This window comes from Populus alba, chromosome 16 (genome assembly GCF_005239225.2).
Source record: "Populus alba chromosome 16, ASM523922v2, whole genome shotgun sequence".
Taxonomy (NCBI): domain Eukaryota; kingdom Viridiplantae; phylum Streptophyta; class Magnoliopsida; order Malpighiales; family Salicaceae; genus Populus; species Populus alba.
This window is the reverse complement of record NC_133299.1, coordinates 13,384,067-13,525,136: the sequence shown is the minus strand read 5'-3', so window position 1 is coordinate 13,525,136 and position 141,070 is coordinate 13,384,067. Positions and strand designations below refer to the sequence as shown.

The window sequence follows — 141,070 nt, the reverse complement described above, 5'->3', positions numbered from 1 at the left end:
TATTATTATTATTATTATTATCATATGTAGTCATCATGTAAAAGAAAGAAGACCCGTAGGGGAGTCCACTTTCTAATCCTGAAACCGAGGATAGTCTCTTGCGAATCCGATATGATGCCAACAGATTTCCGAAGGTCTATCTGTGATAAAGCACCTTTAAATATCTCCTCTATTATTAGGGCACTTTATATACGCATATCCTAAGTTCATGACCCCATGCCTTTTAGCTTATGCCCTACAGTAGTTGAGTAATAATCTCTTGACACTTTGTTCCATCACAACTTAATTCAGAACTTTTCTGCCATGCTTTTTCTTAAAATCATACTTATTAAGGTCCATTTATTTATTGAAAAATAATTTTTTTTTTTGAAAAGTGAATTTTGAAGAAAATAAATTCTGGAAAAATATTTTTCAATGTTTGACAGTGTAATAAAAAATAAGTTGAAAAACATTTTCCAGTGTTTAGTTATGTCATGGAAAATGAGCTAGAAAATAACTTATTAATATTTTATTTTTCTCAAATTTATTAAAATAACGAGGAACAAATCTTACAAATTAAAAAGTTGAATGTGAATAAAATTGAAAAAAATTATAATTTCATAAATTATCTTAAATAAAATAAATAATAATCAAAATAATAGAGATCAAATTTAAAAAATAAAAAAATAAAAGATGAAGAAATTAAAATAATAATAATTAACATTTCATAAATTATTTCAAATAAAATAAGTAACAATCAAAAGAATGTTAATATAAAAATTTGATAGATAAAAAACTTTAATTAAAAAATGTTAAGGGAAAATCAAATATTAATTATAAAAATGAGGACCAAAGTTAATATAAAAATTAAATTCTAAGGGATAAAATTGAAAAATAAATATTCAAAACAAAAATATATATATATATAGCAATCAAAAGTTTGAGGACCAAATTTGATATAATAAGCAAATAATATGATATTTTTAAATTTTTTACAACTTCCAGAAAGTGTTTTCCGCCCAAAATAAAAGGAAAATACTTTCCTGGAAACCAAGCCAAGTTTTTTTTTTTACTGGAAAGTATTTTTCGTTGACCAAAATTTTTTTTTCTGTTGACCAACTTTTCTAATTAAAAAAAAAAGGAAAATTTAGAAAGTGGTTTCCCTAGAAATCACTTTTCAGGAAACAAACACAACCTAAATCTACCTCAGCATAACCTATCGAGTTAACCTGAAATTTAACTTAATTTATTTTTATATTTTATTTTAAATTAGTTTGATCTAGTCAAACTCAAATAAAACCTGATATAGTTAACTCTAATGATTCTTTATTTAATTTCTGCCCATAACGGTATCGCTTCAGTTTTTTTTATTTTTTTTATTTAAAATGATGTTATTTAAAAAAAATATATTATTTTGAAGTTGATCTGACAAACAAACGACTTAAACTTTGAATTGAGTTTGATAATTATTATTAGAATATGATATAAATTATATATTAAATTTTTATTTAATAATTTAAGTTTTTGAATTGAAATAATTATTTGATATGATATTAAAATATTGATAGCCAAACAATTAAGATTTAGAATCTCATCACCTCTATTCTAATTAATAAAATTAAATGCAAGGTAAGGTAAATATATATGAATTTCAAATTCAAAAGGTTTATATTTAAAAAAAATATATTAAAAAATAATATAAATAACATCTTATAGATTTATCTAACAAGTGGTTAATATGCCTTCCAAACATGATTTTTATTAACTGTTTTTTTTTTTTACATTTCAAATATATAGTTATCAAAACGAGACTTCCTATGTTTATTTGAAGTTAATATAACTGTAACGTATTCAAATTTACGAAATAATGATACAATATTGACGATGCCATGAGTGCAAGTGCTAATTAGTTTGTAATCAATTAAAAATATTTGTTTTATGACTTAAAGAATACTTTTCTTCTGTAAGGTAATAAATAACTTTTTTATTTAAATTGTACTTAATTATTTGTAACTATTATAATTATATATAAATTAGAAAAATCAGATTATTTTTTATAATACATTAAATGAATCTACTCAACAGTTCATAATCATCTATTATTATATAGTGAATGTTATTTATATTATTTTTAAGAGTAATAATATCTTTTTTAAGTTGTAATTATAATATAATATTAGTAACTATCAAAATTACGAGATGATTAGTCAAGTTTCTGAAAGATAAGATAAATTATTACAACATAATAAACATAAGTTTTTTATAGCTCGTAACATTAAGGCATTATAATTATAATGTATTTAATTAACCATAAAATTTGCCTTATTAAAATCCTCTTACAAAGAATTTTCTATATAAAAAAACCTATTAAAATAATTTTTTTTGTATATCTAAAAAAACCCAAAACAAAATTTTCATATAAAAGAAAGCCGAAAATTCTAACTCTCGCGTGTTATTTTTAATCTATTTGAGTTTTTTTTTCATATATTTTCTTTTTTGAGCTACACAAATTCAAACATATCTTCTTTAATTCTAATAATTCAATACTTTTTGTTATAGATTTTTATATGTAGAAAAAATCTTAAAAACAAAATAGATTTAACAAACATATTAAATCTAAAGAACTTAAACTTGACAGTTTGCAAGCTCAAGGTAATGTGGGTCTGAAAAACTTGTCAGACCTAAAAAACTTGGATTCAACAATCAGCTAAGCCCAAAATAATGTAGATGTTGCAAGCATGTCAGACCTAAAGAAGTTGAGTTTGACAATCAGTCAAGCCTAAGGTAATGAGAATTTAGCAAGCATGCTATACCCATAGCATTTGGATTCAACCATTTTCTAAGGCTATATGCTTGAATTTAGATGATCTTTTAAATTAAAAGTACTGTAGGCATGGTAAACTACCATGTCTCTCCATCTAGAATAATTATGTGAGTTATTCATATCCGATATAATAATTTTTCTATACTTATAGGTATACAAAAGATTTCTTAAGGGTTTATCATATTTATTATCTTATTAATGATATGTAATGAATATTCATCATTCATTAGTGTCACCAAAAACAGAGGACTTTTTAGTCCTTTTCTTATCTAAAAATGACAAGGTTCATCAATAAAAATAGATCTCATCAATTTTTGGTTTTTTAACAAAAAAAAAATGATATTAATCCCTAAAATAAAAGATTTTTATTGGTTTAGGATTTTAACAAAAAAATTTGATGTTAATTCTTAAAGATATGATATTTGGTTGATCTTTCCCTTTCAATGAAAAAAATAACGTTAATAAAAAAAAAGATTTTATAGATTTAGGATTTGAAAAAAAAAAATTGATGTTAATCCCTAGAATAAGAGATTTCATCAATTTGGAATTTTAAACAAAAATCTTTTACATTGATCTTTAAAATAGGGATTTTGTTTGGTTAGGATTTTGAACGAGAAGTTTTGACGTGATTCCCTAAAATAGAAGATTTCATCGATTAAGAATTTTGAGATAAGTGTTGGATCCATATGGATAGTAAAAATTTAGCTTTAGCCAAACTCTTTTGATTATATCCAAAATAGGCTCTAAAATTGCCACTCATGCTTGAACGAAAAAATTTGACATTGATCCTTGAAATAAAAGATTTCATCGATTTGAGATTTTAAACAAAAACATTTTATATTAATCCTTAAAACATGAGAATTTGTTGGTTTAGTATTTTGAACTAAAAGTTTTGACGTTATTTCCTAAAATAATAGATTTCATCGATCTAAAATTTTGAGATGGGTGTCGGATCATATGAGTAGTGAAAAATTAGGTTTGGCCTCACTCTTTTAAATATGTCTAAAATAGGTTCTAATGGTGCCACCCATGCTTATTAAACCTATGTGAGGTCACGTTGATATAGCTCGAGTCCACTCACAATAACAAAGATAATATGTCATAACATATAAAATTATTAAAAATATATTTACAAATAAAAATGACAAAAAAAAAATGATTTTTATTTTATTTTTAAATCACATGTTATCGTTTTAAAAGTGATCACGCCAAGTAGAATAATAGTTTATTATATGATAAAAAGTGAAACATGGGGGTATTGCCAAAGACACTCTTCAATTCACTGATTCATGTTTATATTTAACGAAACAATTTTTTGAAGAAACAAAGCTACATTCATCAAAATAACATGTATTTTTTTTTATCTTTCTTGTTTTATATGAAAACACACCTACTGTATTTGTTTTAAACAAAACACACATGTGTGATGTACATTCATCTGCAAAACACATCATGTCAAGAAAATAAACACACAAGAAATTCAAACATTTAAACACAAATCATATTCACTAGCAAAATTATAGCACACTCACACAAATTCATAACAAACATCAATATTTTTTCATAAAAATCTAACAATATGTTAAAAAATAATTAGGGTTCAAAATTGACCTTTTAAGTGGCTTGGGTGGACTAAAAAAGACCTAGACAATGGTTGAACAAGAGAAAATAGTGGCAGTGCGTGCAAGTCATATATTGGAGAAGGCTATCATTGTGGGTGCATCGTTTCACATGCTTCTCGAGCCTAGGAGGCGTGTGAAGTAGCCGCTAGATGCACCTCTTCTTCCCTTTTTGCTCTTGTGCTAGGTGTATTGTTTACCGCCGCTTAAAGTTTTGGTCTTTTTTGGTTTTTTTTCTTCTCTCTCTCCATTGATGTTACTGTTGCATCCGTAGGTTGTTGTTGTTGCTGCTGCAATCGTGTTATTAAATAAGTAGTAGTTATGTGTCTGTTGCTGTTGTGATGGTGTTACTAAGGCGCATCTTCCTCCTCTCACTCCCCTTCATCTCTCTTCTATTTATACTATCCTATCTAAGAATATTTTTATTTTGAGCTCCTTTTTCTAAAAATCTTCCATGTCATTTAAGAATATCTTTACTGTAATTTTTTTATTCTTCAGTTCTTACTTAATTATCATCGTACTCGCTAAATCTTTTTTTCTTCTTTGTCTTTAGTTTTCTTTTTTTATGATTCTTTTTAGTTTTGAGTTTTGAAAAATCATTAACACGAAACACAGCAAGCAAAATAGTAAAAAACCATGAAACGATAAAAATCATTAAATGACTAAAAACTAGTTGGATTACATAAAAAATATATAGTTTTTTGAAAATTTTTATTTTCTTTAAGAAATTATGTTTAAAAATAGGATGTCAAAACAAGTTATAACTACAACTATTATCATGAATACTATTATCATAATCATAACTAGTGCTCCCATGATAACTACTACCAACATCTCCACTTGCCCTTCTAGAAACATCATAACTTTTATATCTCATTGTTATGGTTTAAAAGCCAACAAATTAAAATTAATTTTATCTAATAAAAAATATATTTTTAATACATTCAAATAATAAAAAATAGCTTATTTTTTAAGAAATTTTTTTCATAGAAAAGTATTTTCCTCGAGTAAATATATTAAAAAAAAAAAAAAACAAATGGACCCGACACTGGAGATTTATGTTCCTTCATGAAAACTTCGTAAGTTTTACACCTTCTTCCATTTGTATCAAAGGTAATTTTGAATCTTCTATACTTGTATTCACTGAAGACAACAAAGATCCACGTGATTTTGTTTCACGAACAAGTTTCATTAAATAAATGCAAAACCAGTTACGAGAAGTTAAGTATTTTACATACAGCAAGCAAAGTTAATTAAGTTAATATTGAAATGAAAATCCATTTAGATACATGTTCAAATAAATTATAAATATTTTTATATTTATTTTATTTAAAGTATATTTGGTATTATGATGTATGTTTAAAATATTTTTTTATATTAGAACAATTAAAAAATACTAAAAAAAATAAAATTTATATATATTTTTAAAAATTTCTAAAAACACAAAATAGTCTCCCTCTTAAATAAAATTAAAACAAAATTTAAGGTTAATCGGATCAGGTTTTAAGTTTTTTTCTAAAAAATAATAGTTCGGGTCTTCCCAAACCTCAAGACCATTGGAGACCTTACATAATTATTTACTTCAAGATCTATAAAATTAGTTAAAATATACGTAAACTGACTGGGACATACATATTAATCTAAAATATAAAAAGAAAGTTAAAACAAAACTAAATCAAGTATTTATAATTACCCTTGAAAATTGATCCAAGCTACTGTGCAAGTCAATAATCTATTGACATTTACTAAAGTAAAAGTGTAAAAGTTGGAGCAATAATTACATAAAAATAATTTGTTTAAAGAAGCACTCAAATCTTAATTAAAGAAGAGGAAAATTGTTAAAATTATGTATGATTCTGGTTGTGTTTTTAAATAATTTTTTTTATGTTAAAATGTATGTTAATAAATTTTTTTTATTTTTTTAAAATTATTTTTAATATCAGCATATCAAAATAATTTTAAAATACTAAAAACATATTAATTTTAAAAAAATAAAAAATAAAATTTTTTTAAAATGCAGAAATAAAAAGGCTTGGCATATTTTAATCTTGAACAGCTGCTTTAAAACGTTACAGGACAAGAAGCACCTCCTTTAAAATGTGTTGCATCTCCTTGGCATATATGATTTGGAACCCCATTTATGGATAACGAAAATGACTCACAATCCACGCCTTTAATTACACGAAACCCTTCCTTGGCCCCCTCCACCATAACCCGACAACGGGTTCCACCCCCATTACCCTAATCCTATTAATTAATTAAATTAAAAACCCCTCGATAAACAATCATTAATTGCACAAAAGCCGCGATTTCAACAAATTTTTTTAGCCATCATTGAAAAGTAAAGCTAAAAAGTGCTCTTCCAGGGGAAAAGAAGTAATTGAAACCAGCCCTCCAATTATACATAATTTCAGTTATATTTTTAAAGTTCGAAATTACACAATATCACCTCTAAAGAATGACATTTTGATCAATTTTACCCTCCATCAGACCCTCAGCATTACTTTCTTGCTTAAAAACCCTACCCTATCACCATTATATGCATTGAGAGGTTGTTCTTCTTCCAAATTTAGAAAGTTCTTTGAGTTTTCTTGAACTACATGTTGATCACAAGCATTTAATTGGGAGAGAAATTAGCTGTGGAGTCCATACAACCCTGCAAAGTTTATTCTTTTAAAACTTATATCTTGGGAATTATTTTATTAAAATATATAATTAAGCATAGACATGTCAATAAAACCATATTTCATTACATAAATTTTTATAAATGTATCTTTTTAATAAAATATTTTCTTAAATGTTTTCAAGTGTGGATCCTTAAAAAAAACTAATTACAGGTGTGAAATATGATAACAACATCAATTAATAATGATTACTATTAATAATATTAACTTAATAGTAACTGAATAATGAAAGTCATGCGTAAATCGCTGATTAAATAAATAGTAATTACTATTTGGAGAGGTAGTCATGAATTTAATTCTAAAAAATTAAAATAAAAAATTGATAAATATCACAAAGAAAAGGAAAGAAACATAATAATGTTTTTAAATTTAGAGCCCGTGGGATTAATCGAGATGCGAGTAAGCTAACCCGGACACCCATATAATAATAATAATAATAATAATGTTATCACCTATTAAACATTACTTTATAAAGAAAAGAAAAGGCTCTTGGATTAGTGGGAAATTACCTAAATCTTTTTCGTATTATTAAATGTCCTATATATATATATTATTTTCTTATTAAATAAAATGGTTATAAACTTTCAAAAACTAAAAATTAAAAGTGACTAACACGCTATCCAGATAAAAGGATAAATAACATTTCATAGTTAGATTTATCATAGATATAAAATTTAATTTTTTATACTTCAAGTATTAAGAAATTTTTTTACTTTTAGATTTGGAAACCTTTTCTTAAATGTTTTTGTTTCTCTCACATGTAGAAACGCTAAACAACGTTTTAGGGATTATTTTTTTTTACATTTTAATTTTTTTTTTTATTCCAAATTAATTTTTTTTTGATATTTTTAAATTGTTGTGATGTGTTAATATAAAAAATAAATTTTAAAATTAAATAAAAATATTATTTTAATATATTTTCAAATAAAAAACACTTTTAAAAAACCTATAACTCAAAAAAAGCTGAGGTAAATAAGCTATCTCTAATAGAATAAGCCTGATTGGGGGTAATATTGATTTATGTTAAAGTTCAGTGAGCAGATTCACATATTTATATACATGGGTGACTGACTTGAACTCTTAAAACAATTTCTGATAGAGAGAGGAATAGAGGGAGAGAGAAAATGAATATGTCCTCTTCTCAGTTTCGCCTATAAATAACCCAAACAAGCCGTGTTTAGCTCGAAACAAAAACACAAACCTCCTCTCTATTCACTTAGCTCTCTCCCTTTCTCTCTGTCCTTTCAGCTCACTGTCAACACAGCTCACTATTCAAAAATCCACCTGAACAGATTTTTTTTAGAGAGAGAAACAGTTTTTTAGAGAGAGAAAAGTAATGGAAGCGTACTCGCTGCATCTAGCGATGGCGGCTCTAGTAGGGGCATCATTTGTGGCAGTATCCGCTTATTATATGCACCGCAAAACCCTAAATCAACTTCTCGAGTTCGCCAAGACGGTAGAGAGAGAACGAGAAAGAGACGACAACTCCGACGGCGGCGGCGGAGGATCGTCGCCGCTGCATTTGAAGAAGCGCCGGAGTCACGGACGGAGGAAGGGAAGTAGCGGTTACTATAACAAGCGTGGCTCGGCTTCGTTACCGGACGTGACGGCGATTTACGGTGGTGGAATTGATGGAGAGGAGAAACGTAATGGTCAGGTGGTTTATGTCGACGGGATTCCGGCTGGATTGCCGAGGCTTCATACTTTGCCTGAAGGTATGAACTTCTCGGACTTCTTGCCGGAGTGAATATTTAAAGCTCGGCTTGAACTAGACCGCTCTGATAGTTTTACTTATAATAATTTTCAACAGTGCAGTCATGATTTTTTAGGACAATTTTAATTTAATTTAATAACTCTGTTATGTGTATAATATAATTATTTAAATGCTTGTATTCTGTTTTGTATTTAACATGATTGTTGCTTGCGGAAATCATTTATATTTGTTGAAATTACGATTTTTATATTTCTCTGTTTTAAGAGGGAAGGAATGATGTTAAAAGAGGGATAAAAAATAGATTATGTTCGGATTTTAAACCAAGCAACACGAGAATGATATTTATTAATATATATTTTGAATAAGAAGTGAAGTGCAAGAAGTTTTTTATCTGTTATGTAGTAACAGGGTTGAAAGCTTATCCTCGGTAAGGCATTTATATGCGTTGAAGATTAATAAGGAAACTTAACTTGGGATTAAAGTAGTTCGTCCTGGTGAACAAATTGGAAATGGTCCAGAGTTGTTAATTGGCTTCATTATCTAGCTAATTACTGGTGTCCTCTTAACAGTTTGCTTTGGGCCGCTCTTCCTTGTGCCTTCCAATAAAATCTTACTCCCACTTCAACCCCTTATGTAGAGAAGGCCACCAGCTGTGGATTCAAATAGTGCCAACTTGGAATGACTTGGAATTCAATTGAAATTTTATTTACTCCATTCTTTTTTGTTTTTTCACCTCTTCATTTGAGGTGGGGAGCTGTTATCCTGTTTGCTGAAAACATCCAGTATTGTGCTGTTCCAGGGAAATCTTCTGGGCATATCAAGAGGCCTGGAAGTTTTATCAGACCAACTTCTCCAAAGTCTCCTGGTGCTAGTGCTAGTGCCTTTGACAGCGTGGAAGGATCAGATGATGAAGATAACATGACTGATAATTCTAAACTAGACACTACATATCTGCATATCAATGGAAATGCTGTGAGTTTGTGATCTTGGAAATGCACATTTCTTATTTTGTTTAGCAGCATCGGTCTTTCATTTACATACCCACATGCATACACATTCTTCATTTTGACAAGATTTCCTTCTATTCTTAATTTTGTGGCTGGCATTTTTAGGATATAAAGGATGTTTTACCACAACACATTAATGCAAATGGAGACCAAGTCCCTATACCTGCTTCAAGCATGATTCGATCCCATAGTGTGTCTGGTGACTTGCATGGTGTTCAGCCTGATCCTATTGCTGCTGATATTCTAAGGAAAGAACCAGAACATGAAACTTTTGCACGACTTAAAATTTCTCCTATGGGTATTGACTTCTTCTCATCCATACTTCTGCTAATTATCCTTGCTTTGGCTTGTGAAATTGGTAAAATATTTAAAGGGTTTCTCTTATCCCACTTCATGAATTTTTAATATCACTAATCTGATCTTTTGCTGATATTCTCTATAAAAGTGCAAGATGAATGGGCACAAAATGCAAGCAGTTGCTTATGTTTTATCATGAAATATGCATATATTTAAATTCTTTAGAGGGAATGATGCAGAATGGATGTGCATTCTTTAATGGATACATGTTTCAATTTTTTTCTGTTTGTGTCTACCCTCTTAAAGTTGTTGTCTGTGTTTTTGCTTGGTTAATTTGAATGCTAGTGTACCTATTTGAATTATTCACTGCTTTTAAGATTGCAAGCATGTAAGTTTCTGTTAGAACTCTGATGTTCCATTTTAAAATGACTTTTTTTTAACAAATTTATTTTGCGTCAGCAGAGGTGCCATCACCAGATGAAGTGGATTCCTATATAGTTCTTCAAGAATGTCTTGAAATGCGAAAAAGATATGTATTCAAGGAAGCAATCGCACCATGGGAGAAAGAAATTATTTCTGACCCCAGTACACCAAAGCCTAATCCTGACCCTTTCTCCTTCACACCAGAGGGAAAATCTGATGTGGGTATATGTTTCATTTAGGCATTTTGTGAAACAGTCAGGATTATGCTTTACTTCCTTTTTTTGATCATATATGCCTTCCATTCTTTGTTTTTTTGCACAGCATTATTTTAAGATGGAAGATGGGGTAATCCATGTCTATCCAAATAAAGACTGTAAGCTTTGAGCTTCAGTTTCTTGCTTGTTATGTCAATCCTTTATTTCATTATGGGGATGTTAATGTATGCTTTGTTTTTCCTCTTTTCTTAGCTGAGGAAGAACTTTTTCCTGTTGCTGATGCGACAACGTTTTTCACTGATTTGCATCACATACTTCGAGTTATTGCAATTGGAAATATCAGAACTCTATGTCATCATCGGTTGAATCTCCTAGAACAAGTAAATACATCTTTCATTGACCATCTCAATTTATTGAGAAGCTAGTTTTCTTGATAATAATTAGACTTCTGGATTTATGCTTATCCCAATGTCTCAGAAATTCAACCTTCATTTGATGCTTAATGCGGATAGAGAGTTTCTTGCTCAGAAAAGTGCTCCACACCGCGACTTTTATAATGTCAGGAAAGTTGACACGCATGTTCATCATTCTGCGTGCATGAACCAGAAACATCTTTTAAGGTTTATAAAGTCAAAACTGAGGAAAGAGCCTGATGAGGTAAAGATTTGGATACCCTGCCTTTTTTTTTTTTTTTTGCAGAAATCAAACAGTATACTCTTCTTTTCTTTCTGCATTGGAATGGGCCATTAATCATTCCATAATCTTGCGCAGTTAACCAGAACTTCAATATTATGTCCACACGAACAATATGATACAATCTGATTATTAGGTGGATATTTAATACATATTTGTTGTTGTCTTAAACTTTTGTTCTTCCTGTTATTCAGGTTGTAATTTTTCGAGATGGAACATACTTGACATTGAAAGAAGTGTTTGAGAGTTTGGATTTGAATGGGTAACTTTTGTTGTTGCTATCATTTTCATATTGTCATATAGAAGGTTGTGATCATATTGATATCTGTGGGAACAGGTATGATCTCAATGTTGACCTTTTAGATGTACATGCGGACAAGAGCACATTTCATCGCTTTGATAAGTTCAACCTGAAGTACAATCCTTGTGGTCAGAGTAGACTTAGAGAGATTTTCCTTAAACAAGACAATCTTATCCAAGGTACATCTTAATTTAATCTTATCCAATGTACGTCTTGATTTTTTCTTGAGAGAAAAAAAATCTTTTTTCATCTGTTTTTTTACTTCTTCTGGGTGGGTGGATAGAAGGTTCATCCTTCATACTCTTAAAGCAAACTTATGAAAAAAGAACAGGGGCAATGAGAAAAATGAAATACTTATTGTATAGGAACAACATAGTGGTTAAAAGCTTGGAACTTCTAGCTTAAAGGGCTCAAGTTGCCAATTGTGTGACGAGTAAGTGACATTGTGTTGAAAGGGGAGGATACCTCATTTTGTGTGTTGCTGAAGGCTAGCAGGCCTCACAATGAACTGCAAAGGAAACCTTAAAACTTTGTACTAGAGGGTCACACATTTTAAGACTCAAGTTTCATTTTACATGCTTGCATCTCATAGTGGTTACATGGTTATCATGTTGTGATGTTTTTTTTTTTCTACTAATTTGTAAGCTGCTTTTCTTTCCTGCTAGTTATATGTTCTGCTTTGCCTTATCTATGCTTATTGCTGTGTGTTGATGAGCAGGCCGTTTCCTTGGTGAACTGACAAAACAAGTCTTTTCTGATCTTTCTGCAAGTAAATATCAGGTACATCTTTGTCCTACTTGTAGTTGATCTTTATGCATGGATATAGATTCTGGTTTCCTTAATCTGTTTCACATTTTCCAATGATATTTAAATTTGTAGTACTGTTCATTCGTTGTTAAATATTTAAAATCTGTGCATTAGTGATAATTTGGTAAAATTGTCTATATTTCATGCCTACAACAATTAAGAAATGCCAAAGACACCACATTCATGATTCACGACAATGTTTTGTTGTGTTTCTTCTTTTGTTGATCCTTCTCTCATTCTCTAGACCTGATTAGATCAGCAAGTTATGGGTAGAAGCTGTATTTTAGTATTTTTGTTACGAAATTCTTGAATCTTATAGTCATGATTTTAGAGTGAGCCCATCCTATCTTAGGATTTGAGGTGTAGGAAAATTTTGAAGCTTTTCTGATTATTGGATCCTGATATTTTGCTTTACTAATTCCTATCATGCTTGAGGCTCATGTGCTGACATTAGATGATGGAAAAAACTGATGACATGTTTCTTAAGAAGCATCTACAGTATGCTTCACTTTTGCTTATGCTTGTTTCCCCCTATTTCTACGACCTTTTTATTGCAGATGGCTGAATACAGAATATCAATATACGGTAGAAAACAGAGTGAATGGGACCAATTGGCTAGTTGGATAGTGAATAATGATTTGTACAGTGAAAATGTTGTTTGGTTAATCCAGGTACTGACAGTATCTAAATCCCTCTTACTGAAGTTCAATTTTTTTTTTTTTTGGTTTCTTAAAGGAAAAGTTGGTTAGCTTAGCTGAGAGTGATGGTGGGTTTGATTGTTGCTGAACATTCTGTTTACAATGAGATGCCCCTATCAGTAGAAAAATTCGAGTCAGTATTTAATTTCATGTTTTGTAATATGTTGTGTATTTTCAGCTTCCTCGACTGTACAATATCTACAAGGAAATGGGGATTGTTACATCATTTCAGAATATTCTTGATAATATCTTCATTCCGCTTTTCGAGGTCACAATTGATCCAGATTCGCATCCTCAGTTGCATGTTTTCTTGAAACAGGTTTGCCATTTTCTAAACAGATTGTTATTTTGCAGATAGCATCACAGTGTATAACAGGTTTTATTTTTTTTTAATTGAAAGTAGATATGTGGTGCTTACCACCCTATTTTATCACCAAACCAGCTTTCCAAGGAACTTTTGTTGAGATGGTTGGAGGATCTAGCAGTTATGCATTAAAACAATTAAATTCTTCAACTGACACGAGTATGATTTAAGTATTTGTTGGCAGATTTAGTCAGCTCGGTTAGTTGGTTGTTTTGTTTCCAGATTACACTTGTGTTTTTATTTGTTTTTGTTGTTTATGTGCCCATTGTTTGTGCTTCCCTTCACTACATCACTAAAAGAAAGGGGGGAAACTACAATGGTCCATGCTTCAATGTCTTATTTTCTCATTTAGGTGTTATATTTTGGAAGGCTGTTGAATGGGGGATCAAAAGAGATCCCTGCCAGAAATTTTTACCAATAGGTATAACTGGCAAAATCTGATAGGGTTGTGTATGAAACATGTGACCTAGGACTTGATGGTGGATCAAGTACAAGAGGCAAGTAATACATTTACCTAGGGTGGTTGTGGGATATTAAAATTTCATCATCTTTTGTTTCCTCCTCTGAAATCATAACCTGACTCTCCTATCCTCACAGAGGGCTTTAAGGGTGCTCAACATCCAACTTTATTCCCCCCTCTTATTGAATAATATACAACTTGCCATTTGTTTTATATTTCAGGTTGTTGGGCTGGACCTGGTTGATGATGAAAGCAAACCTGAAAGACGACCCACAAAGCACATGCCTACACCAACTCAATGGACCAATGTGTTCAATCCTGCATTTTCATATTATGTTTATTACTGTTATGCCAACCTCTACACATTAAACAAGGTCTGTGTTATACTTCAGAAGCAATATTTTACTTAATAACTTGTTACATGAAGATGTTTATTATCTTCTTTCTTTTGGAATATTTTTCTTGGATAGGTGTCTTGCATGTTTTGATGACCATTCTGATTCTTGTCATGACATCATTAGTGATAAGAAAAATATTTCCAGGTTTTTACATTCAAATGTCATGATCTAGATGCAACTTCTGCCGCACAAAAAAGAAAAATGCAACCATCAAATGATTTAATGTTTATTGACATAGCTTGATAGCTTTTCTCCCAGCTTGATCTGGCAGTCCGCCCCAATGTTTTACTTGGTGGCTGTTTTCTTCCTCAATTAATCTATATCAACATTGTTTTTCAGCTTCGTGAGTCAAAGGGCATGACAACTATCAAATTCCGTCCCCATTCTGGAGAGGTATTCCTTCCAGCTTTTCCTTCTACTTTGCACAAATGTTCAGATCTTCTGCCACCTCACGTGACAACTATCATTTTCAGGCTGGTGATACTGACCATCTTGCTGCAACATTTCTTACGTCTCATAATATTGCCCACGGGATCAATTTGAGGAAATCTCCAGTACTTCAATATTTGTATTATCTAGCACAAGTATGGAAGCTATATTCTTTTTAGTATCATTACTGCTATTTAAAATGGATCTCCTGTACTTCTATTTTTTGTGACATTAATCAGAAATGGTGGCATTTTTGCTATACAGATTGGCTTAGCTATGTCTCCACTGAGCAACAATTCCTTATTTTTAGACTACCATAGGAATCCTTTTCCAATGTTTTTCCAAAGGGGTCTCAATGTTTCCCTTTCTACCGATGATCCGCTCCAAATTCACTTAACAAAAGAGCCCTTGGTGGAAGAATATAGCATTGCTGCTTCTGTAAGTGCTCCTTTTCTCACCTGAAGTGATTTTTTTTTTCTTGAGGTGAAATTAATTATTGCAAGCTTTCCTGACAGGTGTGGAAGTTGAGTTCATGTGATCTGTGTGAGATTGCTCGAAATTCAGTCTACCAATCAGGTTTCTCACATGCTTTAAAGGTACATTCGTTTCTATTAGCATGGATTTAAGATTCTGAAATTTATAAAAGAAAGGATCTGGTGCAACAAGTTTAGTTAAGAAAATAAAATAAAAACAAAAAAAAATCAAGACAACATGTTCTTGAGACAGAGAAATGTAAAATCTTTGATTTTTTCTATTTATATAGTCACTAATTTCCTTTGCTTCCTTCATCATAATCACTGATTAGCTTGATTGGTTACTCCTTTTTATTTCATTGACTGACTTTGTACCACGAGTATGTTTTCTCATCATTCTTAATCTTAACAAGTTAAAGAAAACTGAAGATGGGGGTTAGAATATTTGAACTGGTCATGAAAGGATCATTCCTTTCAGGTGTTGCTTTTGAGATATCATTTGTTGCCCGTGCCTATGAAGAACAATGTAGATGTGTTTGCCATGTTGTGTGTTGCCTAATAAATATCTTTCCATGGGGAACCTAGTCTGACTTGGGTTGTCTTCAAAGCGAAGTGATTTGTCTGCATGGCATTGTGACATCGATCACAAATGGACTGAATGTATTGAAATGGGTACATCTTACGACCAGTATGGTTTATTATTGACTCCCTAATACGATGGACATTGGGGGTTTAAAATGGCCAGCGTAGAAGATTGTTTATGCCCAACTCTTTGAATTATATGCTATACTGTGTGCTTTTTCGCTTTCTTTTTGATGGGGAATGCGTGTTTGTTGCTTTCCTGATCAAACTAATGTGATTCTTCTTAGCTGTTGTATATCTTCTATTAGGATTTTATTGATTCAGTGGGCAGCCTCTTTATTGTTGTTCTTGATTTTGAATTAATCCAAGTACCAGATAATTGGCACAGAATTAACGTGTTCCAACTTTACTCTGCTGTGCTACTTTTGATTCTATTGAAAAAATATTTGAGTACTTATATAAATGCTTTTAAATCTAATTTCTGGACATTTGCCCTTGAAATTGCAGTCACACTGGATTGGTAAAGAGTACTACAAGAGAGGACCAGCCGGAAATGATATTCACAGGACAAATGTGCCTCATATCCGGGTGGAATTTCGAGATGCGGTACGGACCTGATTCAGAACTTTTTAATACTGACTTATTCAAACAAGAAGCCATGACCTCTTTTGAATTGTTTAAAGGTTTTCTTTTTCACTGCAAGTAATGAGGATGAATACCCTTTTGGAGCACAAGGATCTCAAATAAGTAGTTCGTAGTAGTCCCTTATTCCTCCAACCCCCCTCCCCACAACTAATCCCTCCTCTCTTCCTTTGTGCCATGCTTTTGGCGTCAATTAATACTGATCTGAATGAGAGCCAAATAGTTAAATGGACAGTAGAGCATTGTGTAATCAGAGTGACACTTGCAGAAGCTCTCGTAGCAAGTAGCATTTATATTCATACAACTCCAACTCCTTATTTTTATTTTCCCTGCCGAAACATTTTGGCTGGACTAGTCAGATTTAATCCATGTGATAATTTTCTTGCAGATATGGAGAGATGAGATGCAACAAGTTTATCTTGGCAAGGCTGTTATCCCTAAAGAAGTGGACAAGTAAATAGCGGGAGTTTCCGCAGCCCATCCTTGCGCGTTTACTTCAATTATAAAGGTGCTATCAGATCCCATACCTTTCTACATTACTATCTTTTTCGGTTGAACTGAGTTTTGATAAACCTGGCTCCAATTGTTGTCGCTGTAGGTCAACAGAATTCAACTTTCTCATCAAACATGAGATGGCTGTACACTTCTGATCATGCACCTGATAATGGCAAGAAAAAATAAAAATTGGGGAATGGCTTCATGCATAGCAACAGCAAAGCTGATAGAAGCTTATGAGTTTTGAGAACGAAGGCCATGCATAAGACGCAATTGTTGACATGGTGATCTGCAGTGTCTTGGGAAAAAAAAAAAGAACAAGAAATGCCGATCTCGTGACAGAACAAATAACTAGAATTAAGTATATTAGGTCGATATTAAGAGTAGCATTACGGGGTATAGTATGAGGTATGCATGGTTCACTCATTGCAATGTCAGATGTTAGTGTGACCAATAATAGCAAGGACAGGACAGGACAATCTCGTACTTTAATTTTGTTTCCAGATGAACATGCCTCATCAAATTTTGGTTCGGTTTTATACTATGCAGATGCATGTAACCAAACCATTTCCCTGGAGTAAATTCCTCTGTTGCTCCCGGTTGATTTTTTTCTAACTCGACATTTTCTAATTTCTCGTGTTTTGTTGAGGGAGCTCACTCACAACCCCGAGTAACTAACCACTCTTGCTATGCAACTAGTGTGCGAGGGTTTGAACTTTGAACATGTTAGACTCATATATATGGCCTGGCCCGTCGGAAGTTTTTGGCAAGGAATTGGTTTAAATTTATGATTCCTAAAGAAATGAATTCATGCCATCGTGCTCGAATTCTGAATGCCTGGTCCTGTCTAAAATGATGAAGTTTCTTTCAATTTTCGAAGGGCTGCACTATATTTCCTATGCCAATCTTCTTATTTTGTTGCGTGTACTTGTAATTATATTCAGAAGAAGAAACAACATGGCTTCCTCTCCTTTACTTCTAGTTCAGAGACTGAACTTCAAAAACAAAAGGTAAAAGGAGCTGCAAAAAACGAAAAGGTGCATGCTGATGGGATGGGTTAGGTTAGGTCTCATCTCTCTACTGCTGTTACAACACCTGCACACTGAACTCTCTTAATTATGTTAGTGGAACTCTATCGCTTTATCACCTTTATGTGTGGGGCGACCCCGATATGTCTACAAATAGTTTATTCAGATGTCATGATTCGAATTTTATTTTTTTAACACCTGAACTTTTTCAAACACAAGTTAAAAAATATTTAAAAGATACTATATTTTCAATTAAAACATAATTTTTAATTTTTAATAATGCCAAAAACGTATTTGAAAACATGATTTTGAGCCTATTATTGATTATTTTTTAAAATATTTTTTTTTTTTTGGAAACAATATTTTTTCATAATATAAATATCTCTAATTTCTTGTCTATGATATTGGCTTTTATCGGGTAAAATAAACAACCCAGACCATAACCAGGTTGCAAGTGAATTGCAAACCGAGCAGAATCCAATAGACACCATAAAACTCCAAAATAAAAGCTAATTTATCTGAATAACAGGACATTTTTATGGTATTTCTTTGGTGGCTTCTTGATTAGTTTCTTTCTTTTCCATCTTCTGTCCATTTTTCAACAGTGTTGATTCCTTCTTCCAGCTGTTCTTTTTTTAAAAAAAAGAAAAAAAAAACCACGCCAACAATTTTACCCACCAAAACAAAGTAGGCGTTACTGTAAGGTTGAGAATTGCAAATAAAAACATATGAACCAATTGATAGCAGTTGCAAGCACCAACGCAACAATCAAGTAAAAACATATTTATACATGTCCCAACTCCCAATTCCACGCAGTCTCCCTCTGTGTGTGTGTGTGTGTCTGTGAGTTTCCGAGACGACGAAATCAATTACATGAAACCATTTCCCCCTTTGTTTATGACTTGGATAATGAAAGCTTAGAAGTTGCATGCCTAAGATCTACAGCAAGATAACAAACATACAACAAAACTCCACATCTTGGTATTCTAATATTATTATTCTGTGTTACAACATTCTCCATAAGAGGGTGATTTCGAGAGCTCAATAATCTATTTTTTGAATTGACCGGCGAGCTCACCTTTCTCATGCATGGAGGTCAAGATATCACACCCTCCTACCAGCTCACCATTCATGAATATTTGTGGGAATGTGGGCCAATTACTATACTTCTTCAGTGTTTCCCTCAATCCGTAATTGTATTCTTCATCAAGCACGTCAACACTCTCATAATCCACACCTTCAGATTCAAGAATGCCAACTACTCTCTGAGAGAATCCACACATTGGAGCACTTCGAGATCCCTTGATGAAAGCCACCACTTTGTTCTCCTTCACCAACCGGTCAATGAGTTCTTCTAGTGGAACTGTTAGCTGGACATGTCGACCAGGTGTAAGCCGGAGATCAGCCTTCTTCTTTGGTGGTTGTCGAATCCAAGTAGCATTCCCCGTTTCATTGCCTGGTGGAACCTTTCCTGTGGTTTTTACATATTCTTCCATCCAGGATTTCCAAGCTTCGGTCAGAGACGCTTTATCAGGCTCGACTACTACTCCAACCTACATAACAGTTTTCATGGCAAAAATCAGTGGTCTGCATAAAAACATTTATCACACTGATTTAATTGAAAAGAAGTTAGAAGATGCAGATAAGCCAATTGTGCACCTTCAATCTGTTTTCAACAATTAAATCTCCCAACATAAGATCACACAGCATGCTGCCATATTGCTTATCAACTGATAGCATTTCTTATGGTATTTATAGTGAAATCTAACATACTCCCATGATGTCAGTTTCTCTCGAGGCATTGTTACTTCCTTCTTCTATTTTTGAGGAAACGAAAATTTTGTCCCATAAACACTGTTTTGAAAGATAATGACTTCCAAAGATTCTAGCATTTGTTCCACCCGCAACACTAAATAATAGCGAAATTGCAAAATTCAAAAACAGCTTGTTTCTTTCTTTCTCCCAAAAACCATTGAAATTAGATCCTCCACCATGTTAAGACAGACCCCAACTTCACCATTAATGATAAAAATGAAAAAAAAAAAAAAAAAAAAAAAAACTTGCTCTATATCTCCCATCCCATGGGGCAACACATTTGCATAGCACATGACACATTAAGAGACAAAGCTTAGAAAGGTCTTCTAATTTTGAAGAAATCACTAATGCTATCCTCCTAAGCACCACTCTCCAACTAGATGCCTTAATTTTGCAAGGCCTTGGTCTTCTAAACGAAGTTGGTTGAGGGGAACAACAACAACAATAAAGGGGAAGCGGAACAACAAGACTTTTTTTACAATGTGAGTGCAGTCGCGGTATCTTTCAATGCAAATGGTAAAAATCAAACAATGAAATACTGAAGTTAGATTTAGAAGACCAAATCCCAAGTTCAGATTTTCAATGGCTGCTCAATCACACTAGCATCAATAACACATTTCCCAAGTTCAGATTCCGCTTGATAACTCAAGCTCCGCACTCAAAGTTCAACCAAATCCCATCTTTTTTAAACTGGTCCGTATAGGATTTCCGTTACAAACCATCAAATCTTTTCCTTTTCGGATTGCTCTTGAATTCAACATCCACTCATTAGAACTCTAAATTAATCAAGTGTCACAACATCTAGCCAACCAAGATTTTGACTCAAGAACAACTTTCAAGACAATATTTATATAATTTTTCAAGATGTAACAAAAATTCAAAAAATTATAAATTCAATCATCCATTATATAATATAATAGTAATTAAACATCCAAGATTAACAGAGTGTCAGTTGTAATTATCACAAAAAGGTCAGGCAATTAAGGGAAAAAACAGAAGAAAGGAAAAGAAATTACCTTAACGGAGTGACATAGCTCCGGCACGGATTTCAGGTGAGAGAAAACGCTGGCCCCAATATTCCGAGTGACACCAATAAATTGAAGGTCATTACTTTTATCATAAACAGCGTAAACGCCACAATCTGACGGCATCTTTGAGTTAAACTCATCTGCCGTTAATGGGACAGTAATTAACTCCGTCTCTGAGAGGGTTTTGAAAGCTGCAGTGATAATTAAAGAGCGAGGTTTAAATTTAAGTGTTGTATTGAAGGGTTTTAAGGAGATGGAAGGGAAGGGTTTTGACTGTGAATAGAATGAGAGAGTGGGGGTATTTTGGGGAGAATTCAAAGAAATAGAGTGGAGAGAAGGAAAGGTTTGTAGTGAAGAGATGGTGATGGTAGCCATTGGAAAGCAAAATGAGAAGCTGCGAATCAGAGAGCAGAGGAGCAACCTTCAGGTTATCAGAAAATGGCTTGTAAGAGGACGTTGGGCTTTTGTTTCCATAAATGGGCATTTTTTCTTTGAGAGCTCAACCCATATTTCCAAAAAAATAATGGGCTAGAATGATTGTTTGAGGCCCATCGTCTCTGGTAGACATTAAATTTTGAATGAAGAGTTTAAATGTTTTTTCGAGTATTTTTTATTTATAAATATATTAAAATGATATTTTTAATATTAATATAAAAAATATAAAAAAATTTATTAAAAAAAACATATTTATTATTTAGAAAATATAATTTCAATCGTATTCTCAAAAGAGACATAAATATCTTTATCAAACCAAACCTTAATTTTTTTTTTTTCTTTTTAGCTTTTGACTCAAAGAAAAGTAAATATATATTTAATTTAAAAAAATAAATTTTACTTTATTAATTTATAAAATTAAGTTAAAATTTTGATTTCAATTAGAAATAGAAGAAGGAAAGATTTTCATTTCCCATTTTCATTACTATTTTCAATTATAAATTTTATGTAATTAAGGTGAATCTATAGAACTTTGCATATTTATAAATTATAATACTACTTGAAAATTTTTTATACTAAGAGCTTGTTTAATATTTTGGTAAAAATTATTTTTTAAATTATTTTTCACTTGAAAATATATCTAAATAATATTTTTTTAAAAAAATTATTTTAACATCAATATATTAAAATAACTAAAAAAATAAAAAAAAACATTTGAAACAAAGAAAAAAAAATAAAACACAAAAAATAAATTGATTCTAAAAAAAAAATATTTTCTGAATACTTAGTTTAAGAAAGAAGATCTATTTAAGGGAAAAAAAAACCCGCATAGTATAAATCTATGATAGAAAATTGAGTAAGGATATATTTATTGAAGTAATAATACTGGGGATATAATTAATAGTGGTGTTACATCAGCATTGGATCTCAATCATGAGTTTCTATTTTGTTAATTTTCTTTTTTTGGACAGGGAATGTCAGACGCAAAATTCTATGTTTAAAGTTTTAACTTTTTCTTGAGCATGAGTCAATGGCCTTTTGGTTCATTTTGCTTTGAAAGGAGAGAAATTTGCTTCATTGTGGCTAGAAGCAGTCAATGCAATCCCTAGAAAAAAAGAGAATTAAAAAAAAAACAATTAGAATAGTTAATGAAAACTATTAGTGAAATAACACATTTGAATTTATTTTTTTTGATAAAATAGCATAATTTCTACATAATTTTGATAGCTTATTGTTATTCAGAATAGTGATATCTTTTAAAAAAAATATTAATTGATCAAAAAACAAAGAGAAAAGAAAAGAAATTAATCTTAGAGACACACTGAAGTTCTAATTATAACATTACTGGTATAAAAAAAAATCTTGATGAGACGAATTCAACAATATTAAAAAAAATTACCAACGATGGCCCGAGTGAACCACATTTAACACTAAAAAATGGATCATATTATATGATATGATAGTGAATGATCTTATCAGTACACAAACGTATGACTCCATATGAATTTCAATTGCGCTTATATTTATCACTGTAGGAATTGGGTTCAAGCTTTTTCCAGCCCTTTCTCATCAATGGACTCCTGACATATACGAAGGAGTGCGGTTTGTTTCGAAAAATTCCTACCTCTCTACCTATCTCTGAGATGCTTTTGATTTTTTTAAAACTCCATGGACATGCAGAAGAGAAATGATATCCTACTCAGATCAAGACATAACTTTTACTTTTTCAAATAACAATTAAGGTAGAACTTTATATTAGAATAGAAGTATAATCTTTCTATTTTATTTCAACTTCTTGAATGATACTGTTGCGCTAACCGTATTTCCACTTCTGTTCTGTTAATTTAATTAAAGATTTCATTAAAGTAAATTTACTTGAAATTTTAACCCAATTTCATGTTTGGCTGAGGTTAAATCCACTTTTATTCTTTGTTTTTTGTAACTTATTCGAATTAGAAAAAAAGAGGTGGTAGTCAAAGATATTTAATTGTGTTTCTAAGTTTCTTCGCCCCCATCTTAATAACTAGAATGAAAAAAAAAAAAAAAAGAATGTCAAGCATCCAGGAAAAATGATTTATCTTTTATGATAGTTAATTCTTATAATGATATAAAATAAAAAAAAATGAAGGACAATATTTTAAGAGGGGTTGGTTTCAATCAAATAGTATTCCTATGTAATGCAATTTGTTAGAAGAATTTAATAGCAATTATTTTTAAAAAAATATATAATTAATATGAAAGGATAACATTCTTCAAATTTGTAAATTATTTATGTATTGAAATTTAAAAGAAAGTCAACGAGTTCTAGATTGAAACGGATAATAAATGAAATATTAAACTGTAATAAATGCATATATAAAAGTAGTAAATACTATAATAGTTAAAAAAACAAAAGAAAAGGCATTATGTAGCTAATATTAACAAAACATAATTCTTCTTGAAAACGTATTTTAGCTCTAGATTTATTGGTATGGTTCATTGGAATAATATGATGGTAACAACCCCCCCCCCCAAACTAAACCTTTGCTCACTTCTAAAGATATTAAAAGTCTTTTTAACATTATTTATTTATCATTTTTAAATTAACCAGGATAATGTTTTTTTTGTCTTGATTGATAGTGAGAAAACTAAAATACCTTTTAAAGCAAACAATTTAAACCTAGCATCAAGGGGTATTTTGTATTTTCAATTTTTTTTATTATTACAATTTAAGCTGAAAAACAATTTGATATTTGACTAAATATAATAAATAATAAATAATTAAAATGCATAATAAAATGATGGAAATACCCTTAAAATAAAAATTTTAAGCCTAGAGTTTTTACAATTTTTTTTTTTAATTAGAAAGTTAGCTTAGGAAACTTTTGTATTTAGCCAAGTAAAAAAAAAAAAAAGAAGCATGCATGTGTAGCTTTTTGAGCCTCATTCTTTCTAACTTTTTCTAGGATCTTTTGTAAGAAATTATTATTCTTTTTAATTTCATCTTTAAGTTACAATTTTATTTTTATTTTTTATATCAATTTTGAGCCTAATTCTTTTTAATTTTTTGTCCTTTTACTAAATCATTTTTTTTTGTTTCATCATTTAATTAAATATAAAATTTATTTTGTATCTTAATTTTGTTCCTTATTTTTTTTTAAAAAAAATTTGTATAATTGATTTTTTTTTAATTTTATCTTTTTATGATTAATTGAAAATTAAACTACATGATTTTTTCGGGTTTAAAAAATTAAAACTAAGGGCTTTATAATTCTTTATTTTTTTTATCATATTACTCTAATCACATGACCAGTGAAAACAAGTTTGGCAAGATATTCTAGATTGGCTCAATCCTAATTAGAATGGATATAGATTGTTATGACCGGTTTTTCATATATTTTTTTTTTATCTCATTTTAAAGTCAAACATTACTTTTTACACATAAAAGTAATTCGGCTTTACAGTGAAGCAGAACACCAAAGCTAGTAATAAAGGAAACCTATAAGAACATAAAAGTTTGGATAATAAGATAATATGACCAAAAAAAAGCGCCGTGGTGCAGGTCCTTCAGCTAGTTACCAATGATAATGATATCTTATTTTATTAAATAACAAAAGCCAGCTCTAGGGCAATTAACATTTATTTTTTAAGACCATGTAATTTTTTTAATATAGCTCAAATTTAAGATTTATTATACTTAATGACACATACATTTATTTCAAAGTAGTAGATTTTTTTCTTTTTGGTCCAACTTTATCGATATGATTTCAAAGCATCCCAAATCAATAAAATGTCGTTTATTCCTTTGTTGTTTTTGAAAATTCAAGTTTCATGCACATCACTTGAAGTATTCACTAAAATTAAAATTGTTCAAAAATAGAATTTAATATCTATTAATAAAAAAAAGTAAGTCCAGAATATCTTCAACTTAAATACTTGACAATGAGGGAGAACTACTAGGGATGAGTAAAAAAACTGAAAAATTGATTAAATTGAAGGAAACTGAAAAAAATTATTTAAAAAACAGAACCATGAAAAAAAACCGATTAAAATTTTGAAATAACCGACTGGTTCGGTTTGGTTTTATAAACTGGAAATCAAAAAAACCGAACCAAACCGGAAAAACCAGAAAAAACCGAGTCAAACTGGTTTGAATTGATTTTTGTCCAAACAAAACTGAATCGAACAGAAATCAGTCGGTTTAAACTGATTTTAATATATATTTTTTTTAAATTTAGTTTAAACTATTTCTTTTTTAATAAAAACTAAATCAAATAAAAAATCATCACCTATAAAAATTATAGGGTCAATGTGGGGTTTGTTAGGCACCAACAGATATTACATTTTCTGAATGATAGGGATTGGCAAAGGTACGAAATAGGAAAGGTGGGCGCATTAAATTCTTTTCCAAAAAAAAAAAAAAAAAAAGAATGATGAGATTTACCATGATAAAGCGTCTCAATGGAATGTTTTGTTTTGTATTTTAGCGGGATGGGATTGAAAACTATATTTTATCTTAATGTTGTAATATTAAAAATAATTTAAAAAAATAAAAAAATTATTTTAATATATTAAAAATATATTTTAATAAGATAAGAAACTCGAAGTGATTTTTTTTAATCTATGAAAGCAACTTCATACTTTTTGTCATAAAATGGTGAAATGTTATTAGGCTAAATCCACTTTTCAAGCCATCGACACCATTCTCACCTACATATTACTCAATCCAGGAAGATGATGTTGACCTAAGATTACAATTCTCACCACTTCATCACACTGATGTGATATCCCTCCTATTAAATCCATCTAATTGTATGGAAAGGATGGATTTATAAAATTACATAGGTTTACATTGATAATATTTCCAATATTTAAAATTAAATGGTCATCATCATTCGATTAATTCACAATATTTAGTCCTGTCTAATCATAGAAATCTTGTCTCCATACATGAAATGAAAGTTGATTAAAAATAAATAAGTTATTAATCTTATTAGCTAATTTGATGTATTGATTCATGAGTTTAGTAGATTTAACCATCAAATCTAATATGTATTTTTTTAGTTTTTGGTCCATTGATTTTTCTTATTGTTTTTTTTTTATTTTACTCTTTTTCAGTATTGAATTGTTTAGAAAATAAAATTTATAGTTTAGTTTCTTCTTCTTTCTATAGAGCTATCACTATCTCAATAAATGTTTTTTTAGAGTTGGTGTTTGATTTTGTAAACATCTAATTTTATCATAAAATTAAATAAAAATAATTTATAAAAACAACAAAGTGTAAACTCATTAAAATCTATAACCCAAGTCACAAAGTTACCGAAACTTATTCAATTTGGTATCATCTCAATAATAATAAAATTATAGTTTTAATTTTTTTTTAAAATTATCATATTTTCACTTAGTCATTCAAATTATCTTTGAACTCATTAAATTAAATTATTCATGCTTGTTAGAGAAAATATTCTACGAATAAATAACTTTTGTCATACAAGTCATGAAAAATGTGATCTTTAATGATACAAGAACAGAAGTCCAAAAGCAGGGGGGGGTAAAGAAAGGGAGAGGTTGCCTATATATTTGCCTTACACTTACTCTACAAGGAACCTTTTGCACCTAATGAGCGTAATAAATAGTATGGCATGATAGCAATAGCACAATAGCTCAGAAATGATATAGCTTCTAACTAATAGAGAAGACAACACGAGCCCAAGATGTTAGCCCTCCAACTTATGCCACCCTAACCTGCGTTTATACTCTAAAAAGATAAATGTAGAAAAAAAGTGAAAACCTAACTGTACATGGCTTTAGCTTTACTCCTACTCAAACTGCCATAAAAATCCCAAAACGAGGCCTCTAAAAGTGTCCTCATCATTCTGTTGCTTCAGTTAAGCTTCTGTCCTCTGCCTCCAACAATGAGCTTAGCGCCCTCTCAGTCCGCTGCAATGAAACCTTCGAAAGGGAAACTGCCCATCTCCGTTGTCACTGTTATAGTTTGCAGCTTTGCATTCATCGCTCTCCTGTATACGGACACTTCCAGGTCTCTTTTCAAGCTCAAATCCTGTCCTAGGAGAAGTCCAGTTGAAAAATCTAGTAAGTATGAGATGGCTTGTCTTACTCATGAACATGTCCTGCTTAAGGTTTTATAAGAAACACCGTTATGATCTTACGTTGTAAATGTCATTTCCAACAGAGGATAGAGCTGCAGAGGATAACCTTAAAAACTTCCAAATGGATGATAGATTCGAGTTCGATCCGGAAGAGTGCACTGTCAATACAGGCAAGTGGATGTTTAACAAGACTTTCAAGCCTCTGTACACGGACAGGAGCTGCCCATATCTAGATAAACAGGTTTCTTGTGTCAAAAATGGACGAAGGGATACTGATTACCGTCGGTGGGAATGGCAGCCGGATGACTGTACCTTGCCAAGGTAAACAAGTTATCTATTTTGCAAGAATTTCTGATGCTGTAAACATATTGAAAGATGATATACAGTTTAGTTATCTAACATGTTATATGTGATGATTGCATTTGCAGATTTAATCCAGAGCTTGCTCTTAAGAAACTTAGAGGGAAGAGGTTGCTGTTTGTAGGTGATTCGCTTCAAAGGGGTCAGTGGCAATCATTTGTTTGTCTGGTGGAATGGATCATACCTGAAGACAAGAAATCCATGAAACAGGGCCACTCTCACTCAGTCTTCAGAGCCAAGGTACTAGAAATTAGCAGGACATTTTTAGATTTCTTTGCAAGAACAACTGAATTCAAGCACCGTGTTAGTTCTTCAAATTCAGCTAATGATTCTAATCAATGCTTCAGGAATATGATGCTACCATTGAATTCTACTGGGCTCCATTTCTCATCGAATCCAATACCGATGACCATATCATAGTAGATACAAAGAAGAGGATACTGAAAGTGGATTCAATTGACAAGCACGCCAAACACTGGGGAGGTGTGGACTTTCTTGTGTTCAACACCTATGTATGGTGGATGAGTGGTCTTAGGCTCAAAACATTGTAAGCTCCTGCAATAAATTTCTATCAAAACATTATGCAAGTTCCAGAATCATGTTCTGACAAGTAAGCATTGCCACTGTTGAACTAACAATGTCTAAATGAATATTGCAGATGGGGTTCATTTGCAAACGGGGAAGAAGGGTATGAAGAGCTGGACACACCAGTTGCTTACAAGATAGGTTTGAAGACATGGGCTAACTGGATTGACTCAAATATTAACCCCAATAAGACTCGTGTCTTCTTTACTACTATGTCCCCTACACACACGAGGTCTCTCTAACAGGATTTTCTTAAATTCAATCCATTTTTATACCTTTTCTTGGTCTTTGTTCATTTTTTAAACTGCACATTTTTATACTATTTTGAAAATCATATTGTTTTCTTTTTTCAACAGAAGTGAAGACTGGAACAACACAGAAGGGCTCAAGTGCTTCAATGAAACGAAACCGGTATTGAAGAAGAAATATTGGGGAAGTGGTTCTGACAAAAGAATGATGAGTGTGGTGGCCAGCATAGGAAAGAAAATGAAAGTTCCTGTTACTTTCATCAACATAACACAGCTATCAGAGTACCGAATCGATGCTCACGCATCGGTCTACACCGAGACCGGAGGCAAATTGCTGACAGAAGAACAGAGGGCAGACCCACTACACCACGCGGATTGCATACACTGGTGTTTACCAGGAGTTCCTGATACATGGAATCGGATATTCCTTGCTTATTTGTAGCTGAAAACAGAGTGAAATCTCGAAGAAATTCTTGTGTTTCTGTGATCAATTGTACACTTAGACTTTTTTTGTTTTTCACTGTCAAAAAGCTCTTTCAATTTTAATTGACAATGTATCTTTCAGGCAGATTACAGGCCAAATATTCATCTTATCCTTGGATTTTCTCTTGCAATCAGTAGCTTGGGAATTAAGAGTATGTTTGGTATTGCGGTAGCTGTTGTGGTTGTGGTTTGAAAAAAGTTGTTTTTATAAAAAGTATTTTTAGTTGAGGTTTATTTGAAAAAATGAATGTTTGGTTAAAATTGTGGTTGAAATTAAGGTTGAAGAAAAAGTAGTTTAATGTGTTTGGTTTAAAAAATGCTTTTTAAATTGAGGTTATAAAATAATTTTAAAAATATATATTAATATTGATGATTTTAAATTTAAATATTGTAAAATTAATTACTCCTATTACATCATGAAAAAAATAATACTTTATATAAAATATTTTTTATTAGCCGCAGAGAACAAAAAGCATGTTTTCGTTGCTTTTCTGTTTCAGCGTTTTAAACGCAAAATTCATGTGGGTTCCATGCATAATAAATCACTTTTTTTTATTACCAAACGGTTGTAGACTGCATTTTAAATAAAACGCAGCCGCAACCGCGTAGATAAACGGACTCTAAGAAAGAAAAATAGTGCCCATCAGCTCTAGATCTTCATCTAATATAATTATATGAAAAACATAAATCTGTTAGAAAATAACCACCTAAATGACAAAAATCTCAGCATCACTAGTATATCATGCAGGTCACAAGTTGAGAAGTAGCAGGTCATTGTAGCAGAGAACATTATCAACAGCAGTACCAAGCAAGTCAGGAACTCCAATAATTGCAAACATCTGACGATCAGAAATAACTTCAATCACAGAGAGCAGAGGAAGTCCATTACAAAAAAAAAAAAAACTAAAAGGGTTGAGCTTTTTCCTTGTAACGTGAGGAGAAACACTGTATTAACTTTATTGTCTTTCAATGCATTTAATAATTGTCTAAAATTATCTTTTTCAGTGGGTCAAAATATTTATCTTGATTTTATTTTTAAAGTCAAATTATTATTTTTTACCGATCATCTAATTTTATTTAGATTCATCAAGTTATATAAATTATGTCAAAACAATCATCGCACATTTTAATTTTTCAAAGTTAAAACCTAAACATATCTTGGATTCAATTTGTTTTTTTAATTCAAGCGGCAATTAAGCGCGGCCATGTAAACCAGTGAACTCTATAAACACCATGCACCAGACCACTGACCAAGATAGATTACAAGGGCAAATTTAAAATTGACCCCCAAAGTGTAATTCAAATCTCAATTGAGTCCTCATAAGGATTTTGTCTCCACAGGATTTCCAATGTAACGGGGCATATATTAAAGAATTCCCAATGGAGTTTACGTTAAAACTCTCAAGAAATTTTTAACAGAAACATCAAACTCTTACGATATAATATTGTTAAAAAATAATATAAATCATATCCTGTAACCTCTTATAACAGTTTAAGCTATTGAGTTGAGATGGTTCCTTGACATAGTATCAGAGTTTTAATGACTAAGCAATTACGAGTTCGAATCTCAACATTCATATTTATTTAATAAAAATTAAATACAAAGTAATGTGAATCTATACAAGTTTCAAGATTAAAAAATTTTTATTTAAGAAGGTTTGTTAGAGAATAATATAAATCAAACATCTAAAATCTTAATGGCATGTATAGCGAGAACAAGTGTTAGTGAGAATAAACTCTCAAGTCTCTTGTACTAATTCAAAGATAATTAAGGTTGGGTTAAGAATGGTATGCGTGCATAACGGGAAGGGACGAGACAATAGAAAAAAGAATATATTAAGAAAATAATTCCTAAACATGCAAGAAAGAGATTCTCTTTCCTTTCCTTTCAATTTTTAACAAACGGTGCAATTTCCTATTCAAGGGGTTAAACACTTTCCAAAATAAGAGTGGAAAGATCTCTTAAATCTATAAATATATATACCACCCAAAATCTCAAAACCCTAAACCCTACTCTCCCTTTCAAGCTTCTTAATCTTCATATACCCACCATGGATGCAACGGATTCGAACCGCCAGCGGCACCAGCAGGAGACACGCAGGACCAGCAAAGGTCGTCAGAAGATTGAGATAAAGAAAGTAGAGAAAGAAAGCAATCGTTATGTCACGTTTTCAAAACGTAAAAACGGGCTGTTCAAGAAAGCCACAGAACTTTCTACCCTGTGCGGGGCTGAAACAGCAGTCATTGTCTTCTCTGAACATCAAAAGCTATTCTCCTGTGGCCAGCCAGACGTTGATAAGGTTCTTGATCGCTATCTTGCTGAAACAGAAAGGGTCATCCCTGACAACTTCCCGCCGGTCACCAGTAAAAATATAGAGAGCCAGTTAGCTAATAAACAAGAATATGCAAGATCTCTGAAGCGATTGGAAGAGGAGCAAACGGTGGCAAAGATGATTGGGAACATGAACGACATGAATGAGGGTGGCTTTTGGTGGGATCTACCCATTGATAGCATGGAGCAGGATGAGCTTGAAGCATACAAAGAATCAATGGAACAATTGAAGAAGAATGTGATAACTCGACTTGGCTTGATTGAAGCTGATAATGCTCCTAGTGAGTCAAGGATTGTCAATCCCTTCATTAATCTGAAGGAAATACCTTCTCTTAGCTTTAATAGTCATCAATTTCAATGATGTCTTTTTTATTTACTTTTGCTTTTAATTTATTGATCTTTTGATTCCTGGCACAACTTTTTTTTTTGTTGCCTGTATTTTGAGGTGATGTATGTGATTTGACAATGGGTTCCCACGTCTGTTTTTGATGAATTTTTCTTGATAGAATTAGTAGCAAGTTTTTCTATTTATCTTAAATAATATAGCATAGCCTTACTTTAAATTTTTTGCGTTGTGTTTTTGTTTTTTTAATTACTTTGGTGTTTATAAAGGCCAAAGAATTTGGACATGATGCTAAATTTGAAATAAAGGGCTATTTTGTACACTGGATCACAGAAACACGAGTTTTTGTCTTCTCTTCTTTCAGCTCTATACTTTGATACCTTTTCAATTAATCTGGACATTGGTCCTTGTAGTTTAAGTTCTTGCAACTTTAACTTGAATCAGCTCTATACTTTGATACCTTTTCAATTAAGCCATTGATTTCATTAATTACACCAATTTCAAGTTCAATTAAGTTTCAAAACTTATCAATTCTTCAATTAAGCTCTTGATTTGGCTACTAAAACTAATCCAAAGTTTAATTAAACCCCAAAATTTCCAATCATGTTGCCCTTAACTCAAATTTTAATTTATTCTTTATTTATTTGTTTTTATTTTTTTTAATTTTTTTTTATCATTTTTCAGTAAATAAAATAATAGTAGTAATAATAATAATAAGTAAAATAAAATGATTAAAAATTGAATTATAACAATTATTATTGAAATGCCATCAATTTCTTCTATGATGTTCCAGTGTACGCTACTATAAAGAAAAGCAATGTACTACTTTCATAATTAAATTATACAGGCATGTTTTATGGTATATAAAAATTATTTTTTAAAATATTTTTTTATTTTAAAATATTTTAAAATAATATATATTTTTAATTTTTTTAATATTAACACATCAAAATAATTTAAAAAAATCAAAATCAAATTAATTTAAAACTAAAATTATTCAAAAAAAAAATTTTAAAACGATTGTAATTAATTTTCCTCTAGCATCTTGGTTTCTACGCCTTTGCCATTCCACGTGAATTTCTACATTGATTACGTAATTTGTTTTTCGTTTTGTTTAATGTGATGATAGTACATGCACGTTGTCTTGCACGATCATAGTATTTCTGTGCGATGTAGAGCTCCTCCATATAATACACTCACACCTTTTAACTCTCTCATGTGAAAAGCAGTTATCTCAGATATTGCCTCCTAAGATTAATAAATAGCATCACGTTCCTAAAACATTGATTAAAAAAAAATCAATATTCACATGTAATTCCCTCGTATGGAATGTGAATATCTTAGATCTTAAGGAATAAAATTTATAAATGGCATCATATATATTCCTGAAACATGTATCAGCTAATATTCAAAATAATTTAATATATTTTTACATACCAATATAAAAATCATATATATTCATATCTGGTAAAGGAAATTACCTAGAAAAAAATCTGTGTCATTAAATTATCCAGTCTATATAAATTATTGATTTTTGTTAAAATGATATAAATTTTTTATAAAAAAAATTAGAATTGATGTGGCTTAATCTAGATTGAGTTTAGTCAAATTAACCACTTCCATCAAATTAATATCCTTTTCCACTTAACTTAAAATCCTGCTTGATAAACTCTGAATCATAAATTTTACAGGTTAAGAAGCATGTTAACAACTATGGTGAGAAGGAACTCTTATAGTCTTATGTGTAAACCAAAGCAATAATTTTTTTAATGGACCCGGTACTATGGGCCTTGTTCCAAGCCCATGGGCCTCTCTTTAGTCTTAAAACCGCCCAACCCTAAAGACTCGCCTACCTATAAAAACCGATGAAGCTGTCTCCACGCTAAAATTTAGGCACATTCCAGAAGCCTAGCTTTCCAATCGCCATTCTCTCGCAGGTAAAATAAATCTTTCAACTATTTTCTTTATCGCAATCAATTCCTTAATTATCTTGTTTAATAATCATTTCAATTATTATTTTTACGTGCTTAATTTTGTTTTATAGAATTTACGGATACCTGAATTTGATGAGCTTAGGATTTATTCACGATTTCCTTTCTATTAATTTCAAAGGGCTCCGTTTTTTTTCTCTTTTGTTTTTTGATTTTGCAATAGAAATAAAAATAAATTCTAATAAGATTTGTTGATTAATCAATTTCATTTCTTAATATCAAACATATTCTGATTTGTGTCTGTTTGATCTTTTTTTTTTTTGCTTTTAAAAAGTTCAATAGAAGCAAACAAGCCATGGCGGGTGGGAATTTCATGCACAGAGTCTTATCCTATGTTGTGAATGAGCTTGTCGTAAATAGTCTTGCTAACAGGTATTGTTGATTCTATTAATTTCCTATGCGCCTTCGATTTTGTTGCTCCGATGATGTGGTATTCTGTCGTTGGTTCATATTTCAATTCTTGAATAACTTTTTTCCAGATAAGCTTCTTTCTCTGACCATTGAGGCTGGATGGGTTCCTCAATGGTTCGTTCAGTTGAAGCAAAAGTGGCTCTTATCTTCGTTTATAATTTTGTTGGCAGTGCAACTTGTTGTGCGCTGTGGCTATTGAAGTTGGAGAAAATTTGATTCCTCTGCTTTTTTTGGTTTGCTCGTTGATATGAGTGCTTTGATTTCTTGCTTTGAATCATTTAGATGTCATTGTTTCCTTTATAGTAAAATATGAGGTGTTTTGGTTGGAACAACTTTGGAAGTTTGTTTCAACCAGGTCAACCTGCTAGGTTTTCCTTTCGAATTAAATTAATTTTGGAAGTAATGAAGTGATTTCATCAGTGGCTGTTAATTTATTGTGCCTGCAGTGAGTGCAGTGCAAATTTTGAGGTTTGAGAAATTTTCGCAGTTGAGTATTCATTTATTTATTTTATTCAATACTCCTTTTCCCCCAAAGAAATAAAAACTCCACTCATTTGTAAGAATGAAGCTATGGGACTATGTTGCTCTATTATTATAACTTTCTGTTTTATTATAATCTCATCGATTTGGTGGAGTTGATGGAACAAAAAATGAGTTTGCCTTGTTGATCTTTCTACAGTTTATGAACATGGCTTCGTGATGAATAACGATGATAGGATTTAGTTTGTTTACCAAGGTGATAACTGCTCAACTACCAGTTCATATCTTTTTTGGCTCCTGTAATGCCTGCTAGCTTGAGAGAGTCAGTTATTGCTTTATGATCCCAGCCTTCTCATTGTCAACCTTTGATTTTGAACAGAGTAGAGGTTTTAACCTTCATGTTATCGACCTTTTTTAATTTTGGTTTTTTGTGCTTGCAGTCCTGCATTCCAGAGGTTTGCAGTGAGGACATCAAGGAGGATTGATGATATTTCAAACACGGGTGTGTTTCTGTTACATTTTGTGATCTGGACCTGCAATTTCAGTCACTGCTGGCTTTTAATCTGATGATGAGTGTTGTTTTGTTATGCAGCGGCAAAGAAAAAGAAAGAACTTGCCGAGCAGGTGAAAGACCTTTCCAAGAATTTCGAGGTGAAATGATATATACTTAATTTAATATCAGAAGAGCTGTGTTATCTTCTACGGAGTGCTGCTGACCGTGCATGTTATGTTCTGTGCAGTCTTTTAAGAACCAGCAGTAGTGCGGAAGTGGGTTTTCAGCTGTATGTTGCTGTTTCAAGACACTTTCTTTCTTCATTTCATTGATGTTAGTTCCTGGCATCTATGACACTGCTGACGACATAGCATAATTAGGGTGACGTTGATACCTGGGTGATCTATGTAATTAAATTTATGGGGGTGTACCTGTTGACTATGGAATAATGCCCGGCTATATAATAACAGTCGTGAGGACTACCGGAACAGAACCGCTGCGTGCTAACCAAGTTTGCCGATACAATTAATCTTTTAATTTAAGTTATCGGGGACGTGTTATTCAAGTTTGCAGATAAACTACAGACGGCATGACATATGAAATCACATAGGAGTAGATACTTGATCCGCGTTGTGCTGTGGGCAGATTAGGTGCTGTTAATATTTTTATAGTAGAATATTTTTTTAAACTCTGTACATATTAATTACTTGAAATGACTTGATCATGATTAAAAAAATATATAGTTTGATTTGTAAAAAAATTAAGGTTTTTTTTTTTAATATTGAAATATCAATATATTTTATTGATTTGGGTTAGTGTGAATAAACTCATATAAATTCTATTAAAATAAAATTTTAATTTTTAATTAATTTGATGTTGATAAAAATTAATTAAAAAATAATATGAGTTAACTTATGACTTGTATTATAATTTTGTGATTAAGATAATTTTATAGCAAGTAATTTTGTGATTTGGATTTGAAACTTGGATAATTTTATAGAAAATAATCTTATAAAAAGTAAAAAGAAAAAATAATTTGAGTTAACTTGGTTAATTTTCCGGACTTGCTACTCTTGTAATAATACTAAGTTAACTTTATAGAAAATAAATTATAAAATTTAATTTCTAATAAAATTATTATTGAATGATAAAATTAGAAAAAATTAATGTAAAAACAAAACATAATGAAACAATCTAAATTTATTTGGATTAACTCGCTAAACACGTGATTATTTATGAAACTAGAATAACCTTATAAAAAGTAAATCAAAACAAATTATGTAACCTAATTTCTATTAAATTTAATATTAAATAATAAAATTAAAAATAATACTAATTAAAAATAAGAGCATGAAAATTTGATTCAACCATATTAATCTATAAAACCAAGCTAACCGGGTTAATTCCTTAAGTTTATAATACGGATTCACGAGGCCAAGTTAATCCTATAAAACTCAATCTTCAATGAATCAAATAATGAAATTAAAAAAAAATAAAGAACAAATAAAAAAATAAAAATTTTTTTTTTAAAAAAATAATATTTTATAAATAAATGCAAAATAAAAACACATATTTTTAGTTTTTTTTTTATTATTATTATTTGTTAATGTTAATGTTCTGATTTACAGTACTTGTCTTGACTATTCTTGCTGGAAGGCTCTAGGTCTCACTATCTGGTATGTTGGACTGGACTAAATTTGTTGTATTTGTTGGGCCAGTCCTATTATCAACGAAAAAGCATAGGTGAAAAAACAGGGCAAATGAACGGTGAGGAAAAAGATGTCTCCTTTATTTTCATTAAAAATGATTTTTAAAATTCGAAATCTGAATGATAAAGAGTAGAAAAAACATCTAATTAGAAAAATAAAAATAAATTGATGAGTATTAAGAAGCTTTAATCAGAAAGAACTTCAAGAAATACCCAATGACAGGTCCGATTCTATACGTTTTTTCTTGTTATTCTTCGTAATGTTTATCATTAGTAACTTGGTAATTACAATCTTTTTTTTTTTTTTAGATTAGCTAGTAATTACAATATCGGTTAAGCTTTTGGGGTTAAAATTCCCTTTCTTTTGACACAATAGTTCTTTTAACCTTGCAATATATTGAAAATTAGTATTTCAGGTGTAAGGTTGTCATCAACATAGAGAAAGGCTGTGTTACAGAAAGACAACGAGCAGCATGCAATTTTAACTTTAATAAAACAGAGTTTTCAATGTAGATAATGGTATAGCCCATACGTAAAAATTACGGTAAATTTTTTAATCATATGATATATTGCAACTGTTAAATAATAAACGTTACTGTAAACACTTAGCCAAACAAGCTCATAATAGATCCAATCAAACATTGAAGTTATTTCTAAAAAAAAAAAAAAATCAAAATCTCAATTATAACCTGAATTTTAATCAACTCCAAATTTGTTTCTCAACCAGGCTGTGAAAGTTCTAAATATTATTAATTATATCCTTTGCATTAAAATTATCGTAAATTTTTATAAACTTGAAGGTGTTTTCAATAAAATGTATTTATGTATCCTTTAACATTCTAATCCTTTCAATAATACCTACAGCTAATGACATCAATATCTAAATGGATTATGAGTCTAGGATTTAAATAACTTAAAAGTTTTTAATATAAGATGTTTCTTTCATGACAAAATCTATCATGAGTTGAAATGGAGGATGCCAATTTAATTTGAACTTGATATATATTAATTTTGACCCAACTTGAATATGTATTTTTTGAATAATTACTCTACTCATTAGGTATTAAATAGGATATGAATATTGTCTAACCTGAATTGAAATCTATCTAAACCCAACCCTAAATATATATTTATATTATATAAAATATATTTATAGAACATTTAGATTTTCTTTTGATAGATAATGAATATCTATATAGATACTTGAAACCCGAATTAATAGTTTATGAATACCTAAATTTATTATCTGATGAGTCATGAATATGATATGGATATTAATAAATCCAAGCCGTGAGTGCTCATTATTATCCCTATCTAAAAGTGAAATAATAGGTCTACAATCGGTCATGTAACGGGTTTGGGTTAATATCATCATTGACTTTGTTCATTTTATGTGTGAATGTGAAGTGCTGATAACTTTTGAGCCGCTAGATACTATAATGATACTAATATTTCACATCAATTATATTTAGGGTCTCGACAACTTATAAGTTTTGGATATCATTTTTTTAAAAATAGGTATTTTTTATAAGAAAATTTATTGTAAGGCCACACAAACCATATCTTTAAGAGGTAAGTTATAGTTGTTAAACAAGGATTAATGGGTTGACTTAAAAAACCCAGAACTTGAAGCCTGATCCAAGTTAGGTTTTTAGTTAAATCAAACAAAATATTACCCTGATAAAATTTGTTTGATCTAGTAAAGTTTTTGATGACTTAATTAACTTGCCCACACCTTATTAGGTCAACAATAAGAAAAAAAAAATTGAAATGTTTTTATTTTAATAAAAAGTTGATCTAGATTGACTCAGGACACCTTAAATCAAATATCTTAACATATATATGTCCCAACTTAATATTTTGTTTGGTTAGTGTTCACAATTGTTTTTTTCATATTTATTGGCATGTATAATCCATTATATTGAGTTCACAATGATTTTTTTTTTTTGCTAAAAATACATTAATGATAACTACTTATTATTTTTTGGTGATGTTAAGAAAAACGTCTGCTCTACCCGCTGCATAAGCTACGAGCAAGGTTATTATAAACACATTTTTAACATGATAGGAAAACTACAATATAAATTTAGATTATAAAAAATAAATTATAAAATTATAAATAAAATACAAAATTTATATCATATTCTCATTCCATATCAAGCCTGTTGTCAAAAGAAACAATTAAGAATTAATTCAAATAAGCTCGTAATCATATCAAACAAGATTGTTAGGCCATACTTTGAATGGTAATATTATATTTCTTATGAAAATGTAAAACCAATATTGTAATCACGAGTTTTAACCCATTAAAACAATTTTAATTTAATTTTATCTATTTTTAAATTTTTAAATGAATTTTGGATATGTATATGATTATATAAATGAATTCGAGATTTTAACAACCGTAGGAACGGGTTGTTAAACAATTCCAGCTCACACTGCGGTTTTAAAAAAACTAGTACGGGACTTACAAATAAACTCCAAGACGCCGCACCAGAAAGAAAGAAAGAAAGAAGCAAAGACGAGCTCAAACAATTTTCAATGGCAACTACTGCTCTATCAAGAAAAGCAAACCACCTGCGCCACACCTACCGATGTCTCACTTCTCGCTACCTCTCTCACTGCACCACCACCACCACCACCACCACATCTTCAAATCCACCTTCACCTCTTCCTCGATCGGTTCGTTCGTTGAGTCTTTTCATGAATTTTCAATTTCAGTTTTACTGACTCAGGAATTTGATCTCTTATCTTTTCTATTTTAGGTTTTAGCTCTCGGTGGAGGAATCCAGTCGCTTCCACAGATTACTCAAAGGTTTCTGTTTAGCACTTCAATTCCTACTACCACTACTGTTGTTGATTCAGAGACTTCGAAAAACACTGAAGAGGCTAAATCTGATGGAAGTGAAAAGTCTGGGGATTCAAATCATCAAGATGATACAAATAATGCTAGAAGAACAGTGCGGCGCGGGGTATTTTTTTTTTTTTTTAATTTCTATATTAAATTAGGGTTTTGTTTCGTCAGCTTTTATAATATAATTTGACTCATTATTGTTATTATTATGGAATTAATTATCTTTTGCAGCCTATTTCATGGTTGAGTTTTCTGTTTCTGGCGGCTACTGGAGCTGGATTAATTTGGTACTATGACAGGATGAAGAAGCAACGTATTGAAGGTAGATGATTTCTATGGTGAGTTTGATGTTTGTTGATTTCTTAAGTAAATAATAACTAATCAGTTTGGAAATTAAATAACTAATCAATTGTAAGAAGTACATGTAGTAGCTTCTCCTCTCTGCTTTGAAAATTGTATTAAGTGAAATATAATGTACAATTATTTGTAAAAAACTATAGTAATTTTCCCCTGAGTTCACATCCCTAGTTTAGCGCTTTAAGTAGGAGATAAATGGATACTGCTGTGTTAAATCCCTGTCCAAGACAAGTTGGTGTGTTTGCGTGATTATTTGAGGGATTAACAGCTTGTTATCTTTCCTTTTTTTCTTTTCTTTTCTATATCTGGTTGAATTTTAAATCATGGGGCCTGTTATAAGCTAGCTATTCTATCACTCTGGTTCACTCTGTGGATTGTAGTACGCACCTTATGTTTGCACTTTGCACAAGACAGAATCTTCATGTTTGATTTGTATAGTATCAGGTTGATATGGAGGAAAGGAAGAATATAAGTTAACCGCTTCTGTCAATATTATTCAAAATTTTCATTCAAGTTTCTCTTGAATAGATTGATAACTTGCTTTAAAGGGTAATTGAACTTGACAATTTTAAGTATTAGATTGTATGGTTTGTATATTTTGTGTTGATAATTTTGTGTGTGCAGCTATAAATAAAACTTCTGCAATTGTGAAAGTGGGACCATCTATGGGAAAACCAGAGATTGGAGGCCCATTTAATCTTATTGATCATGATGGAAAGCCTGTTTCCGAGAAAGACTTTATGGGGAAATGGACAATGATATATTTTGGTTTTACTCATTGCCCTGATATTTGCCCGGATGAGCTGCAAAAGCTAGCTGCTGCAATTGATAAAATAAGTGAGTTGCTGATATTTTCATTTGACAGGAACTTATTGTTTGTAATTAGTTAATTACTAACACAGATACAAGTTTTTATAATAGAGAAACACTGATTTATTTGGATGAAAAATGCTCTAGTCATCTGATTCTAGGATTATCAGAAGCCAGAGTACTGTATTAGAACAAGTTATTGTCATAGCTGAGATGTATTGGAGATTTTGTTTATTCAACTAATTATTTCGAGTATTTACTGAAATCCTTTATTATGTGCTGTCTATTGCTCATAGGTCATAATATTTCAAAAGTTTATGAACTGTTCTCTAATTGCTGGAATTGATACTGCTACGGCATAATGTCAATATGGATATCTTGTACACTCTTGTCTTAATATCATGGAAATTTGGGTAAGGATGAAGGGTGGGAGAATTCTAGCTCATTGCAAAAATAAACCGGTAATATTGATTCTGGACAGATTAACTTGTCTCCTGTGTTTCTTTTCAACCATGTGAGATTTTTGTGTCAGGATTTGGTCAAACATCAATGTACATGGAACAAGTACCAATACCAGCAAGTGCTGGATTTTCAGCCGCATGACTCCTTTTATAAATATATTGCACGCATATTTGTACAGATGCAATTTCTGTCAGCCTTTTTTTCCCTTTCGTTAAGCGTCAGCCTTAGTTATTACATGATGTGGTTTTGAACTATTTGCTCAATGCTTGCAGAGGAGAAGGCAGGGTTTGATATTGTGCCTGTATTCATAACTGTGGATCCTGAGAGAGATAATGTTGAGCAAGTTCGCGAATATGTCAAAGGTGCTTCTATACACATTTGGATTACAATTTTAATTTATTCCCATGTTCCACTTGTAATTTAATTAGAGATTTTTTATCTTTTCCTCCATTACAGAGTTCCATCCAAAACTAATTGGGTTAACAGGCAGCCTAGAAGAGATAAAGAAAACTGCTCGTGCATACAGGATCTATTATATGAAGACATCTGAAGAAGATTCGGATTACCTTGTGGATCACTCCATAATCACGTAAATATTTCTTATGGGCATGCTTAGTGTTAATTGAACTCCCTTTCCGTGAACTTCAAACTTTCAAATTAACTTTCCATCTCTTAAACTCTCTACTTCTTTGGTGGTTCGAGTATGACAAGAATAATGTCTACTCCTAGTGGAGACTTAAGACAGATAATTAATGGAGCTTATGTAACATATAACATTTTCAACATTAGAGGGGGGCTGTGTTTTCAACCTTTGTTTTTAAATTTCTGTTTGTTAACAATATCTCCATAATCTTGTGCAGATACTTGATGGACCCTAACATGGAACTAGTGAAATTCTTTGGGAAGAACAACGATGCTGATGCTCTTGCAGATGGTGTTATTAAGGAGATGAAGCAGTACAAGTCCATAAAAGCAAAAGCTTAGTTATTGTTTCTCTTCAGCTGAACTATTTTCTATGGAATTTTTCAGTGGTTCTTCTTGTGCATTGAGAGCACCTCGGATTTTTTATTTGATAATACCTGGAGTTTTGCAAAATCCAGATAAAACCCATTGGTCTATAAGGCTAGTTGTTTAGTTGCGGGAAAAAAAATAAATAGAAGAGATCTACTGTTACCGACTTGATCATCCTTGGGCCTGTAAGAACTGAAGCAGAAAGATTTTTTGATATTTTTATTCTAATTTAATGAGATTTGGGTTATGCAAAATCCATAGTTTTGTTATAAGAAATACAGCCATGGAAGTCTATTCAAATTCAATAGCTACAACTGTCACAACTGTATCGTAGAAAAAAAAAACCCTCCAACGGCGGCCATTTTGGCCTTCCCCTTGCCCAAGCAAGAGTCATTATAGATTATAAAACGACGTGGCACAGCAGTGTATCCTGGCATCTTGACCAAAGCAATATCCAGATTGTATTTTAATAAATAAAAATCCAAAGTTGTTGGCTTCGTCAAGGGAAAAAGAACATAAAAAATGCTCCTTGTATCCAAATTTCTGCAAACCCAATCTTATTGCCCAAGCCAAAAATCACTATAAAACGACTTGTACCCTGCAATCTAGAGTTCTTCAGCTCACCGCAACAATGGCAGAAGTGAAGCTACATGGTGTCTGGTCCAGCCCTTTTAGCTGCAGAGTTATCTGGGCTCTGAAACTAAAAGGTGTGGAGTATGAATACATAGAAGAAGACCTTCTTAACAAGAGTGAATTGCTATTGAAATACAATCCAATTTATAAAAAGATCCCAGTCCTTGTTCATGATGGCAAGCCAATTGCTGAGTCTCTTGTCATTCTAGAATACATTGAAGAAACATGGCCAGAGAATCCCTTGCTGCCAAGAGATCCTTACGACAGAGCCATGGCTCGATTTTGGATCCAATACAGAGCCACTAAGGTAAACAATTCCCGTTATGCAACATAGATACACACACTGTGCTACAGTGTTCATAAGGCCTAACAATATTTTGGGGGCAGTCCTATCCTTTTCTTCTTCTTTTTTTTAATTTTTTTTTTAATGATCTTAGAAGCTTATTCCCCACATTGACATGGTATATGTAGAAAAATTTAATGATTTCTTTTAATGATTTTAAAGTTTGACAGTAAAAGACATAAAAAATAACATATTTTCTTAACCATTCATATCGTTTTGTAAAATCTTTCTTAAAAATGTTTAAATTAATATATTTTTTTCACTATTTTCTCTTGGAAATGTCCACAGAATTAGAAATTTGCACTCAATCATTTATTTTTGTCTAAGAAATGCCTCCATGACCTTTTTCCCCCCCCCCCCCCCCTTATAATTCAGTGTGTCGATGCTATTGGAGCGTTATACGTAGCAATTGAAGAAGAAAAGGAGAAGGCAGCAAAAAAAATAGTGGAAGTCCTGAAAATCCTAGAAGATCAAGCCCTCGGAGACAAGAAGTTTTTTGGGGGCGACAATATATAGTAGACATCTCATATGGACCATGTGCTTACTGGTTGCCGGCGTTGGAAGAAGCAGTGGGTGTAAAAGTGCTGGAACCAAGCACGTTACCTAAATTACATGCTTGGGCTAAGAACTTCATTGAAGTTCCTGTGATTAAAGAGAACATTCCTGACTACGACAAGTTGCTATTCCTGACTACGACAAGTTGCTATTCCTGACTACGACAAGTTGCTAGGGAGAAGTTAGGCAAGAACTAGCCTTTGTAATACTTTCCATATTTGAAAGCATATTCCATGTATGTATTTGCTTTGGTTATGTAACCTTCTTCTCTTAAGAGCTAATAATGGTGGCGGCAGTCATTCATGTTGTTTGATGAGTCCTAAACATCCAAGTGGTTCATTAATAAAACTTTCGTATTAGATAATTAGTTAATTAATCTATAATTAAGGGAGTTAATAGTTAATAGTTTGTACTTAATGTTTGGTAGGTCAATATGGTTTGTGACTAATACATGTAAAAAATCACTTTTGATGGATATAAGGACTCTCAAATACTTAAATAAATAATTTTTTTAAAAGAGAAATACAATAATATTCTATATAGATATGATTTCAAAGATGCATGCAATAGAGAATAAAAATTATGAATTCTTTTTTTGAAGGATTCTTGGTGTATTATAGCCTATGAGTCTTTTTTTTTTTTTTTTTTGTGGAGAGGAAGGGCTGGAGTATAATTTTTCCTTTGTGATATTTAGAGTTGTATTGTGAGTTATATTTGCATTTTATCCGGCTAAAAAATAAAGACATTTCAAGTCATGAGAGACTTTATTACATCTAATGGTGTTGGTGGAATATAGACTTGTTTAATTCATCTATTTGTTGAGAAATAATTCATCTATGATCTAATATAAAAATCTATAAAATTGATGACATTAGATTCATGTATTATGTTTGAATCCATGGGTGCAACGAATCCGACCATGACCGAGATCGACATCCTCATGAGTCGCACACCAAGCCCATCTAATTGGCCTAGCAATGCCAAGCTAAGCTACTAGACTTGACAACAACGACGAGATCTAGCAATGCCAAAGACCCAATCATCTTTTGGGTCTAGTCGCCAAGCCACCTTGACCTGACACACTACTAGGCTCAATCATTGTAGAGTCTGGCTAGTATCATACCCAGCAAGGTTAAGGCTAGGTGTTGGCCAAACCCAATCCACTTGAACCTGACACATTGTTATACCTAATTGTAATTGGATTTGGCTATATCATATAAAACATAACCTTATTGGTTATATGTTGCTACTAGAATAGCAATGAAACAGAATCGATGATGTTTATAGAAGTAATATTTATTTATAGACACAACACTCAGGGGTTAGATAGTTTATCAAAGGGTTAGATAGATCAATGATTAAAAAACATTGATAAGTTTAGATTATGATAAGTTTTTGTTTAAAAAAATGTTGCTAATAAAACAAGTGTATTTTCATCTAAAAACAATTAATAAGAAAAATATGAGTTTTGCCTCTAGAAATAATTTTCTCACTCCTTGGTTTAAATTATTGATATTTTTTGTGAATATTGATTTTAATTGTCTTGGATTTTTATTTTAAAAAAGATATTGTTAATAAAAAACAATATTTGTCATCAAAACAAAAAAACACATAAATAAAGAATGGAAACTTCAACTTAAGAAACACATTTTCTTCTTTAAAATTTGAATCTTTCAATCTTCTTAAATATTAATTTTTAAAAACTACCATGCGATATTGTGCAGAGATAATCTGACTAATTTCATTTTTGGTGGGCACTACCTTGAATCTTAAAAATAGAGATGCATGGCCCTTCATATTAAATAAATATATACGGCATGAGTTAAATTTTATAAAGCTCTAACATAGATTATTTATAAAATAATAATAGTAAATTGATAAATTTTTTCTTCATCAAATTCATTTAAAAGATTAAGTTCAGAGGTAAAATAAACTTTTTCATGTGATCTATTTATCATTTTTGTTTTTAATAACAGGGTAAAAAGCTCTTTTCATATTTTATAGAGCAGTGAAATATTGCCCTTAAAAATAAAAAATCAAATAGTTAATTGCTAGAAGCTTTTTTGAGGTTTCAATTATTTTTGCACAATCTAATTATTAATCAACCATTGGAATAAAAAATAACTTAGGCTTGCTTTGAGGGTATTTTTGAATTTTTATGTATAGTTAATTGTAATAATTTTGTAATGAGTATAAATATTAAAAATTTTAAAGGTGTAATCTAGATATTAAAAATATTTCTGATAATAAGAATTTTAATTAAAAGGTTATTTTAATTATTTAGACTTATCAACCAATGAATATATCTTTTTATAAAAATTGTATGTAATATAAAATTTAAAAACTTTCTAGTTATCAAGATGGTATTGTAGCGTCTATATACAATATTTAATGGTAACAAGAATAAAAGTAATTCCTATATAATTTGAGATTATTTATTATATATATAAATATTTAATATTCTTAGTAAGAAAAATTATATAATTGTATATAATGATTACAAACAAAAATATTCAACCATATGATAAGATTTTAAAGTATTTTCAAAAAAAAAAATTATTATTGGTTAAATATTTAACTGAAGATAAAGTTTTTTTGGAATCATTTTTACTTGATCAAGTATAAAAAATAATATTAAAATTTAATTATGCCAAAAATCTCTTTATAAATATTTAGATTTTATTAAATATAATTCAATCGCTTTCATATGTGTATTTATTTATATTATCATCTAATTAAATAAAAATTTAATTTTAATAAAAAAATAATTAAACATAACTGGATACATGATCTATATTATTTAGATTTAATTATCCACTTCTATTTCTTGATTCTTCTAGTTCAGTATTTTGTTATCGTTAATGATATTTTTTTTGCTTTTATTAGTACAAACAATTATTCGATTTATTTAATTAAATAACATGTATAAATTTTTTTTTTTTTAAAAAAAAAATCTTAATATATACTTATATCTTAATTTTTTAATTTTTTTATTTATCATTATTATTTTTTAATTAAATTATTCCGATTTAATGAATAAACATAATAGTAGGACATAATAGGAGGACACACAGTAAACATGCTCTAAACATCTAAAGATTTGTTCGGCATAATTTTCAACGATGACCTAAACGGTGTACAAAAAAACACTAGTTTTCATATTGGAGTCAGGGTGTCCACATATAACCCCCCACATATAAAAACACTAGTTTTTATATTGGAGTCAGTGTCCACATATAACCTAGAAAGGCAACACTCCAGAATAGAGGGACGCGACAAACATACCTATCCATAGGCACAGGTTGGAACAAGAAAAACTCGATCCTAAACTACTCCACTTACCATATTTTTAAATCATGAAGTGATCACTCATTTTGTTCTAATGCAACAAAAAACAAAAAAAAAAAAAACAAAAAAGTTACCGCAGAAACTCAAGAACTCGAGAAATCTGAACAAACCAGCAACTTGTGTTGTGTGTCGACCACCCTTCAATCCGCAAGCGCTGTTTCATTCGTGATGCCAAGCTTGCTCAAAGATATGTAGCTCAATCAAGTTGCGCCCGCCACCTAACCCACACATCACAAATTTCATGACCGAACAAGATATGTACAGCATAGGTTTTTCATTCATTGGCGAGAAAAAAAAAGCGAGCAAGAAAGAAAGCAGAGGTAAATTTCTCACCTGAATATTTTTTATCCGCTCCCCAAAATCCAATTTGAAAGCATAAGATAAGAACAAGCATCCATAACACACACTGACAGATTGCATTTCTGATAATTTCACCAGAAGAAAGTACATGATGATAGAAAGACATCAGTTTGTTTCCCCCATTGACCCAACAACAAAACCAACTCAGGAAATAGCGACATTTAACGAACAAATTAGAGAGAAAATCTACCTTGGCTGTTGTTGGGGCCCAAACATATGCAACTAGTTTTGTTGTTTTCATTTTTGGCATCAGCGGATGCGATTGAAGCGAGAAAATGGCTCAGGATTTGCTTTCGGAGCAGCTTTTTTAGCCACTTCTGGAACGCCAAAAACGTTCCAGAATCTCAGTGTTTCATCCCCTGCTGCGGTTGCCACTGTACAGCCATCCGGACTCTAGAGAAAAAAAAAAAAAAAGACAGTTAAAACACAGGAAGTCAAGAGAGATTAACAAAATTAATTTTCAATCCTTAAATTATTACCTGAGCCATATAAAGGACTCTAGAAGTATGGCCAGTGAGCTCAGCCATTTTCAGCATTGATGGATATTTCCAAAGGACGAGTTGATTTTGAGTAAACCCATGAGAGCTAAGCAGTTCCCTCTCATTCTTGTTCCACAGCAGAGCACAAACTTGAGACCCAGTGTCTATGGAATTCAAGCATGCACCTGTGTGTGTATTCCAAAACTTAATACTCCTATCTCCTCCACCGCCTCCAGAGGCTAGCAAATTCCCTTGGAAAGGACACCAAGCAAGAGCTTTCACTGCAGAAGTATGCTCCTCGAGCCTGTGAAACCATTGTGTGGCTGAGTTTGATGATGCCACAGATCTATCCCATATATGAATTATATTATCATTCCCTCCACTTGCTAATTGCTGGCCTGAAGCTGACCATTTAAGCCCACAAACCTCTTGTTGATGCCCTCTGTAAGTCTCAACAATGTGTGATCTAATTCTCACATCATTGTTAATTATTTTACCATCCATTCCTCCAGTTGTCAGGATGTGATTGTTCCATGCCATTGACCCAACTCTCGACCTGTGACAACCTCTCAAGGCTCTTAGCTGACAACATCATGAAACAAATTAGGTAAGCAAGCAATGAAAGGAGAAAACCTTAGAAGTAGACAAGGCAACATCGGAAAAAGAATAGGTACCTGTTTACAGGAAGCAGAATCCCATAACTGTACATTAGAATTATTCAAGCCAATGGCAAGGTGGAGTCCATCAGGAGCCCAATTGACACTAGTGACAGGCCCGTCTTCATCACCAACTGTAACCAATTCTGAGGTAGAACCATTTGAAGCATCCCACAAGTACACTGTGTTTTCGAGAGCTATGGCTAGAACATTCTTGCTGCCCCAATCCAGTAAGTTAAGGTAGAAATCATCCACAAGATCAGGTGCATCCAATGTCCTCTCTGACGTCTGAGGAATGTATCTCCGGGGCTTGGCGGGCTTGGCCTGGTAGTGAAGAGAGGAGGATAAGTGGTCTTGAGGGATAAGTTCAACAGGTGTAGGAGGCTTGTTCTTGAAGGCTAGAATTCGAGTTCGGTTCAGGTTCAAGGCTTCTGCAAGTTGCTTCCTGTATGCCTCTCTTGATGGTGAGTTGACTGTAGCTGTTGGGTTCTCTTTTCCTCCTTTTCTTCCCTGTGTTAGCATGTAATGGGCATAATCTAAGTCCATGGCTGATCGGTTTGGTATAAATCTATCCAACTGTTACAAGCATGAATTTTGTAAGAACCCAATTCAAAATTGATCAAATTATAATTTAGTCTCCGATTTTTTTCATAATTTTTTAATTTAGACCACTTGTAAAAAAATTCATATGTTAGTCTTTAACCTTTAAAAATAAACTTTTATTTCAGTTTGCAGTGGGTGAAATTGGAGAATTTCAATAGCAATGAAGAATATTTTCGGAAAAAAAAAATTCAATTGTTATAAAAAACTAATAAAAGGACTAATTTACAAGAAGATATAAATATAACACAATTCGATTTTTTCTTTCTTGTTTTGGTCAAGAAGAATTGATTCCTGATCAAGAGATTATAACTAGAAAAAAAGAAATTAAAATGGAAAAAAATTGAAGTATCTTACGTTATCTTTAGAATTCTTTCTATGAAGAAACTGTTCTTGGAGGGGGAACCGGGATTGTGATTTCAAGTATGAAGAAGAGTTCAAAGATCCTGCATCCATCACGTCAATATCAAAAATAAAAATAAAACAAGAACGAATAAAAGAAAAATAAGAAAGAAACACTTTGCAAAAACAGAGGTTAAGATTAAAGAAACCCAGCAAAAAATTTAAAAAATAATAACAAAGAAAATAAGAGAGAGAGAGAGATTTGTTGTTGATCTTGTGAGAGCGATTGATCGTGAATTATGAAACGAAACTGGTGCTGCTTAGAATTAATGAATGGCAAATGAGTGTGATCTTTCGAAGATAGATAATATAAATAGAGAGAGATGAGGAGTTTTTTCAAATTACATTTTGGAAAGCTCAACGGCCACTTTTTTTTTTTCTTGGAAGAGCCGTTGTAAATTTTATTGACCAAACTGTCCCTTTCTGCTATTATTGGGCTTGGGCTCACTAGTGAAGAAAGCCCAAATAAAATTCTGTAACCAAGCCCGGGATCTTCTCTTAAATAAAACTTTTTATTATTATTATTATTATTATTATTATTATTATATGATAATTATAATTATAATTATTATATTATATTATATTATAAACTTTAACTATAACTATAGCAATAATTATAAGAAAGACTAATAGATTTGGGCGTTTTATAACAATAAAATTGTTGCTTATACATAATTACATGTGGATGATATTGTAGGGAATGGTGGCTCTCAAATTTTTATTTTGATCCTTGAAGTTTTTTTTTTTTCAATTTGATTGAATGTGTTTAAGTTTTTTTGCATTTGTCCTTAAAACTCAATTTCTTTACTTTTTCAATCCCTTGATTTTAAAAGATGAGACATAAAATAAAAAGGAGAGAGAAAGAATCTAGTCACTCATATTTCAACCACAATGGAGTCCAATCTCAATGTTAATCGGTTTTTCTTAGAGAGGGAGAGTTTAATGATGGTGGTTTTATTCATCAACCATGCCAAACAAGGTAGATTGATACATATGAAGAGTATTAAATAATTTAGGTTGGTTTTTAGGATGCTTTAGGTGTTTTTTTCCGATCAAAATAGTATGAAAATTGAGTTTTGAAGATTAAAAAGCACAACCATGATTTTTTAACAATAAGAGAGTTTATGGTTATATTTTCAATGATAATTTTTTAATAATTATATATGAGCCTAATTTGCAATAAATTATATATAAAAATTATACATAAATATTCAATGAGAATAAATATTTTTTTGTTGCTTTTTATTTGGTTTTCATAAATTAATTATTCTTTTATTTTTTTTATACAACCACATAAAGATTTATGAAGATGTTAGTTTTTTTTTTAATTTTTGTTTGGAACTTGCTTTTTAGATTATGATAAGTTTATGTTTAAAAAAATGCTGCTAATAAAACAAGTGTATTTTCATCTAAAAAAAAATAAGAAAAATATGAGTTTTGGCTCTAGAAATAATTTTCTCACTCCTTGGTTTAAATTATTGATATTTTTTGTGAATATTGATTTTAATTATCTTGGATTTTTATTTAAAAAAGATATTGTTAAGAAAAAAAAAATATTTTTCATCAAAACAAAAAAAAAAAACATAAATAAAGAATGGAAACTTCAACTTAAGAAATACATTTTCTTCTTTAAAATTTGAATCTTTCAATCTTTTTAAATATTAATTTTAAAAAACTACCATGCGATATCGTGTAGAGATAGTCTGACTAATTCATTTTTGGCGGGCACTACCTTGAATCTTAAAAATAGAGATGCATGGCCCTTCAAATTAAATAAATATATACGGCATGAGTTAAATTTTATTCATATATTACTATAAAATAATAATAGTAAATTGATAAATTTTTTCTTTATCAAATTCATTTAAAAGATTAAATTCAGAGGTAAAATAAACTTTTTCATGTGATCTATTTTTTTTTTTTTTTAATAACAGGTAAAAAGCTTTTCATATTTTGTAGAGCAGTGAAATATTGCCCTTAAAAATAAAAATCAAATAATTAATTGCTAGAAGCTTTTTTGAGGTTTCAATTATTTTTGCACAATCTAATTATTAATTCAACCATTGGAATAAAAAATAACTTAGGCTTGCTTTGAGGGTATTTTTGAATTTTTATGTATAGTTAATTGTAATAATTTTGTAATGAGTATAAATATTAAAAATTTAAAGGTGTAATATAGATATTAAAAAATATTTCTGATAATAATAATTTTAATTAAAAGGTTATTTTAATTATTTAGACTTATCAACCAATAAATATATCTTTTTATAAAAATTGTATGTAATATAAATTTTAAAAACTTTCTAGTTATCAAGATGGTATTGTAGTGTCTATACTAATGGTAACAAGAATAAAAGTAATTCCTATATAAATTGAGATTATTTATTATATATAAATATTTAATATTCTTAGTAAGAAAAATTATATAATTGTATATCATGATTACAAACAAAAATATTCAACCATATGATAAGAGTTTAAAGTATTTCTAAAAAGAAAAATTATTATTGGTTAAATATTTAATCTAAGATAAAGTTTTTTTGGAATCATTTTTACTTAGATCAAGTATAAAAAATAATATTAAAATTTAATTATGCCAAAAATCTCTTTATAAATATTTAGATTTAATTAAACATAATTCATTAATAACAAAAATGTATAATATGAAATTTGCTGATATTAAATATAAAATTTTAAAATTATTAAAAATGCTTAAAAGATTTAAAGTTTTGCAGCTTATTAAACAATTTATAAACAGCATATAATTTTTCTTATGTTGCTAATTTTAAGGAAGCATATTATTTTATTTAAATAATGCGAATCACAACATGTGATAAAAAACTAATATATTAAAAAAATTATAAACTTTTTATAAGAATATTTCTATTTAATTAAATATATAAGTAAAGTAATAAATTAAAAAAATGTTGAATAATGCAAATCACGTGTGGAGTATGTGATAAAAAAACTTTTGCTTATTTATTAGAAGAAATTATACTATACTTCGGAAAAATTACTGTGTTAGTATTGTGTGTATAAAATATTTATAATATGAACCCCGCTGCTGATATTTATAATATCATAGAGGTGTTGTTGTTTTTTTTTATTATTATTATTATTTTTATTATTATTATTATTATTTAAAAATTTATTTGTGTGTATTAGGTCAAAGCATAGCCGCCTGGCCGAGGCTATTAAAAAATATTATTTAGAATATTTTTAGGTAATTTAAATACACTTTAATGATAATTTAAATGTTTTTTTTATTAAAAAAAAATTAAAATTTCAGTTTAGAGTACTTAAATGGTACAATAAATATTTTTTTATAACAAAAACATTAATTAGGCACTGACACCAGATCCAAGGTTTTTGGATCTGCTTAACCAGTAGACCTAAAAGTATATAAAAAATAAATAAATAAAATTTTAAAAATTAATTATGATTTCTGTTTAGGTTACTTCAAGGATAATTTAATTTGTTTTAATAAAAAATAAAAATAATTATAAAAAAACTGAATTATACTTTTTGTTTAGGATACTTTAATGGTAGTTTAAATATTTTTTTAATAAAAAATAGAAAAATATTATTTAGGATACTGCAAGGATAATTTTAATGTTTTTTTATATAAAAAAATATTTTAAAAACATAAAATAGGATTTCTGTTTAGAATACCTATAGGATAATTTAAATGGTCTTTTAGAAAAAAAAATAAAAATTTATAAAAAAATCAATTAAGATTTTTGTTTAAGATACTTCAAGGGTAGTTTAAATTTTTTTTTTAAAAAATAAAAAATAGATATAAAAACATTAATTAAAATTTATGTTTAGGATAGTTTAAATGTTTTCTATGAAAAATAAAACAATTAATTAGCATTTCGGTTTGGATACTTTAAAGATAGTTTTAATGGTTTTTTTTTAAAAAATAAAAAATATGTATATATAAAATTAATTGACATTTTTATTTAGGATACTTGAAAGGTAGTTCAAATATTTTTTTTTATAAAAAAAATAAAAAAATGAATTAAAATTTCTATTTATAATACTTCAAAGATAGTTTAAATATTTTTTCTATAAAACATTATAAAAAAATAATTAGCATTTCGGTTTGTGATATTATAAAAAAATATTTTTATTTTTTTTTATAAAAAATAAAAAACATTTATAAAAAAATTAATTATTATTTTTGTTTATGATACTTCAAAGAGTAGTTTAATTTTTTTTATATAAAAATTATTTTTTTTCAAAAAACATTAAGTAGAATTTATGTTTAGGATACTTTAAAGATAATTTAAATATATTTTATAAAAAATAAAAAAAATTAATAAGTATTTTAGTTTATGATATTTCAATGATAGTTTAAACATTTTTTTATAACAAATAAACGTAATATTTTTATTTATGTCATTTATTTTTGTTATATGACACATTCGTTAGCATTAGTGGAACAAAGTAAAAAAATAATGATTATTTTATTTTTTCAATAAACTAAATGATATTGCAAATATCACATATAAATTTATATATGAAAATATTACGTTTTAATACTATACAATATTTGAATAAATTCTTCGAAATAAAAATAATAATTTGTAAACTAACAACCAGTTAAGAGTTTTATCTATATTATATCACTTTAAAATAATAACAATTAACCATTCTTTTGCGTGAAGTTTTAAGTGGAGAGATGTCCTTTAATTTGTTGACAATTATTTATTGTCCTTTTTGTTTCCGTAACGTTTTTGTTCTTGTACAAATTTTTAAAAGATAAAGATAACACACACCTTTGTCTTAACTAAAAAAAAATTATATTGTTGAACTTTTCAATTTATTATTTATTTCTTCTAAATATGTATATTATTGATGTTCCAAAATTGTTTAAAAATAAAGGTTTTGAGTGTTTGGAGAAAAATGACTACATGTTCATATTAATATTTTTTTTTCAAAATTTACTAAGTTAATAATTGATGATAGAAGACCTAACACCTGTAAAATAATTATTTTTTTGTGGGATTTAGGGATATTCTAATAGTAAAATCAATGACTTTTAATAAGATATTTTAATAAATAAGAGAATGAACTTTAAATTTCTGGAGCAAAAATATTTGTTTTTAGTTGTGTATGACAAATGCTCTGAAAATAAGATTATGAATACTTATAAAGACTATGAAAAATATGAATTATTTATTTTGATGGTTCAGATAGTATATGTAGCCTCTAAATTTTGTCATGTTGCTTGAATGTGGAGGGGTTAGAACATCATTTTTTTTTTAGTATTAATAAAGGATAAATATCTCTTATACAATATTAATGTTGGCCTTTAGAAAACTGTTATACACTTAGGGATGTAGAAAGATGATCATTATTGACTTTTAATATTTTATATCAAAAGACATAAGAATAAACAAATAAATTATTGTGATCTAAAAAAATTATCAATTTCATATGTATTTAGACTTGGAATGATTCCAAATTTAAGGGTGTTGGGTTTAACATTTTGTCAAATCTATATGTACTTTGGTTCAGCGCATGACTAAATCTAAAAATATTAGGTTTGGTATCTCACCAAATCCACATGTTCTTGGGCTTAACATATAGTCTAACCTAATGATGTTGGGTATGATATCTTGCTAGATCCACTTGCATCTAGATTTAGCATGTAACTGAACTTAATGATGTTGGGTCTGATATTTTGCTAAACTTATATTTACTTGAGTTAAACATGTAGTTGAACCCAAGAGTATTCCATACCCACATACTATGTGGTAAATCTAAGAGTAATGAGTCCAATATCTCACTAGAATCACATGTATATAGTTGAATAAAAAATTATTGAGTTTGAAAATAAGTTATACTCGTGTCATTTAAGCTTGATATCCTACTAAGTTTAAGTATGTTGATTATTGCTTTATTTTTTTTTGGGACCCTTATAATTATGAGATACACACACACATGGCGTGCATATATATATATATATATATATATATATATATATATATATATATATATATATATATATATATATATATATCTTACCACTTAATGCTTCCATATGTGCGAAGAGCCAATTGTGCATCCCTGGCTCTTGATCCGTAGCAGCTTGCACATTCAGCACGCGCCAGCATTCCATGGTAAAAGGGCACTGAGCAAACAGATGATCAGTAGACTCGACTGCATGCCCACACAGCACACACGAAGTATCCGCTACTTCCACTCCATGCATAGCTAGCTAGCCTCATTTTTCGCAGGGAGATAGCCATGCCCGATTCTCCAAAGAAAATGTATTATTTTGAGAGGGAATTTTAACTTCCATGGTTTCTTCCACTCGCCCTGCTTTACGTCCCCCACGTCTAGAATCTCCACTTCTAATGCTATTTTATAGCCTGATTTTGCCGAATAGGAGCCTTCCCGGTTGAAATGCCAAATGAGCTTGTCCTCCAGTCGACGGCGAGAGAACGGAACGCCGATGATAACAAGGAAATCCCATTGGTTAAACGGAGTCTCAATTAAGTTCCAATCCCATCCCAACTTGAGGAGGAATGTTCTGTGATGTCTCCACCTAAAATCTTCAGCATGTTTTCCCAGTGATTTGTTAAGCAAAACCAAGTGTTTGGTAAGTAGCTTATTCTTTAAAAGTATTTTTAATTAAAAATATATTAAAATAATATTTATTTTAGATAAATTTAAATTGAACCGATGACTTATAAATTAACCCAATAATTTTCAACTGCATCAGATCATAGACGGTGTCTGAAAATTATGCTACTGATCCTTTCCCTAATCCATTAAACTCAAAACACACCGTATTAGAAAAATTCGGGAAACTAAAAAAACCGGGTATCCGTTAACCCAAAAAGCTGTTAAAAACTGGCATTCTCTCTATGATTTAATTTTTCGGTTGACTTTCTTAAATTTCCTAACTCCCTCAATTTCTCTTCATTTCTCCATTTTCTCAAAAGCGAATTATGGAAATTACCCCCTCTCCATCTCCTCCTCATTCAGGGAGATTCAAACTTTTTGACCAATTAGAATTGCAAGAATTCAACGACAAATACGTGATCAAATCCGTTGAATCTCCTAATCGTGGCTTCTCTATCAGTCGCCTCCACGGCGATATCCAGCCGCTTAATAGTGGTAATTAAGACTTAATCAATCATTTTTTTCATTCTTAATCAAGCTCATTCGATTTGCTATTTTTAACAGATAATGATGGTGGTGGTTGTGATGAAAGTTCCGTTAGTCCGTCAAAAACCTCCGTGATTTACGGCGTCGTCGGCACAATTAGATTGGTCGTAGGTAATTGATTTTAATTAATGTATGCAATTTTCGAACTTCTTGCATTAATTTTCTGCTTAGTAGTGAATTTTGTGTTAAATTGGTGTAGGAACGTACATACTTGTGATAATTTCGCGGAAAGAAGCTGGAGAATTTCTTGGTTTTCCTGTTTTCCGAATTGCTGCGATGAAGTTTTTGCCTTGCAATGAGGCATTGAAGTTTTCTACTGCGCAAGAAGTTAGGGTTTCACTTTGTTTCGTGATTTTTCTTTCTAATAGAATGTAGTTATAATTTTTTTTTGGTGCAGAAAAGAGATGAGGCCTACTTTATGCATCTGTTGAGAGTGGTGGAGTCAACTCCAGGGCTGTATTATTCGTATGAGACGGATATAACTTTGAAGTAGATTCTCTTTAACTTGCAGCATTTTCTTTATGTTATGTTCTGTATTGTTATCAAATATTGTGTTTATGCGGTGTGTTTGGTTGCTTGTTCTCAGTTTGCAGCGAAGATGTAAATTAGCAGAAGGGTGGATGAGTAAACCGATTTGGAAATCAGTAAGATTTTACATTAGTTATTAAGTACAGGTTATTATTTGAACCCTGCAGATTACTTATTATGTTTTAAAATATGAGAACTTACTGCTGTGACAGAGTGGTGTAGTTTTCTTACATATTTTGCTTGGTTCTTTTTTTGTTGATTTTGGAGTGTCTGTTATAGTTTCAAATTCAGTATTATGTATTTTTCTGAATAAGCTTTGGTAAAGAATAAGCTCAATGTAAAACACTTGCCATCTTGTTTAATACCTTCTCCTTCTTGTTGTTGGATCAGCTTTCCTAAAGTGTTGGGAACCTTCATTATATGTTGTATTTCTTCTGTAGCGATCATGTCCTGTAACTCATGCTTGTGGAGAATGTTGAACTTCTATTCTTCTGTCTTTCAGGCTGACCCTCGATTTGTTTGGAACAAAAGTCTTTTGGATGAACTTATTGAGTTTAAGGTTAGATATTACATGCATTCAAATCAAGGAATAACTGGGTTAGCATTTAGAAAATGTTTTCCTTTTGGAAGAAAAAATAGAGAGAAGGATGTTCTTTCCAAAACTAAACAATCATATCCTTGCAATTCTTCAGTTAGTATCGTCAATCAGTTTCATTTTTCTAATGTACAATTGTTTTTTTCTGGTGGCAGCTTGATGGGTTCATCATTCCTCTACTTCAAGGAAATATCCTGATGTTTCTGATATTTCATGTCATTTATTTAACACACACCTCCACTCTCCCCTTGCTCAGTCTCTCTCTCTCTGGGAACATTTATTATGTACACCACATATAGTCACTTATTTGTTTTGTTTTCATTTAACTAAGATTTACGCTTTGGAGCTGCACAGCTAAAGATAAAAGAGTCATCTGCCTCAGTTACATTAGTTTCAAGAAGGTGTACTCGGCGTCTAGGTATTGTATTACTATGTTCAATGACTCTGATAGCTATCTGCTTGACTACACGTTAGAAATTTTAATTTTTTTAATATGATATAATGGTGGTTTAGGGACACGAATGTGGAGGAGAGGAGCTAACCTTGAAGGAGACACTGCTAACTTTATTGAAACTGAGCAATTGCTGGAGCTTGAAGGTTACAGATCTTCATTGTTGCAGGTATATCAGTATCTGATTAGGTTCTGAAACTAGTTGCAGGATCAACATTATCAGTATCTGTATGAAGTTAGTTGTTCCTTTCCCAAACTGTTTCATCAGCATGCTTTTGGACACAATAAATTTAAATTATGTTTAAGGCAGAACATTGGTGATAAATCACAAGCTTGTAAATTATTTTTCTCAAATTGTATAATTTCTGAATAGTTGAATTAAAATTCCTGTATTAGAAGCATAATGAGCATGGAAATTCTCTTTTTCAGATCCAGTATTGTTACTTAATTCAATTTTTTTGGGGTGCAATTGCAAAAGGTTAATTTATCATGTTCGCTATTGTCAATATAGAATTTGGATTCATGTAATCAGTTTTCCCATGATAGAAGATTCCATTCTTCCCAATAGTAGAGAATGAATGCTTTATTTCAATGCTTTATAGGTACTTGTTTTTCCACTTTTCAGATTCGAGGTTCGATTCCCCTACTATGGGAGCAGATTGTTGATTTGAGCTATAGACCATGTCTTCGAATCATTAGTCATGAGCAGACGGTACACTTCTACCATGAATATAATGTGTTTTTTTTTTTAAGCTGTAATGCGTTTGCTAATACATATTTATCTGGTCCTTTTCCTCTAGTCAAAAGTTGTTGAACGCCATTTCCATGATCTTTACCAACGATATGGGGACACCATGGCAGTTGACTTAACCAATAAAGTAAGATCATTTTCTGTTATGCCTTTCTCTCTATTCCACAAATATTGTATAGTTTGTCAATTGGAAAACCTAAGAAGCTATATAACTTGTCCAGCTGGATTGGACTACAAACACTTCCTTTGTAATTTGCTTGTGACCATAGAAATGTTTCATGTTTGTTTGTTTTCCCCGTTGTAGCATGGTGATGAAGGTCAATTAAGCACAGCTTATGCTGCTGAAATGCAAAAGCTTCCACATGTGAGGTGACATTTTGCACTTCCATACATGTAATATTATGATCTGGAACTGATATTTGGTAGTTTGATGAAAACTATGAATACTCCTAAAATATCATCACAGTCTTTACTTTGTCCTTGTTTTAATCAATGGTTAAGTCCCAAACAGACTATTTGCTGCAACATGTTTGCATAGCATTAGTTGTCTTCCACTTGATAGACTTTCATTGCACATAATTTAATTTTATCACTACTTGTTCTGCTAATATGCTGTCTTCTACGTTTCAGTTTGATTGTAGTTGATATTTGGATTTTGATATATTATCTTGGGAAAAGGTAACGGAAAAAAATATTCTGAGGACTAATTATTGGATTACTATGACTTCAGGAAGGCATATTTACTCTTTTTAGTGGAATAAAACTGGTTACTTGGAATATTGATGATTGAGGTTGTAGAATAGGATGCCATGATATATGGTGTAGCAATGTTTATGCTATGGATATCGTTACGGAGCATGCAGGCTTTATGGTCAAGCTAACTAATTCAGCAAAACAAGCACCATCCTACCATAGGAAGTTAGTGGATAATAGTGTGGGCCTCTCGTTTCCTTCAAAATTCAGGCCTTTCTTCACTGGTCAAGGCAAAATTTGATGTCATTTCTCTGGTATTACTCAAGAAAGTCATTGTCGACTATTTTCAATGTTTTGTTTCTCAAGAGGGAGAAATTTTGATATAAGATTTCTTAGAATTTGCATTTGGGAAATTGAGAAATGTAAAAGTATATGGAGCCATTAGAGGACTGTAGGAAGAAGCCTACATACTTATTAGTTATTGAGTTTCATTTGTACACGATAGATTAACAAGAGTGCTTATTATAGCTAACCAACTTTCATATGTCAGTAAAGTCGCTGTCTGACTGTTCTCAATTTTTTGTTTATCAAGAGGGAGAAATTTTTAAAGAAGCTGTCTTAGAATTTGTTTTTGGAATTTGATAAATATAATATATGATGAGTAGGAGCCGTTACAGGTGTGAGAAGAAGCCTACAGGAATATTAGTTATTGTGTTTCACATATACAAGATAAATTAACAAGAGTGCTAGTGATAGTTAACTAACTTTTTTAACTGTTTATCTGGCACTCGTTTGTTTAGTCTGACAAGTAGTTTCTCTCTACTCAAATGAAGCAGCATTTTATGGACTGCAGTTTTACTTCATTTGTCAATGAAGTATAACTTGTCTTCAGAAGCCAATGTGCTTAAAAGAAACTATGTTTTGTGATTAACTTAAAACTTACATGTGCTCATTGCAGATATGTTCCGTTTGATTTTCATCATGTCTGTGGCAACTCAAACTTCGATAATCTTCAAATTCTATATAATCAAATCTCAGACGACTTCCAAAAGCAAGGGTAATGAAAGCAAAATGGGCTCCTGTTCTTGATTTCTTATAAATAAGGATGCCCTGATCCAGGCAGGCTAGCTATCCATGATACTGTTCTTAATCATTTCTATTCCAGCTGAGCAGATATATCCTCATAGACGCAGAAGGAAACATATTGGAAGAGCAGAAAGGCATTATTAGATCTAACTGCATTGACTGCTTGGATCGAACAAATGTTACTCAGGTTAGTATAGAACATTTTTCCTGTGATTCTCTGTCATCACTCCTATTGATATTCCTTTTTCCAAGTATTTTGGTTGCCTAATATATGCTGTTTTTAGGAAAAAATTGTTTCAATTTTTATTTTGCTGAAGCTACTTATGTTTTCCTCCCGGCAGAGTTTTCTGGGTCAGAAGTCTTTAACCATGCAGTTGCAAAGAATAGGAGTGCTTTCTTCTATTGAGTTTATTACCATGTTCAGTGAAGAATACGGAAAGTTCAGAGCATGTATGTAACTTCTGTGTTTTTGCTTCGGTCTTCTACAGTTATTTGGAATTACCTTATAATTTTTCATCTGCATCATTTGGTATTTGTCAACAGTGTGGGCTGAGCAAGGTGATGAGGTCAGCCTTGAATATGCCGGTACTCATGCTTTGAAAGGGGATTTAGTTAGGTAATTCAAAGATGATCTCTTTTTTTAAAAAAAAATATTGCCTATAAATATCATGAATAGTATGTGTTGCAAATGTGATGCTGCAGATATGGAAGACAGACTATAGGAGGAATAATCAAAGATGGGATGAGTGCCCTTTGGAGATACTATCTGAACAATTTTCAGGATGGAGTTCGCCAGGCAAGCTGCCTTCTTTATCTTTTATACTTCAACATAATTCGATAGAGTCATGATTGTTGTCGATCTAAAAACTTACCAAACAGAGTTTGCATGTTTTCAGGACGCATTAGATCTTATAAGCGGCCATTATAGTGTCAACAGAAATGGTCCTTCACCATTCCAGCTTAACGGATTCGAATCACTCTCTGTAAGTAGTTTTTTTTCCTTAGTGTATCAGGGCTGTTATTGCTCCTGTAGTTCAGTCCGGTGGTCTTGCTATTATTGCATGTGCAGGAGCACCGATAAAACACTATCTTTGAATATCTTGAAGTGATGTCGTTCTTTATGTCAGTAATCAGGTGCTTGTTTTCATGTAGAGAGAATCTGGTAGGGGAATGAATACTTTCTCCAACTTAAAATATTTACTAAAACTTTTAATCTAACGCAACTAATTTGAGATTGAGACTACTGAAATTTTCAGTTTGACCGGAGAGGATGTCCAACAAATTTAGCTTAAAAAATCTGAACCAGATAAAATACTCACGTTCTTCACCAAATCATATGCAGATTCAGTTTATCCTGTTAGGATAATTTCTTTATACTTGCTGGACAGTTCATCAGTACTATTCATAACGAGGTCTCTAACTGGCAAAATGAATTTTGCAGTATCTTCCGGTGGCATCAGCTGCATCAGCTTTGATTATTGGAGGTTTAACAATAACATCTGTCACGGTTCAGCAAGGTATTTCTCCGTTCTTAAGTTTTGATACGTAACTAACATAGTTGTTTTCCATTTGTTTTTCGAATCCAAAGTTTCTTAAGAAGAGTTAACATTCCGTCTTGCTCTTCAAATAGCGGGACGACAGGCGCAGCAGTATTTGTCAACTGTTATCTGGGCTGGAGTGACTGCTGGAGTAATGGCAGTTGTTAAAGCTAACGGGAGGCAGTTTTGTTCCAGGCCGCGCTTGTGTGGTCTTATGTAAGTTCTGAAGCGGTTGTGCTGCATTTTAGAAAACCTTTACAGGATATTTATCTTATAGTTTACATGAAATAATGTTGAATATTCTTTATTTTAATTACTTGTTATCAACATTTCGTATCCAAATATATAATGTAAACTCTAAGATGGTGCTGCATCTTGGACTTTATTAATAATATGTAATAATTCCGGATATTTATTATAATACAAAAATTTAAAATTAAACTAACATACTGCATCGTATTATCTAATGGGAAAATTACTTAAAACATCCAATGTATGTTTTGAACATGGAACCCTTTCCTTTTATACTTTAAAAAATTACAGTGGTTGATGTTGATTTCATTTCACATAGAAATCTACGAAATTGGTCAACAATTTTATTTTTTTTGAAATATTAAGTTTGCTATTATGATTTTTTTAATATCCCAAACACCCTTATATTTTCTACATCTTCTTTCTTCTACCACCATTTTTGCATCTTTTTCTTCCCTGCTTTCTTTCTTTTTCAAATCTATGATGAAAAAAATTAACAAATTAAATTAAATTCATTTTCATCTTCTTCTTCTCCATCATATACTACCCATTTCAAGCATCTCAAAATAATAATAATAATTGTCCATGTAAAATGAAAATAAGTCCTTGTTAGGCATTATAACCAACAACAAACAGTTTATAAGCAACCTTACCCATTATGTAAGTACCAAATATCATATTGTTTCAAGAAACTAAATTTCTACGAGGTATTTCATCAAAGAGGTTGCGTGCATCATTAATTTTGTCAATTTCTTGCGTGGATAGATGCCACTCTTGATGAAACTAAATTTCCACGGCATTTATCAAACAGGTTGCGTGCATCATTAATTTTGCCTCTTTTTTTTTGCGCCTATAGAGATCACTCTTGATGATGTATACATCTTGTCTCCACCAGGACCACGCTTGGCGAGTCCAAAATCAGAGCCATCAACAACAACAATCACCACTGGTAGCGACATCAATAATAATCACCATAATCGCAATAACAAGAAGCAACAGCAGAAGTAGAGGCAAAAACAACAACAACTACTGATATAAACCTAAATAAATCTAATTGATTAGGTTTTCACTTCAATTCAATTTAAGACCCAAAATAAACCAAATTAATATATAAATCATAAATTTGAAACCTAATAATTATATCTCTTGACTTATTGCTGGGATGGGGAGGCGACCTTTGTGATGATGGTTCTGTGGGGAATTTGAGAAATCGTGAGAGAGAGGAGTGGCCTTAGTTATTAATAAATGGGCATTTTTATCTTTTCATCAAAACATAAAATTGGTGTTAGTTCCGTATGTAAAGTATAATTTCTCGAGATATAAAGAAAATGTTACCGTGCTCGTGCTCAAATTGCAGGATGATTTTTCCTTTTCTAATCATCATCATTGATGTTTCTAAGCATATGGCTTCAGATAACAAGCTTAGTTGAATCAACTGCAAACCATATGTATAGCTCTGTCTTCCATTTTAATTATTATAAATTCTGATTTGGCAGATCTTACTACGACTTTCACCTTCCTCTTCATATTTATCTCACTTTTTTTTTTTCGTTTGTGTCGTCAATACGGGTTTAGCCGTTCTTAATAGAATTACCATTTAGGGAAACACCAACACATTACAATGAAACGACAATGGACGAGAGTTAAAAAAGCTAATCTACAGGTCTGAAAAAAAGCACTCAGTTATAGAAAATCCATAATGGAGATGCGGGGTATCGATCCCCGTACCTCTCGCATGCTAAGCGAGCGCTCTACCATCTGAGCTACATCCCCTTACGTACAATGGTTCGTATTAAAAATATTTAATTAATCATGATGTCAAAAGAAGTGTGCGAGGGAGTATTTGAATTGAAAATTGAAATTCTGTCTTGCTCTTCAAATAGCGGGACGACACGCGCAGCAGTATTTCTCAACTGTTATCTGGGCTGGAGTGACTGCTGTTGTTAAAGCTAAGGGGAGGCAGTTTTGTTATAAGCCGCGCTTGTGTGGTCTTATGTAAGTTCGGAAGCAGTTGTACTGCATTTTAGAAACTTGATATTAATGAACAAAAAAAAAAATAAATGTATCAAATCATTATATGATTTGAAATAAGTATCCAAACAATAACATAAAAAAATTAATAAAATTATGTTATTAAATGAGTTTAAAATTAATAAAGTTGATGAATGCATTTATATAAAAAACACAAAAAAAATTATGTCTATATGAACAATATATTTATTTTGGATAACAATAATTTTATAATCAAGTCTGTTTAGAAAATATTAACTAATAAGTTTAATACGATAAACTTGGGTGTTGTAACTGTCACATTAGGAATAAAATTTTCTAGGGAATTTGATGAATTGCTATTATTCTAAATCTTATTATGTTGAGAAAATTCTTAATAAATTTTCTAGATATGATAATAGCATTATAAAAATATTAATAGATATAGGTGCACATCTATCAAAAAATAAAGGTAAAGGAATAAACTAATTAGAATATTTTTAAATAATTAGGAGCTTGATGTACGTTATGAACTGCACAAGATTTAATATTGCACGCTTAGTTAGCAAACTGAGTAAATTCACCAGTGATCCAAGTATGGGTCATTAAAAAGAAATACTGAGGGTATTTAAATATTTGAGATATATCTTAAACAATAGGCTACATTATACTGGTAACCCAACATACTAGCTAGAAGGGTATAGTAATGTCATTGAATATTTGACACTAAAAATTAAAAATCCACCAGTGAATATGACCTCACATTTAGTGGAGCAATAATGTCATATAAATCTTCTAAGTAAATGTATATTGCAAGATCCTCAATGAAACTCAAGTTTATTGCTCATAATAAAGGTGGAGAATAAGTCAAGTGGCTTTAGAATTTCATAAAGGATATTTCATGCTGGTAAAAACTAACGTCAACAATTTGTGTTCATTGCGACAGCCAATCTATAATTGGAATGACATAAAGTAGTAAATATAATGGTAATAGTAAAATCATATATTGTGTAAACATAATGTTATTAAACACTTGCTCTCAAATGAGATTATTTTCATTGACTATAAAAAGTCAAACGAAAATATTGTGAATTTGCTATTAAAAATTTATCTTAAGAGCTTATGTATACTTCATTGAAGTGAATGAGTTTAAAGCTTTTAAAGATAAAAGAGAATAATGATGGTAACAATAACTAGTTAATTGAAGATTCCAAGATTTGGGTACAAATAAAAAAACTAAATCAAATAATATTCTCATTAGCACTCATAAATTATTAATTCATGCCTATTCCAATGATAAAATAAGTGTTAACTGCAACATAATAACAAGTTCAATTGTGCTCTTAATGATTTTTATATATTAATAAACCAAATGGAGTACAACAATATGCTTTTAATGAAATATTGTCAATATAAGTGAAAAATATGGTCATTTCTTTAGGAATTTTGAAAAGGACATAATTTTCTAAAGCATTTATGAATTCAAGAGTTATTTAGGGACATAATGAACATAATAATGAGAACAAAAAAAAAAACTCTAGGTAAAGAACTATATGAATAATATTGTCTAAGTTTGCATACAAGACTAAACAATTCAAGACATCACATTAAGTATTTAGCTGAGTAAATATGATAGTGTTTCACTAAGAAATGTTCAAAGCCAAAAACTACCTATATTGATGTAGTAATTTATCAAATTCATATCTCTCAACAAATCTTTGAGTCATTTCCAAACTGGACAAAAAATTTCCATTCATGTGGGGGATTATTATAAATTGTTTTAATAAAATATCATTGATGGGAACATTTGGTTGGAAATTTAAAATGGATCCCACTTACTTTTAAAGTTAAATATTTGTTGGAAATTATTCTTCCATTTAAGTTATTTAACATGGAACATCAATATGATTAAAACAAATTATGAGTATATGAAAAATTAATCTAAAAAACCTTTAGTTAACATGTTTGTTGTGAAACCCAAAACCTTCTATTTTACGTAGAAAAAAAATACAAGGTTGTCTTGTAGTTTATTAAATGGAAAATTGAAGGATCACGAATGATCATTAACAAAGTAATATGAGTTTAATCCTCACAAGCGCACTTGGCTCAGGCTTAGACCTTGAACCCCGAGTTTTGACTATTGGGTTTAGGTTTATTTTTTACTAATCTATTTTGGTTTCAAAATTGAGTTTATTATAAAATAATTATTTGACTCATAAAGAATTATTTTTTCTCGCTCGTTGTTATATCTAGTCTAGCCCATAAATCTGACCATTTTTTTCCTAAGAGAGTTTATTTAAATATAAAGAGTTTCTTTATATATTATATATATATATATATATATATTATATATATTGAAGCTCAAACGCTTAGGTTTAATTATAGTTTTATGATGGGTCATAAAAATGGCAATTTCGTTTTAGTTTTAAAATCAACTATAAAAAAAGGTGAAGGAAGAGTTTTTTACATTGTTTTCTAGATTTTACACTCTTCCTCTCTTCTATTTTTAATTTATTATCTTCTTTTTAATCTAATTATCTTTTTGTTTTTCCTTCCAATCTAGAGCTAAAATTAGTCTTTTTATAGAGACACTTGAATTATAATTTCCTTTGATTCATTGGCCTTATTTGAAGTGCATTTAAACAATGTGGTATTGTTAAAATCTTAAAAGGCTTGTTGCAAACATCATTTTGCATGAAGTGAGGAGTAATAAAATCTTAAAGATAAAAGATTAATCCTTGATAATAACAAGACTTATCAATTTTTGAAGTGCTTCAACAAGTACCCTACTTTGATTTCATATAATCTAATATATTAGTATACATGCTAGAATTATATTTCAATTTCTTATGCTAATTTGGATACATGCATAGTATGAATGTTATACCTTTATATGATATTATGTGTTATTTGTTAGTTTGCCATGATATATAAAAATGCATGCTTTTATACGAAACTTGTTATAATAAACTAAACATCTATGTTCACCAACCTTATTTTGACTTACAATAAAGAGGTAAGAGTAGTTATAAATAATGCATCTAAAAATCTCACGGAGAGTTCAATAATAGCTTAAGATTAACATAAATAATTTTCTTAACTTGTGCAATTTGGAAAGGAAGTGGTGTTTCCGGTGGCAAATGAGTAAGTAGCACGAAAGAAAAAAAAGATATATAAATAAAGATGATGATAAATCCATCCAAATTAGGATCACATCTCATTCATATGCTGGGGGGATTTGGAATGGGATATCAATTCAGTGGATTTAGAAAAACCATGTAAATTATAATTATAACAAAGATCAAAAGTAGAGGTAAGCATTTTTGATTCAGTCTAATTATGGGCCAAAATAAATAATCCAACCAAAAATATTTTTTTTTCAAGTTTTTGAACCGAAACGAAAACCGGTTCGAACCGACCATGTTCAGTTCGGTTTTTTTCCCTTCCAAACCAATTCAAACCGAAATTATTTTAATTGAGTTTTTTCTGGTTTTTTTTCACTAACCATATTTTTTCTATTTTCATATTATTTTTTTTTCCAGGTTTTTTCATTGGCCATATGTTTCAAGGATTCCATTTTCATCTTGTTTCTATTTTCACAACTCTCTGCTTATTTTTTGAGAAATCTTGGTTTTCTCAACAAGCCATCAAAACAAAGGGAAAATCAAAAGACATCTATTATTAAAATATAAAACCATCAAAACATTATTATTTGAACAAAAAGAAACAAATTACAAATAATTTACATAGATCCTCACCATCCATTGAGTGCCAAACTTGATTCTAAATTGTTGTCCTCACAAGATTCAACATCAAGGAGAGCACAATAAAGCCTTTTTACTGGTTTCAACATAATAATCTTCTTTGGTTATATGTGCATGGAAAATCATACAATAATTACAGGATTATGTAAGAAATAGAAATAAGAAGGATAAAGAAATTAAAAGCAAAAGTAAAGAGGGGTGTTTCTTTGATAAGAGGAATAAAACAATTAAAAGCAAAAAATGAAGGGCACACCTTTTGATAGGAGGAGTATGTAGTAGAAGCTTAACAATTGTAAAGCATAAAGAAAAATCAAAGAGGAGAGATGTAGAGAGCAAAGGGAGAGGAGAGATGCAAAGAGGAAAGGGAGAGGGCAACTGGTTTTGTTTTTAGAGCATGCTAATTAAGGTTTGGAGTTAGAAAAAATATCCTATTTAGACTTTTTTTTTTTTTTTTTTTTAGTGTTAGCCTATTTGAACTAGTTCGATTTAATTGGTTTCAGATTTTGGGAACCGAATTGAAATTTTTTATGATTTTTTAATCGGTTAATTTAGTTTTTTTTTTCAGTTCGGTTTTTTTGATTTTTTTTTTAAATTTTCTCAGTTTAATTAATTGTTTATTTTTTTACTCACCCCTAACCAAAAGGAATGGATTTTTCCTGGTACCCTCATGCCCTGTGTATACACATGGCATTGTGGTTATGTTTTCAAAATGCTCTTTTTAAAAAAAAAATTATTGATTTTTTTTCAATTACATCATTTTGTAATTAGATTAACGACAAGTTTCTTATAATTTATTGTACCTATGCACAATTACAAAAACAAATGACTAACCTGTAAAATACAATAAAATAGTATGGCTAATCTAAAATTCACAAGATAAATTATTTTTTATCCCTTTGTTTTGCCTTCTACTTTTGTCACAGTCCCTTTGATTTTCTAGGGTTTTGTTTTAGTACAAAACTTTATTTTTATTTTATTTTCAATCTCTACTTGGAAGGATACGAGAAAAAAATCATTAAAAATAGCAAAAACAACTTATCGGTTGACCATATTTTGAACATGAAAAAGGTTGATCTTTATGTCAACTAATTTCATTAAATGAAGGGAGCTCTATTGAAGTATTTTTATACTCTTTATAATGCTATTAAAAAGTAGATCAGGGATGACTGATAATTTTTTTTCGATTTGATTTTGTGTTTTAGACAAATTTAAAGATGTTTTTAAGTTGATTTATTAGTTTATTAAGGTTATAATGGTGTTTATTAAATATTTGTTTTATGAAAAATATATTAAAATGGATTGTTATGTAAAAAACACCTTAATTTGTTTTTCTCACCACTTTTCATTGGTTAAAAAATATCTTTTAAAAAAAAAAAAAACTAAACTTACAGGTCTAGCCTAAGGAATACCTTTTGAAGTCCTTCTAGTTTCCCTTCTACGCCTGACTTTGCAAACTTGTGCACCCACCTTTTTTTAATGGGCAAACACATTGGATCACCCAAACCCAAACACCTAGCCCCTTTTTTTTTTTTTTTTTTTTAAATTGAAAATTAAATTTTATATATACATATATGGAATATCCAACCTCACAAGTATTTAATTTTAATTGAGATTATTCAGAAAAATTCCAAAAAATATGAATTTTGTTAATAAGATATCATTTTATTTTTATTTGATTTTTAAATAAAATCATATCTTTTTTTTTTTCTTTCTAAACATTAATAAACATTCTTCTTTAGGCAGCCCTACATAATATTTATTTCCTTATTTTTTGTGTATATATATTTTTATTATAAAACTAAAATTATTAAAAACAATTGGATTCATAACTTGCATTGCAAGATTAAATATTTAGACCTACATATATCTCTCAACTTTTAAGTTTTATTTTTTAATTTGCTTTAATAATTTTTTTGTATTTATTAACACATAATTCTCAATTTAGTTTAATATTATATATATATATATATATATATATATATTAGTTTTTTAATTTACAAATAATTTTTTTCTTCATACTAATAAATGCATACATTTTATTTTGCGTTAAATTCTTTTTTTTTTTTGTCAAAACCGCGCAAGGGCCACCTAATTAGTAATGCCTAAAACGTACAAGCATAAGAGAAGACTGTTGAAGTCGAGAAGTAACCTTTTATTTCACAACTATCAAGCCATTGTGTCTGGAATTTATTTTGTAATCTTCCCTTATGAGATTGTCAAGTAATTTCCCAACTTGCAGGAAAGAAAGAGCAAACACGTGGGTGTCATGGGAAGGTTTATACTGTTACAGGCGACTTCGCTTGCTCAACACTGCAGGCTTAAAACTAGCAAGACCAGTGATTTCTCTGCCTGTAACCAAGCTGTTGATGTCATACGTGCCTTCATACGTGTAGATGGGTTCTAAATCACCCATTGCCTGCAATGTTATCCCAAATAAAGAAGAGTGAATAATATGTACAGCTGCCACAAGCACCAAACAAATGTAGCTGATTTTTACTGAAAGAAACAAAAAAAATTGTAGTATAGCCCGTTGAGGATAAGAAGAAATGAGAAAGTAGCCCAAGAAATCAACTTGGACTATTAAGGAAAACACAGATTCTTCACATCTAAGAATAGGGATCAATGAACAAGCCACCAGTTGATGCAATGAGTGAAAAGAAAACTTATCAAAAAAAGAAGAAGCTAAATCAGGTTTCTAGTGATTGCAATTCAAAAGACATCAGGCATGGATTTCTTTTATGAAAGGTTCCATTTTCGTCAGATGTAAGAGTGAACTTTCAGTAAAGAGTTTAGAATGAAAACCTTGGCAACTAGAAAATCAGACAAAATTCCGTTGCCACCAAGTAGCTCCCTCCCAATAGCAGCAGTTTCCCTTGCCTTCAAACTGATCCATGACTGAGGACACAAAACAGCATCATGGCTATTGGCTAGAAAGCACAATTCTTTATCACCAAATATATCACAGAACTTTGCAGTCAATCATACCTTTGCCAAGCTGGCATGACCTGGGGTCATAGTTCCCTTTTCATACAACTTGCAAATGCGCCAACCGACTAGTACCATTGCTTGGACATTACCAAGCATTTGGACAAGTTTCTGTTGATTGATTTGGAAGGCTGCCAATGGGGCTCCAAATTGTTTCCTTTCCTTTAGATACCTTTGAATCAGTTACGAGTTACGAGTCAGTAATGATCATGTGGGAAGTTAAAATAAAATGGTACTCTTGAGAATGAGGATGTACAGTGATTACCTGTGACACATGTCATAGACCCCCATTGATATGCCAATAGGTTGCCAGGCAACCATTACACGTGAAACAGCAAGAACCTAATATTATATAGCACTACTCAGACAAGGAGCTTGGAAATCTCAAACATGCAAGGATAAGATCATTTATGAACACAATGGAATAAGAAGACTGGAAAATCCAGATATGTAAGAAGTTCACGGGAAGCAAGATTTCCCAGACCACCTGCAAATTAATACTATAGGGGAACCATTGTGTATTGATTTTCAAGCTCATTAAAACTCCCTTACATAAACAAAGGAAAAAAAGGACATAGCTCCATTAAAAGCCATCAACCCCCAATGGGTTTCTTGCATACTCATTATTATTAGACACTTAGTATAATGGGAGTAGAGCAGATGTACCAAATGCCACTGCAAATTATAACAATTTATGCAGCATACTCAAACTGGAAATGTCCTAAAAGCTATGGATCAAGTCAAATGCAGAAAAACATAGCCCAAGCAAACTTAAAGGATCTTTTTTTTTCCTTTGTTAATTTAATTGAATGTTAATGAGCTTGAACCCGAAGGGTAAAAAGAAGAAATGTAGTTTTCTTCTGTCCGGTGATGTTACGAAACACTCAGTAGAATGGGGCAGGAGCAAACATACCGAACAGCAGTGCAAATAATAACAATTTCTGAAGCATATTTAAACTAAAAATGTTCTAATAAGCCACTGATGCCAAACAAAATGCAGAAAAATATTTTCAGAGTAAACATAAAATGATATTTTACTCATAATTCATTTGCTTACCGCAAGATAGTGGGAATACAAAGATCATGATAAAATTTTCATCAGAAATTCGACAGTCTGATCCGTTTCACTCTTCCACTACATTCTATTAATAATTTTGTATTCTCCCATTGACCAACTAAATCTCAACAGAATCATGTGGGTGGTCTCAATTTTGCGAACTTCTAAAGTTATTTGAATGGAATGATCCCAGAGTAACATTTTTGTTCTCCACTGAAGCTGAGGCAGCCCAAGTGGTGATGTTCTGTGCATTAATAACTCCTGGCTGACATACTATTTCACTCCAGGTAAATGCTGAAGCTTCAGATATGCAACATAAAACTAAAGTTCTATTCTCCATCTTTAGGTAACACAAGTAGATTAATTGGTCTTTCCTAAAACCAAAGATTTATGGACTGCCACTGAACAGTAGATTATCAAGAAAATCATAGCATGACAGACATAAATGATTACGGACAGCATTCTAGGAAAGAACATGTTGCTGCTGTACCTTATTTGTATCTTGAAACGAGTTGACTCCAGGCAACCTGTCCTCATCAGGAACAAAAACTCTTTTCATGACTATATCTCCATTTTGTACTATACGGAGGCCAATTTTATTTTCAATTTTTGTAACTGTTAATCCAGGAGCATCCTTCTTCACTATATATCTGAAACAAGAAAAAAAACCTGTAACCCATGCATGTAAAAAAGAAAACAATCCAAATTGAGAAACTGCATATTATGTATAGAGAGAAACATACCCATTAATCTGATCAGTGGTGGTATTCCGAGCAAATATAACAAGCAAATCAGCAAAAGTACTGTTTCCTATCCAGCGTTTTTGGCCCTCAAGTATCCAACCACCTTCAACCTGCATATCCCAGAATGAGAGCAAAAACAAGACAACAAAATATTCAAAAGAATAACAGGAAAAATAGAAAAGTAAATAGCTCACAAGAGGTTGAGAGCTCAAACCTTGGTTGCTGTTGTTTGCAGAGAACTTGCATCACTTCCATAGTCAGGTTCAGTCAAAGCCTAAAGATTAGGATAATATAGAGTAATTGGAATCCAGCATAATTACATACCAGATACATATAGTGGCTGTGTGCCAAAAGAAGCTTACTTACCCAACAAGCTACAGTGCTAAACTTTGCCAAAGAAGGTAAATATTTCTGCTTCTGTTCCTCCGAACCACAAAGTGCTGTTCTTCAAAATCCAGACAATTCATGCAAAACGTCAGAACTCATTAGCAACATCCTCGTAAATGGTAACAACTTGTTTCGTAACTAATCCATAAATTAACCTGTCTCCAAGAGAAACATAATTAACCCAAGAGCTCACCTATGGTGAGCATTGCCAGAGATGAATGCACCAAAATAAAAGTCGAACAGCTTGCATCAACTCTAGCAACTTCTGCAATGGCGACAGCACTTGTAGTGATCGAGAAACCAGGACACCCATAACCCTGAAGTTTCAAGTTAGCTAATCATTCATTTCTAAAACCTTTCCTACCTCACTACATTCTATTAACAACTAAAACTCGAATCAAATACACAAATTACATTTATCGTTCCTCCAGCTATACCCAAGGCACCAAGCTTCGGAATAACATGAAACGGAAACTTCGCCTTCTCCCAGTACTATAACGCCAGAAACAATTTATATATAAATATATTTGCCGAAATTTGAACATAAAATTCAAACATTTAATAAAGGAAAAGCCGGAAGTAAAATTTCTTTTTTTAAAAAAAAAAAAAAAAAAACCTCAGCCATTATCGGAGCGATTTCCTTTTCCATACACTGCCTCACTCTCATCCTGATGGCCTGATCCTCCGCGGTTAGTAAATCACTAAATTGAAAGTAATCCGACACTGTAATTTAAAAATAAAATAATAACAGCATGATCATTAATTAACGATTCCGAAATTAGCCTCAATTTCTCAAACCAATCAAATGAAAACAATAAAATAAAATTTCAGAATTAATCAAATTTCAAACAATGATGTAAAGAAATAAAATCATTAACATATATATATATATATATATATGTTTTTACCGCTAGGAGGAAACGTGGAAGCGGGAGTTGCTTGAGGGAAGGCGACGGAAACATCCAACGGCGGTAAATTAAAATAAGAACTCCTTGCATTTTGCTCAACCTCATCTGCTAAAACAGAGTTTTTAATTAACCATAGAAGAGCAAAAAATAACAATTAATTGAATGATTAAGGGGCAATATATTTGGATTAAATTTGAGAACAGACCTTGATTTTTATGGATTGCCATGGCTGGAAAATAGAGGAGAAAGAAGGTTGGGGGATTTAAATTTTTAAAACTTATGATCTTATGGGTGGAGAGAGAGGCATTGACACGCAAAGCTATGCTGTTGTGGTAATGAGGATAACGACATCTTGACAAGTGTGCCAAATTTTGAAATGTGTGTGGCCTCTTAATTGAATTTAATTAAGGTTTTAATGAATTCTGTTGTTTGAAATTATTTTAATATTAAAATTTTGATTTTAAATAGAATTTAACTCTTAAAATATTACAAAAATTACTTTAGAGGTAAAATTTTGATTTTGTTATGGTTAATTGAATTTAATTTATAAAAAAATTAAATTAAATTGATAATTTTTTATTTTTATAATAAATATTAATTTATGAAATTAAATTCAATTATATTATTTGCATTACACGATAAAATAAATTGAATTAATTTTATTTTTAAAAATCATTTTAGTTACAAATTATAATGACCCTTATATTTATTTAAAACAATTGAAAAAACCAAATGCTCTTGATTAAAAAAAATATTTTTTTTATTATAAAGGTAAATAAGTATTTTTATTATAAAAAAAATTTAAAATTATAAAAAAATAATTATTTTATAATTCAAAAACAATCTTATCTCGATATTTTTTTAAGCAAATAACAATTTCATCAATTTAGTGTTTGAATTAAAGTGTGATTGAGCTAAGTAATTTTATTGATTTCCAGCATATTTAAAATCTGTTTTATTTTTATAATTTAAAATAATTTTTTTAAAAAATAAAATTTTTTATTTGTTTCAAATTTTTATTTTTTATTTTTTTATTTTTTAATATCAAAAATAATTTTTAAAAAATATTATTTTAATAAATTTTTAAATAAAAAATAATTTAAAATATAATTACTTTCAACTTACCAAACACACTCGTAATGATTCAGTGGCATTATCTGATGAGGATATTGTAGATAGTGTTCTTGTAATAATGATAGCAGGATACGACACGTCCTTCATCCTCCTCACTCTCTTGATCTTGATCGGGCTTTCAGCTAACAATCGATCTGTTGATGCTAGCATTTGTCTGAGGCATGAAAAGAGCAACTACGCACGATTGGTTAACATTTTATAAAGCAATAAATGTTTCTAAAATATGGCACTGCTGGAAACGAAAACAAAACAAGGTCTGCAAGAACAATGGAACTCTTGCGCTCGCTCGCTCGCTCACTCAGACACAGTAGAGTCTTCTTAAATCTGTATTTTTCTTGTTATTAGATCCTTCACACACTTGCATTAACCATGAACTAACTTTTACATAGAGCTTAAGTGGGACATTTAGTATAACTAATCTCAACAAGAAACACAAAAATTGATATTGAGTATTATAAAATAATATAAATTATATTATAAGATAGACTTTACTTAACAATTTAAATTATTGGATTAATATAATTCTTTGATATGATATCAGAACTTTGATGGTCAAGCGGTCACGAGTTCGGATCTCAACATTCTTTATTTATTTGATAAAAATTAAGCACAAAATAATATAATCATGTGCAAATTTCAAGTCTAAAAATCTTTCACTTAAAGTAGTGTATTAAAAAATAATATAAATTATATTCTAAAATCGAACCTCACCTAATCTAATAATTTAAAATATTAAATTGAGATAATTCTTTAATATTGAGTGAATTATTATGATTCAGTCAAACTTCATGATAACACGGAATTATGATACTTGGTTCTGTATAAAACATTCTCCCCTCTTAAGCTTATTTCTTCAATCATTGTAACTCCAAGCTTCTTCTGCACTTCTGCCTTCCATGGTTTTGTAAAAATATACGTTACTTGTTTGTTTGTTCAGATAAAATGATATTATTATGAAAAAAATAAAAAAATTCTATAGAGTTGACTTTGTTTAGTATCATTTAGATTTGTGATTGGATCAACCAAGTTGTTATATATTAATGTATTAGATTATCTGGATATTTAACTCAATCAGTATCCAATTTATATATAAACTTAATTCAAATCTAGCTCAAAATCAACATATCATTAGGGTTCAACCAAGTTTAATAGCTATCTATTAAAAAAAGAAAAAAACAGTTGTTGCGATTTGACAATCTTACTTGTAAATTTACCAAAATGTACAAGTGGATAGCCTAAGATTAGCCTTATCTTTAGCTATGCCGATGAACTAGCAAGCATGATTAAAAAAACACAACTGAAAGTAAAAAAGTGCAAAACTGTCAAGTGGCAAGAATCATCTCTCTCTTAATAAGAAGATGAAATGCACCAAGCCCTATTGAATATCTCTCTAAGTTTTGAGTTGGTAATCTTTTCAGACTAGTGAGCTGAGAAACATTAATTCATGCAGTTATCTTTATTGGGATATTACCACTTATGTGAAAGCATCTACAGCCTATCAATCTTCTAAAAAAAAATAATTATTATTTTCAAAGAGAGAAGGCCAGCTTATAAGAATAAAAAAAGATTACTGGGTAAAGGGTAGATAACCATCATTATTAACAAATAAGTAAGAGGAGCTGATATTAAAACCTATAAATAGAGACATTATTTGAAGAGCAAAATAAGAGAGTATGAAGAGAAGAGGAGAAGAAGAGAGAAAGAGAAGTGGTTGCCAAGGGCAGCAGCCCTACTGCCATGTGCAGCAGTGTGTAAGAGTAATAGGAGTTGAGTTTGAGTGAAGTGATCCTTTTTTTTCTTGTGTGTTATATTATTTTTCTATCTCTAATAATATTGGTTCTTGTCCCGTAAATGCAGGTAATTTATCAAATCATATTAAATATTGTATTAGTATACTTAGCCTTCAATAAAAAACAACTATCAGAACATCATCGGTTGGATTCCCCACCAATACTGTCTCTCACAAACTCCTAAAACAACTCTTTTGTTATGTTGAGTTTTAAGTTCTACGCACCGTAGTCTCTTCCTCTCTAAGGAATTCCCGGAATATACTATCTGTCAGATCAGCAAGTAAATTAAAGCAGCCATTCCTCTCTCATTTTACAGCCCTACTCTTTTCTTTTCTCTCTTCTTTACACTTGTTATATATAATTATATATAGCAGAAATGGCTAGGACCAATGTGGAATCATTCAAGGAATCCTTTGAAGGTTGGCTTGCATGTCAAGAACACCACATCGATGAGCTACTACTCCCTGTAAAAGAGAAGAACCATGAATCATCCCGCGAGGAAGATCTCAATGACGTCCGATCAATTGCCAGATCAGTCCTCTCCCACTGCCGGCAATACAGCTATAAAAAGTCACTTGTTTCTCAGCAAAGTATTTTCCTCGTTCTCTCTCCCCTATGGTTAACTCGTTTTGACTTTTGAGCGCACTTTCAAATGTTTCCGGGGGCTTTAAGCCAGCGCTTCTATTTTGCGTTGTCAAGGACTCTGTCAATGACCTACCGAAGAGCAAAATGAAAGAATGAGTAGATTAATATGCGAGAGTGGAGGAGAGAGACCTGGATAAAGAAATGAAAATTACTAATTTGTTGCTTGCGCTGGCTAAATATTTTTTACGTAAAAAAATACTAAGAAAAAACCTTCATTGATTTATTAATTGGTAATTTAAATAATAATTTTAAAAAAATACAGTAACAAAAAAAAAAACAATGAAACAAAAAAAGAACCAAACTTAAATCTATACAAATTATCAGAAAACTCTAATATTGTTGAAAAGCAAAAAATTAATAAAACATGACAAAAAAAACCCTCAGTTAAGTTATGTAAACTTTACGATCATTGATATAAAATTGAGATAATCTTATAAAAAAACCGTCGAAAAAAAAAACTCGAAGACCAATTCTTAATAACTCAAATGAGAACATGATAATTTCAAAAAAAAAGAAAAAAGAAAAAAGAAGTTGAAGTTTAATTATCAAACAACTCAATGTTGAATGATAAAAAAAAAAAATTAAATTCAAAAAGCAACAAGAAAAAATATGAATAAACTTGGGTTAACCTGCGAACCTTGTGACCATGACCACATGATCAAGATAACCCAACAAAAAAGATAGCAAAAAAAGATATGAAGACTACTTTTCAATAAATTAAATATTGAAAGATGAAATTAAAATAAATTAATTATAAAAAGAACTAAAAAAAACAAAAGTCAACTCAAGTTCAGCTTTGAAACTACTAACTCTGATCATGAACCTGCGACTAACCCCATAAAAGACAAATCATAAAAAGTAATTAAGCAAAACTATATATAAAAAAAGGTTAAAAAATATTAGCTTTAAAAAAGGAAAAAAAAAAACTAAGCAAATTTATGCAAACTTCCTAAACTTTTTCTAATCTATAAAACTCACAAATGGTGCAATCATAGACCCGGGTTGAATCAAGAAACTTAATTCCTAACTAATTTGATTTTGATTAATGAAATCATGAAAAAAAAAAATCAATTTAAAAAACCAAAAAAAAAATAGCAATAAAAAAAATAATGAGCGAACCTTTTAAACTTAATCAAAGGCCTCATACTCGTAACTCATTAAATCTTAGATTCAAGTTGAATCAAGAAGCTCAATTCTCAATCAATTTAATATTAATTAGACAAAGTAAATCTAACAAAGAACAACAAATAAAAAAAACTCTAAGAAAACCTAAGTCATTTTTAAAATCAGTAAAAAATATTAGAGAAAGCAAATAAATAAAAATCAATTAATAAATTTATCCTAAATAAAACAAATAATAATAAAAAAATGAGAGCAAAACTTGAAAGATAAAAAAAAATATAGGGGGATTAAATAGAAAAAGAATTATAAATTGTTATAAAAACTATTTCAAATATTTAATAATAGAATCTAGGGAAAATTAATTTAAAAAATTAGTAAAATAACCCAATAAAAAATGACAAATAAAAAGAATCAAGATAACTGAGTCTTTTTCAATATCGGAAAAAAATCCATATAAAGAAAGCTAAAAAAATAGAATTTAGCCTCTAATTTAATAAATATTAAAAAAATAAGACTAGAAAAAAATAGCTATAAAGAAAAATAAAAAAACTAAGTAAATTCACGCAAGTATCTTAAATTTAATCAAATTTTTAAAACTCATTATTTATAAAACTCTAGATCTGAATCCAATTAAAAGTTTTATTAAAAATATCATATTAAAAAATTTATAAAAGCCAATTAAATTTTCATTTCTAAGGCACAAAATCCCTAAGTCCATAAATTAAAATACAATGGAGATGCGGGGTATCGATCCCCGTACCTCTCGCATGCTAAGCGAGCGCTCTACCATCTGAGCTACATCCCCATTTTCTTAAAGGTTACTATTTATAGATATAAATAATTATATAGTTCTGAAAAGCAGAATGATTGAGGGAATATTTGAATTGAAAATTGAAACCACAGAGTAACAAACTGTGAAGAATTATCAACGCTTAAAAGTATTGTTTTCCTTTATTTCATTGACCAGTAAAGCCAGGTCCAGCAATGTGCTAGCAGCAGCAGCAGCAGCATCGGTATAATCACTCCAACAAAGTAAAACTCTAGTCTTTATTAATCAACAAATAATCTCTCACATTTTCCAACCTCTCCGAATCGCCATGCTTTCTGCCAAGCGACTCATTCAAAAAGCCGTCCTCCTCCACCATCACCAGGTTGGTCATCAACTCTCACCTTTCTCACTTTTTCTTTCAATTTTTTTGATTATTGATTATTCTCTAGGGTTTCATTTCCATTTAAATAATTCTTTTTTGCCGTTCTTTTCAATTTAAGTGATCTTCAGTTATTAATTTAATAATTTCAAGCATGCGTAGGAAAATCAAATTCTATAATGCTAATTAAAATGTTAATCACCTTGAAGTCATCATTAACTGAAAGTAACCGACCTCGTAATTTATTGATCTAGAATAACGAGGAACGCAGCAGCTTGACGGCAGCGGACTTTGATTTGCAAGTTGTTATACACTACGGGATTCCGTCCACGGCTTCCCTTCTTGCTTTTGATCCCATTCAGCGCCTTTTGGCTATTGCCACACTGTAATTTTTTTTCAGGTTAAAATATAATTTGTAGCGTTGAGGAGTGAATGCTGATTATTTACTGCATTTTAATTGGTTTGATTGCAGGGATGGGAGAATTAAAGTGATTGGTGGTGATGGTATTGAAGCACTTTTTACGTCACCGAAGCAACTGCCTTACAAGAACATAGAGGTTATTATTCTTACAACATATGTGGAGTATTTTTGTATTTTCAATTGGAATTTTGACGCTCGGTATCATTTGGAATATATTTTTTTTATTGTTAATTGATGCATTCGATCATCAATTATTTGTTGATCAGAAATTGATGTTTGGTTTCATTTGGCAGTTCTTACAGAATCAAGGATTCTTGATCAGCATTTCTATTGAGAATGATATTCAGGTATGGTTCTACAGCAGCGACGTGCATGGTTTTTGTATTCTGCTATAAACTTACATGAAAAGTCAGCTAGATTTTTGTGTTTGGTCATTTTGTTGAGTTTCTTCTTGTTGCTCGCTGCTTGCATGCTTTTCAATTGATTGCTGATTTAAAAATCAATGTTCCATAAGTTGTGTATGATTTTGATTAAATTCATTGAGTATGGTTACCTGTTTAACTCATTTTTGCAGGTCTGGAATCTGGAGAGCAGATGCTTAGCATGTTCATTACAATGGGAATTGAATATAACTGCGTTTTCTGTAATCAGTCGCTCTTGTTTCATGTACAGAATTGATGTAAATTATAAAGTGTTACATACATGTTTAATTTTCTGCTAATTGAATGAGAGTGGAAATGATTGCTGGAACAATGCTGCATAGGTATATTGGAGATGAACACGGTTCAATGTCCGTGCTGAAGTATGATTCTGAAGATGCTAAACTTTTGTGGTTGCCTTATCATATAACTGCAAACTCTTTAAAGGGTAATTTCTTCTTTCGTTGAATAGTTGAGGCTCTTATTTCTCTTGTTCTTCTGTACATTGTACTAATAAGTTTTTGAGTGTTCTTGTGGCTCCAGTGTGCTCCGGTTCTTACTTCATTCTTACTGTTTGGGTCTTGTGTTTCACAGAAGCAGCTGGATTTCCATCTCCCGATCACCAACCTATTGTTGGAGTTCTTCCTCAGCCTCATTCTTCAGGAAATAGGCAAGACATAAGAGCTTAATCATCTACTTTAAATTATTTTTTATTTTGGAAGTTTGATGGAAAGTCTGGCTTTGGTGTTATTTTCCATCTCCCTTCTAGCACCATTCTGTTTTCTTTAATGCATATAAGTTGTGACTCATGAGCTTGGAATTGGTTTTTTATCATTGAGATTTTATGTTTTAATCTCTACTCGAAATTTAAAAATCATAATTCTTTTGCAGGGTTCTGATTGCATATCAAAATGGATTGATAGTTCTCTGGGATGTTTCTGAAGGTCGGATCCTTTTTGTTGGAGGTGGCAAGGATCTCCAACTGAAGGATGATTCTAAAAATGTAGACCCTAATATTCCCAAAGATACATCTCATCATCATTTAGAGGAGAAAGAGATCACAGCTCTAAGTTGGGCATCTTCAAATGGGTCCATCCTTGCAGTGGGATATTTAGACGGGGATATCTTGTTTTGGAAAACATCAACTGCTTCTTTCACTAGAGGTCAAAAAAATGAATCGACAAACAGCAATATTGTTAAGTTACAATTATCATCAGCTGAAAAGAGGCTCCCTATTATTGTTTTACATTGGTCCACAAGTGATAGACCTAGTAATGATGGTGATGGCCGATTGTTTATCTATGGTGGTGATGAAATAGGATCTGAAGAAGTTCTAACAGTGAGTTATTTTTCTTCTTAGCAATTTCCTATTTCTTTATTTTTGTTGGCATACATTTGTATACTGTTCTCTATCTTTTTATCTCTTATGAGAAAGCACTTTAGATTCTTCAAAAGAATAAAAAACATAATATGAAATGTAAGTCTTGCTATCGGAAAAGCCCACATGATTTTCAAGGATAGGTTCAGATCTACATTCCAAATCCATTGTCTGGGCTTCGTGCATTAGATGAGCTTTTAGCAACTAAAAAAAAAAAGAATTCAAAAGGAATATGACTTTCATAGTATTTTGTACCTTTCATTTTTAATTGTTAATTCATTACTGATGCATGTATAGTGAAATTCTAGTCATTCCTATTGATATTCGTCTTTATTTAGGTTTGTTTTTGCTGATAGGATGTCTTTTTCTTGTTAAATTGAAATGCTCATGCAGCACCTTAAGAGCTTTAATTTCATCCCTTCACTTTCAATTTCACTCCTAACAAACACTAATTTTCTCTAAATACAAAAAAAAAAAAAAAAAAAAAAAAATCAATAATTATCAAGCATCAGTCCACCTACACCTAATTGTAGAATGGATTTGACTTTGAATTTAAATGCTGTTTTTCATCCTTCAACATTAACTTGATTGAGAATTGAGCTTCATAATTTGTTTCTATTTGTTTTCTATGAAGTTATGTCAGTTACAAACTCAAACTTTCGAATAGATTTCACTGATAGAGTGAACTGTCTTGTGGGACTGGAATAGCTCGTAACTATATGAATAACCCCCAAGAGTTGGTTTATGACTCAACAGAACCTCCCTTTGACTCTTCCTCTAGCATCTATCAGCCAGGGCATGGAGGGAATGGAAGAGTCAAAGTGAGGAATTAGTTTAATTCTCAAAGAGCATTGCAATCTTTGTTAACAGAGAAAGGAAAAGGCAAGCATTCAAATACATTTTTTAAATGATACAGTTGCTATTTAAATTGTAAGCTTTTTTAGGGGCCTGGGTCCAGTTTTTGAATGGTACATTGTAAAAATGACATTAAGGACTAAAATGTAGTAGTCATGTGGCACTTTTCATGGTGCAATCACTGAATCATTTACTGAACTGATGTTTGGAGTTTTTCAACCTTCAATTGTTTGGTCTCATAAGTGATCTGAGTGGCACAGGTGTTAGCTTTAGAGTGGTCATCTAGGATGGAAACAGTGAGATGTGTTGGTCGCATGGATATCACACTTGCCGGCTCTTTTGCGGACATGATTTTGTTACCAAGTTCTGGACCAACAGAGGGTAATCCCAAAGCTGCTGTTTCTGTATTGGCAAACCCTGGACAACTTCATCTTTTTGATGATGCTAGCTTGTCTGCCTTACCATCTCGGCAAAAGCATAAAGCAAGTGTCTTGAATATGGGATTTCCCATGGTAGTACCTACAGTAGATCCACCCATAACTGTGGCGAAGTTCATTACGTTGCCCTCAGGAGGAAACTCATCAAAGATGTTTTCCGAGGTATCTTAAACTCCTAAATTATTCTGTTTTGAAATGTTTAGTTTTTCTGTTAATCTGTGTCATTAAAGCATTTCATATGCTAAATTATCTCTCAGATAGCCACAGCTACAAAACACGGATCCACACCATTCCAGGGTGGTTCTGCAAATTGGCCCTTGACTGGGGGTGTGCCCAGTCATCTGTCATTCACAGAACATACTGGTGTTGAGAGAGTGTACATAGCAGGTTATCTAGATGGATCTGTAAGGTTATGGGATGCCACATATCCTGCCTTATCACTTATTTGCATTGTAGAAGGCGAGGTTTGAGATACTTTTATCATTATCCGTGAAATTGTTGCTCTTAGGTTGAATGCATATTTTTTATTCTTATTAGTTTCATATGATTGTCAGGTTGAAAGCATAGAAGTGGCTGGATTTAGTGATCCAGTGACGAATTTAGACTTCTGTTCCCTAACACTAAGTCTGGCTGTTGGCAACAAATGTGGACTGGTCAGAGATGTTTCTTTAGTGGTTTTTCTTTTCCCTTCTAACTAATGTGTACTTGCCATTTTTTTCTGTATTTACCATACCTATGTCATTGATGTATAGGTTCGCATTTATAACCTGAATGGCAGCTCAGATGAGACTACCTTCCACTTTCTCATAGATACTAAACATGAAGGTAAGTTGTAGGAGGTCCTTCTCTAGAAGCGCACACACTTTTTTTTTCTTCAAACATTAACTTTCTTTAGCAAGAGAGTCCAAATTTGAGATCCAGTTTTACTTTCTGTTTCAAGATGAGTTATGAACTTTCATCGAGACAAAAATAGAATTCCTGCTCATTACCATTATCAATTGCAAAAAGAAATTCATACATAGAATATTGACTATGCTAAAATTTCAAATTTTTGCAATTGGCCTGTTGTTAAAACTGGTTTTAAAATGTCAGAACTTTTTTCAAAATAGTACATATTGGAAAAAGTTTTCAAATTGCTAAGAATTTGAGCAATTGACTTCGTGGCATGAAGGCTTTCAACTCTGAGAACATATCTTTTTGTTACCTCATTTGATTTTCCAGCTCGCTAGATTGTAACCACTATTGGTCACTAATCATATGCAAACTGCTGCAGATAGAAAAATGGCAAGCTTACTTAATCATTTAATTGATTTCAGGCATCTGATATGGAAACTATTACTGAAAAAGCTTCCATTTTCAGTTAGATAGAAAAGTTCCTCATTTACATGGTCCTTTCACTGCAGACAGTTCATTTCTTGTCACTGGATCATTGATATTGCATTTGTTTTGAGAAAGTATCATTAAATCTCTACTTGCTCAAACTAATAGATTTATTACTCGTCTCATAGTTCACACGTTGCCTCAAGGGAAAGGTCCTCCACTTAGAGCTGTTTTTTCTCTTCTCAATTCTCCTATTCTTGCACTACAGTTTGCTAATTATGGAGCCAAGCTTGCTGTGGGGCTTGAATGTGGTCGTGTGAGTATTGTCTGTATTGTCATTTGTATTATGTTGTTTTGATTGTTTTCATGCTAAGTTTATTGACTGGGGCTTTTAGTTTCTTTGTTCATATGAATTCTTGTCTTGTATGCTTTCATTTCAGGTGGCTGTACTTGATACGAGTTCATTAGCAGTTTTGTTCTCTACAGAATCTGTATCCAGCTCTTGCTCGCCAGTCATTTCAGTGAATTGGGTTGAATGTATAAATACTTGTAGCCTTGTGAAAAGCCCAAAGCATTCAGATTCTAATATGCCAATCAACCCTACAGAGCAAGTCATGTTTTTCCTTACCAAGGATGCAACTATTTATATGATTGATGGTGGAACCGGTAGAATGATAAGCTCCCGTCCATGGCATCCAAAAAAGAAATCAGTTGCAATTTCTATGTATGTTATAGGCAAGTATAATCTTAAAGTAGAAGTAAATAAGAGTTTTGTTTCTTTGTATTTGACTTTCACAAATAAGTTCTGGAATTTTATTTTTATTTTTTTCAACAGATGGCAGTCCTTCTGTACCTGGCTTAACAGATGGAAAGCAGCTGGAGGAGTCTGACCAAAATTTCACAGCCAAGAATGAATCTGAACATACAACAACTTCAACAGGGATTAGTTCACATAATAATGAGCATCACTCTTCAGTTAACACACTAACCAGAGAAAGATTGCTGGATTCATTTATTTTGCTTTGTTGTGAGTATTCATTGTGCTTATACTCTACAAAGAATGTTATTCAGGTAGCTCCATTGCCTTTTTTTGTTTTTACTTTCAACAATGATTTACTCTGTTTGCAGTCCAACTAATATATCTTCCTTAGGGAAACAACAAAACCATTTGTAAAGTGAAACATGCAAAACCTTGCTGTTGGGCTTCAACTTTTAGGAAAGAGGGAAACATTTGTGGAGTGGTTTTGCTGTTCCAGAGCGGAGTAATAGAAATCAGGTGAAATTCTCATCTTCATAATAATGCAGATTACTTTCCAGCATTTTCGTACTGCACATCTAAATAGTATTACTAGTAGCAATATTGTTGATATTGCCTATATTTGGACAGATCATTTTCGGGTTTAGAGTTGGTGAAAGAAACCTCCTTAATGTCAGTTCTAAGGTGGAATTTCAAGGCAAACATGGAGAAGATGATGAGTTGTGATAATGGACAGATTACAGTGGTATTATTTGCTTCTAAAATTTTGACATAGTCAGAAAATCATCTTCGTACTTGTTTTTTCCATGTTAAACTTATGCATGCCATGTCTACCTTTTTATACTACTGCGTACTTTCTTAAACTACTGCTTGTAATGTCTACCTTTTTGAGCCATGGGTGTGTTGTCACTTCAATATATCACAGTCTAATTGTTCTGCACTCTTCACAACTATTATGATTATATCTAATGTTAATAATTTTGTAGGCTCATGGGTGTGAATTGGCCTTCATCTCACTATTTTCCGGTGAAAATTGTTTCAGGTATATAATGAAAAAGCATGTTTAACTAATGCCATGCATGTATAGCCAATGCCTGGACAATCTTCGTTGTAAATTTCAGTTGTGCTTATTAGTAGGAAAGCGAACATCTGACAGACCTGCAATGCTCTTTGTAGGATTCCAGAGTCTCTTCCATGTCTTCATGATAAGGTACTTGCCGCTGCCGCCGACGCTGCCTTTAATTTCTCCTCGAATCAGAAGAAGAAGCAGGTGCAAATTACTAACATCAGTTTCAGATTATTATAAGTATAATTTTGTTTTTGTATCTTATCTTATGTTGTTACAGGGTACTAAACCTGGGATTCTCGGTGGCATTGTCAAAGGCTTTAAAGGGGGAAAGGTAGACCACAGTGTGGATATTACTCCGAGTCCCAAATCTGATTTTAGTCATCTTGAAGGTGCTTTTTCGAAGCAGCCATTCTCAGATTCATATCGAACTGCAGTAGATAGTGAGGAAGTTGTGGAGCTTAATATAGGTTTGTGGACCTTAATATATGTTATTACCCATGCCTATCTATACCATAGTCTTTTCTCTCCCATTCTAAAAACTGTCCTTGTGCAGATGATATTGAGATAGATGAACCTTCTCTACCCACAGCAACTACTTCAGCACAAGACGTGAAGAATATGAAGAGAGGTAAATTTGATTTTTACACACGTTAAGCAAGTTTTAACTGATGCTGGTCATTTAACACTACAGTTTTTGCACTCCAGAGAAGCGGTCAGAAAGGGAGCAATTATTAGGTGCGACTGATGATATGAAGCCCAAACTTAGGACACCTGAAGAAATTATGGCTAAATACAGAAAAGCAGGGGTAATTTCCTGTGATCAACTTGTCTCCTCCATCATAACATCTGTTCGAATGGATTTCCTTGTCTGATGTGGTTACTGTGTTCAGGATGCTTCTTCGGCTGCTGCACAAGCAAGAAACAAGCTTGTAGAAAGGCAGGAAAAACTTGAAGTAAGATATTATGGATTTAAGATTTCTGTGAGATTGCTTTGGTATTTGAAATGGATAAAATGGCTTCTACTTTGTTAAAGCTAAACTAACTTGTAGGTTTTGTTGAGTGGAAATGATGAGAGAAAAGAGAAGATGCCAATTCTTTGTGGCAACAATGAATTGGGAGTTTCCCATCTCATGTCACCCTATTTTTGCCGCTTTTGTTCGCAAAGCTAACTGAGAAATTCACAAGACAATTTCATTGCTTTGTTGATTTCCCTGTAGAATAATACATTGGTTATGTCTCATGGTCAAGTCAGTGAATGTCAGCTCATCCGTCTAGATCTGTTAACTGTGCATAGATTGTCTTAATGACCCCTAAAGATACCTTTTTATCACTCTCACCAGAGAATCAGTAGGCGCACTGCAGAGCTCCAAAGTGGAGCCGAAGACTTTTCATCAATGGCAAACGAGCTTGTCAAGTTAATGGAAAAACGAAAATGGTGGCAAATATGAAGAAAATAGAAGTCTAGCTTACTGGCATGGGTTTTGATTGTTTGTACCCTTTTTGTCGTGAGTTTTAGGAGTGCATTTTTTGAATCTCTAATGTATGTTAATTTATCCGACTGCAGTTCAATTTTTTGTGCAATTTGTAAAACACGGAAGCTCGAGACATTTCTTATTATTTTCATTTGTTGTATAGAATTTTTTTGTTTTCTAGAAATAAAAAGAGATTGATTCACTGAAACCGATTCTGCCCATTCATTAACTGAGAGAAACCAGAAGGTTTGTTAAACGGGACTGGATTTTTCTCGGCATTATACCAGCCAGATGCAAGGGTTTTGCTATTTGTTGCTGGTTCTACGATTGTGGCCTCTTTATGTTGTTTTACAAGGCAAGGTTCTTGCTGCAAGACAAGCAGGTTCAAATAAATAGCATCAGTTTTCTCTAGATTGCTTTGTGAATTTGTGATTTGGCCGTGTTACTTGAGGGTGTTGCACCTGGGGTTCCAGGTGCTGAAAATTAAAAATGCAGGGCTAAAAATGGCCCAAATTATGACTGGAGATCAGATTTTACTAAATTAGACGTTTCAGGGAGTTGTGGAGCTTAATATAGGCCAGTGGAGCTTAAAGCATGCTAATTATGGTGGGGCTTAATATAGGTATGTGAAGCTAATTACATTAATAAACCCAAAAACTCTATTCTCTTCATCTATCCCTCTCAGTTCTTGTGTTTTCTTCATCGGAACTGATACGGAAACACTGAACCTGCTACATGGCGACCAAATCATCCAATGAAGTTCAAAGCAAAAGGAGAGGTAAATCTGAGCTATCGTGTGTCAGCTTGTATGATATATATTGGGCAGTAATCATCTCTAATTTTGCAGAGAAGAGAACAGGAAGGGAAAATTTATTGGGTTATGGCGAGGAAACAAAGCCCAGAAGCAGGAACCTTGGAGAAATCGTAGCCAAGTACAGAAAATCCAAGGTAAGGTCGCATCTTGATTAAAATCAATGAACTCTTATTTCATAGGTAAGGCCACCACATTTGTATTGATTGTGTTTTCCGGTTTGGTAAATAATTTCAGGATGCCTCTTCCCTGGCTATGAGTGCAAAGAACAAGCTGGTGCAAAGGCAGGAAAAGCTTGGTGTAAGATTCCAAGGATAGACCTAAACATCTTTTGTTTTCGTTGTTTAATTTCCCTAGATTCATTTCGTGTCATAATTTTTCTCCAGATGACCTGCTTAGGCAAATTACCCGTTTTTGGATTTCTTCAGCCTTCATACATTCCTTGACAATCACAATTATATTGCTTTCTGAAATTTGAATTGTTATACACAAGCAGCGTATTCTTACCATCTGCTAAATGATTTTTTGTTTTATTTTTGTTTGTATAATAATTATCAGAAAATCAACAATCAAACTGAAGAGCTGGAAGGTAATTCAGAAGACTATGCATCATTGGCAAATGAACTTCTCAAGAAGATGGAGAAACGAAAATGGTGGCAAATATGATAAAAGATAAAAGAGGCCTGATATGCTAGCTATCTGACACTTTTTTTCAGGTTTTCCCTTCTGTTTGTTTACCCCCTTTGTGCATGGTGATATTTCTCCAAGACACCAGCACGAGATTATACCTAAAGCATGCTTGTTGGCATGTAATTCATTATAAAATTAAGAACCTGTACTTTGATAAGTATAGGAGTAATTTTCAACTGTGCTTGCATTTCTATAGATGACACACTATAAAAGCAGCTTTCCTCCAACTTCCCAATCACCAATTCCATGAATAGGACTGGTTCTTCAATGGTCTCTTGGATTCACAGTTAATGTTCCATTATTATTTATTTTCCTCGGAACACTTTCCATAGAAAATAAACTCGTAACCACTGAAGGCAATGCACCAAAAATTGTCGAAAAGTATCATAGCTGAAAAGTATCATAGCTAGGCTTACGCCAAGATACTGAACTTGTACAAATGTAGCATCACAGAGCGCACTGAAGGCCATCTAGAGTCTAAAAAGAGGATGGGATACCAAAAGTTAAAAAAGAAGAAACGAAACAGACCTTCAGAAGACCTGGAAACCAATGCAGCGTGTTATTGTCAGCTTCAAGAGTGAGTAGAAGTAGAAAGTTGCATCATAAATGTGAACAATGTAACTCATTGAAAATTTTATTCGTAGCCTCCTCGGAACACTCACTAGGACCAGACATCTCCCACATTGTCCTGAACAAATCATCTGTTAGCAAGTCTTTTGCCAACAACATCCCTCAACTCAATTTCACCAGGAAACCGATGCTCCATCAACTTGGAGAAAACCTACAATGAGGAGAGCACAGAAGAAAGCATTTTTATACATACCACATCTGTTCCTACAAATCATCCTAACAACCTATATGCAGGTATTTAAGGTTATCTCCTCCTAAGTCTAAAATTGCAGTATCATTCATAGCATAAAAGGAAAAGGAAATTAAAGACAACATGCGACATTAAAAAAAGAAGTGACTTTACCAATTCACCATTGCAAAATACTTCAAAAGCACCGGAACTCTGAAGGAATGATTGGATTAAGTTTCCAAAAAGCCAAGTGCTAGCAATACTTCCGAATCTGTTTGCACGTAGCGAATAATACCACGGGGGTGGAGCTGCAAATCCTAACCTTGGAAAAATCTGTTCGCCTGCCAATATTATCCCAATTACTCCAAACTGAACAGCAGGAACTACTTTGCTGAGTAGGCGCTTTGGAAGCGAAGCAGGATAGTTTGCCAAAATAACCTGTATCCCAGGAAATTCTGATTCCAGCATATTTTTCATAGTCACAGCAGTTCCTCTGCCAAAAGAAACACAACTTATCCGTGAACATTAAATGTAAGAGAAAAAAAACTAGGATTAAAAACGGTAACCACAAATCCTAAAACTAAATATTAGATCTAATTAATATTATTAATTTGTTCCCACATGAATGAGAAAAATACCTCCCTTTACTCTGCTTTTAATTATATATAAAAAAAAAAAAAAAAAAAAACTGTCCACAAAATTGGAAAAATAATTATGGCAAATAATCTTGATTCTTGATGGTGCACAATTATGAAAAATAATTTATAACCAATCACCACCAATGCAAGTTAAACTCAGGTAAATTAAAAGTCCATTTGACATAACTTATAAAAAGTGAATTTTGACTTTAAGTAATACTTCAAAGTTGTTTTTCATAAATAATTTTCAAATGACTTTAAGTTTATATTAAAAGCAAGTTTGATAAAAATTACTCAAAGCAACTTTTCTAAAGAATATATTTAATGTAAGTTAACATCCACAAGTCAAAAGTAAAATTAAATCAAAATTTTGACTAAATTTTGTAACAAGATTTCTAACCAAGCATATTTATAACTTTTCTATGAGTAAAAAAGAAACTTAAATCAATCATATCAAACGGAACCTAAACGATTTCAGTTTAATATAACAACAACAGCATTCAGAAAATGTGGAGAATGGATTAAACCTGTAAGAACAAGAAACACAGAAGTTGATGTTAATAACGTTGCCAAACCCAATATTGCCCAGTCCTCCAACGATGGTGCTTGATTTCTGCATCTCATCAAAACATTAAAGATTATCACAAAGAAAGAAAACCCACTTCGATTATGTGAAAAGCATAAAGAAACATGAAATTTGTGAAGTTTAAAGATACCTGTGTGGGAAATTGAAGTGGCTGTTGTTGAAGAACTTGTTGAGGTTTTGTTTGGAATTGATGGATGTTGTGGTGATCATTTGGAGTTGGTTTTGGAGGTGGTGATGTTGTGAAGAGATTTAGAATGTCTGAGCAAAACAGAAAGATTGGTAAGCCTAGAAGGAGGATTTGAGATCGATCCATTTCTAGCAAGAAAGCAAGGACAGGGATGATGACGGATTGCTGTAAAGTCTACTGAGCGGCTTTTGACGTTGTTTTTCTCTGCGATTTTATTTCGAGAAAAACGGGCCAAGGCCAAATACTATTCCGCTCGAGCCTTAGGGCCCCTTTTTACATTGGAACAACAAGACCATAATTGACAGACCCAACCCAGAAACTGACTTGAAAATTATTTTATCAATTTACAGGTTATACAGTCCATCCAAATTAATTATTTTTTATTAAAATAATAAAAAATTTTTTTTTTAGTATCGAACTTGGGTTTAAACCATGTCAGTTAGGTTTTTTATATCAATATCTTATTTAATTTAATTAAAAATAGATTTTAAATTTTAAGTTTTTCAGGTACTTCCAAGTGGATTTAATAATTATATACAAAGATAATTTTAAAGCTAGCTTAGTATTATCTTATTTTAGTTTGAGAATATCCCTTTCCATTAAATAAAAAAAAATAACGAAGATTTAGGTCAAAATCATGTAAAATAGTTAGACTAATATTATGTAAAATAAACATACATATATACATATCCAACCTTTGGTATATCTATCTCTAATTAAAGTTTTATTTACAAAATTACCTTAAATTTCAACCTTATACAAATATGATAGAATTTCTCCACGCACATATGGAAATGGAGGAGAGGTACTGGTAGTGTGCCTGCGTTGCGCAACGGGATTTTTTTCCATTAAAAATAATGTTTAGGTAAAGCAAATGTGTTTTTAAAAAAAAAACATTTAAGTCTTAAGTTATTGATTGAACAGGTTTTAAAAAATTAGTTTTATTTTAATCAAATGATAAAAAATATAATTATAAGTAATGGACAAAATTAATAAAAAAAAAAGGTGATAACGATAATATAATATAAGAAAAAATATTTTTTGTAAAATATGACAAACAATGTAACTTAATTCTCAACCCATTAAATACAAAGAATGAAATTGAGTAAAAAAAAGAGCAAAAAAAACCTAGATCGGCACAATCCAAGTTAGCAAGATAAGCCTGTAATTCATGGAATAAGGAGCGAGTCAATCTAAGTTAACCCACCAAACATATAAACACAATCATGAAATCAGATAACTTATTAGAAAAGAAAATATAAAAAATCCAAAATCCAAAAAGAAAATAAGTTTTTTAAAAGAAAAAAACAATGTGAATCTGTATTAATTTTTCAACCTTGTGACCTAAAGTATTAAAACGAAAAAAAAAAAACCACGAAGCTCAATTTCCCAAGTAATTAAATGTTGAAAGATTAACTAGGAAAAAAATATCAATTACATAAAAGGATAAAAAATGACAATTGAAAAAATAGGGATCTAAATTGAAATAAAAAATAAATTTTATTTTTAATTAAATGGTGAAATTAAAAAGATAAATTAATTGAGCAAAAGGAGCAAAAAATAATTAAAAAAATGATAATCAAAATTGAAATTAAAATTAAAAATAATTTTTTGATTAAATGATGAAATTGAAAAAAAAATCACTTAAACAAAAGTCCTAAAAAGATATTTAAAAGAAGAACGACCAAATTAAAAAATATAATATATGACAACTTGAAATTGAATGATGAAATTGAAAACATATAAAATTTTTACAAAACAACCAAAAAGAAAAATTAAAAATCAAAAGAATAAATATTAGAGTTGAAATACCAACAATAAAGAGAGTCAAGTTAAAAGGTTTACCAATAACAAACTGGACAACCACAACTAACACGCATTGCACCATTAGTAAGAGGATGTGACAATGCTTCCAATGACACAATGGAAAGGCATTTTTGGATGCCAAGAGGCGTTGCAAGTGCTAAAGAGTGCACCATAAGCAGCTCCACCTTTGTGTGTATGTGTGTGTATGTGTGTATTCAAATATCAAATTACCTCCAAGTCGACCTGATAATTATGAAAAAAATCATTGTGAAAAGATTAATAAAAAAAAAGCCCCTTAACACTATTTTTTAATTTTTTGCTTTGAAGAGCATTTTAATTGTTTCATTATACTTTTTTTTTTTGGTCAAAATACTAAAGTTTTCCTCAACTAAATTGGTAATATTGAAAAAACTACTATGAAAATATGAAATTATCCCTTAATATCAGTTTTAGATTTTTCAATGCAGATTGTATTTTAGACTTTTCATTGTATATTTAAAATGATAAAAAAAACTTATTTGTTCATTGAATTTGATAATGATTAATGGATGTTGTGAGAAGAGTAAAATAACCTTAAAAGTAAGTGTTAAGGTTTTGAATGGAGAAGCCATATAATTATTTTTCCGGTGAACACAGTGATTCACTCACAGGATACAGTGAAAATTCCTCCCCAATTGCCTTTTATTCATGTTAGCTTAGGAGTTTGCAGTGGCATTATAAGAGGGAAAATGCACTATTAATAGGCATTTGTTATTGTGATACTGGTTGATTGTCAAAATATTATTAAAAATATATTAGAATAATATATTTTTTAAATTTATTTTTAACATAAGCAAATCAAAACAATATTAAAAATATAATATCTATTTTTATTATCTCTATATTGATTGCTTTCTTTTTCCACTCTCTCTCTTGCTTTCTTTTTTCTCTTTTCCAAATTAGTCTTTCATCCTATCCTAATATTACTAATAAAAAAACAAACAAGTATTTTTCAGATTTATAAAATCTAGAATTTCTAGAATTGAAATATGTCAAAATATTGCACATTCCTTAAATGTAATTACATAATTCAACAAAATCAGGTTTCAAGATAAAGTACTTGAGGGTAGTTTCTAGCCACCTAAATTTGAATAGAAAATACAACCATATGACAAAAAATATTGATTAACCCATAAGATTATTATAGAAAAATTTATTGAAATAAGCAATAAAACCCATAACATAGAAAACATGTTAATAAGTTTGATCTATAAAGTTGAAATTGAAGAAATGAAACCCTAAAAATAGAAGAAATATATGGGAAAAAAAAATAATTACTTGTGGTTCAATGTAGTAGTGGAGAAAGTTGTTTTTGTTAAAAACAGGTACATGTTGATGTTCGTAAGTAAGTGAAGAAAAGTGAGAAGAGAGAGTGTATTTCTTTGCTAAGAAGAGAAAAATGTTTTCCTAGCAAAAGGGATTATTTTTTAAGTTGAATGGAAACATTTTCCATTGCCCAATTCTCTAAAATTCACTAAACATTTTCCTCTCTTAAACTCAAGGACTAAAATACAAATACAATAAAATTTTGAACTAAAGTGTTTAATTTTCAAACTAAAAGGACCAAAAAGGATTTTTGAACCCGGCAAAATCAAGCAAAAAAGCAATGAAACCATTTTTTAAAAAAATAGGCTTTCATTTTTTCTCTGTTTCAATTTTGGCCATCTTGTTTTCAATATTTTTCAAACAATAAATTATGGATTTTTTTCTTGTGGAATTTCTGTATGAGCAAGTAATGTTAAACATTAATAAAATAGGATGAGAAAAAATTCCAAGAATATAAGTGGATTTCATAAAACTTGTAAATGAATTCCATTTTAAGACCATAATCTAAAAACTTCATTTTTGAAATTTCTTATTGTTATATTTTACTTTTTATTTAAAATTATTTTTTTATATACCTGCAAAATCGTAATAGTATTCCAAGTTCGTTGCTATTTTATTGACAGTAATATAGTATTTAGTAAATACTGTTTTTGTAAATTCTTGCATTCTTGTTTTCCAAATATTTATTACTTTTCAAGTATAAATATAAAAATTACCCTCCAACTATATACACAATCTCAATTTTACCACCAAATAATTTCTTATATCAATTTTAATCTCAAACTTTGAAAAATTTTCAATTAAGAATTTACATATATTTTTAAGGCTTTTTACATATTTCCATTCAAATTATACTCTTTTTCTCTTTTTTTTATATAGAAATTATGTGATTTTATAGAGAATCTAACTGTTTTAGTTAAGTGATTCTGAAATTGATATAAAACATAGTTGATATATGAAATTAATATTATCCTAATAATATGGAGATATATTCGATGTTTTTTCTTTTAAAAATAATGTGATGGCAGTGGAGTTTTTATTATATATATATATATAAAGTCTAGTATCAATTATTGTACTAGAGAAATCTCCAAATCCATTCGAACATGATTGCATCCTTTAGACTATAATGGATACCCCATGATTCAAAGGATACATACCCTTTGGTCTTCTTCTTCTTTTTTTTAATAACAATAATGTTTATAAATATGATTAAAACCGTATTTTTAAAAAAATATTTTTTTTTTTATTTATTTATTTACTAATATAAAAAATATCTTCTTAAAAAAAAAAATTTAATCATAATAACCACCACCACACCCTTCCAATCCATGGGATCTAAATCTTTTCTTTCATAGTGCTTCCGTGTCCCCATCCAATTTCAGTACACAAAATAGGAAAGTTTAATTTTCAATCTCACGTTTGACACATGCTTGTCATCACAAGGCCTTGAATGTGGACACAGCTGGCGATCAATAAGGCCTTTGTCAACTCACGTTTGACACATGCAAGGTTAGGTTAATTTAGGATAATTATTTTTTTAAAAAAATAAAAATAAAATAATATTATCTTAACTTTTTTTAAAAATTAAATTAAATTTTAGCCAAATAAAACTAATTACAATTTCATTTTTCAAGTCGATTGAGTTATAGGATTAATCAAGTTAAATTAAATTAATTTTTAATTTAATATCCAATTCAAGTTAGAAGTGAATTATCCAAATTATAGATTGAGGTTTAATGATAATATTATAATCCATTTAGATATAAAACATGGATAGATTCATGCATGGTCATATATGTTTATTCAAATTAATAGATAAAGCATGTCTAATATTAACATTTTCTCCATATTTGGTAGCAAGATTTTTACTGCTCTCCACATATATGAATTCTAGGTTCATTGTATAATATTTCCACTGGTATATATAACTGGAGCATTGTTATTAAACTCGATTCAAGTTTTGGGTTTTATGAGTTAATCCGGGTTAATTTAGATCAACCCGGAAAAATTAAAAAAAAATTAAAAGTTTTAATATTTTATATGAAAAAATTAAGAAAAAAAATCCATGTAAAATATAGACTATACATATTGTAAAAATGAAGTTTAAAATAATATTTTTTAAATTTTTTTATCCTATATTAAAAAGATATTATGATAAACTTTTAAGTTGAAGTATTTAAATCAAAAAAAAATTTTTTTTTTCCACATTGAAAAAACATAGTTTTTTTTTTTTGTGAACATAAAGTATATAAACTAATAGGTTTCAAATCCTACATTGAAAAAACATTACTTTTTATTGGAAACATAAAGTGTAAATACTAATAGATTTCAAATCCCACATTGAAAAAACATAGCTTTTTTATTAACATAGAGTATTTCAAGTATAATTTTTTTCTTTGAAACATAGAGTATATATACTAATGAGTTTCAAATCTCACATTGAAAAAGCATAACTTTTTTTCTTGGGAACATAAAGTATATGTTATATTGATGGGTTTCAAATCCCACATTTGAAAAAGAAAAAAAACCTGGGTCTCACCCGAGTTGCTTAGGTCATGAGTTAACCTGCTGGGTCGACCGGGTTTGGTTGGGTCGTGGCACTGGCCAATTGTTTGACAGATCCAAACTGATTTAGCTCCCGAATCGACCTATTGGTCCGGATTTAATAACTATGAACTGGAGTGTGGTGAAATTGTTAGAAATATTTAGCTTTCCAACTTATCTATTGATTTTATAACAAACAAGGATGATAATAGAGATCCATGTAATCAAAAGACTTCTTCTGCCTTTATAAATTCCTTCTAGTTATTATACTCCCCTTTAAACATACAAAGGTAATTTTCAAGTCTTTATATTTATCCTTATTTAAAGTTGAACCTCTAATAGAGATTCACAATATTTTTTTCGAATTCATTAATTTTTTTTTGACTTTATATTGGTAAATAAAAACCTTAAACAAAATTAACAAGAAAAACATATGCACACCATCCTTTACAAACAATATATAAAAAAATTAAAATAATCTATGTTCATTTAGAGATATCCATTTCTATACAAAAATGATAAAAATCATCGCTGTAAAAATTATACATAATGATATATGCAGATATAGAAACTACAATAAATATATATAAAAATCCATCTCCGCCTTAAACTTGTATGTATACTCTGTATTTGACGCCTCTATCAATAATACCATATGCATGTCATGTATCTATTATCTAATAATTGAGGGGGGGTACAGACACAAAAGTGTAATTCTAAAAAGTTGTCGTGATGGTCAGAAGGATTTACCCACGCTGTTTTATGAGTGGGGTTAAATTCTTTTTGAATGTAAGAAAAAAAAATATTTAGAAGTTGTTAATTTTTTATTTTTAAATGGAAAAAAATTTAAATTATATAAAAGTTGATTCAATGTGATTCAGTTGACTTTATGGGTTTAAAAGCAACTTGAATGACTTTATAGAAACATCGATTGACTAAAAAAAAAAAATTTCAAAATAATATATTTTTTTAATATTAAAATAACAAAACATTGAATTGACTTGGGTCAACCTTGATTAACACGTCAAATCCGTTACTCGAGTTATGAAATTATGATAACTCTAAATAAAATAAATCAAAACAAATTATAAAGTTTAATTCTCAATTCTAAAAACATGATCTAAGTTAACCTCTCAAACCCACGACTCGGGTTATAAGACCGATATAACTTTATATAAAATAACTCGAAATAAAAAACAAAATTCAATTCCTAACTAGCCAAATGTTGAAGATGATTTAAAAAAAAAACATAAAAATAATCTTAGTTAATCTGTCAAGCCTATGACTTAGATTATAAGATCAAAATAAACTCATATAAAAAAAAAAAAAAAAGACAACCTAATTAAAAACAATCGCAACTCTAGTAAAAAAAAAAAAAAATCCTATAAAAAGCAAATCAAAACAAATTATGAAGCTTAATTCTTAATCGACTATGTCAAGCCTAATATTGAATGATAAAATTTGTATGAATTAAAATTTAAAAATGACATTAAAATAAGGCAAGTCAACTCAGGTTAACCCGTTAAGCATTATTCTCGGGTTATGAGGCTGGTATAACCTAATAAAAAGTAAACCGAAATAAATCATGAAGTTTAATTTTCAATCAAACACAATATTAATTGATGAAATTAGGAAAAAACTAATTAAAAAAGTTTTTTTTAAAAAGTCAATTTGGTTAAATCGCCAAACTCGTGATTCGAGTCATGAGACGTAGACAACCTAATTACCCAATAAAAAGAAAATCCAATATTAAAGGACCTGTAACCGAAGTTATGAGATCGAGATAATCTTTTAGAAATGAAATTGAAAAAATAACATGATTTAACTGGGGTTAAAATGCCAAAACTTGTGAATCTGATTATAAGACCAAATATATCCGTCACAGAAATTAAATCAAAACAGATTATGAAAACTTAATTTCTTAACTGACTCAATGTTGAATGATGAAATTAAAAAAAAATTAATTAAAAAAATAGATACAAAAAACAACTGTAGTCAATTCAGGTTAACTTATTAAGCACTAATCTAATTTCAAAATAATTCAATATTAAATAATAAAATTAAAAAATAATAATTAAAAAAACTAGAGTTTATTGGCTTAACCCACAACTCATGTCAAGATATTGAGATAGTCTAAAAAGAATAAATCTAATATTAAAATATAAAATTAAATAAAAAATATTATTCTAATAAATAATTTGTGATTTATTTAAAAATTCCTAATCTTTTATTTTTGTTTTTTGAAAATTTTAGGGCTAGTATTTAAGAAAATTTATTAAATTTCACTGTTGAACAGCAGAATCTTTGCCACACAATCTATCTCCCGTACACATTCATATATCATCATTCATCCAAATCATCCTTGATTCCTTATACTACAAAAAAAGAAAAAGACAATAGAATTCCCTGAAACGGTCAAACTCCTATTAAATGGCCGGTAGGCAAGTTTCACGCGAACCAAACAGCAGTAAAAGCCACACGTTTATGTATTTCAAAAAGTGTTTTTAAAAAAAATTATATTTTTTAATTGTTTTATTAATTTTAAATTAATATATATTTTTAAATCATTTTAATATATTAATATCAAAAATAATTTTTTTAAAATAAAAAAATATTTTTAAATATACATTTTAACATAAAAAATTATTTAAAAAACAATCAAAACAACACAGTAAATACATTATTTATAACCTCCCAAGAGACCACACAGGTCAGGAGAAGAGAGAGAGGGAGACTGTCATCTTTTATTTTTTTCCTAACTATATAGTATTATTAGAGTACTATAATCTTTTAGGCTTCTCTTTTATATATCTTGCTTCACTTGTTAGTTCTCTTGTTCTTTGGTATATTTAACTAGTTTCTTGCTTCACTTCTTCTTTCCGTGTCTCTCCTTGTCTGAAGCGAGGCAGACAAACCCAGTTTGGGTTCCAATGGCTAGCCTGGTGTTGTCAGAATGTGGCTTAAAGCCTCTCCCTCAAACTTTGCCTAGACCTAGAACTGGGATCATCTCTCACAATAACCCTTCAAAGACAAGATTTTTATGCACCAACAGGACACTCACAGATATAAAAAGACTCCCTTTCGATAAGTTTTCAAGAGGGTGTTTTAGGGAGAGGAATTGGGGGCTTAAAGTGAGTGCTCCGTTTAAGGTTGCATATGGTGAGGAAGATAATAAAATTAATGGCTTTAATGGGCTGGGAGAAGAGGAAATAGAATTCGATCCCGGCTCACCACCTCCATTTAATTTGTCTGATGTTAGAGCTGCTATACCAAAGCATTGTTGGGTTAAAGATCCATGGAGGTCAATGAGCTATGTTGTTAGGGATGTTGCTGTGGTTTTTGGTTTAGCTGCAGTTGCTGCTTATCTTAACAATTGGCTTGTTTGGCCTCTGTATTGGGCTGCTCAATCGACTATGTTTTGGGCAATTTTTGTTCTTGGACATGATTGGTAATCACTTTTCTTTTCTTTTTCTTTTTTTTATGTTTATGGTTCTGGGTTTTTTATTATTATTTATTTTGCTTGTTCCTTTTGTTTTGGTGATGCTAAGTCTGTGTTTTGTATGTTGAGTTTGATTCGTGTAGTGGCCATGGGAGTTTTTCCAATAACCACAATCTAAATAGTGTGGTGGGGCATATCTTGCACTCTTCAATTCTTGTTCCTTACCATGGATGGTAATATCTTGCACTTTGATTTATACAAATTGTTTGTGTTTTTGTGTTTCTTTTCACAGTCTGCAGAAATTGTAATGTATTGATTTGAGGAATTAATGAGGAAATGCATTGTGTTGGCTCTATTTCGCAGGAGAATCAGCCATAGGACTCATCATCAAAACCATGGACATGTTGAGAAGGATGAATCATGGCATCCGGTTAGTGATAAACTCTGTTTATGGGTTCTCTTCCCTTGTCGGTTTGCATTATAAAAGCTTTACCAATTTCTTGTTTTTTGATGTAGCTGTCTGAGAAAATATATAAAAGTTTGGACGACATGACAAAAAAGCTACGATTCACTCTGCCATTTCCCATGCTTGCATACCCCATTTATCTTGTAAGTATGTGTTCTTTTGCTGAGCAATTTTATTCAGAGTTGAAGAAATTGATTTCTGAAAATTCTTTTCAACAGTGGAGCAGAAGTCCTGGAAAAACCGGTTCACACTTTCACCCAGACAGCGATTTGTTCGTCCCAAGTGAGAAAATCGATGTGATCACTTCTACCGTGTGCTGGGCTGCAATGGTTGCTTTGCTTGTTGGCTTATCCTTTGTAATGGGTCCTATTCAACTGCTTAATCTCTACGGAATTCCATATGTGGTAAATGTCCGTTTCCCTGCCATGGAAATTGAGTTTCCACAAAGGTTTTGTCTTTCCATTCAAGGAATTTCTTAACTTGGTTTTTGTTCCATGTTAGGGTTTTGTCATGTGGCTGGATTTAGTGACTTACCTGCATCACCATGGTCACGAAGACAAGCTTCCTTGGTATCGTGGAAAGGTATGCATGTCCTAACTGCTGCGTTATTGTTTTTTTTTTTTTTTTTTCCTGTCCTGATCCTTGATCTCGATACTATATTTAAATCCCAACACGCGACAAGTTAATACTATAATATATTGATATCTAGAGTCGTATGCTTAAGTTGATTTTCATTGCCAGGTCTTTTCTAGATACTCTTATCACCAAGAAAAGAAATGTCTATGGTCTCTTTATAAAGATTGGTCTGAAGCTTAATCATTACATTTTAATCTTTCAATGTCATTGAACAGGGATGGAGTTACCTGAGGGGAGGGCTTACGACGCTTGATCGTGACTATGGATGGATTAACAACATCCATCATGATATTGGAACCCATATCATCCACCATCTGTTTCCTCAAATCCCACATTATCACTTAATCGAAGCAGTGAGTGTTTCTTTATTTTGATCAAGACTTGTTTGTTATTGCTTCAGATGATCACCTCTCTGAGACCTGAGGCGAGACTTGCTTGTTTTGACCTGCTGTTTTCTCTTTTCCGATTGTTATTGCTTCGTTGCATGTATAGACTGCGGCGGCCAAACCAGTGCTCGGGAAATATTACCGGGAACCAAAGAAATCAGGCCCTCTACCTTTTCATCTAATCGGAGACTTGATAAGAAGCATGGCAAGAGACCACTACGTTAGCGACGCCGGGGATGTTGTTTACTACCAGACCGACTCTCAAGTTAGTCGCTCATCATCGGAAGAGTGAATTCCCCGGCCTTCCTCAACTGAATCACCGGATAGTTTGCTCAGCCGCTTTATATTGGATTTATTTGCCTAGCTTAGACAATCTGTCTGAGCAAGATCTGCCATGGTAAAGGCCAGGCTCGTTTGATCTCAACTTTTTCCTTTGAGAAAAACTGATGCCTACCAGAAATGACTGCAGGTCTTTCTCGGTGCCTGGGAAGAGTGTACATGTAGGGGTATTTTCGCAATTAATGCTGTAACAGTGAAGGGAATGATGTATGTTAAGGAAGTGTTTGAGATTCCGCTGTTTTATTTAAAAATATATTAAAATAATATTTTTTAATTTTAAAAATTTATTTTTAATATCAATACATTAAAAATCACCTTATGTTGTTGTGTAGCATTGAAAATAATAAAAAAAAATAATAATTGAAAAGATAATGGCTCCTTTCTTTTATTATATTTTCCTTTTTTTTTAGAATTTTTTTTTAGAATAGTTACTTTTTAAATAATTTTTTATATTAAAATATATATTAATAATATTTTTTTTATTTTTTTAAAATTATTTTTAACATTAACATATCAAAATAATTTAAAAACACTAAAAATATATATTAATTTAAAATTAATAAAAAATTTAATTTTTTTTACAAATACTTTTAAATCACACAAATAAATAAAGTTTGCCGGATAAAATTAGGACTCGGGACTCATTTTAGGGGTCCTTGTCTGTGCTGCTTTGTATTTTTCTCTTCCATATTTATTTCGTGACAGAGAAATGAAAAAGGAAGTCCGCCCTACTTTGACTTTTAGAAATGGCCCATCAACCGGACCGAAAGCAGCTCATAGAGCCTAGAGGTCATTTTGATGTAAGCATTTTATTACATTTCCTTTTCACAATGAATGACTGCACATCAACCATCAAATCAGCAAGGGCCATGTGTAGAGACACAGAGAAATTGGAGTTAATTATTATTTTTTGTTATTTATCATAATTAATTAATTAGTCACATCATGGTCTTAGAAATTAAATATACACTTTTTATATTTTTTAATTTATCTGTAGTTTGACCCTTTTCATCTATTTCATGTTCCTTTCCAATTTACTTTGCCTTTCTTATTTTAATAAATGGAAAAAAAGAGAGTAGATAATATCAAATGATTGATTAGAAAAGAGAGCATTGTTTTCTAATAAAATATCGTCATGTTTGTTTGCTGAAAAATATATATATATATATATATATATATATATATATTTAAAATAAATTTTAAAAAGTAAATTATTTTTTGATGTTTGGTAGTATAATAAAAAATAAATTAGAAAACACTTTCCAGTATTTAGTTATATCATAAAAAATAAACTGAAAAATAACTTATTAATATCTTATTTCTCTCAAGTTTATTAAAATAAGGAGAAACAAATCTTACAAATAAAAAAGTTGAATAAGAATAAAATTAAAAAAATAATAATAAATTATCTCAAATAAAATAAATAATAATTAAAATAATAAGATCAAATCTAAAAAATTAAAAAAATAAAAGATGAAGAACTTAAAATAATAATAATTAACATTTCATAATTTATTTCAAATAAAATAAATAACAATAAAAAAATTAGGATCAAATTTGATAGATAAAAAATTTCAATAAAAAAATGATAAGAAAAAAGTAAATAACAATTATAAAAATAAAGACCAAAGTTAATATAAAAATTAATTTTAATAGATGAAATTGAAAAATAAATATTTAAGACAAAATATATATAGCAATTAAAAATTTGAGGATCAAATTTGATATAATTAGTAAATAATATGATATTTTTAAAATTTTCACAACTTCCAAAAAGTATTTTTTTTAAAAAAATTTTTTAGGAAAACACTTTTCTATAAACTAAATTAATTTTTTTTTATTGAAAAGTATTTTTTGTTAATCAACTTTTTTAATAACAAATAAATATAAAAAATTTTAGAAAATAATTTTTTAAAAAATAAAGATATCCTAAGAAATGTATGGTGCTGAATTGCCAATTTGCCTGCGCCTATATCCGGAATCTGCAAATGAATAGCACCGTGGTCGACGCTCCTGAAACTACAATACGAGCAGTTGATGGGTATTTTTGAACCATCTATAGAGATATTATCCTCTTTTTTTTTTTTTTTTGTAATTTTTTATGGCTATAACTTGAAGTTTGGATGCATCAACAGGCTGCATTCAACATGGTAATTGGCTGGTGGGAGAAAGGCCTGTCTTCTCCATAGAGTTTGCTTACCAAACTCTAATGAAAACAATTACATCAAAGTTATTAAACCTAGTTTGATTGATAATTTAGATTGTAAATTGAAGAATTAATTAAAATAACATTATTTTAATTGAATTATTTAAATTTAATCAGATTAATTTTTATCTGGATTTTTAAAACCTAGTCTAGATTAAATCTTGAATGGACCGGATTCTGAATCAACTAGCATGCATGGAAACTAATTCTAATAGTGTTAATTCATATTGATTTCACTAATTTTGCTTTAATTCAAATTTAATATAAAAGCTAAAAACCCAAAGCTACCCTTAAAAAAGTAGTTTGATATTTTTAGTTAATATACAGATTTTTGTATTCAATCACTAGAAATTTAATTATATCAAACACCGGTATTCTGATTCTTGTAAATATTATTTGCAATCTTGCATCTATGTATTTTATGTGTAACAACATGCTTAAATTCTCTAATAATCACAATTATACTCTTTATATAATAATTAAAATTATACTTTATATAGAGTTGATTTAGTGGTTAAAAATGTATATTTCTTGATTTTTTAAATTCAAAATTCAGGTGTATTTTAAAAACTTTTTAAGGAGTGGATCTAATCTCGACTGAGATATAAAACTGATATGAGAGAAACCCTTTAACGTTGAATAAAAAATAATTAATAGTATGTATTTATTTTATATATAAGAAATAATTTAATTTATCAGGGCATACTATTATTGTTATAATAATTGATTTTCAAAATATTTTTTATTTTAAAATACATTGAAATAATATTTTTTTTATATATTTTAAAATTTAATTTTAATTTAAGTACATCAAAATATTTCAAAAAATAAAAAATATTAATTTAAAGCAAAATAAATAAATAAAAAATTTTTTTTATAAATATTTTTAAAATACAAAAATAAAAAAGATATATCAACTTACTATAACGTAAAAAAGGCCCATCCCAATTACAGGCTTAAAGAGCCATAGTCTTTGACATTTCCACACAAAACTCACAAACAGGCCCATAATTAACCTAAGGTCATAGAGATTAGAGACATCACAGTCAGCAGCGTCGGTGGTTGAGAATTTTGAACACAAAGACCCTTGTGGTCCAACCTCCTCGGAACCATAGCAGACCATCTAGTCTCAGAAGTCAACAAATACAGCTATACCATGCTTGAACCCTGAAATTCTTCTGAAATTAAATAATATTTCAATATAGTTACTAGCTGGGCATATTATAATAATAGGCAGAGTCGGCAGATAGCATGTCAGAAAATGCAATTGACAGGTCGTTTTATCCTAATGTAATTTATAGTGTACTATCTATCTATCTATCACCCGACCTAGCAGCGCGTAGGTTAGCATCTTTCTTTGATTTTTCTTCTTTCTCAATGTGAATTCGACGACCGAACTTTTTATCTGCCGGCTTTTTCTTCACAACTGTCCAAAAAAGCTCCATTCAAAACCCAAAGCCCGCCTCTGCTCATCCCTCTTTTGTAGCATACTTCTCAATATATTACAAAAGCCTGTCTCTTCTCTGCATCTCGTGTACATCACTTGACTACACACTCAAAAGTAGCAAACCAAACTAATGAGTCACTCACATAACTCAGGTTCTGGGTGTTTTTCAGGCGTAGTACGTCTTCTTTTATGCAGAGGCAGTCACCAAACACACCCATCAGATCAGAGAGTAGAGCCCATCACTCCAGAGTTCTTCAATCATGTAAAGAAAGATCCGAAAACTGGTATTGATGCTAATGTTGAAGCTCCAGTCAGTACCACGCCGGGTGTGGTGGCTAGGTTAATGGGGTTAGATTCATTGCCAGATACCAACCGGGTTCCACGAGGAAGGAGTAGCCCAGAGACGGTCACAAGAAGTAGGTCAGTGAATTTTATGGATTACTTGCTCCAGTTGGATCTAGCACAAGCACAACATCGCCGAGTGAGAACATCAGTATCGTTTCGTGAAGTGCCAGCATTGATGAATCAAGAAAACCATGATGTCTACGTTCTTTACTTGGATGATCAAGACAAGAAACCTAAGAAAATGGGATCAAAACAGAGGAAATCTGAAGGGATCAGTTTTGGAGATCAGATGAAGCAGAAGAATTATGAAGAGCGAAGCAAGAGCAAGGAGAGCATAATTACAAGGGAAGGAGCAGTAAAGATGGAGAAGAATCGACATGACAACAACATGAAGGTTTCCACGTCAAAGAATGAGCCAAAGAGGGTGTCTAGTAGTCGACAATTTTCAAGTGTTGGTAATTGCGATGGTGTCCAATTTTCATCAGGCTTTGTCATGCCTCATAAAAAAGATGTTTGCAGAAAATCTCGAGAGAATCCAAGGGCAAGAAGTCCAGTGAAGAAGCCCGTAAATCAGAAGGAAGTATTGGTAGAATCAAAGTTCATGAAGAGGATAAAGAAACGGCAAGCATGTAAAGACTCGCAGTCTGATTGTAGCTCAGAAGATTCAAGCACAATTTCTGTTTTTGGTCTCAGTGAATTTTTGGTTCATGATGCAATACCTCCACCTGGTTAGTTTATTAAGCACTTACACTTCTTATTTGTGGATTTTCTCTACATTATCAACATCCAAATCAACTTAATGTTGTTGCTAATTCCTTTTCCCTTCTAAGCAGGTGACACATGGCCTGTGGACTTGAAGTTCTCAAAGAAGATATCTTCACCAAATCCTCCAGATTTAACTGATAATATGCTGATCAATGGTGAAGATGAGCCAGTGGGGATCAAGAAAAATGATTTTGAATCATGTAATAATCGCAATAATGAACATTACAGTGAAGTACTGAGAAAGCTCTGCAGGTTGACAGAGGAAGATGTGAAGGAGTCTAGATGGGTAATGAAGAGCACGTTTGATTCTGAATGTCTTGAAGAGATGTTTACGGAGTTTGGGCAGCAAATCCTTGATTTACTTCTATGCCAAGTAGTAGAAGAACTTGCTGAATCTCACATGGAAGAATTTTGATTCAAGAAAATCTTTCTGTGTGTACTTCTTGCTTGAAAATCTAATGTGAAAGGAGCTAGCCGACTTCAGGATAGGGAAGTTGTATATATAGTATGCACATGGGATGCAGAAGGGCAGAAGGTTCTTGGAATCATCTGGTGTATGGTGGTGCTAATTGGATTAAAATACATATTTTGGGGAAATGTAAACATGTTGATTGTGGAAATGGTTTCTGTTTATATTTCTTTCTTTGATAAGTTATGTGAAATGCCTGGAAATGAGCGCCATGGCCACATAAACAAGACCATCGGATTCTGCTGCCCTCAACCTTTCAAATCCGTTGTTACTTCAAGCTTTTGTATGGCAGTGTACCAGCCAGACGCCAGGGGTATATCTTTAATGGCAGAAACCATTTGAAAGAGCGAAAAACATAGAGAAATGACTCTTTATTTTGATTAAAAAAAAAAAAAACATTATAGCATCCCGTATAGCTATCCCTTAAAGATTCAAAATCAATAAATAAAGAGCTATTTTGATAGTTATTTCACGTGACTCTCTATATAGCTATTCTGTTGAAGATACCCTAAGAGTTCTCTTTCGGCCACTTTCCCAAACACTACATCTACAATTAGGGTCACTTAATGACGAAAGTCTATGCATTGCTACACGAGAACGACAAGTTTTTCTAAGCAAAAAAATATTTTAAAACGCAATCTTCATCACATTCTTGTACAGCCTCTGAGTTAAGCCCCAGGACAGGCTACATTTTATATCCAACCTGAAAGCTTCCAAGCACCTACGCACCTGAGATCTTCATAAATACGCCTGATATCATCTGGGAGTGTGCATTTAGGACGCTAGGGACAGTTCCCATTGATCACTGGTATAACATTGAACAACTTGTATAGATATATATAAACTACAGATTACCTTCAGCAGAATTTAGCGCTGCCTGTAAACAGTGAATAGATGATCTCTGATCTAGAAGGTGATCTATCATTGATGCTTTGGCAAAGTCGTAAGAAAAGTCCTCGTTAAGCAGAAAAAGGAAAAGGCGTTGGGGTTTTGCTGTCCTCTCCTGGAATCACTCTTTCTATAGATCTAGAAACTTGTTACCCTTAAGAACCAAATCGCTGTCAGTTTGCTATCTTTTGCCGTTTTCTTCCGCCTAATGTTCCTATCATCAGATCATTCACATTGAAACAATTTTTTTTAAAAAAACTTTCAATTTCCTATGTTTTCGTTACTTCTTATATTAACATTATTTTTTTAAAAAATGAATTCATTATTTATCTCCTTACAAAGCAATATTAAATGAAACAGTATTATATATATATATATATATATATATATATATATGTAGTTTAAGCCAAGTTGATGCCATAGGTTTTTTTTTTTCAATTTTATTATTTAATATTGTGTTGATTGAGAACCGAGTTTGATAATTTATTTTAATTTATTTTTCATGAGATTATCATGGTCTCATGATGCAGGTCACGAGTTTGGTTGATGTTAGTTGACTCGAGTTGTTTTTTTTATCTTTTTTAATTAAATATTTTTCAATTTCACCATTCAACATTAAATTGATTAGGAATTGAATTTTATAATTTGTTTTGATTTATTTTTTATAACGTTATCATAGTCTCATGACTTGAATTGCAAATTTAGAGAATAATCTGGGTTAACCTGAGTCGATCCAATATGTTATCATCTTAATATTTTTTTAAAAATACCATCATAATGTTTTTTTTTTGAAAAATACCATCTCATGATATTTAGGGTTAAGGCTTTGTTGAAAAATATTTTACAACATAGATACTTTAACATGGTAATACATATCTAAAATCATATGTGGATAAATAAAAAATTAATTTTAAAGAACTCTCTATTGACAAATGTGCATATACAAAAAATATTGGAACCCACTTTGAAAGATTACAAATATTTTAAGTGGTCTATATTAGGAGAGAGTAAAAAAAATAAAAAATCAATTAAATCAAGAAAATAAAAAAAATAACGGAAAAAACCGAATTGTAAAAAAAAACCGATTAGAATTTAAAAAAAAAACAGGTTTGATTTTTATAAGCCTAAAACCAAAAAAAACAAAAAAAACCGAGTCAAACTAAGCCAAAACCAGAAAAAATCGAGTTAACCTGGAAAAAACTAAGATAAACCGATTTGAACCAGTTTTTTTTCCAAAATAACTAAATCAAAACGAAATCAATTTCGGCTCGTTTTTGATTTTTTTTTTAAAAAATGGTTTGTTTATTATTATTATTTTTTTAATAAAAACTAAATCAAATTGAAATAATTTCCTTAATTTTATATGATAGTTTGAAGTTAAAACCAGCCCACGTGGCACTAAGCATTTAGAGGGGAGAGACCAAAGTTATGTGGGCTTTGCACCTAAACCACATGCGTATTTGCTTGCTTGGATCGGAAACCTTCCTTTACACGAACAAGTTATTATTGAGAGGAAAAATAAAAAATGTATGGTTTTAAGGTTAAATCGTTAGGTTTTGTTTTTTATTTATAGTCGGTAATCAGGGGTTAAAAAACAACAAAAAAAAAAAAAATTTGCATCAATTTTGATTCAAAATCTCAGTATAAATAGGAATTAAAGGGGATTGTTCTGTATATAAGCAATCATCACTTCCTTTTTTTTTTTTTTTTTATAGAGTTTTAAGTTCTTGTATTTCATTGAGAGATTTTCAGTTATATTTTTATAATTTCATAAACCTTAATCAATAATACAATATTCAAGGTGATGTTATTAAAATATTTAATTGTTGCTTATATCAAGATTATTGTAGCAATGATAGGTAATTTAACTTTGATAAAGGGTTAAATCCTTACAATAATTTAATCTGTTGGTTTTTTTGTTCGGATATAATTCTTTAAGGCGTTAATATAATTCTTCAAGTTTTATAATTACTAATATGATAGTCACTAGAAATTTATATGATCGTTAATTTTAAAGCATGTAGATATAGTTGAGATATGTATAAGCTGATCCGGATACCGATATTAATAATAATAATAAAAAAAAATTTTAATTCCAATCAATTTTTTTTTCTACCTATTAATAAAAATATGGTATCTATGTGGGCCTAGATGGTATGAATGTCTTAGCTTAATCCATTTGAGGTATTGTTTGTTTGATGATATGATTTTATGGTTTGTCTTGTAATTGTGATACATGGTTTCCGAAGGTGAATATGGACTGGACGATTTATCTTACTTTTCATTAAAATTTAATTTTTTTAGTTATTTTAATTTACTAATACCAAAATAATTTTTAAATTATATAATAATATTATTTTAATATATTTCACAACAAAAACATATTTCAATAATCAATAACTTTCTAACATCTCTTTAATTTTCAAAGCCATCATTGACGGAGCTGGACTATCCGCACTTTCCGCCTCTGGCATGGGACCGGATAGAATGTCCTGTTGTACGATTTGTTTTGGAAATTAGGTGTTAGTGCACGTGAACTAACGACTAAGAGAATTTTACTTGGAAAATTAACTAAGCTCGAACATGGCGTTCATCTACCAATCAAAACTTCTTGCGACAATGAGGATCACATTTTTCTTCTGGTTTTGTGGCTGCACTTGACTCAGTACTCCTTGCGTCAGAAGGCAAGGCTTCGCTTCGGAGTGGACGGTGGAGTTGTTAGAAATTTGTTTAATTAATATTATTTAAATAAATTATTGATTAATATTAAATAATTCTTTGTTTTTCTATTTAAAAAATCTTTGATTTTTCTGATTTGATTCTGGGTGACTAATCAAATATTAATAATGATAAAAATTAATTTTTTAACCTTTTAACTTTTAAAATTCATTATAAAAAAAAAATGAAAGAAGACTTTCTAATTTGAATTATACAGATTTTTACATTCTATTCCTCACCTTATATTTTAGTATTTTACTCAAATCAAGAGTTTGAGTTCATCTTATTGAGAGATATTTAAGTTGTATATCCTTTGATTTTAATAACTTGTTTAGAAATGCATCTAAGCTAAAATGATAATATTGTTTGAATTCTGAGAAACATATTGCAAACATTCTAGTTACATATGCAACTAGAATGCTTGTAATATGTTTCTCAGAATTTAACATAATTTTAAGGTCTTTAAGAAGTGTAATGTGATAGCAAAGGGCTTGAAATCTGAATAGCAAGTCTCGAGTTCGAGTCAGGACGTGCACCTCTTGTAAGAGCCTGGGACAGCCGGGGTTTTACTCGCTCATCTGGGCCCGCAAAGTGCGCTTTCCAGGGAGGTAAAGTTTCCTTGAATCTAAAAAAAAAAAAAAAAATTAAGAACAAATGATTCATTCCTAACAACAATAAAAATTTCATCACTTTAAAATCGTTTAACAAGCACGTACCCAATTTTATTTTAATTTAAATATAGATATGTTTTACTGGTAGTATATATACTATACCTTTTAATTAATATCAATCACAAATTTGATTATATGTTTAATATATATACTATAAATTCTTTTATTATATTTATATTAAAAGCATATTTATCATGAGTTATGCTTTTAAATCCTTTCAAAACTACAAGACCTCATCCTCAGATCATGTAAAAGGTGGGTTTCATTTAATTCAAACCTTCGCCAATTAGTTGAACTTGACATTCCTTACCAATCAATCTACTGTTCCATCCCTTCATAAATAGGGAGCTTGAGAAATGTAGAGAATTTAAACTTAAGTTACAGTGGACCTAGTGGTCCAATCTCTGAAACATTCTGCAATTTATCAAGGTCTTTAAGCCTTCATGTCAATAGAATCGGTGGATCCATCCTCGAAAAATAGGAAATTCCACGAAGCTTGAGAATCTAGCTCTTAGTCATAACATACTTGTTGGTTCAATTTCTTCTGCATTTGCTTGTTAATCCCTTCTGTGTTTTCTAATTTGGTTCAATTTCTAATTTGTGATATGTTATTTTTTTTAATTTAATTTTTATTTTTATTATTGTTTTATTTTTTTAAAAGTATTTTTGTTAAATTGATTTTTTAAAAAATTTCACCACTTAATAAAAAATAAAATTTATTTTTATTTAAATTTTAATCCTTATTCTTTTTAATTACCATTTCTTGTTATGGATTCTTTTTGTATAATTAAAATTTTTTTTTTAATTAAGCTTTTAACATATGGTTTGTTGGGATTGAGCTTTGTAATTTTTCTAGATAGGGTGCTTCTGATATAATAACCTGAATTATGGGTTTGAAAAGTTAACGCGGGTTGATATCAAATTTTTTTATGTATTTTATTTTCATCTTTCATCATTGTACATTGATTATATATATATATATATATATATATATATATATATATATATATAGCTTTGTGATTTTTTTGGTTATTTTTTTTTTATGAAATTATTTTGATCTCATAACTTGAGTTTGACAGGTTAATCCATAATAAATCGACCTTTATTACCCGGATTACAAGTTTATTATTATAACCTAGTTGAATTAAGTTATTTATTTATTTATTTTTATCCAATTTCATCTTTCATCAATATTTTTTTCTAAGTTATTGTTGTTATTTTTTTTTATTCTATTTATTATCGTTGTTTATTTTTTAATCATACAAGTAAAATAAAACCAATTTATTAATAGGTTTTTTTATGCATTAAAATATATTTATAACACCTTAATATTATTTTTTAGGCCAAAAAAATAAAATTCTAACCCAGTTGTAGATCGCGGTTTCACAGCTAGTATTCTAATAATCTAACCAGAGGTCAATTCCTTCTACATTGGGCTATTTAAGCAATTCAACATTTTTGGGCCTTGATGGTAACAAAATCAATGGATCCATCCCTTTGGAATTAGAGAATTTGTGAGGACTCTATCTCTGTTCTAATTTCTACATTGCTTAATATAAGCAATTTGTGGTTTTGTCAATTCTTCCACATTTGATGGCAACAGAATTCTACACCTTAATTTCTCAAGCTGTTCAGCACAAAAAATTTCTACACTCCCATAACGACATCGTTGAAGAACGGAAACTTGGTGTCCGTATTGAATTTTGATGGGAGGCTGCTTAGGAGGACATCATCGCAGCGACTGAGGATTTTAATAACTAAACAAAATTCATTATTCAGTTAATAAGAATATAATAACCCAATATATGATAAATTAATTCAATATTAAAGAATAAAATAAAATATATTTTTTAAAAATAAAAAAAAATAATAATTTAAGTTAACTTGTCAGGCTCATGACTTGAGTCATGAGACAAGGATAATCTTATAGAAAGTAAATTCAAAATAAATTATGAAGCATAATTCCTAACCAATTCAATGTTGAATGATGAAATTAAAAAAAAAATCAATTAAAAAAAATGACTCTAGTTAAGCTAAGTTAACTTGCCAAACTCATGACTCAGGTTATGAAATTGGAATAACTTTATAGAAAATAAACTAAAAAAATGATCCAAGTCAACTTGGTGAACCGGCTAAACTCGTGACCTAGGTTTATAAGACTGAGATAACCTCATAAAAAATAAATTGAAACAAATTATGAAGCTCTATTTTCAATTAACCCATTGTTGAAGTATAAAATTAAAAAAAATCAATTTAAAAAAAGAATACAATAAAACAATCCGAGTCTACCTGAATTATCCCATAAAACTCGTGTTATGAGACCGAGATAACATCATAAAAAACAAATTAAAACAAATCATGAATTATAATTTCTTATTAATCCAATATTAAAGGATATATATATTTTTTTAAATGCCAATTTAAAAAACATAAGTTGAGTCAATTGTGTTAATTCACTAAATTCATGATATGGATCATGAGAATGTGATGAGTCATAGATAGCCATAACAAATTACATAACTAAATTCCTAATAAATTAAATGTTGAAAGATAAAATTAAAAAATATAAAAACATTTAAATAAAGCAAAGGCAAAATAAATATTACTATAATAAACAATATTTTGTGATGTGATATATAATAAAATATCATTTCTTTTTTGTTTTGGTTAATAATATATCATTGTAATATCTCAGCGTGACATTGAAAACTCTATATATGTAATTTTGAGGCGACAAACTTTTTCCTTTTAAGAATTCACACTTTGAGGATTTTAGGCTTCTTCTCAATGTGTTTGTTTGTTATGGATCTTTCTTTATATATTTTAAGGTGAAAATCATAAAATTTCAAAATCATGTGAACTATATTTTATATTTGATTGTTCATGTTTATAATTCGAGAATTGTTTATATGATAGTTGGTTTAGAAACTCATGAATTTTCATTTAAAAATTATTGTTTCTTCTAAATTTTTCATGAACTCAAGATTTTAATGGAGGATTTTATTTTATTTCTGTTTTTTATAATATTTTTTTTATATGAATGGATGTAAAGATTATTATTGTTTAAATTCTCATGGTATGATTGATGATGGATTAAAAAAAAAAAATCGGAAAGGAAGAGTTTTTCGATTTAAAAGAATTGGAGAAAGATACAGTATATGCGAGTACTAATATAAAGAATTGGCTGCTACGTATGTGGCTAGAAAGCGTTTGGGACGTTCCACCAAAATTAAAAAAAGTTTTATTTGTTAAAAATTATTTTTATATATATTTTATATTATTTTGATAAGTTGATATTAAAAATAATTTTTTTAAAATAAAAATAATATTATTTTAAAGTAATTTAATATAAAAAATATTTTAAAAATAACCACAACAACACTTTTAAAAATATATATACTGTAGCTGGCAAGTAATTGTCAACAGAACTTTAAATTTTCCAGACTAAGATTATACAAGAATTCCTATACCCAAGCCCGGAATTGTTGATAGGATTTTAATTTTCTGGACTAGTAAAGTGGCCTTCTTACCAAGCTCGTAACATGAACCAAGTCGAAATGGGCCTACTATAATTCATGAAAGACTAAAGATTTAGACGAAATGGGCCTAAATTTTTTATATCAAGTTTCCATTTTTTTTTATGTGGATCCAAACTAAACCATTGATCCAAAACTTGTCTTGATTCCACTCATAATAGTAGGGAGCATTTATATAAGGATAGAGTTTTTAAAGTAATTAGCATTAGTCTATCTGTAACATGAAAATAATTTTTGTTTATGTATTCTTAAGTAAAATAAAATTAGAGTCAAGGACATGAAAAATTATGGCTACATGTTAGAATATTATATTTATGATTAGAATTTATATCACGAATGGTTTGTTAACCATCAAAGTGATCAAACTCTTAAGAGAAATAAGTTTTAAATTCTATGATGTTTTTCTTTTCAATTATGACTTGAGATCAATTAGGATTTCTAGTAACCAAAATACTATATGGCAATCTTCATTCCATCTTTTCATTGATAAAAAACAAGAACTCTTTGTCTCTCACATTGTATTGATTACTCAAATCAAGAGAGTGTCCACATTCCCTGTGAGGCGCACTCACATGCGACATATATGATGTATATGTAATATAAGGATTCTATTTAAAAAACTAATCATCTCTCAACCCTATAATTGTATGTTTTATTTCATCAAAAACTTATGTAAGAGAATAGAGGGAAATAAAAGAAAAATAGTGATACATATGGAAGTTAAAGGCAATAACAAACACATAACAATATTTGATAAGCAAAGGGGATTGTAGATGTGAACCTCAAAATTCACAAGTTTATTCTCTCAAAAAGTAAAACTGATGATGTATGTTTCATTAGAAGGTTTACAAAACCTTAAATATGTCATAAACCCTATCATAACTAGGAAACAAAAATAAGAATCCATAAAATATAAAGGAAATAACCATAAAATCCAAAAAAAAAAAAATACATGAAATCCAAAAAATAATAAAATTGCCAATTTAGGGTTATAGACGAGATTGTTTATATCTAAAGATTCGATGGTCTGTGTAGCAATGTAGTGGCTACTAAAAGGGAAACATCTAGTCCGATGATTGGATCAAAAGTTATAATCTTTTTTAGCTATCATTATGATAAGGTGCGACCAAGCCTTGTTTTAGGTCTAAATCTATCCCATTGATCCATAAATGCATTTGCTAGACCATTCATATAATTTGTCTGAGGCAAATCATCATCTAGTCATGGTAAATCTAATCCTAACTGCTCAACATCACCTGTTATCTCAAGCCCGACTACATCACATAGTTTTTATCATCAAATTATTTTCAAGATTCCTATATCTTAAAATGTTTGCTATGGATTAAAATATATTTTATTTAATAATTATTTAAATATAAAAATCATAAATTTATAAGATTATGGACATTATATTTTATATTTGATTATTCATATTGATAATTAGAGAATTGCATACACACCTTATCTATTTGTGATCATTGTGATAAAGATTTTGTCTTGCCTATTGAATAATGCAGTTTTTCATTTCATTTTGCATGCTAATTGCCAATTGCTCAATTTATCCGAATTTTTCTATGTTGATGTTTGCATTGAGATTGTTGCTCAACTATTGTTGCTCAACTTCAAGAGGTGTTGGGCTTCAAATTGAGGAATTTGCCAACAAAATACTTTGGAGTCCAAATATTTCTCTTTTGTGTTTCTCCTTTTTCCATATTTTTTTAATTATATTCAAAAAATGGTTTAGCAAGTACATCTATAGGTGGAATGAAAAACTAGCTATTGAAAACAAATCAATATAAACAAGTATTATTCATTAAAAAGACTCTTTATTCAATAAACAAGTAAAGGTTATAAAGAGCAAGTCCTTAAAATAGAGGCAAAGAGCTAGGACATTTCTCTTACTTGGAATTAGGAGTTAGATCTTGGAAAAACCAACCGGCAGTTCAAAAATATTAGTTTGAAATAATTACAATTATAATTTCACATTAAAATTAAAAAAACTAAATGTCATGGTGATTTCACTCTGTACTCCCTTATATTGCATTGTTTAGTGGGATAGTGCAATGTAAAAACATTTCTGCATTAAATTAATGAATGATTTGGGAAGATAAAAGTCAATTTTGTTTATTAAAAATTAAAATTATAAAGGATAAAATTTCACAATAAAACAAACTCGCAACGTTTTTCCTTAATTACTATGCAAACAGTGTCTTTTATATAAAAAACTGCTGTAAGATTTTTTATAATTTGTTATGTCCTTATAGTTTGATAATTATACAATGTAGTATAAGTTTTATTTTCTTTAGATATCATTCGCTAAATTTGATAGAAGAGAGAATAGAATAGAAAAGAAAATATTCTGTTGACAATATTTTTGTTAACAAAAAAAATAAAAAAAACCCCAAGTTTGATGTGAAAGTATTTCTAGAAATGCTATTGAAGTATATTTAAGCTTCCAAGTTGTGGAAAAAAATAAATTAATTTGTCATTTAATGGGCTTGTAAGTCAATGACTTGTCCTATTTGTCACGTCGAAAATAGTAGCCACAAAACAAAGACCGAGCAAATTATAATTTATATCTAGGAATAGAAATGCCACCAGGAAAAAAAAAATTAAAAAATACATTAAGATACTCTTATCATTTTTGTATTTTAAAAATATTTTAAAAAAATTTATTTTTTATTTTTTTTACTTTAAATTAATAATTTTTTAATATTTTTCATCTACTAATTTCAAAAATAATTTTTAAAAAATAAAAAAATATTATTTTAATATATTTTTTAATAAAAAATATTTTAAAAAACAACTATAATTCTAAAAAATTTTAAATGATTTCAATATTTGACAAATTGAGCAGGTACAACGAAAATATTCTGAGATTAATCGACCGTACCTTGAGAGAGAATTACGAAGAAAAAGAGGCAATTCCTATAACCTTTTTGATATTAAATGGGGGATGAAGGGTACGGAGTTGGTGAGGCGAGGAAGAAGAAAGAAAGAAAAAATCAATGGAGAAGTCTATGACTCTTTGACTTTTCTCTCTTTCGAATTCAAAATAAAATCCGTCGGTTCTTGAGTTTGTAGCTATTTTACAAGTGAATTCCGGCAAAATTAATCAGCTAAATATGAGAAGGAAAATCATGCAATGTAAGAATCTTAAATCCCGATATGGGTCCATTCTTAATAGTTTTACGATGATGTGTTATGAATTGTGGTTATTTTAATAAATAAATTATGAACTGAGTTATAAAATATTAATTAATTTATTGATAATTTTATCTTTATATTATATCATATTTTCAATTTAGATTAAAATCAAAGGTGGAACTAAAATAACAATATTTTAATTGATGTATACTAATCAAAGCATATCAACAACAACAATGTGATATTTTACCTTTCTAAGCATATTAACTCCTCAATCCTTCTTTGTTCTCTTAAAAAAAAAAATAGATAATAATAATAATTATATTGTTTTTATGCTCTGTTTGTTTCAAGGAAAACAAATTCCTGGAATTCGTTTTCCTTACTTTCCCATGTTTGGTAACAATATGGAACAGTAAGTCAACGGAAACTTAATTCCGGTCAACATAAAACAGCTGCTTTGAGAAAGGAAAGTGTTTTCCTTATAATAAAGAAAGGAAAACACTTTCCTTCTTCTCTAACACACGACCACTCCCCTTCTCCAAGACAACAACTCAATTTGTCTTTTCAACAATACACAAACACAGCCGCACCTCCCTCCACACCAGAGCCCCATCTTCTTCTTCCATTTCCCTCAGTCGGTTCTCTTTCAATGGTGTCACCGTCCCTCTTCCTTTGCTTTTCTCCCCTGAGGCCGGCCATTTCAGAGCCACTCTCCGTCATCCCTCTCTTGGCCATTTCCACCCCCATCAAATAGACTCAGCCAGAGAACCCCCTGGCCATCGGCCATTTTCCTCTCTCTCAGTCACTCCTTTTCCTCAGCCGCAGCGACGCCAGCCCTCACTCCAGTTGCCCACCATTTGGGCAAACTAGTGGTGTCTCTACATCAGCGCCACCTGAAGAAACAGCTCCACCGTGGCTTCAACAGACCCAGCAACCGACCGGACAGAGACCAGCGCCGTCCCCCTTCAATCTCTTCCACAACAACCGGCCGGCAGCAGATCCAGCTCATCGCCTCCCGCAGCGGCCCAGACATCAACCGGGGAGGGAGGAAGGAGCAACGAGTAGAAGAAAAAATAAAATAAAAACAGATATAAAACAAACTAAAATAAAAAATCAACTTCTTGTTAATGTGTTGTATGCGGAAGTGATGAAATGCGTTGTATGCGGAAGTGATAATTACTTTTACCCATAAAAAAAAAGGGATAATTGCCTTTACCCATAAAAAAAATATTTATCCAAAAAACCTATCAAAATATTTTTGTATGTATTTATCTTTTAAAAATTCTTCATACAAAAAAAAAAAAAAACTCAAATATATAACTCTTACCATAAACTAATTTGGCTTTCTTCATATGAATAAAAAACTTATTTTAAGCTTTTAAAATTAAAAAATATATATTAATAGGTTTTACTTAAAAAATATTTCACAGGTTTATTTCTAAATAATATGATGTGACATATATAGTTATATTTTATAAAATAAGCTATATATGAATATAGGATATAATAAAAAAAATTAATCATTATACTTTTTAGATTTCATTTTTTTATTGTAAGTGATTAAATATTTATATTAAATATTTTATATATATTAGATAAACCTGAAAAAAAAAATTAATTCATTAATAAATTATTTTCTAGTTTATTTTTCATAACACAAACAAACACTTGAAAGTGTTTTCCAGTTCATTTTTCATAACACTGCTAAATATCAGAAAATACTTTCCCGAAATTCACTTTCTCCAGAATTCACTTCCCAAAAGAAAACAATTTTCCTGCAAACAAACAGAGCCTTAATGAATCCAAATCCATCACGATATCATCTTTGTTTCAATCTAATAAATAAATTGTTTTTATTATTTGTACTATATAGTAAAATATTTAAATGATATTCAAATGTATGGTAATGGTTATTTTTTAAAATATTTTTTATTTAGAAATGAACTAAAATAATATTTTTAATATTAGTACATTAAAATAATTTAAAATGCATAAAAATAATTAATTTTAAATTAAAAAAAAATTCAGATTTTTTTGCACTTAAAGATGATATACTAGCTGGTATCATTTTTACCCAATGCCATGTTTGACTTCTACGAGATCTATTAAAGTCAGCGGATCCGTTACATTTTGCTGTAATTATAATTCCGAACAAGGACAGTTCTTTCCTTCGGAATTAACCAATAATTATGCCCCTGCTTTGCTGTCATCACTTGAAACGGTAGTGCCTATGTTGGCTAGATTTGTGGGGCCACCGTCCTACATACCATTAATTAATTATCATGCTATTCTACCCACAAATAAATAAATAAATCGTAAATAAAGAATAAGTTTTAAGATATTATTGTAATTATCAAGAAGATCATTCTATTTTTATTTTTTTATTCAAATTAGAAGATTTTTATTTGAAAGTATCAGCTGATTTGAGACGTGTTTCTCATTGTTTGATAAATAAAAAAAACTTAATCAAGCTATATAATATAACATAAACATATATTTTACTTCAATAAAAAGGGTAAAATTAAGCTGATTTAAGAAGTGTTTTTTATTGCTTGTGAAAATAAATCAATCTTAATTAATTAATATAATGAATGAATAATTTTTTTTAAAAAAAATTTACAACGCAAAAACAAACTATATTTAATTTTGCAATTAGCTACACTTAATAATTGAGATCTGTCAATTAATTATGTCTAACATGGATGTCCCAGCAAGAGTACTTCTATGAATATGATTTATGGAATTGATGGCTTCTATCGAATATTTGCTATGGATTTATGGCTTCTATCGAATATATATATTATTGTCTAAATCATAATAATTTAAGTAGTACCAAGATATTGCAAGGTAGATAAATTCGTCGTGGGAATTAAACGCCAATAAAAAACAAAATTCCGTGGGAAATGCCAGACTAACAACTAATAATTGTCTCCAGAAGGAAAACAGCAATTAATAATAATTAGCAGAGACTTTTATATACATAGGATAAAAGGAATCCATAAAAGATATAGTTTTTATCGTGTTTGTGTAATACAAAATTCAAGAAAAAGCAAATAAGATTTTTCTAGCTTGCCTGTAAACGACATTACTTGGGGGGGTCCCTTACTATGTCAATTTAAATAATTGAGTCCTTCTACCACCTATTTGATGTATGAAATCCCACCTCCTCCTATCTATTCTATTTTTAATCGGAGCCCTTCATTTGAGATGCCATAAAAGACATGTATGATGATTGACACGTCCTATATTCTAATTGACCCACATGGTTTAATCTAGGATTTGTAAGATTAAAATAAAATCCAATTTTCAAAAAAAAAAAAAACTAGTAACTTACTATTTTTTTTTATTTAATTAAGTATGCATTATGCTTTTTCATATTAAAGTAGTTGTTTTTAAGATATTTATGGTCTATTTGGAAATGTGGTTACGGTTGTTTTTTAAAATGCTTTTCATGTTGAAATATATCAAAATGATGTTTTTTTAATTTTATAAAATTATTTTTGAGATCAGCGCATTAAAATAATCCAAAACACAAAAAATTAATTTTTAGTAAAAAAATTAATTTTTTTTAAAAAATACGAGTACAACCGCATTTCCAAACACTATGTTAATCAACTTTCACTTATTCATTTGTATATTTTTTATTTTTTTATTTTTACAATGAATATTATTATTATTATTATTTGATCGGTTTCAATCATTTTTCACGTTTTTTTTTTAATTATTATTCTTTTACATGATACAAATTCATTTGTTAGAAAATGAAGGAATCTTACTTAGTGGAGGAATCTCAAATGGGGGGCTCCAAATTATGGCCATAATATATATGAAGTGTGAACAAATGCTCAAAGGAGGCCATAATCTCAAGTGTTTTCAAGTTCCAAGACTACACGTATAATTGGCATAAACAGTAAAACACGACAAGTCGGTGGGAAATTAAGAAGAACCTTCTGTCTGAAACACGGTTTACAAAATATCCTTTTGTTTGTTAACAGCAGCAAAAGCAAAAGCAAGAACAAGAACACGGTCATGTTTGTGCAGAGCTAGCTGTCTCTGCTACAAATTTGAAAACATCTTGTCTGCCTCTGATCAAATGTTCAAAACATAGATGGGATCACGCGCAAATGAGCTGGTAATAACACAGCACTTGTAATGAAGTACACAACTTGTCAAAATTATGAGATAGTGGTGATGTACAAAACTTTATGATATGATCAATTTCCATATTCAAAGGCTGAGAAAACATTATAACAATTATTAAAATCCCTCAGTTATTCTTCAAAAAAAAAAAGGAAAAAACTTCTCTATTTTATATATGTACTTTAAAGGCTAAAGTGAAATTCATATTTCCCATATAAAATCTTTATATATGTGTGAATTTGATTTTGAATAAAAAATTAACTACTAATCAAGATTAAAAACCCATCAAACATTGAATTTTAATGGCAAATTAGCTAATTTATGTCAGTGTAGGGGAATTAGCAGCATCCTATGTTATTCACGGAGTACTTCAATAGACTAGGTAATTAGACAACTCGTAATTAATTAAGCATAAAATAACATGCGTATGCCTGTGAATCATAATTTTATTGACAACCTAGGACCAGCTAAACTTACTAGCCAAGGTCCAATAACCCTCGCTATGTTCTTGTTTTTTTGTTTTTTTTTTTTAATGACACTTTCAGTGCTCTTAGTCACTAAAATATAATGCAAGAAATGAATTTTTCATCAAGATTCTCCATCAATGGGTCCGTGTAGAACCCACTGATCGATCCAACAACATGGTTTCTGGGAGAAGATATTAGTGCTCAATCTTTATATGCTTACACTTCATTCCATTTTTCAAGAGATTATCGTCCTTCTTTTTTCTCTTTTTTTGGAATATATGCTTCGTACTAGAAAACTATAAATTGATCATTTAGAGCCTAGAATCTACAAAGAAAGAGTGAGATTCATGTTCTCATGTTGAACTCTAATATTCTAGCTATTCAATTGGGAATATATATGTATGTTTTTATCTTATGATTTATTTCATAGACCATTCAAAAATAAAAATAAAGAAATGGTACTTGAACTATGAAATAATATTATATTAAAATCAAATGGCTAACAATACCACATTTCAAAAATCATTTTAACTTGTACATATTCATCAGTATTTTATGCTGGAATTTATTTATATATTAGATCATTTGATAAGAAAAAAATACTTATACTATCAAATAACTATGTCAATCCATAAAATTGAAAAAAAAATGGTTTTATCTTAAATATGTAATACTATATGATATTCATAATTAATTGTAATATTAATAAATATATAATCTTAATCAAACTAATTTAAGATCGTTTCAAGAATTTAAACAATAAAGGCAATGAACTAATAGCTCAATTGACAATATCAAAATGTCTTTCTTTCTTTAAAGATCTACAAAATGAGTCCATGACAGAAATCAATCGATTATAATAATAAAAAAAAACAACAAAATGAAGTTGAACAAATATATATTAATTAGTAAGAGAAACATCATAATGGTTAAGTTAATTAGACCTCTAATATCAAACTTGAAATATTAAGATATATTAATTAGAGGATAGAGAATATCAAAATTATATATATATAAAAATCTGAGGCTAGCTGGGTCACAAACTTACATGTTCTTCATCGCCTTGATTGAACGTTGTTGATGGAGGAGAAAAAACGAAGCTAACCAGCTGTCCGTTTCCCTGCCAACAATCTTCTCTACAAGTCATGAACAGATCTTGTGGCTCACCAATCCTACCAGCTCGTCCACATGACAAAAACTGATTGGGTTGATGTACAAATTGTGCAAATCAAAAGTCAATATTTTCTTTTCTGTTCGTGAGACCAGTCAAGCTACATCTGGTAGCAGAAGAACAATTCTACCAGTGGAAATAAGTCATGCACATTTTTTGACTTTCAGAAAGTGCTTATTCAATCCTCGGAAGCAAGAAATACGATGCAATGAGCAGCCTGCCTTTGCGCCATATAATTGCAAACGAAATCGACAAAAGGCAGATCGCTGCCGTTGACATTTTTTCGAGTTTTTACTTGTCGGAAAATTGCATGTAGTTAATGGCTTTTAAAAATCAGAGAGATGTTTTGTGCGTAAATGATCAATATTGCATGTAAGTGAAAGTTGCAACACCTTCTTGAAGTTGAGAGCTAGCCATTAATTAGCAAGAATATTGGACCATTAACAACAAACTGCACAACATCAACATGCACGATGAGCTTATTGGGATGCGTAGGATAGATGCTACGTCCCTACTTTCTCAAGCATTATCTCTAGCTTTTTAGAGTTTGTGGGATGGATGATTAATGTAGATTTTGCTCTTTTCCCCCACCGAATTGATTTGAATCATAGAGCTTGAACCTTAATTTATTCATGATGATTTTGAGGTTATGTGCTTCAAAACTTAATTAGTCACACACACGCACGCATATCTATCAATTATTAAAACTAGACTTCATCATTAAGATCACAGGAGCATGAAAATAATTAGACAATATCTAAAGGAGAACCTGCTAGACGTTTTTCTAGCCACAGTTTGCAAAGAGAAGAGGATCATAACATAAAGCTTAATCAAAGAAGACATCATATTAAACATCTCCAAAATGAGAGTTTCAGGACAAACCTCTTCTCTAAAACAGCAAAAACATTGAAAGAAAGCTGATCACTACATGTCTTCTCTTCTGAGCTTGTTTAGGAGTGCTGTGATAAGGGCATCCCTCTTCTCTGCCCTAGCCTCTTCTCTCACCCTTCTTTGCTCTTCTCTCTCTCTCCATCTTCTCTCCATCAATATCCTATCATTCTCTAATTGTTTCATGGTTTGTCTCCATTCCATCTCCTTCATCATCCTCTCGTTTTCCCTTGCCTCAAATACTTCTCTCCATTGCATTTCCATTTGAATCTGTTGCTTCGTGAAATCTTCCAAAGACTCTTTCAAACTAATACTATTTCCACTGCTACTAGTTCCACCAATTGCCTTGCCCTTTTTTATCTTCTTTCTGCTGCCAGTACCCTTTTCGCCCTCAATAATTTCTTCATTCTTATCCTCATCGTCAGAAGATAGCTTCACTGCTTTCTTTTTCAACCCAGTCGCTGCTCCTTCAGCTTCAGCCCGTAACATTCTTTGCATCCTTGATGTGAAAATCGCTTGCAACTCATTGTAGAAAGGAAACTGTTGCCTCATAGCTTCAGGTTCTATCGTCTCACAACCCTACACGCACAACAACAAGGTGAGATCGAATCATCTATCGAACACCATACATATATGTGAAGATATATACATGTGTGTGTGTGTGTGTGTTTGTAAAGTAGCTAGCTAATAGGGTTTTAGTATTTACCATGCACTGTTCATCACTCAATAAAACAGATCAACAAACATATATTTCCAATCCAATCCCTAACTTTTTTTTTCCCATTTCTCAAGTTCTTTAACAAAATAGTAATACATATACACATACATACCTTGTATCTTGTAAAAAGATTCTTCCACTTGCACTTGCACTGCTCTGCGCTACGATTATAACCCTTTTCTTTCATTTTATTAGAGATAACTTCCCACAAAACTTTGTTTCTTTTCTTCTCCATGAAAGTTGGATCCAGTTCTGCTCGGATCATCAAGAACTCCTTTGTTTCTTGAATACTCCATTGAGGAAACTTATCACTTGCCTCTACGTTTACACTGATGTGATGTTGCTGCTGCAGAAGCTGATATTGCTGTAGGTGATGCTGATTGTGATGTTGGTGGTGAAGATGTCCCTCCATAACAATCACACGCTCAAACTAATCTAAATCAGTTTACACCCAAAAAAAGGATTGATTTGATCAAAATTCGAAGAGAGAAAAAGGAAAAAAGATAGAGGTAGAAAGTGAAGGAAAGATATATATGAAGAGATGGTAGTGTGAACGCTGAAGGAAAGTGTGAAATTTGTCAAAGAAAAGAAAAAATTTTCTTTTCTTTATGCTCAAGGTGTCAAAGAGCAGTTTTTATTGTTCGTTCAGATTCAAGAAAAAGAAATACTAAAGAACTGATATCTTTCTTCTCCTGTATAGTTTCTCTCCTATTTCCAGTCATTATCTTTCTACGCGGAAACTTATTTGTCAAAAATTCTTTTATTTTTTTTATTTTTTTTATTAGAGGTTTGTGGGCAAGGCTGCGTTATAAATATTAGTTCACATTGCGTTTAGAAGTCGTCAGGCTTACGAGAAAAGTCTCGGTGATGGTGAGGGGTTTTATTATATTTATAGTTACTGCGGTTATTTTTTTATTTTTTTAAATATTATGATAAAAAAAATAAAAACATTAAAAAAATAAATTAAAAATTTTATTTTTTTTAAAATTATTTTTAAAATGACGTGTATCAATGTTCGATAGCTTTGAAATCAACAGCTTCTCCTATTATTTATATAATTTAAGAGAAAATTATTCTTTTGATTTTTTTTGAGGGGTCCATATAAATAAAATAATATGTATATTAAATATATTGAAGAAATTGTTTTGTGCAAATTGAAATGTCCTTCATTTTTTTTTCCTTTTGAAATTTACCAGGAATGCCTGTGTTTTATCCATGTATCATTTAGTTATTATTTTGATATAGAAAAGATGAAACTATGGAGATAAAAAATACATGCCATTGTATATCATATTTTAAAAATATAGAAAATAACTCTAAGACTAGACAAATTTATTTTCTAATTATATCTTCGTTTATCCAATAAAAAAAATATTTATATCTCTTTTATTATAAAACAATAATCAACACAATATCTAATTGTTGATTTCTTGTCTACCACGTTAAAGTGAGTCATACAATCCCACTTCTTTCAATTTAATTAGGATGAAACTATATTGAAAGTGCTTACTGGGGAACAATTCATATAAATAAAAATTATATTAAATATATTTAAGAAATTATTTTGAGCAAATAGGTTGGCCTTCTTGGATCCCGATGCCAATTATCAATCTACACGAGTATAAATTATATTAGGTGATTATATTTGACATTGTAGTACAATTATATTTTTAAAATATGTCTTTTTATTTAGTTTTAAAATAATTTTTTGATATTTTAAAATTATTTTAATGTATTAATATTAAAAATAAATTTTAAAAAATAAAAATATTATTTTAATATATTTTTAAATAAAAATATTTTAAAAAATAATTTTTGTCTCGTTTCAAATATGCACCGGAAGACCGGTTATTCAGCATTGTTGAACTTCTGTTGCATTTAAAATCAAATATTTCTTAATTAACACGGCAAAAACATGAATATTGTTGAATTCCAAAGTATTGTTCGAGCAACACATGTATGTACGATAGTTATTGATATTTATCTGCATGTTACGTACTCGTATTTATTTATTGCTAAAATTAGATAATTAATATTGATATAGGATCTAGGAGTGTACTTGTATTTTGAAACCATTAATTTCTCCTTTCTTTGAAATCTTGCTCTACACGCATTGGATTTTTTTTTTTCATAGTTTTAATATCTAGCGTGTTTGATGGGTTAATTTAAAGTTGAAACCAGACCATATTAAAAAAAATTAAAAAATTAAAAAATTAAATGTCACCCGATGACTCAATAAAAACCAGTCAAAACTCAGTTGCAACTTGTTAGCTTTTATTTTTTTTATTAAAACGATATCATTTTGATTTAAATTTTTTTTTGATCAAAATAACCTAGTAATCCGATCAAAATCTGGAATTCAAAACCTCGAACCGTACAATCTATGATTTTTTGTCTTTAATGATAATGTAAAAGCAAAAGATATTCAACTTAGTACTCCTGATAAAGAAAATTATTAGTCATCTGTTTATCTCGATTTTATTAGATTCCTTTTCGCTTTGTCTTGGATTTTTTTAAATCCTTTTATTTTTTATTTTTTTGAAGCAAGATGTTGTCAACATTTTTGTTCTTTCCTGTTGAACCGTGTGAAGGAGGCAGAGAAAGTAAAAAAGCTTTCGAGATAATGTGTTCTGTACGTGTGACCGCCTTCTTTAAACAAGCTACCGAAACCTTTTGCTGCTTTCCTTTGCATGTATTTCGAAATCTATAGTAGTAGAGCAGTAAAAACAAAAAAGATGAGTAATTATTCTTCAGTTACCGACCTTTGAAACTACAACTTAGTCCTTCATTTATCAAATCTTGTATCTTTTCGTATTATAAATTAAGTTTTTCATTGGTAAAAACTATGCTCAAAGGGCAAGCCGAACCAAAAAAAACTTACGCAAAAAGGCCTATCGCCCTTACAAAGCTCAATTATTACCCCCACAAGTGGATTGAAGCCTTAGATTCATAACAGTATTTTTTAAGAGTACTTACTCCAATAATCTTCTTTCTAACTGATTGAATTATCCATTTGTTATAAAAATCAGCCTCACCCAGCTGGTTAATTCGTAAATTTAAAACTTGATTTGAGTTTGTTTTAATTTTTTAAAAAGAAAACTCATAAATTATTAGAGAATAATATAAATTATATGTTAGATTTTACCCAATAATTTAAACTTTTGAATTGAATTGGTTCTTTGATATAGTATCAGAGTCTTGATGACCAAACAGTCACAAGTTTGAATCTTATCATCCTCATTTATTTGATAAAAAATAAAACATAAAGTAGTGTGAATCTGTACAAGTTTCAAACTCAAATAACTTTAACTTGAGGGAATGTGTTAAAAAATAATATAAATCATATATTAGATCTCTTCTAACAATTTAAATTTTTTTAGTTGAATTGATTTTTTAATATAATCCAATAAAAAAAATATTATTATCATGAATTTCACAATTACTCTCCTCAAATCACAACTTGAGAGGATATAGATAGGAATCTTTTTTTTTTTTTTTTAATTCCTCATTCCACGTATCAATATTATTGTGCAAACCACTTTACTGAAAAATGGAAAGGCACACTGTCTTGGAGAAATATAATAAAAAATATCTGTGATTTGTTTTTAATTCGAAATTTACCACTGACAAATTAAATTCTTACATGAAACCTAAGTAGTGAGAGATTTGAAAAAAGAATCTGTCAACTTCTTAAAATGACAATGGCAATAAAAGTTAAGGGACCAAAATGTATAGTTTTGAAAATCAAGGATCGAGTTTTAACTAAATTCTAAAACAGGAATTGGAGAGTAATTTGGAGTAAGAATACCAGATAGAATTGGACAACCTTAATTGTTAGGGGTCCTGGCACCTGCGGACCGTTGCTTTTTAATCATCCACGCGTCTTTTGTCATGTCCCACGCGTGGACGCTTAATTTCTTTATCCACGTGGCAGGCATGCAAAAGATCATAAGTAGGTGATTATTAAGAAAAATGGATGGCCCACGTTACCTTGTTCACACGTATGACGACCTGTTCGGGTCCCGGCCCAAGTATTTGACCCGGCGATTTGACATGTCGTAAGGAGATAGGTATCATCTAAGAGGAACCGACGTCATGATTTAATTTAACTTACTTGAGATCCGGATATGCTGAATTTCCATAAGTGATTTTGTTTCATTCCAATGATTATTAATAATCTAACAACAGAAAAATTAAGAGAGAGAAAAAGAATATCAAGATTAAGAGTAATTAACATGTTTGTTTAGGCTTCTCAACCTTATAAAAAAACAAGTTAAAAAGCATTATTTTTCATGTTTTCCTAACTTCATTTTTATTTAAAAAAAAAGGCTGAAAAAGCTTAAACAAATAGGGTTTAAGATTGTTTTAATGAAGCTCTAATTTGTGGTAAGATTAAAACATAAATCCTTTAAATACTGGTTTAGAGATTAACTTTTTGTTCTTCAAATATTAGTTAAAAAGTATCTTAAAGTTTATGTATTAATTAAAATAATAATTTTATTCCTAAACTATTTGAAATGATATGCATAAGGTTGATATTTGTTTTTTAAAAAAAGAGTAAATCCACTTAGAAAATCTACTTTCTTAAAAAAATCAAGCCAACTTCTTTATATTTTTAGAAATATTTGTATTATTAATTTGGATTAAATGAAAGAAACCTTATTAGAAAATTGAAACGAATGTTTTTTTTTTTTAAAGAAGGGAGATATAAAAGACTATACATGTATTCCTTTATTATAGCTTTTGTATTTGAATAAAATAAAATATTATTAACTTATTTGAAATCAAATGAAATTGATTCAGTTAGATATATAATTATAATTCAATTGATAACATATCATAATTTTTATATTTAAAGTAAATTACTAAAATAAAAATTAAAATCAATTATATTATTCGAAGTAATATGGAAATGAATTGAATTAACAACCTTAATTATTTTATTTTTAATTCAAAAATCTTTCCTTTTTGCAACAACCTTGACTACCCCCTACCAGAAATTCACTTAAAACCAATGGAATTATCGATGGAATAATTATGTCGGTAATTTGCAGTGATAATTAGCGACGAACACTATTTCATCCATAATTTAGTTGGTATATACCAATGAAATACTGCAATTGGTATATACCGATGGAATTACAGATGGAATATTCATAATTTTTTTTTAAAAAGGCAGTTCACTGATGTGGAACTTTTTGCGAGCGATTTTACCGATGAAATCACCAAGGGATTCAAATTGGGATCTTTATGTAGTGACGTGACCAATTCACCATCACAATTGCTGATAGAATCACTAACAAAATGAGTTTGTCGATGATTCCATCGACAAAAGTGAATATATCATCACTTTGCCGACCCTCTCCTCCCTTATTTTTTCTTCTTCTTCCCCATCCCAACTCTTCCCTTTCAAACTGCAAAAACCCAACCCCCCCCCCAAAACAAAATCTCCCTCTTCTCAATACAAGTCATATTTCTTTAAATTTGTGGTCACAATATCCATGTTTTGATTTGTTGTGGATTTTATTATTTTTTGTAAGTAAATCTATCTTTTTTTTATTTTAACATTTAAATGTCAATTTTATTATTTTTTTTAGTATATGTATTTTGTTAGCATATGTACATGTTTTATTGTTATTTCTAAAACAAACTTGTAGTATATGAATGTCTAATTTGGTACTTGTTATGGTTTTTTTTAGATTTTGTAAAATTGTTGAAACATTGTTGAATTACCAAATTACATGTGTTGTGGTGAAATAATTAATAGCTTATTTAATGGGTCTGTTTTAATTTTTATTAATGTTATTGCGGAGTTGTAATTTTCAAAAATTTATATGTATAAATTTGTATGGACGTTAATAATTGATAATGAATATTTATGAGAAGTTGTAATTAGCTTGTTGGATAATCTCGAGGTAAACAAATATTTTTGTAAATTTATTTACCTAACATGGTTAATTAATACATGTTGTCATCATAAATTTATAGAGGTTCGATAGAAGTCATGAATGATCGTTCATGAATGTATTGAGATTCACCCCAAGAATTGCAGAGGATGGATTATTGTAACGGAGTTTAGGATTTTATTAATTTTGCAACATTTATCTCCAGAAATTTTACTGTAGGTGGTATTAGGTGTTCATGCAGGAAGTGTAAAAATAAAAGGTATTTGCATCCAGATGGTGTAATGATGCATCTTCTACACAAAGGTTTATGGAGAATTACCTATGTTGGTATGCACATGGAAAAGTATTTGTTCGTAATAAGAGCATGGAAGAAAGGGTGGTTGGGTCAACTTCTAGTGCTAGCAGCGTGCATGGAGTTGCAAATAACAACAGTAATCCTTACTGAAATATGGTTATGGATGCAATGAGAATGAATCAAGATAATGTTAGTTAATGTCCAATCGTAGAAGAAGAACCTAATGCAGATGCAACTAGTTTTTTTAATATGTTGAAACATTCTGACAAACTATTATGAAATGACTGCACGAACCACAATAAATTATCAGTCGTAGCACAGGTGTTCACCATCAAGTTAGATCACGGGTTGAGTGAGGTCAATTATGACAAATTATCGAATGGACGAGAAGTATTTTACCTGAAGGGAACAGACTGAAAGAGAACTTATATGCTGCACAATCCATGATGAAAACCCTTGGTTTAGGATACCAGAAAATTGACATGTGCCCTAACTTCTGCATGTTACACTACCTTAAAAATGCTGAGCTAACCAAGTGCATGATATGTGAGCATTCCCGTTACAAACCCAGAACTGGTAGGGGAAAGACTCTCGTGGCATATAAAAAAAACTTAGATACTTTCCAATCGCACCTAGATTGCAGAGGTTATTCATGTCACTAAGGACTGTTGAGCACATGATATGACACCAATCACATGATGCGGTTGATGGAGTGATGGTACATCCTTTTGATGGCGAAGCATGGAAACATTTTAAAGTGTGCATCCTCACTTTTTAGCTGAATCAAGAAATGTGTGTCTTGGGTTGTGTACAGACGGATTCAACCCATTCGGATCATTTGTTGCTCCTTATTCTTGTTGGGCAGTCATACTCACGGTTTATAACTTGTCACCGTTTGCTGCACAAACAAAACGGATTGTAAGATTAATTTAAATGAAATATATCGTTAAATAATTTGTTGTTACTTAATTAATATTTTTTTTTCTTACAGACTATGTCTCTTGGATGTGAGCAGAGCCCAATAGAGCTGTTTGTAAAGACATACATGTGGAGTCAAGACCGCCAAAAAGAGGTGCAACAGTTCGTTGACAACCGCTCAACACTTTATGGTATGTCCGTTCAACCATTTTATTTTGTAAGTTATTATTTTTATTAAATTAAATATGATGATTTCTTCTTCTTCTTTTTTTTTTTTCATTTTCAAGAGACCTATAATAGCCGGTTAAGAGAGAGATATGGGGCCGATATTTCGACCCATCCGAATTTTAATCCAAATTTATGGATGAAGGTAGGATTGTCTGGTGGACCCGATAAAAATCGGGTGTATGGGCTCTCCAACACTGCAGCCGAGAACTTGTGGAAAGCCCATAGTGTCTCAACCGTTGGGAACTCCTAATCATTATTGAGCACCCAATCTAAGAAGTAAGTGGCCTTGCAGCAACACACGGCTCATCCCACCAAAAAATACGAGCAACTGTCGGCGAATTATGAACAAAACACGATTCATATCACCGAGAAATATGAGCAACTTTCGATGAATTGTGAACAACTTCGTCATATGGTCATTAACTTGACATCATAGAGTGGTGATACATGTGCACCCTTTTTTTGGTCGTATGATTCCGGGAACAACCAGCCTCCTCTTCCTCCAGCTCCACAATTGTGTTAATTTAATATTTTTATTGAAAACACATTCAATTTGTAATGAATATTATTTAACTTTATTTTATTTATTTTTGATGTTTAATCAAATTTTATTTGCATAATTGGTCTTTTTAACTATTTATTCTAAATAATTAAAAAAAAAATTAAAAATACCCACAAACGGATTTACAGATGGAATGTATCCATCAGTATTTTACAGAAAGTTCAAAAATATTTACTGGAAATGCAATAATCACCTACATCTTCACAAACAGATAGAGTCCGTCAGTATTTTGACGAGAGCTAAAATATATTTACTGGATATTCCATTATATCATCGACGGAATAAATCCATCGATATATTTCCAGTGAGATTTTTTTTTCTACGTATTTTCCGTCTTTACAACCATTGGCAATATTTTTTTTTACCGGCAGACTTAGTAACGAAATGTGGGATTACCGACGAAAGGGATGCCGATAGACACTTTCTGTCAGTGAGTTAGTTGGTAAAAAATTTACCGACAGAGTTTGAATCTCACACCGATGAATTTGGTCCGTCAATAAAAATATGAAATCTTGTAGTGTCTTGTATTTTAATTTTCATCCTTCCGTTTTGACTCATGAAAGTTTATTATATTTGATGCGTGTACGCCCTCCGTGTCTTTTTTCGCATTTGTGGTTTCCAGTCATTTCCTGTGTTTTGGCTTGTCCTTGAGAAAAATAAAAAAGAAATCAAATATGGGAAATCATCCATTATGATCATGTAATCTAGCTTGAAATTGGACAGAGAAATAAGATATTAGGAATAGGGACTCTTAGTGACCGGAACCTAAGAACGAAAGGCTGCTGGGACCATACCTTATTAAAAATTCTAAGAAATTGTCTGGCTGATCAAAGATTATTATTATTTTCTTAGAAAAATCCAAGATTCTTGTGAAGAACTCACTGGATGATGAAAAACTTGTTAAGATCTTTGCATGTGAGTCACATGAATTTCGAAATCATGACGATAATATGTTTTTTTGGAACGATATAATTATTGTATTGGACGACTTTTAACAATTAATTTCCATGACTTCGAGTTTTCCTTTGTGCTCTTTATTCTATTTTATGCAGAGACTCTCTTACCAGGTCCATTGATCTCTTTCAAGCCATTACTAGTCAAGTTGACAGACTTTTTCTCCATGCATGTCCTATTCTTTATATATATATATATATATATATATATATATATATATATATGATCATTATCATCATCACATGCATCTTTAAGTATTAGAGTTTATTTGGGAATATAAAAAATATTGTATTTTAAAGTTTTTTTTACTTGAAAATATATTAAAATAATATATATTTTTATTTTTTTAAATTTATTTATTTGATATCAGCACATTAAAATAATTTAAAAATATTAATTATTTAATTTAAAACAAAAATATAAATATAAAAAAAAACACTTCAAGTACAATGCTAAACATGCTCTTGACCTAAGCATGAAATTCATTAAGTGATGCACGCATTGAATTTTAAGCTTCCCTGGTGGTTTGTAGAAAGGGCGTAAAAAGTCAATTGTAAGCTGCATGTCTCTCATGTTCCATAAGAAATATAACGTGGGTTTATCAAGGTTTTTTTTTTTTAATATATATAGTGCGGTAGTATGCGTTTTTTATAAGTATTTTTTATTTAAAATTATATTAAAATTATATTTTTTTTTTTTTTATTTTTTTTATTTTTGAAATCAACATATTAAAATTATATATAAAAAAAACACTAAAAAGATATTAATTTGATATTTTTTTAAAATCAGTGTTTTCTATCTCTTCTTTTTCTTTTTATTTAAAATCAGTGTAGTTTTTATTTAAATGTAAAACACATGACATTTTAAAAAAAATGGTTTGGATTTAATTTGAATCATAGCAAGTTGATCTCGTGTTTTTAATAATAAAAGAAACATTTTTAACTCAAAATCTTTTAAATATATATATAAAAAAACAGTAATGTCAACTGAAACAAATCATTAAGGGATCCACTATTTTTTAAATTGAAAATATATATTTTTTTAAAAAACAACCAATAATCAAATGCTAATTTTATTAATATTAATCTCAACTCATGGTATAATCTAACACAATAAACAAAACATAGCACAACATTCAAGTATATGCACGCTCACGTTATGGTGCTTAGTTGCAAAGTACAAAATGTTAGAAATTATCCACGAAAATATATTTCTGAATTAATTCACTATCATCTTCATCTTGATTAATGTATGATTGAAGTTTCTACATATATTTTTTTTATTTTAAATTAATATTTTTTTAATATTTTTATATCATTTTGATTTAATGAAGTCAAAAATAATTTTAAAAAAAACAAAAAAATATTAATTTAATGTATATACAAGTGAAAAAACACTTTGAAAAATAATCGCTATGACAATCTTAATCACCTTCTAAATATTGCTTGTTTTTATGTTTTGAAAGTATATTTAAATTTTTTTAAATTATTTTTAAAAATATATTATAAAAAAAAACACTTTAAAATTTAAAATAAAGGACGAACAAAGAACAAAAAAATGTCATTTTTGAGGAGGGAGGATGCGTTTTTCAAAATTGGAATTCAAGGGAACAAGGTACATCTTTTCTTTGGTGGGGCCCTTCTCCTACAGATCAGGGCATTATGTTTCGTGCCAAATTCTAAACCCCTTTTCTTTTTCTTGAGAGTCTCCATCATCTCTCTTTTTTTTTTCTTTCATTATTTTCTGGTGAAATGATTAGCAATTTGAATCCTCCAACCCTCTAACTACCACGAAGATATTGGAATAGAAGGTCGGAAACGAGTCACTACATGAGAATGTATTGACTCCTTCCATTAGCTAGTAACATGATGTGTTATTTTTATAAAATAAAAAACAACGATTTTAACATCAATTCATTCATCGATTTGAAAAAATAAATATGCATTTAAAAAAATACAGCCACTCATTCATCAATTCATAAAAATGAGATCTTAATGGTTAATTTATGAATTGATTTAAATTTTATTAACATTATATATTCAATATTAGTAATTGATAAGGACATCAGACCCCTAATATAGATTATATATATGCATAAACAGAGATCACATAGAATAATTGGAAGATTAGACACAATCAAATATAAATTATTGATTTTTTTAGTTTTATTTTTAAATTTTAATTGATATTTTGTTACTTTTATTAGTTAGTGAGTTTTGAGACCAAAATTAATTTTGATTGGGATTTTATTATTTATATGTAATTTTCTTAACATTACAATCAAAATCAAATTATGATGATTTGATAAAAACTTATAAACTTTTGGTAACCTAATGTTTTTCTTCTTAGGCTTATTTCTTTCTTTTCTTCAGCTCATTTTACTTTTAATTCTTGGCTTTTTACTTCTTCCTTTATTTTTTTTTCCCACAACAACAACTTGAGTATTTTTCTGTGTAATCCCTTTATTTATAGAAAAAAAAAACTTGTGAGAACCTAAGTGTATTGATTCGTGCTTCGTAGCGGGTCAATAACAATTATTTTTTAAAATATAAAACAAATACTTTATATTTTAAAAAATATTTTTAAAAGAGACTTGGGTCTGATGGTCAACTCAGGCGAGTGGGTTTTTGAGGTCTAGCTCCCTAATAATAATAAAAATAATAATATTTATAATATTAATAATAATATTATTAAACTTACCTGACCTAAGTTCTTATAGTTTTTAATCCCTTTAAATTAAATTTATACTTTTTCTTCAATAGTAAAAATATTTTCATAAATTTTTAATAATAATAATAATAATAACAACAACAACAGTAATAGCAATACTAATACTAGTATTAACAATAAGAATAATATTAATAATAATAATAACAATAACAATAGTAATTTTTAATTTTACCTTCGAATTAAATCTATATTTTTTTTTCTAATAATAATAATATTTTTTAAAAAATTTAATAACAGCAACAATAATAAAACTTGAAAAACTGGTTTTATCTCCTTCGGCAAAAGACAATCTATAACAAAACAAAAATGTAAGCGGACCTAAAAGAGAGGCATGAAAGAAAACCAATAAAAAATATAAATGATCCCATCCACACCCTTTAATCTAAAAAAATTATGACATGGAAGCATGAGAGTATTACCAAACTCAAGAACAACAATAGTATGCTTATTAAAAAAACAATAAAATAAGACATGATAATGATAAAAAAGCAAGCAGAGGATAACTAAAAAGAGCCTAGAAACTAACCAAACCATAACAGTAGCAAAAATAATATATAATATATAGTATATATATATATATAAGTCCACAAGTAAATATTTCAAGAGGAGAAATAAAAGTGACAAGAAACTTAAAACTTTCAAACCATCTATCCAGATCTAAAAACAGGTTAAATCTCACCTAATAAATAGTAACTCTCTCAATGTTATTTCAAGACCAATGACTTAGCCCAATGTGTCATGTATTTAATGTATAATTATTATCATTCTATTTATTTAAAATCACCCCTAATGTATTGCCGCAAGCTGCATGTTCAAAAAAAAAAAAAATACAATTAAACTTTTTTTGATATTATTGTGGCGCACCTGTTATAATCCACGGTGGATTGTCTTTGCCTACACAATAATATCAGCAGGAGTTTTAGTTTTTTTTTTTTTTTGGTAATATTTTAGGTTCAAGTTATATTAATTAGGAGGTGGTACAACTAGTCTTAACTAGTTTAATAGGCTGTAATCAATTAAAAATGGTATCTTGGTCGTTATCGATAGATTACAAGTTCCATTCTTAACGAATACTAAATGGAATTTATTGGCATATAATATGAAAAGTGATCAAAATTATTTTTTAATATTTGATGTGATAGTCAAATCAATTAAACACTGCCTGTATATATTATTATGGTAATAATTATTTTATAAAATATTTTTTATTTATAAATGCATTAAAATAATATTATTTTATTTTTTAAAATTTATCTTTGATATTAACATAATAATTTTAAAAAATAATAAAAAAATTATAATTTTCTTTTTGAAAAACACAACGTCACAGCAATAACCAACTAGTTATAAACTTCACTCTTGTAACAGTAGCAACTATATACATTTGCTTGCTAGGGTAAAAAAAGAGGCACTAGTTCTCTTCTCCTTTTCTAGACTTCCAGTAAGACGCGATTGATTTGATAGAAGAAAACGGGTTCGTGTAGTCAGAATAGTGGGCTGGGCTAGATTGCTATATCACGTGCTGTGTGTACGTCTCCATTAAAATTAGAGCCATTTTCCCATGCATTAATTGGGTAATAGCAAGTGCAAGTAAGATCCTTCCATTTCGACCTTTGTCTTGCTTGAAATTGTTGGTCGTAATTTGGCTGAGATTGCAATTACAATTTAAAATATATTTTATTTAAAAATATATTAAAATAATATTTTATTTTTTTAAAAAATTATTTTTAATATTAGTATATTAAAATAATTTTTAAAAAATAAAACAAATTTAAAATTCAAAGAAATATGATTTGCATCGTATTCTCGAATAAACTTTTCATCTCATGTAATTATTAATGACTGAGATATGGTTTATCATTATTTTTTTTAAGTTTAGTGGTTGTTTTTTTAATATTTTTATTTAAAATTATATTTTTTTTATTAACATTAAAAAAATTAAAAAAATATATTTTTTAACCAAAAAAAAATATAAATTATGGAACATGTGGCCGGCTGAGTTCCCAAACAAGCTCTTATAATACTCTAGCTAAGTCCATACTTTTCATGCCCCTAATGACCCTGGAAAACTTCAAAGAGACTGGTGTAGATAACATTTGTCTGTAGGCAAATTAATGATGTATGCTTGGAAAAATAAAATGAGACTACGGACTGCTTCCTCTTCTACTTGTGATGATTAATTATTCTATTTCATGTGTGTCGTGTTTTTGTTTGTCTTCCTTGTTACGGAATCGAGAAATATCTATATGACTACAAAAATTCTCAGTAGTTGATTTTCTATGTCGTACATAGTCATGTCGCGTGGCGTGATGAGATATCAAGATTGAGATGTTCATATCTATTTATTTAGTTTAGAGTCATTAAAAGACTTAAATGTAATATCTTATCAAAAAATTAAAGGGTAATTGATTAATTGTGGCTAAAAGAATATTAGCATCTTTAGTATATTTTACTTGAGGTAAATTTTATTATATCAAAACAGATTTTGATTTAAAACTAAAACCCTAAGATTAAAACACACAAAAAT

At 30.3% G+C, this 141,070-nt stretch overlaps 14 protein-coding genes, 2 long non-coding RNA genes, 2 other non-coding genes and 1 pseudogene across 29 annotated transcripts; 11 read left to right on the top strand and 8 right to left on the bottom strand.

Annotated features, from left to right (window-relative positions):
• The first annotated feature begins 8,276 nt into the window (after positions 1-8,276).
• LOC118037507 (AMP deaminase) lies at positions 8,277-17,734 on the top strand. Of its 2 annotated transcripts, none has more exons than XM_035043497.2 (20): positions 8,277-8,821; positions 9,620-9,792; positions 9,933-10,125; positions 10,587-10,765; positions 10,869-10,920; positions 11,015-11,142; positions 11,240-11,419; positions 11,650-11,717; positions 11,793-11,935; positions 12,475-12,536; positions 13,121-13,234; positions 13,440-13,580; positions 14,307-14,459; positions 14,823-14,876; positions 14,957-15,067; positions 15,177-15,350; positions 15,428-15,508; positions 16,475-16,573; positions 16,998-17,117; positions 17,208-17,734. In XM_035043497.2, exons 1-19 carry the CDS (start codon positions 8,443-8,445, stop codon positions 17,064-17,066), a joined length of 2,553 nt encoding a protein of 850 aa, XP_034899388.1. In that variant the 5' UTR covers positions 8,277-8,442; the 3' UTR covers positions 17,067-17,117; positions 17,208-17,734. The 2 variants fall into 2 exon arrangements, with proteins under 2 accessions (XP_034899388.1, XP_034899387.1); XM_035043496.2 differs by having other exon boundaries at positions 10,584-10,765.
• Positions 17,735-19,091: 1,357 nt separating this feature from the next.
• Positions 19,092-21,425, bottom strand: LOC118037506 (bifunctional monothiol glutaredoxin-S16, chloroplastic). The gene is made up of 2 exons (XM_035043495.2): positions 20,964-21,425; positions 19,092-19,685 (listed from the first exon to the last, which is right to left on the bottom strand). The coding sequence occupies exons 1-2, from the start codon at positions 21,348-21,350 to the stop codon at positions 19,182-19,184; spliced, it is 891 nt and encodes a 296-aa protein (XP_034899386.1). The 5' UTR covers positions 21,351-21,425; the 3' UTR covers positions 19,092-19,181.
• Positions 21,426-27,196: 5,771 nt separating this feature from the next.
• LOC118037505 (protein trichome birefringence-like 3) lies at positions 27,197-29,347 on the top strand. Its single transcript, XM_035043493.2, has 6 exons — positions 27,197-27,482; positions 27,583-27,820; positions 27,928-28,099; positions 28,207-28,406; positions 28,518-28,676; positions 28,801-29,347. The coding sequence occupies exons 1-6, from the start codon at positions 27,305-27,307 to the stop codon at positions 29,132-29,134; spliced, it is 1,281 nt and encodes a 426-aa protein (XP_034899384.1). The 5' UTR covers positions 27,197-27,304; the 3' UTR covers positions 29,135-29,347.
• Positions 29,348-31,226: 1,879 nt separating this feature from the next.
• On the top strand, positions 31,227-31,868 carry LOC118037492 (agamous-like MADS-box protein AGL62). Its single transcript, XM_035043483.1, has one exon. It carries the CDS (start codon positions 31,227-31,229, stop codon positions 31,866-31,868), a length of 642 nt encoding a protein of 213 aa, XP_034899374.1.
• Positions 31,869-33,717: 1,849 nt separating this feature from the next.
• LOC118037504 (uncharacterized) lies at positions 33,718-35,913 on the top strand. Its single transcript, XR_012168146.1, has 5 exons — positions 33,718-33,787; positions 34,116-34,213; positions 35,173-35,234; positions 35,325-35,383; positions 35,473-35,913. It is a non-coding gene; the product is annotated as an uncharacterized lncRNA (long non-coding RNA).
• A 3,437-nt stretch (positions 35,914-39,350) lies between these two features.
• On the top strand, positions 39,351-42,681 carry LOC118037501 (protein SCO1 homolog 1, mitochondrial). Its single transcript, XM_035043490.2, has 7 exons — positions 39,351-39,615; positions 39,699-39,905; positions 40,019-40,109; positions 40,769-40,981; positions 41,689-41,778; positions 41,873-42,005; positions 42,277-42,681. The coding sequence occupies exons 1-7, from the start codon at positions 39,475-39,477 to the stop codon at positions 42,398-42,400; spliced, it is 999 nt and encodes a 332-aa protein (XP_034899381.1). The 5' UTR covers positions 39,351-39,474; the 3' UTR covers positions 42,401-42,681.
• A 143-nt stretch (positions 42,682-42,824) lies between these two features.
• LOC118037502 (glutathione transferase GST 23-like) lies at positions 42,825-44,397 on the top strand (annotated as a pseudogene).
• Positions 44,398-47,038: 2,641 nt separating this feature from the next.
• On the bottom strand, positions 47,039-50,113 carry LOC118037500 (cell division cycle 20.2, cofactor of APC complex). Of its 2 annotated transcripts, none has more exons than XM_073405242.1 (6): positions 49,759-50,113; positions 48,820-49,311; positions 48,146-48,727; positions 47,857-48,059; positions 47,640-47,728; positions 47,039-47,524 (listed from the first exon to the last, which is right to left on the bottom strand). In XM_073405242.1, the coding sequence occupies exons 1-4, from the start codon at positions 49,855-49,857 to the stop codon at positions 47,916-47,918; spliced, it is 1,317 nt and encodes a 438-aa protein (XP_073261343.1). In that variant the 5' UTR covers positions 49,858-50,113; the 3' UTR covers positions 47,039-47,524; positions 47,640-47,728; positions 47,857-47,915. The 2 variants fall into 2 exon arrangements, with proteins under 2 accessions (XP_073261343.1, XP_034899380.1); XM_035043489.2 differs by having other exon boundaries at positions 48,820-49,377; positions 49,759-50,111.
• Positions 50,114-56,548: 6,435 nt separating this feature from the next.
• On the top strand, positions 56,549-63,038 carry LOC118037499 (phosphoinositide phosphatase SAC8). 2 transcript variants are annotated; one of them, XM_073405435.1, is made up of 20 exons: positions 56,549-56,934; positions 57,004-57,096; positions 57,185-57,312; positions 57,383-57,474; positions 57,572-57,629; positions 58,016-58,072; positions 58,264-58,323; positions 58,463-58,526; positions 58,622-58,728; positions 59,185-59,271; positions 59,360-59,437; positions 59,615-59,679; positions 60,962-61,060; positions 61,177-61,276; positions 61,431-61,539; positions 61,633-61,705; positions 61,792-61,885; positions 61,986-62,072; positions 62,531-62,606; positions 62,720-63,038. In XM_073405435.1, the coding sequence occupies exons 1-20, from the start codon at positions 56,766-56,768 to the stop codon at positions 62,845-62,847; spliced, it is 1,824 nt and encodes a 607-aa protein (XP_073261536.1). In that variant the 5' UTR covers positions 56,549-56,765; the 3' UTR covers positions 62,848-63,038. The 2 variants fall into 2 exon arrangements, with proteins under 2 accessions (XP_073261536.1, XP_034899379.1); XM_035043488.2 differs by having other exon boundaries at positions 56,550-56,934; positions 58,264-58,297; positions 58,446-58,526.
• A 408-nt stretch (positions 63,039-63,446) lies between these two features.
• On the bottom strand, positions 63,447-64,641 carry LOC118037498 (uncharacterized). Its single transcript, XR_004685616.2, has 2 exons — positions 64,215-64,641; positions 63,447-63,825 (listed from the first exon to the last, which is right to left on the bottom strand). It is a non-coding gene; the product is annotated as an uncharacterized lncRNA (long non-coding RNA).
• On the bottom strand, positions 64,580-64,652 carry TRNAA-AGC (transfer RNA alanine (anticodon AGC)). Its single transcript has one exon. It is a non-coding gene; the product is annotated as a tRNA-Ala (tRNA).
• Positions 64,653-70,763: 6,111 nt separating this feature from the next.
• Positions 70,764-75,060, bottom strand: LOC118037497 (acyl-coenzyme A oxidase 4, peroxisomal). Its single transcript, XM_035043487.2, has 13 exons — positions 74,918-75,060; positions 74,713-74,817; positions 74,421-74,527; positions 74,219-74,296; positions 73,998-74,121; positions 73,784-73,857; positions 73,632-73,691; positions 73,418-73,527; positions 73,165-73,324; positions 71,883-71,959; positions 71,618-71,789; positions 71,435-71,527; positions 70,764-71,048 (listed from the first exon to the last, which is right to left on the bottom strand). The coding sequence occupies exons 1-13, from the start codon at positions 74,937-74,939 to the stop codon at positions 70,917-70,919; spliced, it is 1,314 nt and encodes a 437-aa protein (XP_034899378.1). The 5' UTR covers positions 74,940-75,060; the 3' UTR covers positions 70,764-70,916.
• A 5,075-nt stretch (positions 75,061-80,135) lies between these two features.
• TRNAA-AGC (transfer RNA alanine (anticodon AGC)) lies at positions 80,136-80,208 on the bottom strand. The gene has a single exon. It is a non-coding gene; the product is annotated as a tRNA-Ala (tRNA).
• Positions 80,209-80,319: 111 nt separating this feature from the next.
• Positions 80,320-88,887, top strand: LOC118037436 (lethal(2) giant larvae protein homolog SRO77-like). 5 transcript variants are annotated; one of them, XM_035043406.2, is made up of 24 exons: positions 80,322-80,554; positions 80,806-80,936; positions 81,024-81,108; positions 81,266-81,319; positions 81,547-81,638; positions 81,736-81,839; positions 81,986-82,061; positions 82,283-82,730; positions 83,885-84,223; positions 84,319-84,525; positions 84,616-84,714; positions 84,814-84,886; positions 85,570-85,697; positions 85,822-86,116; positions 86,217-86,452; positions 86,533-86,657; positions 86,769-86,883; positions 87,125-87,180; positions 87,315-87,408; positions 87,485-87,674; positions 87,761-87,835; positions 87,913-88,013; positions 88,098-88,160; positions 88,548-88,887. In XM_035043406.2, the coding sequence occupies exons 1-24, from the start codon at positions 80,501-80,503 to the stop codon at positions 88,653-88,655; spliced, it is 3,348 nt and encodes a 1,115-aa protein (XP_034899297.1). In that variant the 5' UTR covers positions 80,322-80,500; the 3' UTR covers positions 88,656-88,887. The 5 variants fall into 5 exon arrangements, 4 of the variants coding, with proteins under 4 accessions (XP_034899297.1, XP_073261369.1, XP_034899300.1 ...); XM_073405268.1 differs by lacking the exons at positions 80,806-80,936; positions 81,547-81,638 and having other exon boundaries at positions 80,323-80,554; XM_035043409.2 differs by lacking the exons at positions 80,322-80,554; positions 80,806-80,936; positions 81,024-81,108; positions 81,266-81,319 and having other exon boundaries at positions 81,547-81,651.
• A 152-nt stretch (positions 88,888-89,039) lies between these two features.
• Positions 89,040-90,371, top strand: LOC118037438 (uncharacterized). Of its 2 annotated transcripts, XM_035043413.2 has the most exons (4): positions 89,040-89,457; positions 89,527-89,627; positions 89,728-89,790; positions 90,049-90,371. In XM_035043413.2, the coding sequence occupies exons 1-4, from the start codon at positions 89,415-89,417 to the stop codon at positions 90,154-90,156; spliced, it is 315 nt and encodes a 104-aa protein (XP_034899304.1). In that variant the 5' UTR covers positions 89,040-89,414; the 3' UTR covers positions 90,157-90,371. The 2 variants fall into 2 exon arrangements, with proteins under 2 accessions (XP_034899304.1, XP_073261371.1); XM_073405270.1 differs by having other exon boundaries at positions 89,040-89,627.
• Positions 90,372-90,572: 201 nt separating this feature from the next.
• Positions 90,573-92,592, bottom strand: LOC118037437 (selT-like protein). Its single transcript, XM_035043410.2, has 4 exons — positions 92,334-92,592; positions 92,145-92,230; positions 91,154-91,472; positions 90,573-90,961 (listed from the first exon to the last, which is right to left on the bottom strand). Exons 1-4 carry the CDS (start codon positions 92,514-92,516, stop codon positions 90,878-90,880), a joined length of 672 nt encoding a protein of 223 aa, XP_034899301.1. The 5' UTR covers positions 92,517-92,592; the 3' UTR covers positions 90,573-90,877.
• An 8,235-nt stretch (positions 92,593-100,827) lies between these two features.
• On the top strand, positions 100,828-103,606 carry LOC118037588 (omega-3 fatty acid desaturase, chloroplastic). Its single transcript, XM_035043627.2, has 8 exons — positions 100,828-101,556; positions 101,691-101,780; positions 101,911-101,977; positions 102,064-102,156; positions 102,232-102,417; positions 102,515-102,595; positions 102,865-103,002; positions 103,142-103,606. Exons 1-8 carry the CDS (start codon positions 101,039-101,041, stop codon positions 103,325-103,327), a joined length of 1,359 nt encoding a protein of 452 aa, XP_034899518.1. The 5' UTR covers positions 100,828-101,038; the 3' UTR covers positions 103,328-103,606.
• Positions 103,607-106,868: 3,262 nt separating this feature from the next.
• On the top strand, positions 106,869-108,757 carry LOC118037565 (uncharacterized). The gene is made up of 2 exons (XM_035043566.2): positions 106,869-108,100; positions 108,206-108,757. The coding sequence occupies exons 1-2, from the start codon at positions 107,158-107,160 to the stop codon at positions 108,550-108,552; spliced, it is 1,290 nt and encodes a 429-aa protein (XP_034899457.1). The 5' UTR covers positions 106,869-107,157; the 3' UTR covers positions 108,553-108,757.
• Positions 108,758-124,958: 16,201 nt separating this feature from the next.
• LOC118037590 (trihelix transcription factor GT-3b) lies at positions 124,959-127,618 on the bottom strand. 4 transcript variants are annotated; one of them, XM_035043630.2, is made up of 3 exons: positions 127,063-127,618; positions 126,227-126,811; positions 124,959-125,371 (listed from the first exon to the last, which is right to left on the bottom strand). In XM_035043630.2, the coding sequence occupies exons 1-2, from the start codon at positions 127,360-127,362 to the stop codon at positions 126,269-126,271; spliced, it is 843 nt and encodes a 280-aa protein (XP_034899521.1). In that variant the 5' UTR covers positions 127,363-127,618; the 3' UTR covers positions 124,959-125,371; positions 126,227-126,268. The 4 variants fall into 4 exon arrangements, with proteins under 4 accessions (XP_034899521.1, XP_073261244.1, XP_034899523.1 ...); XM_073405143.1 differs by having other exon boundaries at positions 124,959-125,345; XM_035043632.2 differs by having other exon boundaries at positions 124,959-125,304.
• Between the last annotated feature and the right edge of the window lie 13,452 nt (positions 127,619-141,070).

What these genes read in the sequence shown, in the direction of transcription:
- LOC118037507 (XM_035043496.2), top strand. Translation starts at nt 8,443, where the DNA reads ATGGAAGCGTACTCGCTGCATCTAGCGATGGCGGCTCTAGTAGGGGCA. An exon ending in TGAGGAAAGAGCCTGATGAG is followed by an intron (nt 11,420 to 11,649) that starts GTAAAGATTTGG and finishes CCTGTTATTCAG; the next exon opens with GTTGTAATTTTTCGAGATGG. An exon ending in ATGTTGTTTGGTTAATCCAG is followed by an intron (nt 13,235 to 13,439) that starts GTACTGACAGTA and finishes GTGTATTTTCAG; the next exon opens with CTTCCTCGACTGTACAATAT.
- LOC118037506 (XM_035043495.2), bottom strand. Translation starts at nt 21,350, where the DNA reads ATGGCTACCATCACCATCTCTTCACTACAAACCTTTCCTTCTCTCCAC. An exon ending in AGCTATGTCACTCCGTTAAG is followed by an intron (nt 19,686 to 20,963) that starts GTAATTTCTTTT and finishes ACTGTTATGTAG; the next exon opens with GTTGGAGTAGTAGTCGAGCC.
- LOC118037505 (XM_035043493.2), top strand. Translation starts at nt 27,305, where the DNA reads ATGAGCTTAGCGCCCTCTCAGTCCGCTGCAATGAAACCTTCGAAAGGG. An exon ending in GATGACTGTACCTTGCCAAG is followed by an intron (nt 27,821 to 27,927) that starts GTAAACAAGTTA and finishes TTGCATTTGCAG; the next exon opens with ATTTAATCCAGAGCTTGCTC. An exon ending in ATGTCCCCTACACACACGAG is followed by an intron (nt 28,677 to 28,800) that starts GTCTCTCTAACA and finishes TTTTTTCAACAG; the next exon opens with AAGTGAAGACTGGAACAACA.
- LOC118037492 (XM_035043483.1), top strand. Translation starts at nt 31,227, where the DNA reads ATGGATGCAACGGATTCGAACCGCCAGCGGCACCAGCAGGAGACACGC.
- LOC118037501 (XM_035043490.2), top strand. Translation starts at nt 39,475, where the DNA reads ATGGCAACTACTGCTCTATCAAGAAAAGCAAACCACCTGCGCCACACC. An exon ending in CTTCACCTCTTCCTCGATCG is followed by an intron (nt 39,616 to 39,698) that starts GTTCGTTCGTTG and finishes TTTCTATTTTAG; the next exon opens with GTTTTAGCTCTCGGTGGAGG. An exon ending in GAAGAAGCAACGTATTGAAG is followed by an intron (nt 40,110 to 40,768) that starts GTAGATGATTTC and finishes TTGTGTGTGCAG; the next exon opens with CTATAAATAAAACTTCTGCA.
- LOC118037500 (XM_035043489.2), bottom strand. Translation starts at nt 49,857, where the DNA reads ATGGATGCAGGATCTTTGAACTCTTCTTCATACTTGAAATCACAATCC. An exon ending in GAAAGAATTCTAAAGATAAC is followed by an intron (nt 49,378 to 49,758) that starts GTAAGATACTTC and finishes TGCTTGTAACAG; the next exon opens with TTGGATAGATTTATACCAAA. An exon ending in ATTCTGCTTCCTGTAAACAG is followed by an intron (nt 48,728 to 48,819) that starts GTACCTATTCTT and finishes TGATGTTGTCAG; the next exon opens with CTAAGAGCCTTGAGAGGTTG.
- LOC118037499 (XM_073405435.1), top strand. Translation starts at nt 56,766, where the DNA reads ATGGAAATTACCCCCTCTCCATCTCCTCCTCATTCAGGGAGATTCAAA. An exon ending in TCATTAGTCATGAGCAGACG is followed by an intron (nt 59,272 to 59,359) that starts GTACACTTCTAC and finishes CTTTTCCTCTAG; the next exon opens with TCAAAAGTTGTTGAACGCCA. An exon ending in ATCTGTCACGGTTCAGCAAG is followed by an intron (nt 62,607 to 62,719) that starts GTATTTCTCCGT and finishes CTCTTCAAATAG; the next exon opens with CGGGACGACAGGCGCAGCAG.
- LOC118037497 (XM_035043487.2), bottom strand. Translation starts at nt 74,939, where the DNA reads ATGGCAATCCATAAAAATCAAG. An exon ending in ACCACTGATCAGATTAATGG is followed by an intron (nt 73,325 to 73,417) that starts GTATGTTTCTCT and finishes TTCTTGTTTCAG; the next exon opens with ATATATAGTGAAGAAGGATG. An exon ending in GTCTATGACATGTGTCACAG is followed by an intron (nt 71,790 to 71,882) that starts GTAATCACTGTA and finishes ACTGATTCAAAG; the next exon opens with GTATCTAAAGGAAAGGAAAC.
- LOC118037436 (XM_035043406.2), top strand. Translation starts at nt 80,501, where the DNA reads ATGCTTTCTGCCAAGCGACTCATTCAAAAAGCCGTCCTCCTCCACCAT. An exon ending in CTATTGAGAATGATATTCAG is followed by an intron (nt 81,320 to 81,546) that starts GTATGGTTCTAC and finishes TCATTTTTGCAG; the next exon opens with GTCTGGAATCTGGAGAGCAG. An exon ending in CGAATCAGAAGAAGAAGCAG is followed by an intron (nt 87,409 to 87,484) that starts GTGCAAATTACT and finishes ATGTTGTTACAG; the next exon opens with GGTACTAAACCTGGGATTCT.
- LOC118037438 (XM_073405270.1), top strand. Translation starts at nt 89,415, where the DNA reads ATGGCGACCAAATCATCCAATGAAGTTCAAAGCAAAAGGAGAGGTAAA. An exon ending in CCAAGTACAGAAAATCCAAG is followed by an intron (nt 89,628 to 89,727) that starts GTAAGGTCGCAT and finishes AAATAATTTCAG; the next exon opens with GATGCCTCTTCCCTGGCTAT. An exon ending in AAAGGCAGGAAAAGCTTGGT is followed by an intron (nt 89,791 to 90,048) that starts GTAAGATTCCAA and finishes AATAATTATCAG; the next exon opens with AAAATCAACAATCAAACTGA.
- LOC118037437 (XM_035043410.2), bottom strand. Translation starts at nt 92,516, where the DNA reads ATGGATCGATCTCAAATCCTCCTTCTAGGCTTACCAATCTTTCTGTTT. An exon ending in CACTTCAATTTCCCACACAG is followed by an intron (nt 92,231 to 92,333) that starts GTATCTTTAAAC and finishes GATGAGATGCAG; the next exon opens with AAATCAAGCACCATCGTTGG. An exon ending in TGTGTTTCTTGTTCTTACAG is followed by an intron (nt 91,473 to 92,144) that starts GTTTAATCCATT and finishes TTCTTTTGGCAG; the next exon opens with AGGAACTGCTGTGACTATGA.
- LOC118037588 (XM_035043627.2), top strand. Translation starts at nt 101,039, where the DNA reads ATGGCTAGCCTGGTGTTGTCAGAATGTGGCTTAAAGCCTCTCCCTCAA. An exon ending in TTTGTTCTTGGACATGATTG is followed by an intron (nt 101,557 to 101,690) that starts GTAATCACTTTT and finishes TGATTCGTGTAG; the next exon opens with TGGCCATGGGAGTTTTTCCA. An exon ending in ATTATCACTTAATCGAAGCA is followed by an intron (nt 103,003 to 103,141) that starts GTGAGTGTTTCT and finishes TTGCATGTATAG; the next exon opens with ACTGCGGCGGCCAAACCAGT.
- LOC118037565 (XM_035043566.2), top strand. Translation starts at nt 107,158, where the DNA reads ATGAGTCACTCACATAACTCAGGTTCTGGGTGTTTTTCAGGCGTAGTA. An exon ending in TGATGCAATACCTCCACCTG is followed by an intron (nt 108,101 to 108,205) that starts GTTAGTTTATTA and finishes CCTTCTAAGCAG; the next exon opens with GTGACACATGGCCTGTGGAC.
- LOC118037590 (XM_035043630.2), bottom strand. Translation starts at nt 127,362, where the DNA reads ATGGAGGGACATCTTCACCACCAACATCACAATCAGCATCACCTACAG. An exon ending in ATCTTTTTACAAGATACAAG is followed by an intron (nt 126,812 to 127,062) that starts GTATGTATGTGT and finishes TTGTGCGTGTAG; the next exon opens with GGTTGTGAGACGATAGAACC.